General features: G+C 50.5%; 9 protein-coding genes across 24 annotated transcripts in view; 3 read left to right on the top strand and 6 right to left on the bottom strand.

The window, feature by feature from the left end:
- The window catches only part of LOC102951503 (eukaryotic translation initiation factor 3 subunit C), a 20,644-nt gene extending 17,973 nt beyond the window's left edge, over positions 1-2,671 (bottom strand). The window contains exons 1-5 of the mRNA XM_007084072.2: positions 2,580-2,671; positions 2,306-2,444; positions 699-764; positions 407-596; positions 1-10 (exon numbers count right to left, since the gene is read on the bottom strand). The exon at positions 1-10 is cut by the window's left edge and continues 116 nt beyond it. Of these exons, the coding sequence (XP_007084134.1) occupies positions 1-10; positions 407-596; positions 699-764; positions 2,306-2,406 (367 nt within the window). The 5' untranslated portion in view covers positions 2,407-2,444; positions 2,580-2,671. The remainder of the gene's footprint in view (positions 11-406; positions 597-698; positions 765-2,305; positions 2,445-2,579) is intronic.
- A 17,271-nt stretch (positions 2,672-19,942) lies between these two features.
- Positions 19,943-30,432, bottom strand: CLN3 (CLN3 lysosomal/endosomal transmembrane protein, battenin). 2 transcript variants are annotated; one of them, XM_042971311.1, is made up of 17 exons: positions 30,334-30,432; positions 29,444-29,643; positions 29,135-29,257; positions 28,901-28,979; positions 27,583-27,679; positions 26,703-26,774; positions 26,232-26,311; positions 26,007-26,092; positions 25,435-25,507; positions 25,209-25,352; positions 24,197-24,309; positions 23,144-23,190; positions 23,000-23,068; positions 22,835-22,890; positions 22,650-22,743; positions 20,426-20,566; positions 19,943-20,323 (listed from the first exon to the last, which is right to left on the bottom strand). In XM_042971311.1, the coding sequence occupies exons 3-17, from the start codon at positions 29,178-29,180 to the stop codon at positions 20,204-20,206; spliced, it is 1,317 nt and encodes a 438-aa protein (XP_042827245.1). In that variant the 5' UTR covers positions 29,181-29,257; positions 29,444-29,643; positions 30,334-30,432; the 3' UTR covers positions 19,943-20,203. The 2 variants fall into 2 exon arrangements, with proteins under 2 accessions (XP_042827245.1, XP_042827246.1); XM_042971312.1 differs by lacking the exons at positions 29,135-29,257; positions 29,444-29,643; positions 30,334-30,432 and having other exon boundaries at positions 27,583-28,184; positions 28,901-28,980.
- Positions 30,433-30,894: 462 nt separating this feature from the next.
- APOBR (apolipoprotein B receptor) lies at positions 30,895-38,320 on the top strand. Of its 2 annotated transcripts, none has more exons than XM_042971319.1 (6): positions 30,895-31,275; positions 31,625-32,534; positions 34,770-34,837; positions 34,937-37,015; positions 37,101-37,366; positions 37,456-38,320. In XM_042971319.1, exons 1-6 carry the CDS (start codon positions 30,970-30,972, stop codon positions 37,523-37,525), a joined length of 3,699 nt encoding a protein of 1,232 aa, XP_042827253.1. In that variant the 5' UTR covers positions 30,895-30,969; the 3' UTR covers positions 37,526-38,320. The 2 variants fall into 2 exon arrangements, with proteins under 2 accessions (XP_042827253.1, XP_042827252.1); XM_042971318.1 differs by having other exon boundaries at positions 30,946-31,275; positions 34,997-37,015.
- An 85-nt stretch (positions 38,321-38,405) lies between these two features.
- IL27 (interleukin 27) lies at positions 38,406-42,845 on the bottom strand. 5 transcript variants are annotated; one of them, XM_042971317.1, is made up of 5 exons: positions 42,718-42,845; positions 40,633-40,805; positions 40,447-40,545; positions 39,454-39,612; positions 38,406-38,744 (listed from the first exon to the last, which is right to left on the bottom strand). In XM_042971317.1, exons 1-5 carry the CDS (start codon positions 42,746-42,748, stop codon positions 38,496-38,498), a joined length of 711 nt encoding a protein of 236 aa, XP_042827251.1. In that variant the 5' UTR covers positions 42,749-42,845; the 3' UTR covers positions 38,406-38,495. The 5 variants fall into 5 exon arrangements, with proteins under 5 accessions (XP_042827251.1, XP_042827249.1, XP_042827248.1 ...); XM_042971315.1 differs by having other exon boundaries at positions 40,447-40,805; XM_042971314.1 differs by lacking the exon at positions 42,718-42,845 and having other exon boundaries at positions 40,657-42,634.
- Positions 42,846-59,827: 16,982 nt separating this feature from the next.
- Positions 59,828-61,540, bottom strand: NUPR1 (nuclear protein 1, transcriptional regulator). Its single transcript, XM_007084071.3, has 3 exons — positions 61,230-61,540; positions 60,679-60,828; positions 59,828-60,121 (listed from the first exon to the last, which is right to left on the bottom strand). Exons 1-2 carry the CDS (start codon positions 61,339-61,341, stop codon positions 60,692-60,694), a joined length of 249 nt encoding a protein of 82 aa, XP_007084133.1. The 5' UTR covers positions 61,342-61,540; the 3' UTR covers positions 59,828-60,121; positions 60,679-60,691.
- An 11,285-nt stretch (positions 61,541-72,825) lies between these two features.
- On the top strand, positions 72,826-105,271 carry SGF29 (SAGA complex associated factor 29). Of its 5 annotated transcripts, XM_042971739.1 has the most exons (13): positions 72,826-72,915; positions 73,999-74,230; positions 78,940-79,037; positions 84,432-84,498; positions 94,259-94,347; positions 96,736-96,811; positions 97,507-97,579; positions 102,523-102,587; positions 103,502-103,631; positions 103,705-103,851; positions 104,066-104,101; positions 104,192-104,354; positions 105,066-105,271. In XM_042971739.1, exons 4-13 carry the CDS (start codon positions 84,432-84,434, stop codon positions 105,180-105,182), a joined length of 963 nt encoding a protein of 320 aa, XP_042827673.1. In that variant the 5' UTR covers positions 72,826-72,915; positions 73,999-74,230; positions 78,940-79,037; the 3' UTR covers positions 105,183-105,271. The 5 variants fall into 5 exon arrangements, with proteins under 5 accessions (XP_042827673.1, XP_042827672.1, XP_007084130.1 ...); XM_042971738.1 differs by lacking the exons at positions 72,826-72,915; positions 73,999-74,230 and adding an exon at positions 74,237-74,337; XM_007084068.3 differs by lacking the exons at positions 72,826-72,915; positions 73,999-74,230; positions 84,432-84,498 and adding an exon at positions 74,237-74,337.
- Positions 105,272-105,433: 162 nt separating this feature from the next.
- Positions 105,434-108,634, bottom strand: LOC102972472 (sulfotransferase 1A1). 3 transcript variants are annotated; one of them, XM_007084062.3, is made up of 8 exons: positions 108,490-108,634; positions 107,583-107,758; positions 107,351-107,476; positions 107,162-107,259; positions 106,617-106,743; positions 106,425-106,519; positions 105,763-105,943; positions 105,434-105,632 (listed from the first exon to the last, which is right to left on the bottom strand). In XM_007084062.3, exons 2-8 carry the CDS (start codon positions 107,728-107,730, stop codon positions 105,520-105,522), a joined length of 888 nt encoding a protein of 295 aa, XP_007084124.1. In that variant the 5' UTR covers positions 107,731-107,758; positions 108,490-108,634; the 3' UTR covers positions 105,434-105,519. The 3 variants fall into 3 exon arrangements, with proteins under 3 accessions (XP_007084124.1, XP_007084121.1, XP_015393818.1); XM_007084059.3 differs by having other exon boundaries at positions 107,583-107,766; positions 108,490-108,633; XM_015538332.2 differs by lacking the exon at positions 108,490-108,634 and adding an exon at positions 107,848-107,898.
- A 1,019-nt stretch (positions 108,635-109,653) lies between these two features.
- On the bottom strand, positions 109,654-124,270 carry SLX1A (SLX1 homolog A, structure-specific endonuclease subunit). Of its 4 annotated transcripts, none has more exons than XM_042971886.1 (6): positions 124,068-124,270; positions 111,736-111,787; positions 111,291-111,629; positions 110,106-110,233; positions 109,852-109,939; positions 109,654-109,768 (listed from the first exon to the last, which is right to left on the bottom strand). In XM_042971886.1, the coding sequence occupies exons 1-6, from the start codon at positions 124,175-124,177 to the stop codon at positions 109,739-109,741; spliced, it is 747 nt and encodes a 248-aa protein (XP_042827820.1). In that variant the 5' UTR covers positions 124,178-124,270; the 3' UTR covers positions 109,654-109,738. The 4 variants fall into 4 exon arrangements, with proteins under 4 accessions (XP_042827820.1, XP_042827819.1, XP_042827822.1 ...); XM_042971885.1 differs by lacking the exon at positions 124,068-124,270 and adding an exon at positions 112,319-112,508; XM_042971888.1 differs by lacking the exon at positions 124,068-124,270 and adding an exon at positions 111,880-112,309.
- LOC102950000 (bolA-like protein 2) lies at positions 112,771-114,216 on the top strand. Its single transcript, XM_007084066.3, is given in 4 exon segments — positions 112,771-112,815; positions 112,817-113,029; positions 113,117-113,214; positions 113,535-114,216. Coding segments are annotated over 4 exon segments (456 nt in total). The 3' UTR covers positions 113,635-114,216.
- Positions 124,271-137,039: the final 12,769 nt, after the last annotated feature.

The following is a 137,039-nucleotide window of genomic DNA, read 5'->3' as shown; positions in this document are numbered from 1 at the left end:
CTTCCCACAGCTAAAGGAAAGAAGAGGGCAGAAAGGGGGAAGAGGGGGCTGTGACTAAGTGGTATCTTCTTAAACTCCAGGCTTCAGCACACCACTATGAGTTTTGCTATCTGTACACCGTCTGTACTACTTACCAACCATATTGTTATTTTTTAAAAACAGATCCTTTGTGTATTACCATCAAAACAAGAGAAGCCACAGATAAACAACATAAAAACAAATACGGTTAAGATGCTTGGCCGAAAAAGGTCCCTCTCCTCGCTTCATCCCCCCGTTTCTTATGTTCTAGGAAGTACCGTACACACAGCAAACAACCAAGAGGCGACAGGATCCCTGGAAGTGGGTTAGGCACAGGTCCTAGGACCACGATCCCCTCTGGATCCACCCTTACCCACAGGAATCACACCTCATTAAGATAGTCCTCCAGGTCAGCCAGGATGCGGATGTAGAACCGGGGGACACCTTCCTTGTCCACGATGCTCTTAGCCTTCCCATATGCTTTCCCCAGGAGCTCAAACTCTTCCAGGCACTTGGTAACATCCCGGATCTTCATGGCATTACGGATGGTTCGGATGAGGTTGGTCAGCTCCTCAAACCTAGATAGGGAGCCCAAAATCACACTGGACATGCCCACCGACACCAGAAAAGCCACCACTGCTACAGAGACTCCCCAGCACCCGGCCTCCCCCTGGCCTCACCTTTTGTCCTTGGCGCTTCGGACAACTCTCTTGGTATCTTCTTCATCCTCACTGAGCAACAACGGCCTGTTTGAAACAACAGAGATCACTAACTTCCCTTCCTGGCTCCAGTCTTTTCAAGTGATCTCTAGTGCCCTTCTCAGACGGGACAGAAAAAATGGAAATATTCAAGCCATCATACCACACTCATCCTTGAGTCTTCCTCTTCAAAACTTCATCATCTATAACCCCGTTATTGAAGCCTACTTCAAGAATGCCCTTTTGTCACTGTTGCACCTACAAAAATGACCATCCCCATCCTCTCAAAAATAAAGGTGCTTATTCACAGCGTCAGAAAACTTATTACATGAAGACACAACTAACTAAGCACACACACACACACACACACACACACACACACACACACACAAAAGGTACCACAACTAGAATGAAAGGAAATGGCTTTAAGAAGCTGGTATTTGAATTAGATCACAGAAAGCAATGGTTCCCAGAATGTGAGAGGCCAACGGCAAGGTTAAAGTCCTAATGGCTTTAACATCTCCATTACTAGCGCTTTTCTTTAATAGGACCACAGACAGCATTCAGCTGGCAACACACTTCCATTCTTTTCCTTCCATTTTATTAATCTTTCCAATCATTTTCTATGTTAGAAGTCATATTGGTTTTCCGATTGCGGCAATAATATAAAATCGCATGCAGGTAGGTACACATGGGTACATATGTGTGTTTTCAAACCGCACAGGGATATAAAAATCGTGAAGGTGGGGCGCCGGGTGGCTCAGTCGGTTGGGCGGCCGACTTCGGCTCAGGTCATGATCTCGCGGTCCGTGAGTTCGAGCCCCGCGTCGGGCTCTGGGCTGACAGCTCAGAGCCTGGAGCCTGTTTCAGATTCTGTGTCTCCCTCTCACTGACCCTCCCCTGTTCATGCTCTGTCTCTCTCTGTCTCAAAAATAAATAAAACGTTAAAAAAAATAAATAAATAAAAATAAAAAAAATAAAAATCGTGAAGGTGACACGTGTGGGAAGGAAGTTGGAGAAACAACGTTCCACTGATGCAAAGAATTTTAATTCGCAGAGATAGGGAAAGGGTATTTAAGAGAACACCCCCCCCCCCGAAAAAAAAGGAAAATAATAGATGTTTAAATAGATGTTTGTGAACCAGCCCACAACGCCAGGTGGCTGGGCTTCAGAGCCACATCAAGCAGCTCTGAAATACCAAACGAGCATTCTGGATTTCTTTTTGCGAGCAGCGTTTTTTAGCGGTCAGAATAACCACGACTTTTGTTGGAGTCCCATGCCGAGCAGAGGAGAGGTGGCACAGAAGCTGTGGACATATAAGCCAGTTAGGAAGCTGATGCAACAGACCCAGCCAGTGGGAAACCTCTGGCTCTATCCTTTGTACCCGGCGGGTGGTACACAATTCACAGCACCCCGAAGCATGAAGGCTGTCCCGCCAACACTACTGCTCTGGTTCCTCGAACTCTCGAGAACTCGCTCTCGCTCTCACCCCCACCTCCCCTCCCCACCTCTCCCACATACGCGGCCGCGCGGAGCCTGCCGAACGCCGCACGCCCCGACTGGTCACCCCGCGCAGTCCCCCCACTCACTGTTTGCCGTAGTTGCCCCCGACGGGTTTGGTGACGAGCTCCTCCCCTGACAGGGAGGACTCGGACTCGCTGTCCGAACCGGTGGTGAAAAACCGCGACATGGCGACGGGCTGAGAGGCTGCGGCGGGCGCAGCGGGACCTGTGGGGAAAGCCGGAGTCACAGGCCACAAGAAAGGACTGGGGTCGTCACCTCTCGACCCCCACCTCTCACTGTCCCCGCAAGTACCCCGACCTGCGACCCCTCCTCAAAGAACAAGGCCCAAGAAAAACACACCGTCGCAACTCGGGAGTCACACTGCGTAGCCGGCACAGCGGAAACGGAAAGAGAGGGAAGGCGGGACGCTACGTCACTTCCGGGAGATGCTGCTGAACTACACCGGCGACTACAATTCCCAGTGGTCTTCGCGCCACTCAGGGGCGGAGACCGGCCTGACGTCACCTTGGCAGGCAAGGCGGTTCCTCAAGAGTCTCACAGCGTACTGCGCGATGTTGTCACGTTTTGTTACTCAGGTACATCCTCAGCCACCTCCTGCGGAATCAAAATTTCAGGGCCGGGAGTTTACTTTTTTAAAGTGCTCACGTAATACTGATGAGCTGCTAGGTTTTGGAGCTAGGCTTAGAGCAAACTTCGAATCAGACTTTGGATTCAAATCCTAGCTCCACCGTTTTGTGTGAATTTAGGCAAATTTCCTGATCTCTCTGTGTTTCATTCTCCCCAAACTGTAAAATGACAATGATAGCACCTACTTCATGGGGTTGCATGAGAGTTAAATGGCTTCGTATATGTGAAGCATTTAGGACAGTGCCTTGTACAAAATAAGCATGTAATAATTAGCTAGTATTCACTCATTATAACACAAATACGTATTTATCAAGCATTTATCATGAGCCAGCAGTGTTCTAGGCACTGGATACAGCAGTGAACAAGACAGAAATGGTCCCTAACTTCCCAAGGAACGCAGTCTAGTGGAGTGGCTTAAATTAACAAGTAAACATGGGGCGCCTGGGTGGCGCAGTCGGTTAAGCGTCCGACTTCAGCCAGGTCACGATCTCACGGTCCGTGAGTTTGAGCCCCGCGTCAGGCTCTGGGCTGATGGCTCAGAGCCTGGAGCCTGCTTCCGATTCTGTGTCTCCCTCTCTCTCTGTCCCTCCCCCGTTCATGCTCTGTCTCTCTCTGTCCCAAAAAATAAACGTTGAAAAAAAAATTAACAAGTAAACATAATTTCAGATAGTAATAAGCACCATAAAGATATTAAAGTAGCTGGTTAGGTGGGAAAGTTGTTTTGGATAGGAAGGTCAGGGCCTCTTTGAAGAGGTGACATTTGAGTTGAGATCCAAATGACAAAAAGAAGGAAGCCATGCAGAAGGTCTTTCAGGGAAAGAGCATTTCTAACTCTTCTTCTAGGAAAGAGAAACAACAAGTGCAAACGTCCTGAGGCCAGGTTCTGGGAGTAAAGGGAATGCCAGTGTGCTATCAGCAAAGTGATCAGGCATTAATAGTTTAGATGTAGACAATACCAGATCATTCAGGTCCTTCTAGTCCTGTGGATTTAAATCCGGGTGGGTTGAAGAAACCATCAGCAGGGGTTTTACCACCACAGGGACTGTCTTACATTTTTAAAGGTAGTTTCATTCATTCAGTATTTGCTGCACGTCTGGGCCCGTGTTTAGCATTGAAAGCACAATGCTCCTCTGAAAAAAGTGGGAATTAGCAGCAGACTGAAGGGAAAGAAGGAGGCCACTTTGGGTAGGGAAAAGAGTATGAAAATCCCAGAAACAGGAAAGCTCTGGGACATTTAGCGACTGGTATACTGGGATTAGAATGTGGCAGGGCCTCTCTGCACATCTTGGCCAGTCATCTCTGTTCTTCCCATCTCCCTCTCTCTGTCTGTCTCTCTCTCTCTTCCTCTCCTTCCCTCTCTCCCCACAGGTCCATTTGATTCCGACATCAACTTCATCACCTCCCAGAACAGAAAAAGAATGCATTGAAATTGCCAAGGGAGCCCAAGGTAAAGGGTGAAGGAGGTTGGGTGAGATAAAGATCAATGTCAGTGAGGATGAAGAAATGCAAATTAACACTAAAGGAAAGCTACTGATTTTAGCGTGGCTTCCTGTTACTCCACAGACCCTGATAATTTGCAAAAAAATCATCTCATACTGAATTTTTTTAAACCAATCTTTTACTAAGTGATTATGAAAAATTTCAATTTAACAGGAAAGGGTTTTTTTAGTAAACTTTTTTTTGAAGTGTTAACGTAGGTTCAGATGAGTGACAGATACAGCTTGATGAATTTTCGTAGTGAGCAGACTTATAGAGCCAGCACTCACATCAAGACCAGAACATGACCAGAGCCCCCCCACCCCACCTCTAAATTCTGTTCTTCCATTCGCCTCCAGTTACTACCTAGCAGGGTAGTAGATTTTATTAAATTTTATTAATAAAATTTATTTTTTTATTTTTTATTTTTAAATTAAAAACAATTTTTTTAATGTTTTTATTTAATTTTGAGACAGAGAAAGACAGAGCATGAGCAGGGGAGGGGCAGAGAGAGAGGGAGACACAGAATCTGAAGCAGGCTCCAGGCTCTGAGCTGTCAGCGCAGAGCCCAACGCAGGGCTCGAACCCACGGACTGCAAGATCATGACCTGAACCGAAGTCGGACACTTAACCCACTGAGCCACCCAGGCGCCCCAATAAAATTTATTTTATTAATTTATTTTATTGAATTTATTTATTCACCATTTATTTTATTATTTATTATTAATAAATTACTAATATGATCCATTATTTATTAATCATTTATTTTATGAAATTTTATTTTTTATTATAAAATATTTCAAACATAGAAACAAGAATAAAGAGTACTCTAGTGAACATCTATGGACCCACAACCCATCCAGGGTTGTCACAACTTAATATGCCACATTGGATGAAGCTTTTGTTATTTTTTTTTTAAATAAAAACACACTCAGGAACTCCTAGGTAAATAGAGGTCTTAATGAACAAGATTCACATCCACAAATATCTTTAAGGCGCTTAGTGTGTGTCAAACCCTTTCACATGGACGGTCTTTCTCTTAATAATATGTGTGCATGATTACAGAATGTAATCACGTTAATTAATTCACACAACGTAAATGATACAGGGGCGCCTGGGTGGCTCGGTCGGTTAAGCATCTGACTTTGATCTCAGCCCAGGTCTTGATCTCACGGTTGGTTGTGAGTTCAAGCCCCATGTTGGACTCGGTGCAGATATATGTGTGTATGGGTATGTATATGGGTTATATCAATAAGGATGTGTAGATAGCGAGGTTTCTGGTAGATCTTATCAATATAATCCTTATAATATGCATACACACATATATCTGTATCTTTTTATGTACCAATATTTATACAGAGAGGTATATCAGTAGAGAGATGGAAGAGATATATCCCCTCCTTTTTTCTTACACAAATCATTAGCACATTTTTGTGCTTTTCTGTATCTTATTTCATTATTCATATATTTTGCAGCTCTTTGTAAAATTTCTTCCATGTTACTGGAGAGTGCGATGCTAAGTGAAATGAGCCATGCAGAGAAAGACAGATACCATATGTGTTCACTCTTATGTGGATCCTGAGAAACTTAACAGGAACCCGTGGGGGAGGGGAAGGGAAAAAAAAAAGAGGTTAGGGTGGGAGAGAGCCAAAGCATAAGAGACTCTTTTTTTTTTTTTTAAATTTTTTTTTTTTCAACGTTTTTTATTTATTTTTTTTTGGGACAGAGAGAGACAGAGCATGAACGGGGGAGGGGCAGAGAGAGAGGGAGACACAGAATCGGAAACAGGCTCCAGGCTCCGAGCCATCAGCCCAGAGCCTGACGCGGGGCTCGAACTCACGGACCGCGAGATCGTGACCTGGCTGAAGTCGGACGCTTAACCGACTGCGCCACCCAGGCGCCCCATAAGAGACTCTTAAAAACTGAGAACAAACTGAGGGTTGATGGGGGGTGGGAGGGGGGGGAGGGTAGGTGATGGGCATTGAAGAGGGCATCGTTTGGGATGAGCACTGGGTGTTGTATGGAAACCAATTTGGCAATAAATTTCATATATTAAAAAAAATTTAAAAATAAATAAAAATAAATAAATAAATAATTTTTTTCCATGTTTATTTATTTTTGAGAGAGAGAGAGAGAGAGAGAGAGAGACAGAGAGCGAGTAGGGGAGGGGCAGAGAGAGAGAGACACACAGAATCTGAAGTAGGCTCCAGTCTCTGAGCTGTCAGCACGGAGCCCGACGCGGGGCTCGAACTCACAGACTGTGAGATCATGACCTGAGCAGAAGTCAGACGCTCAACCGACTGAACCACCCAGGTGCCCCCACAACAACCCTTTAGAGAAGAGGATGGTGTCGCCTAGGCAGGAGGTCAAGTGACTTGCCCAAGAGCACACGGCTAGCCCGTATTCCAACCCAAATATTCCTTCACGGCCTTCAGAACTGTTGAGAGCTTTTCTGTTTTAGAGCAAGATCCTAACAATTTGTGAGTTAAAAAAAAAAACAAACAAAACTTGGTCTTCTCAATAGGATGGGTGGGAATGAGGTCAGCAGAGTAAAGAAAAGCTGAGAATTTCTTCCTTTAAGGGCAGAACGAGGCCTCGTAACTGGAGCCAAGCGTAACATGGGCGTTTTTAATAGGTGAATTTTGTCAATGCCTAGATTTTGATGGGCTCCTTGATGGTGGCAGAACAGGAAGCACACCCTGGCAGAGCTTTGATCAGTCTGGTGCATACAGTTCATGTGGGCGTCACACACCCCTCGGCAGATTGCTTCTCTCTGAAGGCCTGTAATAATGCAACCCGCAAGCCGAAAGGTGTTAGTCATCACTGGCATTTGAACAGCAATTTCAAACGCACAAAGGCATTTGAAACTCGTGACAAACTTGTAGGTAGGCAGGAAAAGCAGTCACTACTAACCTCATTCTACACATGAGAAAACCAAGACTCTGAAAATGCAGGTGATGGCTCAGCTAGTGACAGATCCTCTAATTCGGAGGCCACAGAAGACTCTTCTGGATACATTGTTTTACTTTGTAATGTTGAGCAAAGCGGGATACATTATTTTCTTTTTAATTTTATTTTTTCAAATTTACATCCAAGTTAGTTAGCATCTAGTGCAGCAATGATTTCAGGAGTAGATTCCTTAATGCCCCTTACCCATTTAGGCCATCCCCCCTGTCCCACAACCCCTCCGGGAACCCTCAGTTTGTTCCCCATATTTGTGAGTCTCTTCTGTTTTGTCCTCCTCCCTGTTTTTATATGATTTTTGCTTCCCTTCCCTTATGTTCATCTGTTCTGTGTCTTAAAGTCCTCATATGAGTGAAGTCATATGGTATTTGTCTTTCTCTGACTAGCTAATTTCACTTAGCATAATACCCTTTAGTTCCATTCCACATAGTTGCAAATGGCAAGATTTCATTCTTTTGGATTGCCAAGCAATATTCCGTTGTATATATATACCACATCTTCTTCATCCATTCATCCATCAACAGACATTTGGGCTCTTTCCATACTTGGGCTATTATTGATAGTGCTGCTATAAACATGGGGGTGCATGTGTCCCTTCGAAACAGCATCCCTGTATCCCTTGGATAAATGCCTAGTAGTGCCATTGGTGGGTCATAGGGTAGTTCTGTTTTCAATTTTTTGAGGAACCTCCATACTGTTTTCCAGAGTGGCTGCACCAGTTTGCGTTCCCACCAGCAATGCAAAAGAGATCCTCTGTCTCCGCATCCTCGCCAACATCTGTTGTTGCCTGAGTTGTTCATGTTAGCCATTCTGACAGATGTGAGGTGGTATCTCATTGTGGTTTTGATTTGTGTTTCCCTGATGATGAGTGATGGTGAGCATTTTTTCACGTGTCGGTTGGTCATCTGGATGTCTTCTCTGGAGAAGTGTCTATTCATGTCTTTTGCCCGTTTCTTCACCAGATTATTTGTTTTTGGGTGTTGAGTTTGATAAGTTCTTTATAGATTTTGGATACTAACCCTTTTTCTGATACGTCATTTGCAAATATCGTCTCCCATTCTGTCGGTTGCCTTTTAGTTTTGCTGATTGTTCCCTTCGCTGTGCAGAAGCTTTTTATTTTGATGAGGTCCCAGTAGTTCATTTTTGCTTTTGTTTCCTTTGCCTCCGGAGACGTGTTGAGTGAGAAGTTGCTGTGGCCAACGCCAAAGAGGTTTTTGCCTGCTTTCTCCTCGAGGATTTGGATGGCTTCCTGTCTTACATTTAGGTCTTTCATCTGTTTTGAGTTTATTTTTGTGTCTGGTGTAAGAAAGGGGTCCAGGTTCATTCTTCCGCATGTCGCCGTCCAGTTTTCCCAGCACCGCTTGCTGAAGAGACTGTCTTTATTCCATTGGATGTTCTTTCCTGCTTTGTCAAAGATTAGTTGGCCATACATTTGTGGGTCCATTTCTGGGTTCTCTATACTGTTCCATTGAACTGAGTGTCCGTTCTTGTGCCTGTACCATACTGTCTTGATGATTACAGCTTTGTAATACAGCTTGAAGGCCGGGATTGTGATGCCTCCTGCTTTGGTTTTCTTTTTCAAGATTGCTTTGGCTATTCAGGGTCTTTTCTAGTTCCTTACAAATTTTAGGATTGTTTTTTCTGGATCTGTGAAGAATGCTGGTGATATTTTGATAGCAATTGCATTGAATCTGTAGATTGCTTTGGGTAGTATTGACATTTTAACAATTTTTATTCTTCCTATCCAGGAGCTTGGAACCTTTTTCCATTTTTTTGTGTCTTCTTCAATTTCTTTCTATATCTTTTAGTGTATAGATTTTTCACCTCTTTTGTTAGATTTATTCCTAGGTATTTTATGGTGTTTGGTGCAATTGTAAATGGGATCGATTCCTTGATTTCTCTTTCTGTTGCTTCATTGTTGGTAAAGTGAGATACATTATAATTGTAAGAGGGGAGCAGACTGAGAGGAGACAGGACTGAGCATGGCGGTGGGGGGGGGAGGGTTGCTTTAAGACTGCTCTCTGGGACTGAATCCTAGGTACCACGCTCTCTCTCACTCCCTCCAGCCATGGAGGCCTCAGTTCTGGTGGATCCGGTGCCCCATTTTTAAAACAAATATCTTAAAAAAATTTTTTTTGGTAATGTTTTATTTATTTTTGAGAGAGAGAGATAGACACGGAGCACACATGGGGGAGGGTCAGAAAGAGAGGGAGGGAGACACAGAATCCGAAGCAGGCTCCAGGCTCTGAGCTGTCAGCACAGAACCCTACGTGGGCTTGAATCCACAGACAGTTAAGACCGTGACCTGGGCTGAAGTCAGACACTTAGCCGACTGACCCATCCAGGCGCCCCTTAAAACAATTATCTTGAGACACTTTATGAAATTCGTAGACACTATAACCTTCTGACACATACAATTTTTTTTTTTTTACTTTGTGTGTGTTTTATTTTCCCAAATAGCTCCTGAACTCCTTGAAGACAGGAATAATATCTTTTTCAAAAAATTTTTTTTAACATTTATTTATTACTGAGAGACAGACAGAGAGAGACACAGAGCATGAGCATGGCAGAGGCAGAGACACAGAATCCGAAGCAGGCTCCAGGCTCTGAGCTGTCAGCACAGAACCTGACACGGGGCTTGAACTCACAAACCGCGAGATCATGACCTGAGTCGAAGTTGGACGCTTAACTGACTGAGGCACCCGGGCGTCCCTTTTTTTTTTTTTTTTTTTTTTTTTTTAATTGAGACAGAGGGCTCAAGTGAGCAAGGGCAGAGAGAGACTCCCACAAGGGGCAGGGGACAGAGAGAAAGACAGAGAGAGAGGGAAGAGTGGCGCACCCAAAGCGGGGCTCACGTTCACCAGAAGCAGGGCTCGTGCTTACCCAATGCGAGACTTGATGTGAGACTCCCTGCGAGACTCAAACTCACAAACGGCGAGATCATGACCTGAGCCAAAGTCAGATACTTAACTGACTGAGCCACCCAGGCACCCAGGGCTATAGTATCTTTAATACATTTTAGTATCTCTTTCAATGCATTTCTTTTTTCTTGTTTCTCATTTTTATTTTTTTCAACTTTTTTTTTTTTTAATTTATTTTTGGGACAGAGAGAGACAGAGCATGAACGGGGGAGGGGCAGAGAGAGAGGGAAACACAGAATCGGAAAGAGGCTCCAAGCTCCGAGCCATCAGCCCAGAGCCTCACGCAGGGCTCGAACTCACAGACCGCGAGATCGTGACCTGGCTGAAGTCGGACGCTTAACCGACTGCGCCACCCAGGCGCCCCCTTGTTTCTCATTTTTAAAAATATTTATTTACTTTTGAGAGAGAGAGAGCGCGTGCACAAGTCAGGGAGGGGCAGAGAGAGAGGGAGACACGGAACCCAAAGCAGGCTCTAGGCTCCAAGCTGTCAGCACAGAGCCCGATGCGGGCTCGAACCCATGAACCATGAGATCACGATCTGAGCCAAAGTCGGATGCTTAGCCCACTGAGTCACCCAGGTGCTCCTCCCTCAATGCATTTCATGTAGTATGTGTTCAATAATGTGTCCTTCTTACGATTACTATTGAAAGGCAAGGCAACATACATACAAGTTGTTAGTTTCACTTCTACCATCATGTTAGTTTTTCCTGTCCTTGAGCCTCATACACATAGAATTATAATGTATGTCCTGTTTGTGTCTGGCCTCTTTCAGAAGTGAGTGAATCTGTGAGATTCATCCATGTTGTTACATACTGGTCGTTGCTCTCCACTTGTGTAACTAGGCCATAACGTATTAATTCTCCTGTTGGTTTGGGTTGTTCCCACTCTGGGGCTATTATGAGCAAAGCTTTTATCAACATTTTTACACAACTCTTTTTGTGGACATTAATACGTACCTTCTTTGGTGAGAGAGCCCATAGCTGAACCATAGAGTAAATGTATATTCAGCTTGAGTAAATACTGCTATACTTGAACTGTATTTATAAAGGAGAAAAAGACAAATAAACTCTATTTGAAATATGTGCTTAAGGGGTACCTGGGTGGCTCAGTTGGCCCAGGTCATGATCTCTCGGTTCGTGGGTTTGAGGCCCGCGTCAGGCTCTGTGCTGACAGCTCAGAGCCTGGAGCCTGCTTCGGATTCTGTGTCTCCCTCTCTCTCATTCACGCTCTGTCTCTCTCTTTCTCAAAATAAATAAGCATTTAAAAAAGTTTAAATATGTACTTAAGGGGTGCCCGGGTGGTTCGGTCAGTAAAGCGTCCAATCTCTGATTTTGGCTCAGGTCATGATCTCGTGGTTCATGGGTTCAAGCCCCAAAAGAGCTCTGTACTGACAGCTTGAGGCCTGCTTGGGATTCTCTGTCTCCCTCTTTCTCTGCCCCTCCCCCGCTCACACACCCCTTCTCTTTCTCTCTCTCATTCAAAAATAAACATTAAAAGAAAAGGAAAGAAGTACTTAAATATGCAAATGTTAAGGTGTGATTTCCCTAGAAGATATAAGGAAAGAGTCAGAGATTTACAGCTACTTGCAATGACATAGTTTGGATTTATGAGAAGACAATTATAATATGAACAAATGTTGAACTTGTTTCTTTATATTTGATAATTTGAAAGAGGTATGTGTATATATACTCAGCCTTTTGACATATAGTTAGAATCACAGTGAACGAGGCAGCTACGGTACAGCCTTATAGGTTTTACTACAAGGGATGCCTTCAGTGAGGGGTATTTTCCAAACATAGTGAGCAGCTCTTGGGAGAGATCCAAAGAAAACAAAACACAGTCTTCCTGCAATGTAAATAATAGTGGAATTCCTGGAAATTTTGGTGCAGATTAACAGCAAGCAAGATAGATCTTAAAAATTTTTTTTAATGTTTATTTATCTTTGACAGAGAGAGACAGAGAGAGAGAGAGAGCATGAGCGGGGGAGGGACGGTGAGAGAGGGAGACACAGAATCGGAAGCAGGCTCCAGGCTCCAAGCTGTCAGCACAGAGCCCAACGCAGGGCTTGAACTCATGGACAGTGAGATCGTGACCTGAGCCGAAGTCAGATGCTCAACTGACTGAGCCACCCAGGCGCCCCATCAAGCAAGATATATCTTGAGTTTACATGTAAAATGAAGTTAGATATTTGGCACGTATTGTTAGATGTCTAGCAGGGACACCGACAGGCCACTTGGGTATAGGAAAATTATTCTTCATGCAGGACAATATTACACGTAGCAGGATGGCTTGGCCCTCACCCTGTAAGGGCCCTGCCTTCACTCACAGTGAGATTCAAAACCCCCACATACTTCCAAAATGACGACAGGGGGCAGTATCACCCCATTGAGAACCACTGTCCAAGCAAGACCTCTTTTGTCCAATATGGTCAACAATAGCCATCTGTGGTTTGTTATATATTAAATGAAATTAGAAGTCCAGTTTTTCAGTCATACTAGCTACATTTCAAGTGCTTAAAAACACACGTAGCAAAAACTTCCCACAGAGAAAAGCCCAGATCCATATGGTTTCACTGGTTAATTCTGCAACTACTTAAAGAATTGATAGTAGTTCTTCACAAACTCTTCCAAAAGATAGAAAAAAGAATACTTCCCAACTCATTAAATGAGGTCAGCGTCATCCTGATACCAAAAACTAGAAAAAAATGACATAAGAAAATTACAGACTAATATGTCTTATAAATAGAGACACAAAATCCTCAACAAAACACTAGAAAATCTAATATACAAACTGTGACCGAGCGAGATTTATTAGGAATACGAAGTTTTAAGGGGGTGCCTGGGTGGCTCAGTCAGTTAAACATCTGACTCTTGATTTTGGCTCAGGTCACGATCTCACAATTCTTAGGTTCAAGCCCCTCATCGGGCTCTGCGCTGAAAGTATGGAGCATGCTTGTGACTCTGTCTCTCTCTGCTCCTCCCCTACTCACTCTCTCTCTCTCTCAAAATAAATAAATACACATTAAAGAAAAAATGAATCAATGTAATACACCATATCAATAAAAGACAAAAACCACACGATCATCTCAATAGATGTGAAAAAAAGAGCATTTGACAAGATGCAAAACATCTTCATGATAGAAACACTTTGCAAAGTAGGAACAGAAGGGAACTTCCTCAATATGATATATAGGACATCTACAAAAAATCCACAGCTAACATCATACTTAATGATGAAAGATTGAAAGCTTTCCCCCTAAAATCAGGAATAAGACAAGGAAGTCTACTCTTACCACTTCTCTTCCACGTTGTACTAGAGGTTCTAGCCAAGGCAATTAGGCAAAAAATTACATAAAGGACAGATTAGATAGGTTTGCAGACCTCGTATGTAGAAAATCCTAAGGAATTCATCAAAAACTGTTGGAAGTAATATTGAGTTCAGCAAGGTTGGAGGGTAAAAGAGCAAAAGACAAAAAGCAATTGTATTTTTATACGTTTGTAGAGGCCAATCCCCAAAGGAAACAAGGAAAACAATTTCACTCACAAATCACCGAGAAAGAAGAAAATACTTAGAAATAAATTTAACAAAAGAAGTGCAAAACGTATACTTTGAAATTAGAAAGCATTGTTGAAAGAAAATAAAGTTCTAAGTAAGAGGAAATGCATCCCATGTTCATGGATCCAAAGAGTTAATATTGTTAAGTTGGCAATACTTCCCAAACTGATCAACAGGTTCAGTGCAATCCCTATCAAAATCGCAAGTTGGTTTCTATGCGGAGATTCATAAAACGTTTTTGAAAAAGAAGAACAACGTTAGGGGATTCACACCTCCCTATTTCAAAAACTCTCTACAAAACCACAGTAATCAAGACAGTGTTGTAATAGCATAAGAATAAGCATGTAGATCGATAGGATTGAATTGAGAGTCCAGAAATAAATCCCCAAATTTACAGTCAACTGATTTATAACAACTGATTTTCCAAAACAAATCAATAGGGAATGTTTTTTTTTCTTTAACAACATTTTTTTAAATGTTTACTTATTTTTGAGACAGGGAGAGATAGGGCGTGAGTGGGGGAGGAGCAAAGAGAGAAGGGAGACACAGAATCCGAAGCAGGCTCCAGGCTCTGAGCTGTCAGCACAGAGCCCGACGTGGAGCTCGAACCCACAAACTGTGAGATCATGACCTGAACCTAAGTCAGACGCTTAACTGACTGAGCCACCCATGTGCCCTGGGAATCTTTTCAATAAATGGCGTTGGGACACCTGGATATCCACATGCAAAAGGATGAAGTTGGGCCCCGTGTTAGGGGTCCCCAAGACCATCCTCAAGTTCAATGATTCACTAGGAAGACTCATAGGACTCAGCATATAGTCATACTCACGGCTGAAAGGAAACAAGCCAAAAATCAGCAAAGGGAAAAGAAAGACACATGGAATGAAGTCCAGGGCAACCAGATACAAGATTCCGAGTCTTGTCCTGGTGAAAACACATATTTAAATCTCCCAGCAATGAATTGTGACAACACCTATGAAATGTTGCCATCTAGGGAAATTCCAAACTTCTAGAAGGAAATCAAGTGTTCAGCAGAACCCATAGTGTTTGTACAAGCCTTTTAAGAAGTGTGTGCCCCTGGTAGCAATTAATGATGGGAATCCTCCTGAAACCTAAGTTCTCAAACTCCAACCACAGGCCAACCTTGCAAGCAGCCTTTTTACAAGGTTAGTCGTTTGGGCCTGCTACGTTAACTCTTTTCTGGGCATACCCTTACCTCACATGACATGCAAATAAGAACTCAAAATGGATGAAAGAATTAAATGTAAGAGCCAAAACGATACAACTTTTAAAAAGAAATAGGGAGGGGCGCCTGGATGGCTCAGTCAGTTAAGCATCTGACTCTTGATTTGGCTCAGGTCATGATCTCACGGTTTGTGAGTTCAAGCCCCAAGTTGAGCTCCACGCTGACAGTGCAGAGCCTGTATGGGATTCTCTCTCTCTCTCTCTCTCTCTCTCTCTCTCTCTCTCCCTCTCCCTCTGACCCTCCCCCCCATCTTAAAAATAAATAAATAAACTTAAAAAAAAAAGAAACACAGGGATAATTCTTCTTGACTGTAGCTTTGGCAATGCTTTCTTAACTATTTCACCAAGAGCTCAAGCAGCCAAAGGAAAAATAGATAAATTTGGCTTCATCAAAATTCAAAAGTGTTGTGCACCGAAGACATCATCAAAAAGGTAAAAAAAAAGTAACACACGGAGGAGGAGAAAACATTTGAAAATCCTGCCTCTGATAAAGAATTTGTATCTAAGATACATAAAGAACTTTTTAAAAAAATTTTTTAACGTTTATTTATTTTTTGAGACAGAGAGAGACAGAGCATGAATGGGGGAGGGGCAGAGAGAGGGAGACACAGAATCCGAAACAGGCTCCAGGCTCTGAGCCGTCAGCACAGGGCCCGACGCGGGGCTCGATCTCACGGACCGCGAGATCATGACCCGAGCTGAAGTCGGCCGCTTAACCGACTGAGCCACCCAGGCGCCCCAATACATAAAGAACTTTTACAACTCAAACATTTTTTTAAATGGGCAAAGGACTTTTTTCTCCAAAGAACATATACAAATGACTAATAAGTACATTAAAAGACGCTCAAAATCCTTAGCCATCAGGGAAATGCACATCAAAACCTCAATGAGATACCATTTCACACCCACTAGGAGGCTATAATAAAACAAAGAACAAAAAACCAAACAAAACAGGAAAAGAGTAAATATTGGTGAGGATGTGGAGAATCAGAACCCTCACGTGTTACTGGTGGAACGTAAAATGGTATTGTCACTTTGGGTAACAGGCTGGCAGTTCCGTCACGAATTAAACAGAGTTACCAAATGACCTACAGTGTTATAGGCCCTGTTACTCAAGAGAAATGAAAACATATGTGTGCTCAAAAACTTGACCCAGTGGGGCGCCTGGGTGGCTCAGTCGGTTGGGCGTCTGACATCGGCTCAGGTCATGATCTCGCGGTCTGTGAGTTCGAGCCCCATGTCGGGCTCTGTGCTGACAGCTCAGAGCCTGGAGCCTGCTTCGGATTCTGTGTCTCCCACTCTCTCTCTCTCTCTTTCAAAAATAAACACACACACACAAACTTGACACAAATACTTAGAGCAGCATTGTTCATAGTAGCAAAAAATTAAAATTAAAAAAAGGAAACGCGCTGGATTTCCATCAATGGACACGTGGATAAACAAAGCATTGTATGTCCACACAATGAAATAATATTATTCGGCCATAAAAAGGAATAAGATACTGATCCATGTTACAACATGGGTGACCCTTACGAATATTATGCTAAGCGAAAGAAGCCAGTCACCGGGGCCACATGTTATATGATTCCATTCACACAAAATGCCCAGAATAGGGAAATCTATAAAGACAGGAAGTAGACTGGAAGTTTCTTAGGGCTGGTGGGGGTAGGGTGGGGATGGAAGGGTAGGGAGTGACAGCTACAGAGTACAGGATTCCTTTATGGGGTGATAAAGGTGTTCTAGAGTTGACTGTAATACGGGGCATACTTATCTTTGATTATACAGAAAACCGATTACTGTATACGGTTACGTGAAGCAATGTATATCTCAGTAAAGCTGTTAGAAACGTTTAGATAATCCAGATTGGATACGTTTCCACTCACTTAGCAAATGATCAAAAATGTTTATACCCAGTGCTGAGGAGGGTGCTGTGAAGCACACACACTTGACAGGTGCCCTAAACTGGTGAAACAAAACACCTTTCAGAAAATTATGTGGTGACGTATCAGCCCTCAAAGAACGCGCATCCTTCAAGTTTCACTTTTGAGAATCTACCCCAGAGAAATACTGTTATATACAGAAAAATCTAATGTAAAAGGGTTATGTTTAATAATAATAATAACAATAAATGGATACAAGACAAATGGCCAGCATTAATAGAACGATTAAATAAGCTGTAAAGGGCCACAGTGATGGAATACTGTGTACCCGTCAAAATGAAACATATTTTTCTATCTAAAAAGTTCCTGGCCTTTCGAAGGACAAACTCATAAATTTGTTGAACCGAAAAGGAGGCTGAGGGAAGTCCTATTTAAAAAAAATGTTTTGGGGCGCCTGGGTGGCTCAGTCGGTTAAGCGTCCAACTTCGGCTCAGGTCACGATCTCGCGGTACGTGAGTTCGAGCCCCGCGTCGGGCTCTGTGCTGACCGCTCAGAGCCTGGAGCCTGTTTCAGATTCTGTGTCTCCCTCTCTCTCTGACCCTCCCCCGTTCATGCTCTGTCTCTCTCTGTCTCAAAAATAAATAAATGTTTAAAAAATAAATAAATAAAAATAAAATGTTTTAAAGGGGCACCTGGATGGCTCAGTGGGTTAAGCGTCTGACTTCAACTCAGGTCATGATCTCATGGTGAGTCCGAGCCCTGCATCAGGCTGTCTGCTGTTGGCACAAAGCCTCCCTTCAGATGCCCTTTTCCCCTCCCTCTGGGCCCCTCCCCTCCCCTGCTCTCTCTCTCTCTCTCAAATAAACTTAAAAAAAAAAAAGTGTGGTCCCAAGAACAACAGCATCAGCATTACCTACACGTACGATAGAAATGCATATTCTTGGTCCCCACCCCACACTTCCTCAATCAGAGCCCTGGGGGTGGGCCCAACAATCCATATTTCACTAGCCCTTTGGAGCACACTAAAGTGTGAGAACCACTGGCATAACGCAGTGTAACAAGAGAGGCAGGATTCCAACTGTAGCAGGATCAAAGCTAACATGTACTGAGTGCTGACTCTGACTTCCCACGAGGTCATGTCGTTTCCACAACCATATTACGAGGGGTTGGAACTTCGGTTATTCCCACTGGACAAATCAGTAGACGGAAGTGCAGAGATGAAGGTAATTGCCCGAGATCGTGAGTTAGCGAATGGTAGAGCTGGGGCCCGCAGACCGGGCTTCTCTGCCTGCAAAGCCCACGCTATTAACCATCATGCCCACGTTTCGCTGAGCGTGGGCCCCAAACATCACAAGTAGTGATGGGATGGATGGTCTCAGAGCGTACTTGGATGTTTACTTTGAACTCCGAGAGTTATGTACCGGTAGGTCTTCCTCGACTGAGGACGGGGTTCTGTTGTGATGAACCCATTAAACTGAAACTATTTTAATTTGAAAATGCATGTGATACACCCAACCTACTGAACATCATGGCTTAGCCGAGCCTACCTGAAATGTGTTCAGAACACTTAGCCCAGCCTGCAGTGGGGCAAAATCATCGAACGCAACATCTATTTTACAATAGAGTGTGGAATACCTCATGTGATTGATTGAATACCGTACTGAAAGTGACAAAATGGTTGTACGGGAACACAAGGGCTGTAGGTGAGTCTGTCGTTGACCCCGGCGATCGCGTGGCTGACTGGGAGCTGCGGATCGCCGCCACTGCCCCGCGTCACGAGAGGATAGCACCACGTATCGCCAGCCCGGGAAAAGATCAAAATTCCGAATTCCAAGTAGAGCTTCTACTGACTGGCTCTCACGTTCACACCATTGTAAAGTCGGAAAATTGTAAGTGAAACCCTCATGAGTCAGGGACTGTCTGCGTTTATTTTAATGAGGTGAAGAAGAAAACATGTAACTAGCATTTCACACTCATGATTCCAAGAGTAGCATTAAGCTTCCTTTTAAAAATTTGTATGGTCACTTAAAAGAAATACTAAGTGAATAAAAGCACTCGATGGGGACGCCTGGATGGCTCAGTCGGTTAAGCATCCGACTTCAGCTCAGGTCATGATCTCACGTGTGTGTGGGAGTTGGAGCCCACGCTGACAGTGCACAGCCTGCTTGGGATTCTCTCTCCCTCTCTTTGCCCCTCCCTTGCTTGCTATCTCTCTCTCTCAAAATAAATAAGCATTAAAAAATTTTTAATGAGGTGGGGGGAGGGGCAGAGAGAGAGAGAGAGAGAGCGAATCTGAAGCAGGCTACCTGCTGTCAACGCAGAGCCTGATGTGGGGCTTGAACCCACAAACTGTGAGATCATGACCTGAGCCGAAGACAGGTGTTCAACCTACTGAGCCACCCAGAAGCCCCTAAAATTTTTAAAAAAATATATGATTTATGCAGGGGCACCTGGGTGGCTCAGTCGATGAAGTGTCCAACTTCGGCTCAGGTCATGATCTCAAGTCTTGTTGAGTTCAAGCCTCCGTCCGGCTCTGTGCTGACAGCTCAGCTCTGATTTGGATTCTGTGTCTCCCTCTCTCTCTGCCCTTCCCCCACTCTTCCTCTCTCTTTCTTAAAATAAATAAACTTTAAAAAATAAAATAAAATCTTAGAAACATAGGAGGAATATATGAAAGTCAGCCTCCTACTTTGAAATATGTCACAAAAATAAGATAGGCTGATTTGCATGGAGTGTTACATATGGGATAAAGTAATTCTAGCAAAAGGTTTACTGTGGAACCATGCTTACATGAATACGAATTCTCTCAACCTCCCTGTAGGCTTGAAAACTTACATGTTGGGGGGAAATGTATATATATATGGCCCCGTACAGTGAATGAATGAATGAATGAATGAGTAAGGCCTCAAAGATGAAGTAGAAATCTGCTGAAATGCTTTCTTTATGCTCTCCTGCCTACATTCCAAAGTGGGTTTGTATTACTTCTGTAATAAAAGAAACATTTTTTTTCAACCAGAAAAAAATGGCACAGGAATCAATTGACAAAATAGGCATTTATTCCAAGGACATAATGCCGTGAAGAAACCCCCCAAGGCCAGCCTGGGAGTGGGAGAAAACGGCTCCCCCCAGCTCAAGGGGGAACGGAACCTCGGTGCTTCTCTGCACCCCAGCCGTGCAGGGAAGCCTGGGGCGGAGCTCTGGGAATGAGCTCTGGGCTGTGGGCCCGCGGCCTGACTTGCCCGCCTGTCAGCGCAGGCCCAGATTAGTGTGACCAGTGCTCCAAGAAGCCAGAGTGTCAAGACAGATGACAAAGGAAGTCGTGCAGAGGCAGGGCCAGGAGCCCTGACAGGGAGATGCCCAAGGTGTCGGAGATACAGGCGGCCGCCATGGCAAATTCCCGGTGCTCATCACTCGTCTGGAGAGGGCAGAAAGCAGGGGTGAGGCTTCAGTCCTAGACACCCCTGCCCTGGCCTTCCCCAGCGAGGCTACCCACAACCCTCAGCCAGCTGGTGCTGACCTCCAGCGCAATGTTGTGGAAGGTGTTCACATAGGCAGCACCGCCCAGGAGTCCCTCATACAGAATGATCAGGAAGACGAGGTAGATGCTGGGCAGGAAGCTCAACCACACGTCCACCAGCAGGAAGGCCAGGTTGAAGCACTATGGATGCAGGAGGAGGGGAGGGCTGAGCCTGGGACCGGCGGCGGCCAGGGAGGCCGCGATCCCATCCAGTGGCCCCCGGTTCCGAGAAATGCTGAGAGGGCTGACGGGCCTGGATCACATCCCAGCACCCAGCTGGCCTACCAGACCCTGAGATCCGGGGTAAGCCTGCTCCCTGTCCCGTCCCAGCACCCGAGACCTCGTAGGTCTCGCCCCACCTCACCATTGGTCCTATCACACCTGCTGCCTGGAGCGCTATTCTGCCTTCCCCTCACTTGGGATCTCCTAGCCACCACTGTTCGTGGCTCACCTTGGATCAGGACCCCTCCCACCCCAGTGCCCTCCTCCCAAGGGCACGCTCCCCCCCCCCCCCCCATTTTACCCGACTGAGGCTACACATGCACCAGCAGTTCTCAACCGGGTGTGATTTTGCCACCCAGGGGACACTGGGCAACATGTAAAGATGTTCTTGGCTGTCACGAGTGGGGACGGAGTAGGCAGAGGCCCAGCCCCCTGCCGGGCACGAACGGCCCCACGACAAAGGATGGTCCAGCCCCAAAAGTCAACAGTGCCGAGGTTGAGAAACTCTGGCTAAAGTGTTCTCAGTTCTCTTACGAAGCTTCTCCGACCCCACCCAAGGGGGTAGGTCCCTCCTGTGTGCTCCAGTCCTTCAGAGGATCCCCAGTGCCCCAGGTCTGAGCACACAAGGTTGCCTCCCCAGTGGGTAGGCTACCGTGGCAGCTCACGAGGTTGATGTACATACACCTAGGGGTGTGGTGACCCACATAGACCTTGCCCTCAGAGGTTCTCATTCATGAAGTCTGAGGTAAGCTCAGAGACCTGCATGGAAAAGAACACGCCCAGTAGGGGGCGCCTGGGTGGCTCCGTCGGTTGAGCGTCTGACTTCAGCTCAGGTCATGATCTCACAGTTCATGGGTTCGAGCCCTACATCGGGCTCTGTGCTGACCGCTCAGAGCCCGGAGCCTGCTTCCGATTCTGTGTCTCCCTCTCTCTCTGCCCCTCCCCTGCTCACTGGCGCGTGCACACTCGCTCTCTCTCAAAATAAGTAAATAAATAAACTTTAAAAAAAAAAAAAAAAAGGACAGCTAAAATCGCAAGCCACACATTTCAGTGGCATCTACTGAGTTCAGAATTGTTGACGCAGTGCTTTGGCACTTTGGGGGTACATAGCCCTGGGTTCGCAGTACTGCTCAGACCAACAGAGAAGCTGGAGGGCATTCACATGGCGTCGTCATAACCCGGAAGTGCAAAATCTTCACTTGCCCTATATCTCATTATCCGAGGCGTGAGCTCAGCTTATTAGAAAGGACTTTCCTGTACTAACCAAAGATGTATTTTGAGAGTTACCTTCAGGGGCTGTAGACACATGACCTTGAAAATGAGTTACCTCCAGGAGCTGTAGACACATGACCTTGAAACAGCGAAGGCTGGTTATGTGAAGCTACTTGGGTTAGACCGTTGGGAGTGGATGGTGTTTGTGCACTTAACGCTGTAATACTTTTGCTGTGGGAAGTCACAATTTGCTCGCCAGCCTTGAGGTCAATAGCCTGTTGACTACGACATCACCGATTCTATCACAATGAACCATCCAGAATAAAAGAATGGTACATTTTTTTTTTATCCTTAGAAACGTTATTTGAAACCCTGTGTCTCTGCGCGAGGCTTGTGGAAATAACCATTAAGTGAGTGCTTCTAATGGGTTAAAACAGAATACAAAATCTCATTTTCTTCTTCCTCTCACCTCTATTTCCTACGACTGCCCTGACAAGTAGGTGTTGGCCACACCCGATTTATAGAGGAGGCGCTCCAGGCTCAGGCTGGTGTAGAGACCGGCCCTAAGTCACCCAGCTACAGAGTACACAAGCTGGGATTTGCACCCAGGTTTGCCAGGCTGCTGAGGCCACGCGTTTTACGCAGAGCCGGCCGGAGCCCTGCTGGCCTTCTGTCCCCCGGGCCCAGAACCTGATGGTGAGCAATAAATAATTCCTGCTGAGGGAGGGAAGCCTGGGGTCTGGGAAGCCGGGAGCTACGGTGGGAACAGAGGGAGGGCTGGGCTCGGTACCTGCAGCAGGGCCAAGACCCACGTGAAGCGGATTCGACAGCAGCGGAGAGAAGAGCGGGACACAAAGACGCCGGCCTGGTAGAGCATCTGGTACCTTCGGTGGAGGCAGGGAGTAGGAGGAAGCCCTTCCGGGTGCCGCCCCCAGCCCCCTGCCCGTCCTGCCGCCACACCCTCGCCCTTCTTACCAGCGGTACTGCTGAGCGTGAGTCAGGGACGTGTTCCGGAAGAACAGGAGCTCAAACTGCAGCAGAGAGCAGGCAGGGCAGACGGTCAGAGACACGTGGGGCCCCGCCTCCGTTGCTACTCCGCCCCCCCCCTCCCCCCCCCCCCCCCCAGCAGCCCTCACTCACAAGCCCCTGATTGATGAAATACTCCGCAAAGTAGACCAGGACCAAGGGGACGATGTACCACAGCAGGCCCTGGAAGGGTCAGAAGCTGTAAGTGGCAGGCTGGCAGGCGGACACTGGCCACGGGGGACCCGCCACCATCCATACCTTGAACACGGTCCACCTTTCCTGAAGGGAGAGGTTCGAGCTGGAGTCTGCAGGGGAACAGGGAGAGAAGGGCAGGTGAGGCTGGCACGTTGACTCGGCAGAGGGTGCTGGTGTGCAAGAAACCAAGCACGCTCACGCTCACTGAGGGCGCTTAAATGCCACCGGACTGGGACTGTACAATTCAAAATGGTCAGATTGAGGGGCGCCTGGGGGGGGCTCAGTTGGTGAAGCATCTGACTTCCGGCTCAGGTCATGATCTAACGGCTTGCGAGTTCGAGCCCCGCGTCGGGCTCTGCGCGGACAGCTCGGAGCCTGGAGCCTGCTTCCGATTCTGTGTCTTTTCCTCTCTCTGCCCCTCCCCTGCTCGTGCTCTGTCTCCCTCTCCCCCTCTCAAAAATAAACATAAAAAAAAGGTGAAATCGGTAAACTTCACGTTAGCTCTGTTTTACCACTGCTTAGAAAGAAAAAAAGAAAGAAAGAAAGAAAGAGAAGGAAAGAAGCCGGTGAGACGTCTTCACGGCTCATGTATACAGCTCAAAGGCTACACACTCCATCCCAGCCAAGCTGGCCCCTCCTTTCCGTTTCTTGAACATCCAAGCTCATTCCCACCACAGGGTTTTAGAATTTGCTGCTCCCTCTGCCTGCAACCTGTTCACCCCGACATCCATAAGGCTGACACCTGGTCATTGAAATTTCAGCCCAAGGACACTGCCTCAAAAAGGCCTTCCGAACCACCTTCTCTACGCAGGACCCTTCTCTGTTTCCCCCCGGTTCCCAGCAGCAAAACCGCTTTATGTCCGGCCAGCACTTACCAATGCTTGAAAACAACACGTTTCCGATTCAGCTGCTTCTTCACGAATCTCCCCCCTTTCCTATGTCAGTCACCTGGTACCCCCAGCAAGTGCTCAATGAGAGCACTTCTTGAATAGATGAACGCAAATGATTCTTACCGTAACCAGCACATCCACTCCCCCCCCTTCCCGACCGGGTCCACCGCAGACAGCAAAGGCTAAAACCCAGCGAGAGAGACAGTGACGGCTCTGCGTCTCTTACCTGACTTCGCCTCGGGGGCCTCGCTGTTTATCAGGGGCTGCCGGGCTGATGTCTCTGCCTCTTCCTCCCCTCCAGGGTCCTGGGGCTCGGGAGATGTGAGCAAAAAGAAATAGCTAGGGAGCGGGTGGGATGAAGGTAAGACCAGAGAGGCCGCTCCCTCCCAGGGCACCACCCCCTCCACCCATCATTGCCACAGCCCCCCATCCCGTGCCAGAGATGATCGCTCTAGCTACCGTGTGTTACGCATTCATTCAACTTTTCAAATTTCCGTCACTTCTAATTTGCCGTATCTACGCTCCTCCTATATATAATTTTTTTTTTTTGCTTGTTATTTTCCTTTAAATTGATTCCCTTTTTCTACGTGGCCTTGTTCTAAGCATTAATATGTGGATAATAGATTGGATTGGCTAGTTTAAATTTTTTTCCTAACACACTCAAAATTAATCAAGTAAGGGTCCCCCCCACCCCGCCCCCCGCAAATCATCTTGGGATCCACACTGTATCAGAGGCTTCACACACATCACCTCATGAGGACACAAGGAGAACTACCGCCATTTAAGATATGGGGAAACTGGGGCGCCTGGATGACTCCGTTGGTTAAGCATCTGACTTGGGCTCACATCACGATCTCACGGCTCGTGAGTTCGAGCCCCGCCTCGGGCTCTGTGCTGACAGCTCGGAGCCTGGAGCCTGCTTCCGATTCTGTGTCTCCCTCTTTCTCTGCCCCTCCCCTCCTTGCGCTCTGTCTCTCTCTCTCTCTGTCTCTCTCTCAAAAAACAAGTAAACATTTAAAAAATTAAAAAAAAAAGATACAGGGAAACTGAGGGCCGGAGAGGTGAAACACCTTGCCCCACACTACATCGCTAGCAAGTGGTGGCTCCAGAACTCAAACCAGGCCCATCAGAGTCCAGAATCCACATCCCCTCTTTACAAGGCGGCCAGGATCGGAAGACTGGGAGCAGGGTCTAGTTCTCTCCCCTGACCCATCACCCTCCCAGCCCAGGCAGCCTACCTGGCCAGCAGCAGGGCGGGGATACCCAGCATGGACAGCAGGGTGTGCTGGGGGGAGAGGCCAGCCTGGGTGAGGCCCAGGTAGGACAACGCTCCCAGCAGCCCTGCTCCCCCGGTTCCTGAGGACCACCAGGAGATCACGGCCCTGAGAGGAACACAAGGGTTGAGGAAGGACCAAAGCCAGCACCGGGAGGTCCTCTCCCCGACTCCCTGCTCTGCCTGCTTACCTGGGGTAGAAGGCGGTGAGCGAGAGGAAGGTGACCTCCCCCAGACCTGACGAGATGCTAGCCAAGACCACACCTGGGGGGGAGGAGGGGGGGACAAGCATGGCAGTGACCACACCCAGCCTCCCTGATATCTCCGGCCCCCTGAGGTGTCTGGCCAGGGCCTCCTCTGCATCAGCTCAGCGGAGCTAAAAACAGATCCCTTGGGCAGGCGGGCTTCAGACCTGGAGTAGAACCAACCCGCTCCCCCCCCACATCCGCTCACAGGGAATGGTACCTCCATCCGCCCAGTTATCAACTCCGGAGCAAGAACTCATCTCTGATGCCTCGGCCGTCATGGAGTCTTGGTGACTGCTCGTCTTGAGCTCCCGGTGTTCCATCCATTCCCTCCTATCTCCCCACCCCCCAACCCCTCCAAAATGACCCCATCCCCCCTCTCCGGCCTGTGACAGTCCTGGAAGGCTTCTGAGGGTTACACAAACAATCCCTTTCCTCGGGAAGCTGGGGAGACTACCCCACAATGCTCAGTTTCGGTTCCTCTGGGTTCCCCACCTGACACAAAACCTCACACTCACCACACAGGCTGGTCCCCACTGAATGAGAAAAGGCAACCAGGATGAAGCTTCCCGCAGAACAAATCCCGCTGACGAGCACCCGGGGGCTGAGGGGGAGAGGTATAGCGAGAGAAGAAGAGGGTCAGCTTCCGCCCGCAACTCCCCAGCCCTCCGGCCGTCTCAGCCCTCCTGGCCTCCCCACTCTCAGATCCCACCTGCCCTTCCTCCCACCACCCCCACCCGGACCTGTAGGGCAACAGATGAAGACCAAGAGGGGCCAGCAATTTGATGACGAGGGTGGGGAGGATGTCGGCCAGGAGCACCGCCTGGAACGGGAGAACACGTTGAGACCCCAGATGGTCCCAGGCACAAACCTCCCAACCAAGTGGCCAAGGAAAGACACACACCAGCCGGGTCGACCCGCTACAAACACAGGCCCTAAAGTCAGACAGCTCTGGGTTCGAGTCCCAGCTCTGCTGCTCCTTAGCTAGGAGTCAACAAGACATTCACACGCTCCGAGTTTCAGTTTCCTCGTCTGGAAAATGGGGGATGGTTATAGCGCCTAGCTCGTAGCACTGCTGTGTGCATTAAATGAGCCAATGTAGGCCACACACAGAAAAGGCTCAGTAAATGGTCTTGATTATTATAATCACGACAGTCGCAGCTGGGTGCTGGGGGTGGGGGTGCGGGGCAGGGGGAGACCAGATGGGTACTCACAGCGGTGGAGACAGAGTTGCAGTCAAATCGAGATGAACTATTGCGGGTGGTGGGCGCTGGGTCTGGGTCTACCTGATAAAAGAGAAGAGTCTTTTACCCAGGGAGGCAAGAGGAGAGACCAAAAGGGCCCGACTCCAGTCCCAGCTCAGCCCTAACTTGAAGGACGGCTTTGGCTCCGCGCTGTACTCTTGGGACTTGGCTTTTTCTATGTGCACAACAGGCAGGGTGAGGTGGCCGTGGAAACCTTAAACTAAGGACCCGAAGGCCAAAGATGGCCCTGTAAATGGGCTCTACTTGGGTAGCACATTCAGGAGCTTTCATTTTTAAAGATTTCGGTTTCCAGAAAAGCTGATCTTGGACCAAATTCCCTGTGGGGCCTGTAAGGAGGTGGCTGCTGGCCTTTGGCGTGCATCCCCTCGCTCATCATAGACAAGAGGGTCTCAACGGGAGGTGATTATAGCCCCCAGGGAACATTTGGCGATGTCTGGGGACATTCTTGTCTCAACTGGAGAACTGGGGGGGGGGGGGGGTATGCTACTGGTATCTAATGGGTAGAGGCCAGGGATGTTGCTAAACACCCTACAATGCACAGAAAGCCCAACAACAAAGAATTCTCCAGCCTAAAATGTTCAGTGCTGGGGTTAAAAAAACCCTACCAGGGCCCCACCCAGCCAAAATTTGAGTTTGGACACCTGGCACCAGTTGATTCTTAAAAACCCTTCTCACTCTGAGGTCTGGGAGATTGGGAACTTTAGTCCTCTTGCCCCAACCCTTGGCTACCCCATTCCCTGAGTTTTTCAAAGGGGCCCCTGCCCTAGGTTGAGTTCTTCATCTTCCCATAATGACTAAATATGGTGGCGTGATAGAGAGGGTCACTTACACGGCTTTGGTTCCCGGATGCCCTCTGGTGGCTAAGGATGTCATGGGCGGCGCTGAGCATCACCACATAGGAAAAGTTGTTGCAAAGGCCCAGGAGCCTGGAGTGAGCATTATAGACCTTTTGTTTCTTCAGTTTTATTGAGATATAACTGATACAGAAGAACACATCCCAGCCTCCTTCCAGGCTTACAATCTACCCACAGTCCTAGCACCAAATCTCCCCTTCTTGTGGCCTTCAGTCAGCTCCCTTGTTTTTCTCTGTCACTAGCCCCCCCCCCCCCCCATCTCCATTCAATGTTAGGGCTAGAAATAACACGCTTTGGGAGGCAGACTTGGGTCCACATCTTATCTCTCCCAGGAAGAGAAGGAAGTCGTCCTTGATGCCTGTCTCCTCCAAGCTTCCACCATGATTCAGTTCCCGGGACTATTCTCATCCACTGATCCACAGTCTCTGACGTGCTGGGACAGTAGAAAGATCCCGGAGCTTGAAGCTCGGAAGGATCACGTTCAGATCCCAAGCCTGCTGCTTCCTACTTGAGTGGCCTTGGTCTCCTCATGGGTAAATGAGGATACAAGTTTCTCTTCTCACTGCCTCACAGGGGGCTGCAGGGATGAAAATAAGATAATACCAAAGTCCTTTATGACCCATGAAGAATCTTTTTTGCTTAGTCTCACTTCCCAGAGCCACACTCAGTGATGGGAAAGGAACTGGGCCAAGAGCCAGAGAGTTCATGTGCTCCTTCCACAAGCCTACAAAGTGGTACTACCGTTCTCATCTTGCTGCTGTGAAACCGAGGTTCAGAGAGGTTACGAGACTCTTCCAGAGTCACGTGGGAAGTCACTTCCAACCCAGTGTGCCACCCAAGCCCTCCATGGTCAGGTTAGTGCTAGAAGCATTTCCCAGAGCTCAATATTTGAATGATTCCAGGAGGTAGGTGGATGATCTTTTAAAAAGCAGGCATGTGCTTTTTAAAACATGCATTGGGAGCAATACTGGCTTTCCGTCTAGAATAGTGATTTAAAGTTTTCTTTAAAGAAACACACGCATTTACAAATCTAAAGCCTGACTTGCTTGAAGTAAAACACGAAGTAGTCCTACAGGTGAAATGAGGCTCTGGCCAAAATAAGAAGGTGGTAAGTAAATGAATAAAGTCTGGGAACTTTACCCGCAGCCTTGGGCAAACCAACTGGCTCAGTAAATATTTGTGAATTCAGCTCCTTTTTCAGAGCTCAATTTTTTCCTCCTCAGCTCTTTCTTCCTGTTGCTTCCCCTCTTCCCACCGCATTTTTACTTCTGCTGAACTCTTCGGGCCACTCACCAGAAACCCATCGCGTTCTTCCAAAGGGCTCCCTGACGGTCTAACAGACGGGGCCGAGGTTCGGGGGCGGTCTCCTCCCCTGGGAAGGCGAGAAGAAGCGAGCATGACCTCCACCCCACTCGCAGGTGCACGAAGGCCCCACGGGGCTCCTCCCGGGGCCGAGCCAGCGCCCGAGGCCCGAGTCTGGTGGGGACAGAGGCTGTCACTCTCAGGAGGGCGCGTAGAAATACGCACCCTCGGAATCCAAAAGGCGCCGCCGCGAGCCCGCACAGCCTCCCATGGCATCAAGTTCCGATCCCGCGAAGGGTTCAAAGTCAGCGAGAGTCCAGGCTTGGCTCTGACCCGGCGGATGAGGGTCTGCGACAGATGAGAAGGATCAACGCCCCACTGCCGGTCCCGGCTCCGGCTTCTCCGCCGCACTCGCGCCCGGCGACCCACCACGTTACCCCGGGCTCCATCTCGCGCCCTCGCACACCCCACCACGTCCCACCCGTGGGACTCCGCCCCCGCCCCCTTTAAAGCAGGGGGCTCTGCGGTCTGTACCTTTAAGAGCAGCTGCAAGTTCGGCCCCGAGGTACCGCAGGTGGGCGGCTCACGTGACAACACCAGCGGGTCCCTCATCACGTGCTTTTGGAGGTCACCACAACTTCCGGGTCCTCTCTCTGTCTTCGCTTTAGGCCTTCCCAGCCTCGGGGCGGGGGACAGAGAGAGGCCGGGAGAACCCTGGAACCGCTGGTTTAAAACTAGAGCGGGTAGGATCAGCAAAGAAGAGCCACGACATTAGACTAGCGGGGCGCAAGGTCTTGACCGTATCCTGCCAGCACTAGGCATGGCAGCAAGCGGCTTCAGCTCCTCTAGCGACCTTCAATTGCCAGAAATAAATATGGCCACCGGGTTACTCCCTTCTCTGTTTCTGGCTGGGAACAAAGACAGCCAGTTTCGGGGCATCCTTATTCTTATCTGTTGCCCTTAGATTGCTTCGGAACTGAAAATAAAGATAACACTCATCAAAGAGGATTTCTACCTATTGGCAATATCCAAAGCATTAAAGAGATCCCTTTCCCCAAATTATCCTAGAACTGAAGATTATCACAGAAATAGTCCCGCCTCCCCCCTCGCTTTACAGATGAGAAAACAAAAAAGGAAAATTGCTGGTGAAGACGCAAAGTGAGACCTAAACGTGACCTTAGAGACCTTTTTAGCAATAGGAAATAGAGCACCAGAGGCAGGTGTGTTTGGCTGAGCAGGCTGCTGGCAGAATTCCTGCCTGCATCGAGGATACTTAGACCTGACGAGTAATAAGGTCCAAAATTCTGATTCTGTGATCTCATCTAGTCCCTTTAATTGGAAATTTAGAAGGTGGGGATTAGGGGAAGAGGTGTAGATCAAAGTCACTTCACATAGTCCCAAATAAGGAGTGATTATTCTCTTACCTTTCTCTAGGTAGTTAAGCAGCATCCTGAATTTTCTTCATGGAGTCCTTCCCCTGCTAATCCCTTCTATGGGCTTCCACCAGCTGGTGCCCACCTCTACCAGCTCTTTCTCACCACCAAGTCCTCAGACTGCTGTTTGAAATGTGGCCCCCTTGGGCTGCTTCCCAGGTCACTCAACCAATGAAATATGGTGTCCTACTATGCTTGCGGTGCCCTAGAAACTCAGCAACATGTCATACATGGCCTCTGCCTTCAAGGAACTCACAAGAGGTTGAGAGGTAGACACAAATAACCACAACACAAAGCTTAGCCAAGTTTTGTTTTGCAAGAATGACTACAGATGAGGGAATGGACATTGGAGCCACCAGCCCGGCCCCTTCTTCCCCTTAGGGAAGCATTAATGACCCTGAAATGAGAAGCCAGAGCTCTTACCAACCCCTCTTCACTCCTACTCCTTGTCCCTAGGCAAAACAGGAACCACAAACCCCAGCTTCCTCTCACAGAGTGGCTGTGGCTTGTGGGGGAGACGGAAATGGCTGAGGTGTGAATACAAGACCTGAGTCATTTAAGCTGCAGTTGCCACGGCCCCCTCCCCCCTCCCCAATTCTGAGGTCTCCTGCTCCTACGTTTTTCTTTATGGCCTCCCTTCCCTTGCCCTTCAATTCCAACTATGCACCTGAGTCCCCCCAGGTGATGCACACCCATTTCCCAGCCAGGACTGGAAGCTGCTGTGGGCACCGCAGAGGGTGGGCAGGGCCTGGGGAGGGGATGCGTCAGGCAGACTTAGGGGAAGAGGAAGTGTCCTGGGCCCCGGGGAAGACTGGCTTGTCTCAGTGGGTGGGGACGGTCATTTGTCGGCTTTCTGGACACACAGAGACAGACAGGATGGATTTCCTCCGGCTCCATCTCCCTGGGCTGCATCAGGCCTTGAGGGGGGCATTGGTGAGAGGGGCAAGGAGATGCCAGAGACTTTCGCCCTGCTCCCTGGGCCCCCCCCCCTTCCCTCCACCCTTTGAGACTCTCCTCAAGACTTGAGATTCCTTTCCCAGGATCAGGTAGCCTCCTAGCCTGATTGTTTCTGGATTTCAATACCCCACCTCCACAGATACATCCCTACCCCTAATCTAGCCCTTTCCTTTTCCTTCTGCAGATACAGTTCTCTTTCTCCTTCCAGATCCCAGAACCCCTCTTCTGTATCTGAGTTCCTCTGGGGCAGGGTCCCATCCTAAACAGTCCTAAGAAGGCTGGATCTCCCCTTAATGCCTTTGTCCCCCTGCCCCTTCTCTTCCAGGATTCCCTCAGCACCTTTGTCTCCTACCTTATGGGCGACGAGGTCCCCACTGTAGAGAGGAGGGAGGCAAGGGCAGCTGAGGAACTGGGGGAGGTGGCTGCAGGAAGGCCAGAGGAGACTGAAGAGAAGGGAGCCCAGGAGGTCCTTGAGGGCCTTGGAGGCAGCCAAAGCAAGGAGGGTGGAGGGCTGAGAGAGCCTAGAGAGGCTGGAAGGTACCAGGAGGGAGGTTCAGCTACAAAACAGACCTGGGATTGGGAAGAAGGCAGCTCCCATGGGTCTCAAGCAAACAGGCAGCTCACTGGGGCCTGGGAAGCAGCTAAGGCTGCCAGGTGCCAGGAGCCAAGTGCCCACTTAGAGGCCAAAAAGACGTCTGAGGCAAGGTCTAAGGCTGGTCGAGACAACGGCAGCCAAACCCAGGAGAGTCGAGGGCCCAATGAGCAGGAAGTGAACAGAGAGGAGACACGGAGAACCTGGGAACAGGAGGAGGAGGCGGAAGAGATCAGGGAAGGGAAGCCAGGGGTGGCCGGAAAGGCGGAGTCAGAATGGACCTGGCAGAGGGAGCCCGAGGGGAAGGTAGCAGGGGACAGCAGGGAGTCATTAGAGCAGGTGTTCAAGGAGGCAGTTGCAGAGGAGATCCAGGCGCCTAGGGCCAAAGAGGCTGGGAAGGAAGGAGAGGTGATGGTGGTCCTAAGGGGTAGCCAAAGCACAAGGGTAGAGAAAACACGGGAGTCAGGGACAGAATCTGAAGCTGGGACAACCTCAGGCAGGGAGGAAGAGGCCAGGACAGCCTCAGGCAGGGAGGAGGCAGAGACAACCTCAGGTGGAGAGGAGGAGGCCAGGACAACCTCAGGCAGGGAGGAGGAGGCCGAGACAACCTCAGGCAGGGAGGAGGAGGCCGAGACAACCTCAGGCAGGGAGGAGGAGGCCGGGACAACCTCAGGCAGGGAGGAGGAGGCCGGGACAACCTCAGGCAGGGAGGAGGAGGCCGGGACAACCTCAGGCAGGGAGGAGGAGGCCGGGACAACCTCAGGCAGGGAGGAGGAGGCCGGGACAACCTCAGGCAGGGAGGAGGAGGCCGGGACAACCTCAGGCAGGGAGGAGGAGGCCGGGATAACCTCAGGCAGGGAGGAGGAGGCCGGGACAACATCAGACAGGGAGGAGGAGGAGGCAGAGACAACCTCAGGCAGGGAGGAGGAGGCTGGGACAACCTCAGGTAGGGAGGAGGAGGCCGGGACAACCTCAGGGGGAGAGGAGGAGGCTGGGACAGCCTTAGACAGGGAGGAAGAGGCTGGGACAATCTCAAGGGGAGAGGAGGAGGCCGGGATAACCTCAGACAGGGAGGAAGAGGAGGCAGAGACAACCTCAGGCAGGGAGGAGGAGGCCGGGACAACCTCAGGCAGGGAGGAAGAGGAGGCAGAGACAACCTCAGGCAGGGAGGAGGAGGCCGGGACAACCTCAGGGGGAGAGGAGGAGGCAGGGACAGCCTCAGGCAGGGAGGAAGAGGCTGGGACAACCTCAGGGGGAGAGGAGGAGGCCGGGACAACCTCAGACAGGGAGGAGGAGGAGGCAGAGACAACCTCAGGCAGGGAGAAGGAGGCTGGGACAACCTCAGGAAGGGAGGAGGAGGCCGGGACAACCTCAGACAGGGAGGAAGAGGAGGCAGAGACAACCTCAGGCAGGGAGGAGGAGGCTGGGACAACCTCAGGCAGGGAGAAGGAGGCTGGGACAACCTCAGGCAGGGAGGAGGAGGCTGGGACAACCTCAGGCAGGGAGAAGGAGGCTGGGACAACCTCAGGCAGGGAGGAGGAGGCCGGGACAACCTCAGACAGGGAGGAAGAGGAGGCAGAGACAACCTCAGGCAGGGAGGAGGAGGCTGGGACAACCTCAGGCAGGGAGGAGGAGGCCGGGATAACCTCAGGCAGGGAGGAGGAGGCCGGGACAACATCAGACAGGGAGGAGGAGGAGGCAGAGACAACCTCAGGCAGGGAGGAGGAGGCTGGGACAACCTCAGGTAGGGAGGAGGAGGCCGGGACAACCTCAGGGGGAGAGGAGGAGGCTGGGACAGCCTTAGACAGGGAGGAAGAGGCTGGGACAATCTCAAGGGGAGAGGAGGAGGCCGGGATAACCTCAGACAGGGAGGAAGAGGAGGCAGAGACAACCTCAGGCAGGGAGGAGGAGGCCGGGACAACCTCAGGGGGAGAGGAGGAGGCAGGGACAGCCTCAGGCAGGGAGGAGGAGGCCGGGACAACCTCAGGGGGAGAGGAGGAGGCAGGGACAGCCTCAGGCAGGGAGGAAGAGGCTGGGACAACCTCAGGGGGAGAGGAGGAGGCCGGGACAACCTCAGACAGGGAGGAGGAGGAGGCAGAGACAACCTCAGGCAGGGAGAAGGAGGCTGGGACAACCTCAGGGGGAGAGGAGGAGGCCGGGACAACCTCAGACAGGGAGGAGGAGGAGGCAGAGACAACCTCAGGCAGGGAGAAGGAGGCTGGGACAACCTCAGGAAGGGAGGAGGAGGCCGGGACAACCTCAGACAGGGAGGAAGAGGAGGCAGAGACAACCTCAGGCAGGGAGGAGGAGGCTGGGACAACCTCAGGCAGGGAGAAGGAGGCTGGGACAACCTCAGGCAGGGAGGAGGAGGCCGGGACAACCTCAGACAGGGAGGAAGAGGAGGCAGAGACAACCTCAGGCAGGGAGGAGGAGGCTGGGACAACCTCAGGCAGGGAGAAGGAGGCTGGGACAACCTCAGGCAGGGAGGAGGAGGCTGGGACAACCTCAGGCAGGGAGAAGGAGGCTGGGACAACCTCAGGCAGGGAGGAGGAGGCCGGGACAACCTCAGACAGGGAGGAAGAGGAGGCAGAGACAACCTCAGGCAGGGAGGAGGAGGCTGGGACAACCTCAGGCAGGGAGGAGGAGGCTGGGACAACCTCAGGCAGGGAGGAGGAGGCCGGGACAACCTCAGACAGGGAGGAAGAGGAGGCAGAGACAACCTCAGGCAGGGAGGAGGAGGCTGGGACAACCTCAGGCAGGGAGGAGGAGGCTGGGACAACCTCAGGCAGGGAGGAGGAGGCCGGGACAACCTCAGACAGGGAGGAAGAGGAGGCAGAGACAACCTCAGGCAGGGAGGAGGAGGCTGGGACAACCTCAGGGGGAGAGGAGGAGGCCGGGACAGCCTCAGGCAGGGAGGAAGAGGCTGGGACAACCTCAGGGGGAGAGGTGGAGGCCGGGACAACCTCAGACAGGGAGGAGGAGGAGGCAGAGACAACCTCAGGCAGGGAGGAGGAGGCTGGGACAACCTCAGGCAGGGAGGAGGAGGCCGGGACAACCTCAGGGGGAAAGGAGGAGGCTGGGACAGCCTCAGGCAGGGAAGAAGAGGCTGGGACAACCTCAGGGGGAGAGGAGGAAGCCGGGACAACCTCAGGCAGGGAGGAGGAGGCCGGGACAACCTCAGGTAAAGAGGAGGAGGCCGGGATAACTTTAGGCAGGGCAGAGGCCGGGACAACCTCAGTTGGGAAGGAAGGTAACCTCTCGGGAGCCAGGGAGCCAGAATATGGGGAAGTTGTCTCCAGAGAAAGGATCTCAGAGGGCACTGGGAGGACCTGGGCAATAGAGGAGGCTGCCAGGGAAGACCAGGAGGAGGAGGTGGATGAGAAGAGAAAGGCTGAGATGAGCATTTCCCCCAAACAGAGCCAGGCTCTAGGAACTGAGGGCGTGGAGGAAGCAGTGAAGGACCAGCTGGCAGGGAGGGAGTCTGCAGGAGGCCAGGGGTCAGAGGGGGAGGGAGAGGGGTTTGAGGTCCAGGCAGATCGGGACGGGGAAGAGGCCGAGGGGAGGCAAGCCTTGGTGAACAGGACTGTTGCCTTTGGTCTGGAGGAGGTGGTGCAGGCAGAGAAGGCCAAAGAGGAGGGAGAGAGTTGCTGGATCGCTGAGGCTGAGTTGCCCAAGAACAAAGTGGCAAACGAGGCTGAAGGCGATGCTGGCTTGGAGGCAACCCCGGAAGCCAGGCTTGAGAAGGAGTGCAGGGGGGAGAAGAGCGAGGGGGAGGCTCAGACAGGTGGAGAAGGGCTGGCGTTGGAGGGCAGTGGCCTTGAGCACGAGGTCACCGAAGGCCAGGACCCTGAGCTGATGGCCGCCCCCCAGACCCCAACAGAGCAGCCTGAGGAAGGACTGGGGGAAGAGGAAGAGCCCCGGGGCATTCCAGCCCTGAACAAAGAGGAGACAGAAAGGAGCCCGGAGGAATACCCCAGAAACCTGGGGTATGGAAAGCCTGGTGCCTCTGGGACTGAAGCCCAGAGGAGGGACTTGGAGGGAGGGGATTCCCACAAAGAAAAAGCAGATGCTGAAGAGGGGGAGGAGGAGGCTGTAGGAAGCCAGGCATCAGAGGAGGCCGAGGAGGCCGAGGAGGCCGAGGGAGGCCAAGAGTCTGCGCTCCCAGATGTCCTGGAGGCAGGTGGGGAGTGGAACAAAGCTGAGGAAGCAGGGTGTGGAGCAGAGGAGGGAGAGGCCCGCGGAGCACAGAGCCAGGAGCCGGGTGGAAGGTTCAGCGCAGGGGCAGGGGCAGGTCGGGCACTGGGGGAGTCAGATGCCCGAGACACCGAGGATGAGGAGGCAGAGGCCACGGTGCCCTGCAGGGCAGACACGACATCCAGCGGAGTCTGGGGGCTGGAGGAGGCAGCTCTGAGCCTCCAGGACAGCGAGGACACAGGGGTCAGTTCTTCGGCCGCTGAGATAGCGGGGGACAAGGCCGATGGGAGGGCTGCTGCACCTGGGAGAGGGCCCAAAAGAGAGGCTGGGGAAGCTTGGGAATCAGAAGGGAGGCAGGAGGCTGGGGGAGGAAAGGAGCTGGTGGAGGCTGCGTGGGAAAAAACCCGAGGGGGGCCAGAGTTTGGCCTGGAGGGCTCAGCAGACATGGAGGTAAATAGCAGAGGGGGCCCAGAAGAGGCTTTTGAGGCCGGAGACGGTGAGCCCAGGGGAGAGTGCGCAGAGGTCAGGGAATCTGCAGCGGCAGAGGGAGGCTGTGGGATGGACGGCTTTACCTGGGGTTCCCAGGTGGCGAGGGCAGAGGGCGCCACGGCCACGGTAGAGGCCGAGGGGCTCCCAGGAGGGCAGACGCCGCCGCGGGAACAGGAGGCTTCGGGATGGCAGTTAAAGGAGCAGGGGCAAGGCGGTGAGGGGCAGCGTGGGGACCTCCACCCTGAGAAAGAGGCACAGAGGCCCCTTGACGTGGAGGGTGTTGAGGTGACTGAAGACCAGAGGGCAGAGGCCGAGGAGATTGTTCCAGAAGGCCCGGAGGACATCCAGGGCCAGGAGGACCAGTCAACACACCAGGAGCCTGGGCCACGTGGGGAGACGGCAGCAAGTACCGGAGGGGATGCTCACGGCAGCTGGAGTGAGGTGAGGGCTCCAGCCAGGGTCTGGGGCTGGACAGAGCAGAATATCGAAGCCAGCCCCTTGGTACTCGGTGCCCCTGTCCCTGCAGGCCCTGCTTCCTGGGTCTCGCCTGGACGTCTCTGTCTCGAGGAGCCGAGTACTCCTGTCTCGAAGCTCCTCCCAGCGTCGCTCCCGGCCCTCTTTCCGACGGACCCCGGCCCCTGAGCGGCAGGAGGAGCCTCCCAGCCCCCCACCTGAGGAAGAGCCGTCAGCCCCCGAGCAGAGACTTCTCCGGCCAGAGGAACCCCCGGAGGCAAGCCCCCCAAGGCCTGAAGGGACCCCACCGCCAGCCAGGAGAAGGCCCCTGGGACACGGGTAAGCAGAGGGCGACGTGGCTGGGCCGGGGTGGGGAGGAGGCCGTGGACACGTGGAGACCAGCTCCCACAGCCCGTCTCCACCTGCAGGTTTGGCCTTGCCCACCCCGGCATGATGCAGGAACTGCAGGCCCGACTGGGCCGGCCCAAACCCCAGTGAGCGCCCCGAGCCCCTGGGAGCCGGGCCCTGAATGAGCGTCAGAAGGATCCACCAAATCCTGCTCGGCCTATCTCCCTCCGCCACTTTGGACACACCCTTTTCCACCCTCTGGGCCTTGGTTTCTTGGTGTGTCAAGCTCGGAGCAGACAGAGGCAGACATCCTCGAGAAGCGTGGACTGGAGGAGTCTGACTGCAGTGTGGCTGATGGACACCCCCCCCCCAACCCCTGACCCGCTGGGAGCGCGCCCCTCATGGCCCGTCCTGATCACGCCTCCGGCGCATCTCTGCTGTCTGCAGGACCGAGGGGATGGGACAGTTCTCACGGCCTTCCCTCCCCGACCTCTCCGGTCCCCACCCAGGCCTCCAGAGGGCAGTGCAGTGGGAACCCAAAGCTCGGCGGGGTGGGCGCTAGCCCGGAGGAGAGGGGTCAGGAGGCCCTCTGGACCTCTATCTGCAATCAGAGGTTGATGGGACGGATCAGTGGCCTTGAGCTTTGAAAAACTCACGGCTCTGCAGGTTACTGTGGCAACCACCAGCCCAGCAAGCCAGTCTGGGGGAAGGTGGGCCAGGAGCCCCCGAAATTTAGGAGCAGAGAGGGGTCCAGGGCGGCCAGAGACTACAGACCCCCCCCCAGACCCTTTTGTCCTTTGGCATCAGGCACCCCTTCTGGGAAAAGAAGCCGAGGCTGAGAGAGGATGACAGTGCTTTATTTGGCACCCCGCACGGTGGCCTAGCTCGGGGACAACTAGCCGGCTCTGAAACAATAAATAAACCATCATTTTCCTAAACAATAAATAAATATCCAAGAAATAAATATCCGGCAGGGCCTGGAGGGGCCTTAAGTTATTGGGTGGGGGTTGGGGTGGGAGGCCGGTGGAGTCCTGCCCTGTTTGAGGCAGACGAGCTGGAGGCTGTCCCGTTGGCCCGAACTGAATGAAGGGTGAAGGGAAGGGGCTGAGCGGTCACCCCATCAGGGCTGGGAGCCGAACGAGGACCCCGAGGCCGGGGCTGGGTTTCCAGCTTGGGAGAGTAAGAGCAAGTCCCTTACGGCCCGAGCTAAGACGAGCTCTAAGGAGTGCAGCAGCTGGTAGGTATAGAGGAGCTGGGGCCAGGACGGCTGCCCTGACACCCGTGAGAGGCCACTCGGAGCCCCTGGGAGCGGCTCCTTCCTCTCCTCGTCATCTTCCTCCTCGGGGAGGTTGAGTCCCGCAGCCAGCACCTGTGAGGAGAGGCCCACGGGTCAGACAGTGGCCAAGCGGAGACCCCGAGCAAACCCTTGTTCCTTTAGGTGCCCAGTGGTAGCAGAATGACATCAGATACCACGAGGTCATGATTTCCCTGGACAGCCCCTACTCTAGACCTTCCATTATGTCATCGTCTCACGTGTCCTGCCTGATTTTTTGATTCGAGAAAATGGAAGTCACCGAGCCAGATGCCGCGCCCGGGGCGGGCACACGATCCCAGGATCGCCCTGGGCGTGTGGGATGCCCGAAGTTCTCCTCTCGAGGGTCATTTGGGGGTCCGGAGTGGGCAGCAAGGTGGGACAGCCAGTTTTCATGCTGCTTACATTTTATTAAGGGTAAAACGCCTGTTTCCCTTGGAGATATTCGGGAGGATCTGGTGACGTTAGGGGCTAAGGGAGAAGGGACCGAGCTTTGCTGTAGGGCCTGCTAATGCCAGCAGCTGTTCCGGGTGCTTCAGAGCTGTTTGGATCAAGACATCAAGAGGAGGCAGAGATTCGGGGGGGCAGAGCCAGGGCCTACACACACACACACACACACACACACACACACACACTCAGAGGACCTACAGCATCTCCTTCCAAACTTACCCAACCTGCGGGCAGGGAGTGTTTGAAAAAGGGGGCCCGTGAGGCTCAATGTTACGTGTTGGTCTCTGGGAGTTCGGGAGGGGGGTGAACACTCTACCTGGAAGTGGAGATGCCGCTGCAAATCCCGGAGGTCCAACCTCATGGTCCATAGCTCTATCTTCTCTGAGCTCGTCCCGCCCCCCTGGCTTCCCAGGCTTCCCAACAGGGCATGGAAGGGGCGAAGTGTCATGAAGAGGAAGCAGAGTCGTTCTGGGTCCTGCAGGAGGGAAGGGAGGGGGTCAGGAAAGGCTTGCAGGCTGAGGATCAAACCTAAGCCCATCTCCACTGTCCTATCACTCTCTCTCCACAACCCCACTCTATCCTCTTCCCTACCATCCCCTTTCATGTTCCTTTTTTTTTTTTTTTAATTTTAACGTTTATTTATTTTTGAGACAGAGAGAGACAGAGCATGAACAGGGGAGGGGCAGAGAGAGAGGGAGACACAGAATCGGAAGCAGGCTCCAGGCTCTGAGCGGTCAGCACAGAGCCTGACGCGGGGCTCGAACTCACGGACCGTGAGATCATGACCTGAGCCGAAGTCGGATGCTTAACCAACCGAGCCACCCAGGCACCCCTCCTTTTTTTTTTTTAAGTTTATTTGGGGGGGGGGTAGGGAGGGACAGAGAGAGAGAGAGGGAGAGAGAACCCTAAGCAGACTCTGTGCTAACAGCAGACTGGGGGCTCGATCTCAGGAACCGTGAGGTCGTGACCTGAGCCGAGATCAGGAGTTGGACGCTTAACCGGCTGAGCCTCCCAGGCACCCCCCTCCGTTTCACGTCCATGGCTTCACTTGTGTTTTTATCCTGTCTCCAGCCTCTTTCCCACACTAATCCCACGCCATCCCTCCTCCCTATGTGCAGCCTCGTTCTGACATGACTTCTTTATTCCAGCTGGATCTTTATATCCGGTGACGTGCCAAGCCTCATCCGGATCCAATTCCTCCATTCATCCCCAAATCCATTTTCCATTCAATCCCCTGACTTCATCACCATCCACCCGGCCCAGCCTTGCTGCCAGCTCTCCTGCCCCACCCCACCGGCCCCCAACTCACAGAGAGGCTGTGCCAGGCCTGGAAGGTCAGGGAGACATTGGGGAGCTGATCTCCCAGGGGCAGGAGGTCCAGGCTCACTCCTGGCAGGTGAGATTCAGCCTGTGGGGCAAGATCTGTTAGTGGGGGGGCCGGAGGGATTGGGGATTCGCCCGTCCCCAAAGCCAGCTGCATCAGAGAGAGACTCACAAAGCGGTGGGCCTGGGTCCGAACCTCGGAGAATAGCTTCCTGGCGAGGTGCAGGCTGACCTTGAACTCCCTCCGCAGCTCCTGCAGGCTCAGGGGGGGCCTCCCTGGCGGCCTCGGGAATCCCCAAACACCAGCACGAGCCAGGAGCAAGGAGAGCAACAAGAGGCTGAGCCCTGGAGAGAGGGGGGAGATGGTGGGCCAGGTTGGGGGAAAGCTCGAGAAGAACTCAACATGCCCCTTCTGAGCCTGTGCTGTAGGCAAAGCCTGTGTGCCATTTTGCTGACCCCGCAAGGCCACTAATAACATGGAAGCTATCGAGGACACCATATGGCATCTCTGTCTGAACGAAAGGAAGGTACCCCTTCTCCGAGGCGGACACGGCCTTGCACAGAAGGCCCACATTCGCAAGCAGATCTCAGGCTCCATCTCGGCCCCTCACTAACTCCCTTGGCTAAGTGTCTTTTTCGGTGAACCAACCGCTCAACGGTATGTGGCAGCCTGGGGGCTATTATCCGTGCATTTTGCAGATGAGGAAAATGTGAGCTGACTAGCCCAGGGTGGCGTGGCGAGAGGGGGAGGGGACCAGGACTGGATTCCAGATCTGCCCAAATGCAGATCCTGCGTGCTTCCCCCGCAGGGAACTCGGACGAGGCAGCCACCTCCCCTGGAGTGGGCACTCTGTTCTGCCGAAGATTCCTGGGGCTTAGCCAGGCGGCTCTGATGGCCTGAACTGGAGCCCCAGGGGTGGGCGGGCAGTGCTGGAGACTCTACCTCGGAGAGTCAGAAGGACAGATTGGTCCAGCCACCACCGAGGCCGATGGGTCACTCTGCAGTGTCAGAAGAAGAGGGGGTGCCAGGGGGAGGAAGGGGGCCTGGGATGGGAGGCATAACCTCTGTTTCTCGTCCAGGTCCTTCCCTGGATGAGATGAGTCGCCTCTTATCTCTGTGCCTCAGGTTCCCATCCGTAAAATGGGGTAGTCAGGCCAGCTGGTTTCTGAAAGTATTTCCGGCCTATGTTTCCTGGACAGAAGAGAGAGGGGCCCTAGGGTGGGGGGTCTGGGAAGAGGCCAGGGTTCGGTGGTTTCTCCATCAGGGAGAGGAAATCTAGCAATCACTGGAGTTACACAATTCTCCTCGAAACACAAACCAAAACTAAGCTGTAAGTCTGTCTGTTCCCGCTCACCCTCCTCTCCATGCTTCTCCCTTGTCCATTCTTGATGGGCTCTGCTTCCCGAAATGTCCTGTACGTAAAGGTGAAGGAGAGCTTCTGGGTCCTTCACCGGCCAATGTACTTCTAGAGGTGGTGGGTGGTCCCTGGGACCCCTAGCATCCAGGCTCCCCGGTTTAGGGACCACATCCCAGGGACTTCAGGCAGAGTGGGGTTCTTCTCAGCTCTGTGTTGAGGGAAAGTGAGTACCCCAGGCTCTGGTGGATATTGCCACCCCAAATCGAGCTGGGCCACTTCCTAGGGCTTCCTGTCTGAGCTCTGGGACCCCAGACCCTTCCCCTGGCTTCTCCCTACGCTCTGCACTCAATCCCAGCTCCTTGGCTCTGGCTCTCTACCCGCTGTCCAGCCCTTGGTCCCTACTATGGCCCTACCATCTGCTCTTCCTTCTGTGTCTCTGTGTCCTTGAGTCGCCCACTGTGGATTGGACCTCCTTCCAAGCTACAGACCCTTGACCCAGTTAGGCCGCCGCCGCCTTGCCCCCACCCCACACTCCAGCCCACTCCTCCTGCCCTTCTTCCTCTCCCAGCCCCGGTTCTCAGCCAAACTGTCCCATCCCCGCTCAGTCGCTCTAGCCAAACTCCTGATCCTGGCCCTGGTCAAACTGGCTGCCCGCCTCTCCCCATCTGGGCCGGTCAAGGCTTCCCATCCGCTGCCCAGCCCTGATCAAACCATCACTCTCATTCACTCCAGCCTCATTCCTATCCTCCGGTCGACTGTATCCTGTATCCTTAGTCTTGACCCAGTAGCTGTCCCTCGGCCCCCGGCCCCCATCCACACCAGTCAAGCCCTCCCACCCCCTGCCCAGTCTCAGCCAAGCTTGCCACCCCCTCCGCCCCCGGCCCTGGCCTCAAACTCACGCCAGCCAAGGTCGCCTGCCATCTGGCCCATGACGGGGCCCAGCCTGTGTGGCCAGCCATCTCCCGGGCAGGGGTCTTATACTGGGGGCTGCGCCGGTTTCACTTTCCGTCCTGCTTGTACTTTCGGCTTTGCGCTCAGTCTTCCCTCCTCACCACCCCTTGCTGAAATGGGGAAATGTCATTTCCCTTCCCAGAGGGGGCGGGAGGTGCAGCAGGGGGGGTGGAGGGGGTGGCGGGAAGCTAGGGTTTCGGTCAATCCAAGCTCCGGACCCCCCGCTGAGCTCCTAGGACATCTCCTCCCCTCGCATCCCCACTCCCGGGTAAATCACTGCTCTAGGGGCTGGTGATGGGTCCTGGACCCTCAACCCCTCCTGTTCCTCTGCTCTGTCATCATCATCCTATGCCATCACCAGCTCACTGTCTGGCAAAAGATGGACGGCCAGGTAAGGGGATTGCCCATCGGAGAGGACTTGGGGTTTTGAGTCATCCTACTCTTTTCTGGTTTACCAGATGGCTGAGTGAGGGAGTGCGAAGGAAGCGGGGAAGTCGCTGGGGGGGCTGGGAGGGGGGTTTTGTGTGGAGCACTGGGGCCCCAGCCCGGGCAGGGGCAGGGCAGGTGAGAATGGGCCGAGGGCTCTGTCTTTGGCCAGAGTAAGACCTGGGATTAGATCTCAGTCTGTAACCATGATCAGGACTTGGTCTACTAGGGCCGGACTTGGTCTAGAACTTTGTCTAGGGCCAACATCCTAGCTCTGTCTGTGTTTGGGGTCAGAGCCGTCAATGACCCAGAGGCTCTGCTTGGGACCCATCGGGGTTGAGCTTAGACCTCAGTCCGGATTGGGCCCAGAGCTCAGGCTGTGGCCGAGCTTCTGACAGAGCCTGTGACTCAGGTCAGGGCTCAGGCCTGGGCTGGGATAAGAGCTCCCTCGATGACCAGGGTCAGGGCTCACCAGGTTGGGGTTGTGTGAGGTCAGGATGGGGCTCAGCCAGGTCCCAGAATAACCCTGCCCTGTGTGTTTCTGCTCTGTGGACGGCTGTCAGGGCTGGGCTGCCTCAACGACAGGTCTCCCTTCCAGCACGGTTCCACCCTTCACCCCACCCTGGATTTTCCATCTTCAGGGACACGATGGGGGTTTCTTGGTCTTCCCCGAGGCCCACTTTCCTTTTGGGATCCGTGGGGTTTCCCTGTTGGGTCCCTGCAGTGAGACAGAAACCATGGGGGCTTTCCCTTCCTGTAGTCTGCCTCCTCGGCTCTACACAGGCCCTGCCCCTCGGGGCCGCCTGGAACCAACTGCCAGGGAAGTACCAGTACATTTCGGGGAGCAATCCCAGAGGGCTGCTTGGAGGAGAAGGAAAAGGAAGAGCGGCTGGCACCTGCCTAGCCCAGACGGGTTTCGCTTGCCGCGTCCCCCAGTGGTGACAGCTCATTCTCCCACATCCCACGCAGCTGAGGCTCCCCACTGTGGGGGGTCCCAAACATCCTGAGACTGATCGTGAGTACAGGCGCAGGCCCTGGTCGGTCTTCCTCCCATCCCCAAGTCCTGCGGCCACTCTGGAGACATGCCACCCCACTCACCCTCTGATGCAACCACTCCCCACCCTTTGCCGGTACCCAGAACTGCCATACCTCCTGAACCTCGAACCCCATCACCCGCTCTCTCACCACAACCTCCTGATCCTCCCGACCTTCTCTGATGGTTCGTCAAGACCTCCTGTCTCTTGTCGCGTCTCTGCCCTTCTCGATCTGGCTGCAGCTGACTCCCACAGCCTCATTCCTGGCCCCTGCCCTATTTCTGCTCCGGCAACTGGAGCTTCACGCTTGGACATGATGAACCACCTCAGACTTGCTTGCCTTTGCACACGCTCCTCTCTTTGCCTAGAATGTCCCACTGCCTTCTCTGGAGTTCCCTCTCCTCAACCTTTTCTGAACCTACCCCTTGTCACGGGCTTCCTCCCCTGAATAGCTCATTCCTTCCTGCCATAAATCCTGTCTCCAACAGACGTTTCATTTTTATTTCTCTTGCTTATTCTATCCTCGCTCATACCACTCCAGCCATCCCGGCTCCCTCATTGCCAGGCATGCATGCTCCTGCCTCAGGGCCTTTGCGCTTGCTGTCCCTTCTGCCTGGAAGGCTCTTCTTCCAGATATCTGCAAAGCCCACTCTCTTCTTTCGATCCCCGCTCAAACGTCACCTTCTCAGATGGAGTCCTCACTGACTACCCTATTAAAATATGCAGCCCGGTCCCTGGCACTTTCTCTTTTCTTTGTTCTAGAAAGAAATGGTGCAATTTCCAACTGTAACTGTGGATCTCTCCATTTTCCCTTTTAGATGCATCGATTTCTCTCAACTGCTTTGAAACGCTGTTATTTAGGCAGATACACCCCTAGGACTGTGATGCCTTTTTGAAGAGCAGACCCTTTTACCAGAATGCAATGTCTCTCTTTCTCCCTGATAATATTCCCTCTTTTTCCCTGAAGCTTACTTTTTTTTTTTTTTTAAATTAATTCAACCGGTCCTGCTCTTTTTGATTGGTGTTTACATAGCTTATCTTTTTTTTTTTTTGAACATACTCATCTTTAATCTATTTTTATTTGCAGTGGGTTTCGTTAAAACAAAATTTTAGATTAATATTTTCGTCAGTTTGTGTGGTATTTATCAGTGTCCGCCCGAAGCAAATAAACGTTCTATTGCTGACCGAAGGGATCTGTCCTATTCTGAATGTGAGGTCCGTTCTTAGCCCTGTGACCTCAGCGCCTTCATGAGTTCAAGATCATTAGTTTATAGTTTGTCCTACTTTGTTCCTGGTTATAAAGGGCAAGTGGTGCCTTTTCCAGATTTTATACCTTTAAAAAATATACATTATTTGTGTGGCCTTGTTTTTTCTAGCTGGGTATTTTAGTACCATGTTAATTAGATGTGACAGTGAACATCTTTATTTTTGTCTTCATTTCAGAGAGTAAACTTTATTTATTTATACTCTTTAAAAACTGTTTAATGTTTTTATTTATTTTTGAGAGAGAGAGAGAGAGAGAGAGAGAGAGCGACAGAGTATGAGCGGGGGAGGGGTAGAGAGAAAAGGAGACACAAGAATCCGAAGCAGGCTCCAGGCTCTGAGCTGTCAGCACAGAGCACGATGTGGGGCTCAAATTCACAAGCTGCGAGATCATGACCCGAGCTGAAGTCGGGAGGGAGGGAGACACAGAATCTGAAGCAGGCTCCAGGCTCCAAGTTGTCAGCAAGGAGTCCAACGTGGGGCTCGAACCCACGAACCGGGAGATCGTGACCCAAGCCGATGTTGGACGCTCAACTGACTGAGCCACCCAGGCGCCCCTCAGAGAGTAAACTTTAAATTGTTCATTATTATTTTTTTCTTCTTTTTTTATAGATTCCCTTCATTAGATTCCAGAAATCCCATATAATCATAGTTTGAAGACGTTATCTTCAATAACTGTTCACTTTAATTATTTGCCTGTGTCTCTTACATACACTTTCTATCCCTTTCCCTGCATTATATTTCTCCATAACATTTAAAAATATCTAACATTTTTGACCTCCTGGGTGACTCATTCGGTTAAGTGTCCGACACTTGCTTTCGGCTCAGGTCACAATCTCACGGCTTCATGGGTTCGAGCCCCACAGCAGGCTCTGCGCTGGCAGTATGGGGCCTGCTTGGGATATTCTCTCTCTCTCTCTCTGCCCCTCCCCACTTGTGCTGTCTCTGTCTCTGTCTCTCTCTCAAAAAAGAGAAAACACCGTTAAAAAATATTTAACATTTTCTCTCTCTCTTTTTTGTCTCTCTCTATGCACTAGAGCGCGAGCTCCCCAAGGGTGGGAATGTTGGCCAGTTATGTGCACTGATATATCCCCCGTAGCTAACAATAGCAGCTTCTTAGCAAATCAGCAAACAAATCTGTCTTTTATCACAGTGCCTAATGCAGGTTCTACTCACGGCTGGCGCTCTGTAAGTTGCCCTCCTGGCGCTCTGTAAGTTGCCCTCCTAGAGCGGGAGGTCTGGGACCCACTGCCGAGCCCTGAGCTCTTGCTGTCAGCCTTCCCCGACTCTGCCAAGGCTCCAGACAGGTACTGAAGGATGGAAATGGGGTTTTCTGGGCTGCTGGCCACGGCCCTGGGCTGATGATCTTGGCAGAGCCTTGCCAAGAAACCAGAGGGCCGATGAGGAGAGGTGCGGGGTGGTGGCGGGGCATGGTGGGGGGGGGTGGGCAGCCTCTGTCTATATCCTTGGAGGATGGGCCTGAGCCTGTCTCTGTCTACCTGGGCCTCAGTTGCCACGAATGGATCTTGGCTGGTGAGCTGAGGCTTGGGCTGGGAGCAGCAGGAAATCGAAGGGATGTGGTGAAGGCTGAGAACTGCTGGAAAGGAAACCAAGATCCCGGAGATCTATGGACTCCAGTGTGTAGCTGACACTTCTGGTGACCTCAGGTGAGTCACTGGCCAGCTCCGGAAATCAGGTTCCTCATTGAGAAGCAGTAGCAGTTTTCAAATGCTGCCCCTATTATTACGTAGGGAAATTAAAACCTAGATGATTTAAAAGAGAGAGAAAAGAGCCATCTGCCACATTTCTGATCATTTCCCAAGTACCCCGTTAGAGCTCTGACCCCACGGGACACTCCATGGGGTTGCATGGGAATCCTGCGCCCAGGAAGTAGAAGTTAGAAGCTTCAGATGTGACATCAGGATGGAATCAGGGAGGGGAAGTCTCGATTCAGAGTCGACACAGCAGATCAGTGACAGGGCGAAGCCTGGAACTCAAGTCCCTTGTTTTCAGCTCGGGCTGGTGAGGGGAATCCCTGGGCCCTCTGATGTCAACTCCGAGACTTGGAACTAACCCCTCGGTTAAATCAAGCTGGGCTTCGCTGAAGGCAGGAAGGCTGGGGGGAGGTGGGGCCAGTCTGGAGCTGGGGCCACACCTCGGAGTCTCCCCGAACACAGGTGGTGAGACCCTGAGCCCAGGCACAGCGCCCACCCCTTCCCCCCTGAGCGTGGAGGTGGAACATCCTAGAGCCCCAGCCCCCATCACCTGACTTCTCTCCTGTTGTACACATGCACCCCACACCACACCCAGGGTCAGTCATTCTTTCTGCAGCATGCCCTCGCCACGCCCCTTCCCACCGACCCTGGGGGCTGCCTCTAGATGGGGTGTCTCCTATGCGACTCCCGACCTGGGGCAGGGGAGTCTGGCAAGGGGAGAGGGCTTCTCTCCCTCGATCCCATCTCTTTTTTCCCTGTAAGAGAGAAAAAAGTCATCAAGGCCATGGCAGACACCTAGGGAGGGCTGAGACAAAGGGGTGGGGGTGGGGGACGCACTAGTGATGAGATATTTATCGCGGGGTGTTCTGTGTAGGTGAAGCAGGAATGCAGGGGCGGGAAGACTGAGCCACGCAGGGTGTGGGGAGAAGGTGGGACACCAGCTCTGTGGAGTGCCAGGAAGGAAGAGTTTGAAACCCAGGAGGCAGGGCTGTCGAGGAAAAATCACCGGCCTGGGGGTAAAAAGTCCCGGTTCAAGTCCCGGCCCTGCTTGCCCTTCCCCCCTCAAGTGTACCCTCTTGAAAGAGAGAGGCCCAAACACTCTTGGCTTCAGTTTCTCCATTTGTAAGATGAGGCTTGCGATCCCAGGCCTGCCCACCTCCCAGCTCAGACATGGAGGTGAACTTGGGAGACATAGGGGGTCACGGGTCAGGGCCCCACTTGGGAGTCAGTCCTACGCTGCTTTCACAGCCCCTATACTTCCTTTGGTCAAGTACGACCTTTGGCGAGGCCTGAAATCCCCCTGTTCTTGGCTCATCTACTAGGTGGGGAGGCTACTTATTCGCCGGATGGGACTGCGGTGACGATTACGCACATAAATGGCTGCCACTGAGTAGCTGTGTGATCTTAGGCAAGTTACTTAACCTCTCTGTGCCTGCTTTGCCAGCTATAACATGAGGCAAATAATACAAACTCCTAAGACTGTTTAGATGATTCAATGAGCTATTATTTACCAAGAGGTTGGAACAGGGCCTGGCACGTGGTAAGACAGCAGGTATAAGGAAAGAAATGTTAGTTGTCATTAATAAATACAAGGCATGGTTGCCCTCCACGGACGAAAAAAGGTGGAAGGAGAGTGGGAAGAAGAGGGTAAGGAACAGAAAAGGCTGCAGTCACATCTTACGAATTAGGGACGGTTGGGGCTGTGAGTGGTGAGGGCACAGGCAGAGGGGACCTAGGGACCCAGAAACATGCGTCAGGGCAGAATTCGGGCCAGAAACAGAAATCGCCGGGAGCCAGCCAATTGGGCCCTGGGCCAGGGTGTGGACAGCCTCAAATATGAGAGCCAGTGGGCGGGACTCACCTCTGGCGGTGAGTCCCAGTGGTGGGACTGACCTGGGACGGAGACAGACCCTGGGCTGAGCCCCCGGATGGGTCACGCCAGGTGTCTGAGGGAGGGGCGCAGGCCCGAGCACACACCAGGCCTCCGGCGGCCCTAAGCTCAGAGGCTGACACCGGGCCCTACGCCACAGCCAGCGCTCTCACCCCGCAGCCTCTGCGGGGTCTCAGCCACCCGTGGCTGCCGTGTCCCTCACTCGTCTGGCCCACTGCATGTGAAACCCCCAGGTGGCTCCCCCGGAATGGTACACACCCACTGCTTATAGTTTCATGTCTTATCTGATTCATACAAAAGAATATATACAACATATATGCTTCTGCCCACCCGCTTTTCTTGCTCCTGCCTCAGTTTCGCTCCTGGCCTTACGGGTCCCCGTGGCTTCTCATTCCACTCAGTGAAAGCAAAACCCTCTGAATGGCTTACAAAGCCCTGGTGATCCTTCCCACTGACCTCCTTTATTCCCTCCCACACCTTCCGGCTGCCCCACAAACACTCCAGGCGCACTCCTACCTCAGGGCCTTTGTACCTGCTATTCCCTCTGTGTAGAACACCTTCCTCAGCTCTTCAAATAACCGGCTCCTTGTACCTCCGTCTCGTGTTTCATCTTTTCATGAATGCCTTTTTCCCCTCTATGGCTTGAGGACTGTCGCCTCCGGTTCCCACCTACACTAAGACCCCTAAGATCTAGATGTTAGTCTCTTAGCTTTTCAATTTTTCTGCACATTCTGGGCCCTTCCCAAGGCCCTGAGGGTCTTCCCCAGACCTCCTCCAGACCCGCCTCCTCAGACATGAGTCCCGCTGCCGATATTGATGTGAACAACGTCCACTCTTTCCGTGATTCTGCCCTTGGGTAGGAGAGGGGAAGACAGAATTAGGGATTGAGTACTGAGGTGTGGCAACCATGGTCCCTGCCCCCAGAGGCGGCCACCTAGCTGAGAAGACTGGATACACGTGGGAGACCAGAGGCAAAGCAGGGCAGTTTGTAACACACCGGTCTGCAGCTGTGACTAAACAGGCAGGATGTGAATGTGAACCTGCTGTTGGCTGCCGTGAGGGAAGACCCTGCCTCAGTCTGGAACTGACTTTGGAAAGTAGAGCTGAGAGCCAGAGAGGGAGACAAGGATCTCACAAGTTACTTCGAGCTCCTGGATCCAGCTCTTCCTGAAGCGATTACTTTGAAAAGTTTAGTTTCGTGAGTGAATCTCTAAAAAAAAAAAATTTTTTTTCTTAGTGTTTATTTATTTTTGAGAGAGAGTGTGAGTGGGGGAGGAGGAGGGGCAGAAAGAGAGGAGACACGGAATCCGAAGCAGGCTCCAGGCTCTGAGCTGTCACACAGAGCCTGGTGTGGGGCTTGAACCCACGAACCGCGAGATCATGAGCTGAGCCGAAGTTGCACATTTAACCGACTGAGGCACCCAGGCGCCCCTCTTCTTTTCTGCTTAAGCTATTTGGAGCTGTGTTTCCCCTCCCCTGCTTTGAGCCACCTTCACAATGGATTTCCAATGTCAAAAATCACAGACCAGATTTTTGTTAAATGATAAAGGCAAATACATCGTGTAGTAGAAAGAGCCCTCTGTTAGAAGCCAGTGGAGAGAGCGTTTCAGATAGAAAGGACAACGTGAAAACAGAGTAGATGCTTGGTCAATATTTACCGAGCGCCAACTCGGTATGTCCAGGCATTATTCTAGATATTTGGGTTCAGCAGTGAATGGGGCCAATGGAACGTTCTGCCTTCACGGAACTTATACTGAATGGAATAAAGTTAAAATTATATTATAATTATAAAATTATACAAATTAAAGTGATATAAAATGTAATCAAATGCTTCTATGTGCCCAGGTACTTTTCAACTACTGGCTCATGGAATCCCTATGCTGGAGGTATTATTATTTATATTCATTATATGAAGAGGAAACTGAGGCCCAGAGGGGTTAAGGCTTTGTGCCCAAGGTTACCCAGCTAGTAAGCGGCAGCTCTGGGACTTGAACCCTGGACCTCTGGTCTTCTTAGCCATTTATACTATACTGCCTAGCAGAGCGGTTAGCATTTTGAACCTTCTCTATACATCAGACATCGCTCTAATGGCTTTACACGCCCAAACTCGTATATTTCTCAAAACAATCCAGTTTACGGATGAGGAAACCAAGGTTGATAACACAACAGTAGCAGGACTGAAATGTGAATCAAAACAGAACAGTTTGAGAGGCCACATCCTCCCCCCCCCCCTTTATGGAAGTCTAATTGACAAATAAAATTATAAGCTAAAGTGTACGAGGTGCTGATCTGATATGTGTAAACACCGTGAATGTGTTTCTCCCTTGGCGTTAATGAACAATCCGTCACCTCGTATCCCAACCCCCCCTTTTTTTGGTGAGAACATTTAAGTTATAGTCTCTTAGCACATTTCAATTCCACTACAGCCGTGGCAGTTCATGCTCCTGATCACTGGCACCAACGGCCTCTAATTGCGGAGGGCACAGAAAGGAAGAGGGGCCAGAAAACAGAAACCCTGCTCAGGAGCAAAAGATAGCAAGAGGCCTACCCCTGAGGCCTCCTCTCCAAATGGTGCCGTGGTTCAAACTTTTTTTTTTTTTTTTAAGTTTATTTATTTATTTTTGAGAGAGAGAGAGCGCGAGCACAGGTGCAAGTGGGGAAGGGGCAGAGAGAGAGAGAGCGTGGGGGGGGGGCGGGGAGAGAGAGAGAGAGAGAGAGAGAATTCCAAGCAGGCTTTGCACGGCCAGTGTGGAACCCGACGCGGGGCTCGAACTCACAAACCATGAGATCGTGGCCTGAGCCAAAGCCGGACGCTTAACCCACTGAGCCACCTAGGCGCCCCAGGGTTCAATCTTGACAAAGAGATGATCCCTCCTGCATTCACTGAAAGTGCCAGGAGCCCTACTGGCCCGGCCCTCCCACCCTAGGGTCCTCTCCGTGTTACCTTGCACCGAGGATCTTGCCAGGGTGACTGTGATGAGCAGCCAGAAGAATGCAGGAAACAGTGACACTGAAAGAGGGCAGAGGAGAGGGGCAAATAAGAGAGGGTGGGACCCAGGGAGTCTCCCAGCCACCCCCACCTCCCTCCCCCCCGGGCTCCACACATCCTACCAGGAATCTCATGGCCATTCCCCCAAAGTCCAGAACCTCTCACCTGTCCGGGAGTAGGAATATGCACTCCAAACTTTCTGTAAATACCAGGAAACCCTCAGGAGCAGAGGGGTGGGGGGTGTCTCCCAAGGGAGACAGGGCCCTTGCTGCCAGAGGGGAAGCTGGAGTAGAGGTCAGAGGTCACAGCTATGTCAGGCCCCGCCCCTTCCACCTCCCGGACCCCCATCCTGGCTCACACTCTCCTCTGCAGGTGATAGACCAGCCCTGCTCCCAGGACCCTCTCGCAGAGATTGCTGGTCAGGACCTCGTGCCCTCACCGCTGTCCTTGCTGGTCTGAGCCCCAGAATCCAACTGACCGCCCGGTCCCAGAGGAGGAGAGCAGGGCAGGCCCAGACAACTCCTATAGAAGCAGCAGATATACTGACTCCAACACCGTTCTCATTCAAGGGGGAGCAGACGTCAACACAGCCCTAAAATAGGCCAGACTGCAGCAGGAGGTACAGAGGAGCATGGGGTTCGGGGTGAGGAGAGGGTGGTTCTCGTGAGAAACAGAGGAAGCTTCCTGCAGGTGAGAATCTCTGACCCAGACCTAGTGAATCGCGTTCCTTTTCAGCCTCGGTTTCTGCATCTGCAAAATGGGGGTGAGGACTATATTTGCCCGGTGAGGTTGTGGGGTGGGTCAACTCTGTCGGGCGATCAGACGGGGGAAAACTCTGGAAGGCAACACTGATTGTTGGGAATTAGTAGGATTCTGACAGGACGGGGCGGGAGGAGAAACGTCCCCAGTAACAAGAGCGCTGTGAAGCGAGACTAGTCCTGACATACTCGTCCGCGAATGTTTATTGCGCGCCTTCTTGACCAGCCCTGAAGAAGAACTTAGCCCGAGGGGCGGGTGGTTGGGGTCTGAACACCACACGCAAGAATATGGACTGTGTCAAATGGGCAGTGGGGGAAGCATGTTAAGGAGGATGGTGACGGAGAGGGCGTCCCCAGAACACCTTTAGGAGACTCCCCAGGGCAGTGCACCTGCTCCATGGAGGGCCCAAAGCACCAGGCTTAGGGGAGGAGGGGTCAGCGAAAGCAGAAGAGAGGACACTTAGGTCACCCAGCCCAGGCCCTGCCTTCTGCCTCTGGTCACTGAGCCCCTGCCCTTAGTGCCTCGGGCTTCTTGGCTACCAGCGGTCACCTCCCCTAACCCCAGACAATAAATTAATAAGCAAAATGCATAGTATGTTAGATGGGTACTATGTGCTCTTTTAATAAAGAGGAATTTCAGCACAAATGACTCCCTAACTTCCTTCTGGTCTTCACTTAAAGGCCCTCACGTCTCAGTGAGGCTTTCCGTAACCAAGGCGTGTTTTATTTTTTTTAATGTTTATTTATTTTTGACGGAGAGCGAGAGAGAGACAGAGAGACAGAGCATGAGTGGGGAGGGGCAGAAAGAGAGGAAGACACAGAATCCGAAAGCAGGCTCCGGGCTCTGAGCTGTCAACACAGAGCCTGACCCAGGGCTCAAACTCACGGACCACGAGATCATGGCCTGAGCCGAAGTGGGACGCGCAACTTACTGAGCCACCCAGGTGCCCCCCCGCAACTGAGGCGTTTTAAATTGCACACACCCTGCTGAAATTCTTTTGTTTGTTCACTTTTATTATTTGTCCCCACTGGAATGTGAGTTCCATGAGAAGAGAACTGGTTTACTGTTGTACTCATAGCTTCTAGAATATTCCCTGGCTCCATAAATATGTGTCAAAGGAATAAATGATTATTTCCTCAAACAGTAAAACACACACACACACACACACACACACACACACACTCCAACAAAACTTCTCCAAACCAGTTCTCCAGAAAAGAGAGAACAGGATAAGCCTGCACAGAGCTGGTGTAAGCATTCCGTGAAATGATTACAAATGAACTTCAATTTTATAACTCAAATGTAAGGCAAAAGTTAGAGGGAGGATGTGTTCAGTCAGGAGGACTGAACCCAAGGGGATGGTGCTCATCTTCTGATTCCACAGCATTCACTGCTTTTGTAATCAGAAAAGCAAAGTATAGGGACACCCGGGTGGCTCAGTTGGTCGAGTGTTGGATTTCGGCTCAGGTCATGGTCTCGCGGTTCGTGGGTTCGAGCCCCGCGTCGGGCTCTGTGCTGACAGCTCAGAGCCTGGAGCCTGCTTCAGATCCTGTGTCTCCCTCTCTCTCTCTGCCCCTCCCTCACTCATGCTCTGTCTCACTCTGTCAAAAATAAATAAACATTAAAAAAATTATAAAAAAGAGAAAAAAAAAGTGTACCTTCTTTTACACAGAAAAGGAAGTGCTTCTAGTTGTCAGAGACCTGGGCGTTGTGTCTGGCCCCTGGGGAAGGTACCCCTGTGTGGGGCAGACTGCTTGCACAGGGACTCTGGGGATGGGTTGTTCTTCCTTCTTTGCTTTCTCCAGCCTGGCACTCCCTGAAGGCCACAGAGCTCTCTGGAAAGCTTGGACGTGGGAATCAGCACACCGAGTCTACTCCCAGCTCAGCCTGTGACCGCCAGTGAACCCATAACCCAGGCCTTTGCCCTCCCACAGGACTTTGGCATTTGCCAAAGTGTGATAATGATAATTACCATGCGGGGCACCTGGGTGGCTCCGTTGGTTGGGCGTCCAACTCTTGGTTTCGGCTCAGGTCATGATCTCATGTTTGTGAGTTTGAGCCCCGCATCCGGCTCTGTGCAGACAGTGTGGAGCCTGCTTGGGATTCTGTCTCCTTCTCTCTCTGCCCCTCCCCCCCTCACGCTCCCTCTCTCAAAAATAAATAAATAAACCTTGAAAATATATATATTTAAAAAAATAATAATTGCTGTGGTTGAATAATATTTTTATGCTTTATTATTGAAGTCAAGTTGGTGTAGAACATGTAAGTTTCAGGTGTAACGTGATAATTCGACGTTGGTATGCACTACAGAGTGATCGCCCACCAGTGATCACTGGTTACCATCCATCGCCGTGCAATTTTTGTACACAAACCAAGGTGGAGTTTCCCCACATCTCCTTTGATGCTCATCCCGTTCCTGGTAAGTCAGTGAGGGCCATGTGGCTTTCATTGCTACGGCGAAGGGATGTCAGTACGGTTTCATTTTTAGTTCAACAGCCGTGGGGGACTGAAGGCACAGAGGATCGCAGCGACCCGAATAGCAAGGTGGATGGGGTGGGGGTGGGGCCAACTTTAAGGTACTCCCCAAGTCAGGGAAGAAGGGAAGCAATTGGAAAAGGAAAGGAGGAGAAGTTGGAACTGGCGTGTCCCCACGGAGTCCAGGCCACGCTCGTTTTGAACAGTATGGAGAGATCTGAGGACGGAAGGGACGGTGCCCCCTTTTCCAGTGGAGGACAGGCCCCAGATGTATCCCTGCCCCCGGGTATTGGAAGGTGGCCCGGAGCACACAAAGAGCAGGGCTGTGAGGGTTGATCGTAAACAACAAACGGAAAGGACAAGGGGGCGCCTGGTGGCTCAGTCAGTTAAGCATCTGACTCTTGATTTAGCTAAGGTCATGATCTCATGGTTCATGAATTTGAGCCCCTCATGGGGCTCTGTGCTGACAGCGTGGAGCCTGCTTGGGATTATCTCTCTCTGCCTCTCCCCTGCTTGTGCTCGCTCTCTCACAAAATAAATAAATAAACATTAAGATAAAAAAAGAAAAGAAAGGACAGGAAGGGCAGTGGCAGGGACACTGTGGCAGATGGCAATGTATCAAGGGGATGTTGAGGCCTCGAGCATTCCACGCCCCTTCCCAGCTCTGCTCCTGATCAACCCTGGAGAAAGGAGAGAAAGGAGGGCAAACTGACCCCATCAGACACCTGCTGCCAGCAGAAAAGGAGCAGTGTGTATCAACTTAAACAATAGATTGCATTTCTTGCACGCCGGAACTCTGTTTCCGGGTCACTGTTTTAATCAAGCACTTACATGCTGCTTACTATGCACTTTGCAACACTTCCTTGCTTAATCGCAGCAAGGACCCCGTGTTTAATGTTACTGGAATTCCTATTTTACACGTGGGGAAACTGAGACTAGAAAGGTCAGGTAAGCGGCCCAAGGTCACACAGAGGATGAGGGAGCAGGGACTTGAACCCACAGAGTCTGGATCCAGAGCCCATTGTGTCTGCTTCTCTGCCGTTTCCTTAAGGTCTTGTTCTGGGTCAGGTGCCCTGCTAAGTGCTTGAGAGACTCCATTTCCTCCTCAAAACCATTCCGGGGGGTGGGTGTACTTTTCATCTCCTGTCTACAGATGTGGAAATTAAGGTGCAGGATAAACTGGGGCGCTGGGGAGGACTTCGGCTCAGGTCATGATCTCACGATTTGTGAGTTCGAGCCCCGCTTGCAGACGGGATCTGGACTTGGGCCCGGGGACCCTGAGGCTGTTCCAGTCACTATTGCCGTGTAACAAACCATCCCCAAACGTCAGGCTGTGAAATGACCATTTGGTCACGCGCTGCGTCCGTGGGTGGGGAATTAGAGATGGCTTGTCTCTGGCGCCCCAATATGTTGTTGGGCCTCATCCGGGAAGACTCAGATGCCAGAGGTGACACGGCGGCTGGGGCTGGAAATCATCAGTGGGTTCCCTTCGCTCACACGTCTGGAGCTGGAGGATGGACTTCCGTGGGGCTGAAGACCAGAATGACATCAGCACGTGGCCTTTCCATGTCGTGTCTCCACATGTGTCGCTTCGGACTTTCTTGCAGCAGGGTGACTGCGCTCCAAGAACCCCAGAGAGCAAAGTTCCCCCCACGTTCAAAAGGAGCACAGTCCCCTGTCTCCCCTTCGATAGGAGGGTGGCAAGGCCCCACGGTAAGGAGGGCATGTGGCTTGGGAGCGCTTGCAGTGACGACCCTATTTGTTAAGTGCAGTGTGAGACAAAAGCCCCGTGCACCTGACGCCTTCACGCTTCACTGCACGTTAGACTCACTCTCCCAACTCCCAATGCCCGGCCTCCACCTCGGACCAACGAAATCAGACTCTCTGGGAGGGGAAGCCAGGCAGCCGTGTCTTTAATGCACCTGCAACCGGGTGATTACAAGGCGGCCTTCTCCCATGTATGCAGAGCACCTGGAGGAGTGTCTGGCTCCAAAACAACCCGTGTTTCTCCGAGTGTGAACGCCCGTGACCCTTAGCACACAAGGTCATCCGAGGTGTGCGCAGGTGGACTGAAAGAAGTGATATTGGGTGTCTTTCTACGATCTTCGAGTTATGACAAGTGATTGTGGTTTTCCAGTTTGGGTGGTGATGTAGTCTCCTTTTAAAGTGCGTTTGAGTGGAAAAGGTAAGGAGGTAATTTGAAAAATTCTAGGCAAACAATGGTACAGCCTAAATGCACGTAGGGCAGAAATCAAGAAAGTGCTGTGTGAAAGATGAGGCGGGGAAAAGCCTCAGGCAGACCATCAATGATGGTGGCCATGACTCTTCCTAGTACTGGCATTACCTTTAAGGATTGCCAGTTAAAATCAACTTTGGGTGCTTTTGAAATTGGAAAAAAATACACAGCCCTGAGAGCTGAGTGGGCAGAAGAGGACTAGGTGTTGGTGAAGCAAACCCCGCAGTGAGTTTCCAGATTCTCGGCAAGGAGCTGGGAATCCTTAGAATTGTGGCAACTTGGTGGGGAAACTTCCGCAAGCTCCCAAGGGGAAATAGAAGTCAGTCATCCCTCTGTCCTCAGGAGGACCCCTAGAAACTAAGGAGACAGACATTACATGCAACTAGGGGACCAAAAAAAGGGGGGGGTAAAAAGTAGGTGGAACAGTAGAGGGGTGTTCTGGACGGGTAGAGTCAAGAACAGGTTCTTGTCCTGACTGCGTCCCCAGTCTTCGTATGAGTTTTAGCCCCTGCCCCATCAGGCCTTGATTTTCCCTTCCGCGAAGGGCAGAGTGGGGCTCTAACATCCAGGATCCTTTCGGATCCAAACATTCAGTAATTCCAAGAATTATCTGGTTCCCGGAACAGCCACGTAAAGGCCTCCCAGGCAGAGTTTGTGCCAAGGTAGGGCGAGGCCAGGGAGGGCCAATCACAGGCCAGGAGTGAGGGTAACATATGGGGCCTCCTGGCAAAGTGTCAAAGGACCCAGAAGACAGGGAGTGGCCACGTTCGGCCACAGACACAGCGCTTTGCAGCCTTTGTTTTCTCCTTTGAAGTAGACCTTTTGACAGGAAAAGAAACAGGCTCAAAAGGAGTAGTAATTAACCAGAAATGAACTAACATCTAGGATTCCACATTGTCGTACATTTTATCCTCAGGCATATAGTAAAAAGGGAAAGACCCGGGCTTCAAAAATTAGACGGACCTAAGTTCAAAATCCCAGCTCCTCCAAGTTGTGGCTGTGTGACTTTGGGCAAATTACTTAACTTCTCTTAACCTCGGTTTTCTGGTCTGTAAAATAGGATCAAATAACATTATGCCTATTGGATTAGTGTAAGGGTTAAATGGAACAGCGCCTGTAAAACACCTGTCACAGAGAAGTAGCCCAATTACATGGGGGCTGTTGCCATGATTTTCTAAAGCTGACACACCAGATCTGTGCTGGGCTGAGGCCTTCCTCTGTTCATATTCTTAGGTCCCTAACTAAGAACAATTGCCTCCAAGTTGTGCAGCCTAGGGCTTATATGGAAGGGCAGGAGAAAAAGAAAAATGCTTTGCCCAGGACCAGACCTAGGGCTTTTCTCCCCCGCCCCTTGTGCTGAGTCTGCCGGTGGAAAATGTTTCTTGCCAGTTTTTTCCCCAGTATTCACACCCCCGCCTTCCCCAAGTTTTGGCGAACACGTGGCTAAGCACCTGAATACTCTGTCTCCCAACCTCTCCGGTAGTTGGACGTGGCCATGCGATTAAATTCTGGCCAGATGTAACGTATTCTACTTTTAGGCCATGGTCTTCAAAATGAATTGGTGTGGCTTCCCCCACTCCCTTTCCACGGGTTGAGATGCAGATCTGATTGGTGGCAGACACCGAAGCAGCGAGTGTGGACCCCAAGGTGGAAGCCATGTTTGGAGCGTGGCGGAACAATGAGTTCCAAGTAGCTGGAATCCCTGACGTGGTCAAGTTGTCATTTTAGCCCAAGAGTACTGACTGTTGGAGCTGCTACGTGACAGAGAGAGAACTTTCTATCCCGTTTGGAGACTTCAGTACAGCAGCCCCCGAGTAACCTGGGGCAAGTCCCTTCATGTTCTAAATCTCGGTGTTCTCCTTTTTGCAGACGGCACCATAAAGAACAGTCACTTCAAAAGGTGGTTTTATGTGAAAATGACATGATCAGTAAGATTGTTTATTCTGAAAAGGGAGAGGAGCTGGGGAGGGTCTGGGGAGGGGGCTTCTTTCACAGGCAGCATGACAAGGAAACAGGACATTTCTGTGCATTTCCTAAGAGACCACAGAGGCACATTTGCCAAAACCTCTGCGCACCAAAATAAAACAAAAGCAGCCAGGCTGGCCTCTACCCGTCCCTACCAAACCAGGGACGCCCTCTCCCAGACACATATAACCAAAGACAAAAAACGTTCTTGTTGGTTCATGCAGAGGTAGACATATGCAGGCAGGGACAAGAAACAAACGAAACCACACAGAGGGAGGGGGGACAAAATTCCACACACAAGCTGCAACTGTTGAATTTTGTTTATTGTCCTTGCCACCCTTAAGGGGTTCCAGTTTCTTTGGTGTCTTTCCTTCGGGGTGGGGGGTACCTTTCGTGACGCTGCCTCTCCATTCCCTTCGTCTTGCTCCCCACCCCTAGCTTGTCCTTTTTCTGGGGCTTGGTGGCCCCTCAGAGCCTAGTCAGGTAGGGTAAGTCCTAGGGTGGAGTGGGAGGGCAGGCAGGCCTGGATCCCTCCCCCAGGTGCCAATTCTCCGCAGTCCTGTCTCCATCGCTGTGTGGTATCCGTGCTGTAGCCTTATCTGGGGCAAGGAAAGAGAGTGACAGTTCTAATTCTGGGTTCTAACTCTTCCTCTCCCGGTCACTTGCTATGGGTCTCCAGAGAAGGACTCTACCCTCTCTGGGCCTCTGTTACCCTCTCCGTAAACCAAATTTCCCTCCAATTGCAAAGGTTCTGTGTTTCCCCTTTTGCTCTGGCCACCAGGAAACTCAGAGTCCGACGTGTGTCTCATTTTATTCTATGTTGAGACAATCGTTCTTTTTTTTTTCTTTTTTAATTTTTTAATGTTTATTTTTGAGAGAGGGAGAGAGACAGAGTGTGAGCAGGGGAGGGGCAGAGAGAGAAGGAGACACAGAACCCGGAGCAGGCTCCAGGTTCTGAGCTGTCAGCATGGAGCCCGACGAGGGGCTTGAACTCGTGAACTGCGAGACCGTGACCTGAGCTGAAGTCAGGCACCCAACTGACTGAGTCACCCAGGCACCCCGAGACGACAGTTCTTGGAACCTTGCTCCCCACCTGACCACACACATTCGAGCATGTCCTTTGGAGGCAGAGGGACTTCTACCCCTGACTCTTTACCTCCAGCTCTGCCTCAAGACCGTGCCCCTCGCTTTTTCCGCTCCGTGTTCCGAAGCTTGGTCACCAGCTTCCTCTCGTGGCCACCGGGGCTGGGGCGGTTGGTGTTGGCGGCAGCTTCTCTCTTGCTGCGACCTTTCCGACCTCCTGCTCCTGGGAACCAGGCAAGAGGCCGAGGTGAGGTGGACAGAGGCCTGATACATCCAAGGAGAGGCAGGGGGTTGGGAGTGCGGGGTGGAAAGAGGCTGGGTTGGAGGAAGCGGACTGGAGAGTGGTCACCACATAGCTTTGGGGCACTTGTAACCCCTGTCTCCCCATCTGTGGAATGAGGGGCCCCCATGATCTGTTGTTGCTCCCAAATTCTAGGGGCGTGTGAGGTCCCAGGGCTGAGCAGGACAGCACTAAGGGGAAGAAGGGTTGGAAGGGGTGACTGGAGGGGTCAAGGGAACAGGTTAGAGAAGGGTGGGGGGTGGGGAGGAGTCCAAGGAGGAATCCTAGTCGGGGGTTGGGGGTAGAAGGTAAGGGACCAGGAAGGTGACCGGGCCAGACCTTACCCAGGTAAGAAGGAGCCAGGTTATAGAGGTCATACTCATCCAGGCTGAGGTCTTCGTCCTCCGGACCTGGGGGCTGCTGGGCCGGGCTGGCTGCTTGCGGGAAGGTGGCCATCGCACCTGACTTTCCCTTGCTGTCTCCCTGCCGTCTCCCAACGCTTTGTTTGTGTCTGGTTTCCTGACACCTCCCTGTTCACGGGCCCCAACTTATAAGGCCACGTGTCCTCCCCAGGCCCTGTCTGATGCAATCTGGCCCTTTCCCAGAACCCGACCCAGTAAACAGCAATCACGAGAGGGGAAAGGAGTCGGTCCTGTGAGTCCCAGCCCCTTCCCCTCGCCTCCTCCCTCTCACTGGGGCTCGCCCAGCTGGGTATTTTTCCACAGAGGAGATCCCCGCCCCTCAGGGAGGAGGAGGAAAGAGGCAGAGTCTGAGCATAAACAATCCTTGGGATCGTGGCCAGTGGGGATCGGAGGGCCTCACCTGGCCGACTCCTTCCTGTCCGTCTCCTGCCCCCTGCCACACAGCTGACCCCATCCCAATTCTGCCTTAGACGCAGGACCCTGGTGGCAGGTTATGAAGAACACTCCATGAAATAGGTCAGCTGTTCTCACCCCGAACACACCCAACACCCCTTTTTGATAAGAAACATCTGGAAAGCCCCCTTCATATGCCGAGCTGGGAAGGGGGGGGGTGTGTGTGGTGATGGAGTGGGTCCCTAGGTAGTTTCCCTCACCCAACAGGGAGGGTTAAAAGTGCAGATTTTGGAGCCAGCTGCCCTGGGTTCAAACCTCTGGTCCACTACTTCCTGGGTGACTCCAGACAAGTCACTTAACCTCTCTGTGCCTCGGTTTTCTCCTCTGTACAAATGAAGATGATAATAATTGCATTGACTTCACGGGGTTGGTGAGAGAATCGAATGAGACACCTCAGGGAAGGACACTTGCGACAGTGCCTGGCACGCTCCTACGGTCTTAGCTTCCCTATGAGTTATTCGCACAATTTCCAAACAACTCCATGATGCCGTCACGTAATGGGAAGGCGACGTGAAAGGAAACCCACTTATGCTGCAATAATGTCTTTCAAACCATGGAAATGCTGAGGGAGAAGACATTATGGAGTAAACAGGCATTTGGGCCTATTTAATATGAATGAAAGGAAGGGATTCAGATAAGAAATGCGTGAAGATGGAAAGTTCCACACTTGCCTGAAGGGATCTGCCCGTGTGGGTTGAGCTGACCCAGAGAGGGCCACACCCGGGGTGGCCCACTCACACTTTCCCTGGGGTTTATGTGCCAAATCCCAGGGCCGGGGCTGAGGACCTTCTCGGGCTTAGCCAGGTGTTTAAATTCTCTGCTCACTTGCCCACCTTGCTGTGAGCCCATTCAAACACCGTTCCCTCTCAGTGCTGCCTAAATTTTACCTCCCCCAAAACCCTGTAATAACCCGGTCTCGTTCTGCGTTTAACACGAAGAGGCACTTCTGCTCCCGTTTCTCCCTAGCCTGAGCCAGAATTAACTTTAGTTTTTGTTTTTCAGGTTTGGTTGATATGTGAATTCCTGAACATCCAGGAAATGAAAGTGAGGTCACCTGAATCAAACAGAGCTTGGGACAATCACAGACGGACCGAGGGCAGGCCGCCCCACAATGTGCCGCTTCAGCATATTGGCTATTTTATTTTATTTTATTTTTTCAATGTTTATTGTTGAGAGAGAGAGGGGCGGAGAGGCAGAGAGAAAGGGAGAGAGAGAATCCCAAGCAGGCCCACACGGTCAGTGCAGAGCCCGATGCGGGGCTCGAACCCACGAACGGTGAGCTCGTGACCTGAGCTGAAACCAAGAGTCAAATGCGTAACCAACGGAGCCACCCAGGCACCCCTAGCATATTGGTTATTTTATTTTATTTTATTTTTTTATTTTTTTAAATACTTATTTATTTTTGAGACAGAGAGAGACAGAGCATGAACAGGGGAGGGCCAGAGAGAGAGGGAGACACAGAATCTGAAACGGGCTCCAGGCTCTGAGCTGTCAGCAGAGAGCCCGACGCGGGGCTCAAACTCACAGACCGTGAGATCATGACCTGAGCCGAAGTCGGATGCTTAACCGACTGAGCCACCCAAGCGCCCCATATTGGTTATTTTAAATAAAAGTTACTTCAGAGACAACCTGTGGTGAGAAGGGCAGACCCTCCTCAGTCGCCGAGAGCAGGAAATAAATCTTCCAGGTGAAAGTTAAGGAAGTAAAGAGACACCCTGATCACCAGACATAGGAAATTTAGAGTGAAGACGTCCGTGATTTATTTTTTTATTTTTTTTCGTCCGTGATTTTTTTACTCATTTCCTATCCCAGCCCAAAATCTGTTTAGAATTGCTTACAAATTAAAGCTCCCCAAATTAAGTTCTCTTTCTCCTTTCAATTCCTCATGGATTTATTGTCTCTTCGTCGAAAAGGATAAAAACTGCCTGCTTTGGTCATTTTTGTTAGGTCTCAATTTCATGACGGGGGGCCCCCACGAGCGCATAATAAAACTTCGCTTTTTCCTGTTGTTTATCTGTCTCGTGTCCATTCAATTCTTAGTCCAGCTGGAAGCTTCTGAAGGACAGGGGAAGAATTTTTCCTTCCCACGAATACTAACAGACCAGATGATCAGGAGCGGAGGAAAATAACCTTAAACCAAGATGCCACACCCAGGCAAATTAAGGTGGAGACAATGAGGAAATACGCGGTTCCTACAAGGCAGTGGACTTCATCACTGCATGTGATAGAGTACGTTCTAGCCTCACGTCCTCATAAAGGAGCGTTTTAGCTTCATGACTGTCTAGCAGGACAAACGTCTGCACCCTGTCGTGGTCACTACCAAGAACACCCCCCCACCCTCCAAATTCCCGAGCTGCCCAGGCCCCTGTACGAGCTGCGAGATCCTGGGCTCCCTTCTGACTTTCCATCGGCTCAGTTGCACGGGGAAGATGGTGACAGAACCACTAGGTGCGACAGGCCTTTGTCCTGAGCCGGCACAGTGTAGACCGCTATTTCCTCCGATCTTTGGAGAAGGGAAATTGAAGCTCCGAGAGCAACTTGCTCAAGGTCACACGGCTGGTGAGTGGTGAAGTATTCCTCCCGAGGTCTACCTGACCCCAGTTCCAGCCTGGTTCTAGATCAGCACGGCTGGCCAAACACTGGCAAGCTTTTGGCGGCCGTGCCTAGGGAAGCACCTGTCAGGGATTCCTTCCTTCCGCCCTCCCTGTCCCTCCTCCCTTCCCCTTGAATGATTAGGACTTGCTTTGGACCAGGCTGGGTGCTAAGGATTCCCCATTTTTACCCCATGACCCTCATTTTATTATACTTTTCCCATAGAGATCACTGATGGAAATATCCTTTTTTCTTTGTTTCCTTCTACGTGATATGTCCCCACTCGAATGCAATCCTGGTTTGGTTCAGTTAGTGGCTAAAGGAGTAGGCTCTGCTTGGGTCCAAAGCTTGGTTCTTGCACCTGTTAGTTTTGTGCCCTGAGATAAGTTATTTAGCCTCTCTGTGTCTCAGTTTCCTCATCTGTAAGATGAGATTAACGATGATACCTACCTGGTGGGATTGTTAGAAGGATTAAAAGGCCAATTCATGTCAAGGTGCAGAACAATGCCCAGAACAGAGTACGTTGTCAATACAAGTGAGCTGTTATTATTATCATCATTCACGAAGGCAGGAATCTCATCTATCTTGTTGTATCCCTGGTCCCTGGAACACAGTCAGTGCTCAATAAATGATCAGTTGAATCCGCAAAGCTCTTTTAAGACCGGTGGGTTTTTCAGCTTCTTGGTGCTGTGCTCTGGGGGAAGTGAGAGCCCCAACCCTAGTCCCACAGAAGACTGTGAAGACAGTGTGACCGTTCTCCGTGGAGCCAGGGAGGAACTTTTCCTGGCCTTGATCCTGCAGGTGCTATTAGAAGAAAGCCCAGATCCCAGGGGAGCGGGGCAGACAGAGGGAGGGTGGCCAAGAGAGAAGGGACTTTTGGGAACCCATGGCATGGACCTGTAGGGCCCAGAAGGTGACTCAGTGGGAAAAGTTGAAGTGTGTTTTCCCATTTTCTAGTCTCCAGGTAAATACGTGTAATCGGCCAAGAGGAAGTTTATTTTCTTTCTATGTATGACTGTACCTTCGTGACATTCCAGGAGATGGCCAGGCATACCTATTACAACCCAGTGTGATCGGCACGTAACCCGGAGTAAACCCCGGGGGCGCTGGGGAGCTCTCAGGAAGGTACCCAACCCAACGGGGGTGAGGAGGGTGGGGGACAGTTGGGAGAGGATCACAGCAGGTTTCCTAGAGGCAGTGAACCCTGAACAAAAATGACCGAGAAAGAGGGGTGCCTGGGTGGTTCGGTCAGTTAAGCATCCAACTCTTGATTTCGGCTCAGGTCATGCTCTCACGGTTCATAGGATCGAGCCCAGCATCGGGCTCTGCCCTGACACTGTGGAGCATGCTTGGGATGTCCTCTCTCCCTCTCTCTCTCTGCCCCTCCTCCATTCATACTCTCTCTCTCTCTCTCAAAATTAAAAAAAAAAAATGAGAAATACACCAAAACACATCCAACTCCACGAGTTAAACTGGCCAAGTCAGGAAAGCGTGGACAGCCCAAAGGATGTGCAGGTGTTTTTGGCTCAAAGGATCTGGAGATTCCCAGGCTGAAGGCAGGTTACGTAATCAAGCTGGGCTGGTGGCATCCCTGGGTACCTAAGAGATGAAGAAACCTAAATGTGGTGAAATAAAATGGGTCTGCCTGACTTTATAGCAGCAGGTCCAGAGACACCCCCCCCCCAACCCGGCAGCTGACTTGCAATTATTCTTGGCTGCGCACTACCATCACCTTGAAGACCAGTGGGTGCGTTCTCTCCATGGGCAGTTTGGCAACGCTGTTCGGAATGTTAAATATGCCGTGATAGTGTAGTTCTGCTTACAGAGTCTCCTGAGGAAATGCTCCTGCGGAAATGGCCTTGTTTATAATAGTGAAAAGCTGGAAACAAGCTAAGCATCCAACAGAAGGTGACCGAGCAGCATTCTTTGGTGAAATACTCCATAGCCTTTAAAAACAATAAGCTACGGGGGCGCCTGGGTGGCTCAGGCGGTTGGGCATCCGACTTCAGGTCAGGTCACGACCTCACGGTTTGTGAGTTTGAGCCCCGCGTCAGGCTCTGTGCTGACGGCTGGGAGCCTGGAGCCTGCTTCCGATTCTATGTCTCCCCCCTCTCTCTGCCCCTCCCCTGCTCATGCTCTGTCTCTCTCTCTCTCTCTCTCAATAATGAATAAACGTTAAAAAAACAACAACAATAAGTTATGTCTCTGGCTCTGATGAGAAAGTCGTCATGAATGAGAAAAACAAGTTGCAGAACATTATGTGTACTATAATCCTAACTTTTACATTACGTTGTTTAATTTTTTTATGGATTTACTTATTTATTTTTCCAAATATTTCTCTTTTTTTATTTAATTTATTTTTTTAAAATTTACGTCCAAGTTAGCATATAGTGTAACAATGATTTCAGGAGTAGATTCCTTAGTGCCCCTTCCCCATTTAGCCCATCCTCCCTCCCACAACCCCTCCAGTAACGCTCTGTTCTCCGTATTTAAGAGTCTTTTATGTTTTGTCCCTCTCCTTGTTTTTATATGATTTTTGCTTCCCTTCCCTTGTGTTCATCTGTTCTGTGTCTTAAAGTCTTCATATGAGGGAAGTCATACGATATTTGTCTTTCTCTGACTGACTAATTTCACTTAGCATAATACCCTCCAGTTCCATCCACGTAGTTGCAAATGGCAAGATTTCATTCTTTTTGACTGCCGAGTAATACTCCATTGTATATATAGACACCACGTCTTCTTTATCCATTCATCCATCGATGGACATTTGGGCTCTTTCCATACTTTGGCTATTGTTGAGAGTGCTGCTATAAACATCGGGGCGCAGGTGTTTTTATTTATTTTTAAGAGAGAAAGACAGAGAGCCTGAGCGGGGAAGGGGCAGAGAGAGGGAGACAGAATCTGAAGCAGGCTCCAGGCTCTGAGCTGTCAGCACAGAACCTGACATGGGGCTCAAACTCTTGAACCGCAAGATCATGGCCTGAGCTGAAGTCAGACACCTAACCGACTGAGCCACCCAGATGCCCCTTACATTACAGTTTTTGAAATAATATAAGTAACTGTGTGTAATACATTGTTTTCAGCATAAAATAGGTATCACACTTTCTCTGGTAAATAAAGAAGATGGATGGTCAGTTAAAACAATCATGAATGAGTCTAGAGTGATAAATTCTATTCCTGGCACACTCCCTAGAAATCAGTGAACCCAACCCCTTTACCAGAGGAGGAAGGAAGGACAAGACAGGCTAGCATTCACAATTCTACAAACGTCTAGGGCACCAATCATACACCAGGCACTTGCTTGGTGCTGGGATATAGAAGTGAACAGAACACGGTACCCGTATCCAAGGGGCTCATAGGCTGGTGGGTGATACTGTCCAATAAGCAGGATGTTACCACCCAGCGTAATAAGTAATGTGACAAAAGCACCTTCAGGCCGCACCATGCACCTAACCCAGGCTTGTGAGCAACTCCCAGAAAAACTCACGTGTGAACTAACCTAGGAAGTCAGAGAGACCGGGTCAGTTTCCCAGGAAGGCCAAAGTGAAGGGAAGCACAGTGCATTTAGTTAGCCAAAGGAGCTAGAGCACAAGGGAATTCTAGTCCTGGATTTATTAGACGAGAGTCTCCTGTCTCACAGTTCAGTGCTCTTTTTTATTCTTGTCTTTTTAAAATTTTTCAAAAATTTTTATTTATTTTTGAGACACAGAGGGACAGAGCATGAGCAGGGGAGGGGCAGAGAGAGGGGGAGACACAGAATCTGAAGCAGGCTCCAGGCTCTGAGCTGTCAGCACAGAGCCCGACGCGGGGTTGGAACTCACGGAGTGTGAGATATATGATCTGAGCTGAAGTTGGATGCTCAACCAACTGAGCCACCCAGGTGCCCCTTAAAATGTCTCTTTAGAGGAATAGTACAGACTTCTAGTTACGCCAAAATTTCTATGTGAATTGGGTCATGCCATAGAACTCTTAAATCTGGAAGGGATTTTTTTTTAATGCAACCAAATATTTATTAGTTATTTTTTTTATTTTTTAAATGTTTATTTATTTTTGAGAGAGAGAGAGAAAGAGAGAGAGAGAGAGAGCAAGTGGGGGAGGGGCAGAGAGAGAGAGAGAGAGAGAGGGAGACACAGAATCTGAAGCAGGCTCCAGGCTCTGAACTGTCAGCACAGAGCCTGATGCGGGCCTTGAACCCATGAACCATGGGATCATGACCTGAGCTGAAGTCGGACACTCAACCGAGTGGCTCAGTTGAGCCACCCAGGTGCCCCAAATCCGGAAGGGACTTTAAAAGGGATCGCTTTGGTAGGAGGGGCCAATGTCAGCATTCTGACACTAAAGGGGTCGTTGTCTGTAAACTGACCCAAATCACCTACTTTTTATTATCACCGTCAATCCTCAACAATGTCAATAGTACAATACGCCTCCCTGCCACAGCCAACACCTTAGCCCACCTTAGCCCTTCGTATGCCGGGGCACCTAGTATGCACCTACACACACGTAAAAAACAGGACCAAGTGGATTTCAGAACTAGCCGAAGTATCCATATTAGCTATCTATTCATCTCATGTTACCATATGTTCTCCATTCTGTTTCATTTTGTAAACATAGCTTGAGTAGTCAAAATTACAGACATACGAAGAACTCACAACTATGTTTATCTTCGTAAGATGACGATATTTACCTCCAGCGAAGAGCCCTGTCTCTTCAAGTCTCAAATCCATTTCCCACCGAGGCCGTGGCGTCTGATGTCCAGTGCTGTCACTTCTGCGTTCGCGGGCTTACCTGCTCTGCTGGGTACTCTGGCACCTTCTTGGTGGGGTAGACACACAGAGGTCTTTAATGTCCAGCTGGATGTCAAAACACTGGGCGGACAGTATCACCTTGTAATTCCTGGTGAAGGTTTCCTGGATAGGATAGCCATCCTTGACTGTATAAATTCCAATCCAGGTGTCATGTGATCTAGCTGACTTTCTGTCTGACCACTCCTGGATGGTAATGTGCTCTGGGGATCCCCTGTAGAAGCCCTGGTCTTTAAAGGTGGCATCCAGCCTGAGGAATGTCAAGAGAATCCTGGGGGTCCATCAGGGAGATCTTTGAGCATTTGCTTGTTGGCTCATTCAATCTGATACATCATTCCATACTTACAGAGGAAAATCTATTCAAATACGATTTTCAAATAGTGAAGATCATAGCCTTGCAGTTTGAGTGGGTGGTGGTAGGGGGTGGGGAATGTCTGTAGAGCCCAGTACCCTTCAGGGGCAGAATCTGGCCCCCCTCCCACCAGCCCTCCTCCCCAGCCCTGCTCTCAGCTGTCCCAGGTTACAGAAGTTCCCGTGCTTTGAGGAGTGGCTTCCCCCCACCCCAGAGAAAGAGAGCCCCAAGCCAATCTTATTTTTGTGAGCAAAATTATTGTAGTTACTGAACAAAGAAAGGGGGAGAGGCTAGGGGATGGGAAGTCATCACACTCTTCGGGAGTGGTCATGCCCTAGACAGGGATCATGGAGAATTTGTACTTTTTCCATTCCAGATTCTAGATCTCTGCAATGTTTGACTTTCTGCCGCGTATACCCATTTTTAATTTAATTTAATTTAATTTAATTTTACTTTATGTTTTATTTTATTTTTTATTTTATTTTATTTCTTTTTTAAAATTTATATCCAAGTTAGTTAGCATATAGTGCAATAATGATTTCAGGAGTAGAATCCCTGATTCATCCCCTACGTATAACCCCCAGTGCTCATCCCATCAAGTGTCCTCCTTAATGCTCCTCACCCATTTAGCCCACCTCCCAGCCATAAGAGTCTCTTATGTTTTGCCCCCGCTCCCTGTGTTTATATTATTTTTGCTTCCCTTCCCTTATGTTCATCTGTTTTGTATCTTAAATTCCACATATGAGCGAAGTCGTATGATATTTGTCTTTTTCTGACTAATTTTGCTTAGCATAATACACTCTAGTTCCATCCATGTTGTTGCAAGATTTCACTGGCAAGATTTCATTCTTTTTGATTGCTGAGTAATACTCCATACAATGTATACCTATTTTAGGAGCGGCAGTGGGGTAGGGGAGGAGATAAAGGCAATTTTTAAGAGTTAATGTATTGTATCCCCTTCCCCCCCTTGGGTTCCGCACACACTATGCCACCTTCTGGTCATGCTATGGCTTCTTTTGTATGTGTTGGGGAGGAAAAGCAGTAAGTGTAAAGAGTTAGAATTTGCCCCACCTGCCTGCCATGGGAGGTCAGATCCAAAGGAAGAGCCTGTAACCAAACCCAGTGAGAATTCATTCACCTGATGCACAGCAAGCCAGTAAAAACTGACACCGAGCTTTTGCAGTGAAGGAAGATAGGGTATTTATTGGTGTGGTGCCGTCCAGAAGAACGAGGAGCTAATGCTCAAAAGTCCCAAATGCCCCGATGGCTTACAAGTGAGGGTTTTTCAGGGCAAAATTTGGGTCAGGGATCTTCTGAGAAGGTAGATGCTGTTGATTAGAAGTCTATGAGGTCATGTTAACAGTTGTTCCTTAGTTGGTTCTGGTGTTGCTTTGTCCGGTCCCAGGGAGGTCAAAAGTTTATTCCACCTTTTGAGGGACTTGGAATCTGAAAAATATCTTTGTTCTGTATGTCATAGATTTCGTGAGCTGCATCTGGTGCTTATGTGTTCAGGATAGTGCTGGTTAGCTGCCTGTATGTGCTCGGACTACTTGTAGGTGCATACAAGTAGTTGGGCTGTATTCCTTCACGTTCCTTTGAATAGTAAGCAAGCATTTCTATCTCTTGGGCCTGGATTTGTATGTTGTTCCCTGGTCAGTCCAGCCATGCCTGGGGATCATATGACCTCTAGTCAGTTCTATCATCTGCACTAAGAAGATGGGTGTGGGATTCAAGCCTTTTCTGTTTTGTTCAAGTGGGTTATGGGTAGGCATGAATAGGGACAAGGTGAGAGATGGGTAGCTGGCTTTCCATAGAAGGTTCCGGAAGCCCCCCATGCACAGAGTCAGTTCTGAGCAGGAAGAAAGCAAAGAGGAGGGAGAGTGTGAGCACCGTCCTCAGCAGTGGAACTCTGTGAAGAAAGGGATTTGTAAAGGGATTGTTAGGAAGTCATGGTAACGTAACTCCCTCCGCATGACCTAAAGAGACCTTCCGTCAAGATCCCTGTGACTTTTCAAGGCTTTTTGGCAAAGATTTCAGATGTGATGCTCTGACGCAAAGGGACTCAAAGACCAGAAGGGCCCAGTTTTCCTTGCCACACTGTGCCTTTCTCACAGGAACGAAGGGTGCTGTCCAGGCAAAGTGAGTGCTCTGGTCAGCACCACATTTCTAAATCAGTGGGTTCTGGTTTGTACGTCAGTCCCTTTTGAGCTGCATCGGTGTGAGTCTACCCTGAGAGGTTGCTCACAAAATGGAATTTCTGGTCCTGCAGAGCTGAGGACCAAATTCTCTAGCAGTCACCCCACCAAGACGCCGGCCCCTCGATGGCCCTCCCCAAAGCAGAGATAACACCTCCATTTTCTCTTTCATCTAACGAATGTTTTTGTTATCTGCCAGGCACAAGGCTGTGTGCTAAAGATACGGTGATGAACATAAACAGGTATGAGCCCAGCCTTCATGGGGCTTATAATCTAAGGAGTGAGAGGTAGGACAGACATAAATCAAATTATGCCACAAACAACTGTACGATTGTGTTATTGTGTTATGGTCACAATTACAGGAGGTCTACTACATGGGGCTCTCGAGGGATCGTGACAGAGGGATTTGGCCCAGTCAGGGAGATCTGAAGTTGAGTAGGAGATTTGGAGGCAAATAGGGCAGGGAAATATGCTCCAGAGGAGGGAGGAGGGACGTGGCAGGTATGAAAGACCTAAAGAAGTGGAGACGCTGAAGGAGAGAGCGAGGTGGAGAGGGTTGGGAGAGAAGGTGATGGGGCGGGAGACCCAGGTGCCAGTTCACGCACACCTTTGTGTTTTGAGAAGAGTGCTCTGGCCAGAATGTGCGAGGGCAGACAATTTAAGGGGCTATTACCAGTCTCATTGGGCAGTTATACTTCCCAGAAAAATCCTCACATTGGCCGCTAGAGGACAGGCATGAGGCTGGTTGTCTGCCGTAGCCAGTAGTTGGAGGCGATTTAAACGTCCATCACCACGGGTCCAGATAACTACAATGTGGATGTCCATTGAGAAAGATTGCACAGTTTTTCTAAGTAACAGGCACATACAACAACAAGGACAAATCTTAAAAGTACAGGGTGGAGTGGAAAAAATAAGAAACTGAGGTTTATAGCACAATACCACTTAAGCAAATTAAAAATACATGCACCCTAAGCAACACGCGTGTTTTGTAAAGACACACACGCTGGGGAAGGGAGGAGGAGTGGAGAAGAGATAAAGGTCATAAACAGAGAAAACAAGAGAGAGGGTGTACTGAGCCCAATGATTGTAGTCTGTCATAAAGCGAGTAATGAGTAACCCAACCTCCACATCTGGGAATAAACAAATGAAAAGCTCTTGCAGTTGTTGAACGAGGAGTAGAGACCCCTCAGACGAGGGTGCAAGCAGTGAAGACGGTAAGTGTATGGAGTATGTTTTATGAATGAAACATACAAAACATATTAACAGCACCTGGTACATAGTAAGTCCCCAACAATGTGAACTGTTACTATTTATTATTTAACCAATCTACATGGAATTTCTTGGTCAGCACTAGGAAATTTACTGATAGATCCCTTCTATTCCCCTCAGGAGGGGTGACCTTGCCCAAAACAATGTATTCTTTGCTAATAATATCCTTTTTTTCTGCTCCCTCTCCACTTCAAAAACCTTTCCTTTTCTTCAGCTCGGTGGGTGGGATGCTGCCCAATTCACGAACCGTTTCAATAAAGCCAATTTGACCTTCTAAGTTACTCAGTTGAATTTCTGTCGTTTGACAGTAGTAGTATAGGAGATTAAAGATAAATTCAAACAAACAAACAAACAAACAAACAATTGTGAGCTCCAAATCTCTTCTGAGGAGCCACTAAGGTCAGTATTTGACATTCAGGAGAAACAGCTCTTGAGACCTCCACAAACGCAAAATTTGTGATATCCTTGCCAGCATTAGCTTCATAAAATGCAGGATATAGGGCTGAGTCTGGATAGATGGTCATGCCAGCATCATTGAGACAGAGATCACAAAATCAAAAAGAAGCTTGATGGGGGCGGGGGGGGGGAATGATGCATTAATTTGGGGCTGGAAGAGTTTGTGTTGAAGTCTGCGATCCTTCTAAATGTACACGAAAATATTGAGGGCCTACCATGCGCCCTCATAGGTACTAGGAATGTGCTAGGTACTGGGAACACATAGGTGAACAAAACAGATGATCCTAACCTTATTGGGCTGGCAAGTGTATCAAATAATCAAACGACATAAAATGTACTTCTAAACTTTGGCAGGGGTTATGTAAGAAGTTATAAGATACTGGTATGGAAACTAATATAGTTAAACATTTACTCACGTCCTTAATAGGTTCCTGAGAAGACTCCCTGAAAGGGCAATTTCTGGGTCTAAGGATCTGTTTGTTTTAATTTATTCAAACTTTTTAAAATAGAATTTATCTTTTGGAGCAACCTGTGGTTTCACACACATAAAATTTTTTTTTATTATCTTATAGAGGCTTTGGGGAATGAGAGGCTACTGAAAACAGACAAAGGCCTTAGTTTGTTAAAATAAGGTCCAGCGGCTGACTCCGGACTAGGGTGACAAAGTAAAAACTACATTTCCCAAGGAGCAGCGCGGCGCGTCACACAGGAAGGACGGCGCATGCGTGAAGGGGTTCGCGCTGCGACTAGCTCATAAAAGGAAAACAGCGTGTGTGGCTCTCGACGTGCCGCGAATCTTCGAACGTAAGCGCGTTATGGTCCTAAGGCTTTGAAAAGCATTCGAGGGACGCGCCCGCTCCTGCCGTCGTAATTTCCAGCGCGACGTGCTTACTCCGTTCGTGGCTTGGCAGGTGGGGCTGGGTCGCGGTCTGGGGCCCCCGGGAAATGGCGGGAGCGGAGGGTTAGGGTCCCCGGTGCGTCCCTACTCCCGGGCCTTGCCGAGGCGGCTCTCGAGGGGCGGTGCGCACGCGCCCTGGGCGGGGAGAGGCGGGGCTGGAGGAGGGAGGGCCGGCCGTGTTTGAGTTTGCGCGTGCGCTCGCCGGAAGCTGGCGCGCGCGGTGCGGGGCGCTAAGGCGGCAGAGGCGGGGTACTCAGCCCAGGTGTGGGAAGACAGCAGCCGAGGATGCGCCCCCCTTAAGGAGAGGACTTCCTTCGCCCTCCAGAGACTTCCAGTTGCCTCCTCATCTGTCTGCGCCCGTTTACAGCCTAGGGCTTCAGTCTGTAGCTGACCTCTCATCTCCAGGTCTCTCGAGAACCCACTCCAGTCTAGGCCCCCACCATTCCACTGAAATAGCACTTTGTCAAAGCCACCAATGATCGCAACGTCGCCAAATTCAGTTTTAACTTCGTTCGCACTCCCGTAGCAATTTTTGATGCGGTTCATCGTTGCCCCTTCTTGAAGCACGTTCTTCATTTGATTTGTGCAATAGCCACGTCTTTAGCCTCAGCTCTCTGGCTTCTCCTCTGCTGATTTCTTGTTCCTCTTCCTTATCTTTAATGATTACACCGCCCCCAGGCCTCATGCTGAATCTCTTCTCCGTGGTCACTTCCTAGGAGCTATCAATTTCAAGGCTTTAAATATAAATACTGTGTGTTGTGCTCTCAAATTTCTATCTGCAGCCCAGTGCTCTACCTTGAACTCCAGATTCTTACATTCACCTCTCAAATGGTATCTCTTAAAATGTCAAATCAGCATCTCAAACATGTACAAAACTGACATTTTAAGTTTTACCCTTCTCGTACCTTAACCTGTCTTCCCATTCTTCCAGTTGCTCCTGCCAAACACTTGAGTTATTCTTGGTGTATTTTGTCCCCCTCCCCTTTCCTTCTCCAGTATATTATCATGTATTTGCCCTTGAGGCTTTGAAGTTTCACTATTGGGTGTCTAATTGTAGATATTCTCTTTGGCACTTTGTCCTTTTTGCCTGAGAATTTGTGTTTTCAGTTCTTCGACATCCCTGTCATTGTTTATTCAAATTTATCTGTGTATCTACTCTGTCCTCTATGTCCCTTTTATTTAAAAAAAATTTTTTTTTAATGTTTATGTATTTATTTTGAGAGAGTGCACATGTGCATGCAAGCCAGGGAGGGACAGAGAGAAAGAATCCCAAGCATGGAGCCCGACAGGATTCAATCCCACCAACCATGAGATCATGACCCGAGCCAATATCAAGAGTTGTTCCTTAACCAACTGAGCCTCCCAGGCGCCCCATCTCTATGTCCCTTTTAACTTTCACCTACAAATAAGTATATGGGACTATTTTTTTAATGTCTGTGTTCCTTTCTGGACTGTAAGTTTTGTACAGCAAGGCAGGGAGTCTTTGCCTCATTCACTGCTGTATGTTCCTCATGCCTGGCACAGCAGTATTTAACAAATTATTGAATGAATTAATTTATAGAGAAAAAGTACCTCTTCTCCGTAAGTGGGAGTAGATTGTCTTTCTTAGAGTATGTTTATAGGAACTATTTTTTTTTTTTTTCTGGGATTGGAGAGAAGGTATTGACTAACCCAGCTTCAGAATTGGTGCATGCTTCTAAGCTGAAAGACTGTTTTAAGAGATTTCCAGGATTCAGCTCCCATAATCTATTTTGAAGACATAGTAGGTGCCAGGCCCTGTGCTAGTTGCTGGGAATATAGAGACGAATACGCCTGCTTCTCCGTCTTCTGAGAGTTCGTGGTCTGCAGGAGAGACAAGTTAATGCAAGTGTCTCGTGCGTGTGTGACAGGTGCAAGAACAGAAATTTGTGTACCGTGCCTTGGAAATTTTGATTGCCCTTGGCATCAGGGCACCTGAGCAGGGCCTGGGACAGCCAGATCCCCCTGCCATTCTCTTCTGGCTGCAAGCAGCTTTGTTCTTTTACACGAGGACACAAATAACATCATAAATACTACGTTCTGTGTATGCTGTGGTGTGAGAAATGTTGGCAAGTACTGCCGTGAAAGTACTAACTTGGCTGCCATTTGATTTGCACCTGAAAGACGAGCAAATTTGAGACCCACGGAGAGGTAGGGAAAGGATTAAAGGACCTGAAGCATGAAAGCCTGTGCTTGCTTGGGATGGGGACACTGGAATTGCTTACTGCAGTTGCTGTATGGTATTGCTGTTTGAGAGGGGCTGGCTGTCCAGGATCTGAAGTGGTGCCTTGAAAGTGTTTTGTCGGGGCACCTGGCTGGCTCAGTTGGTGGAGTGTGTGACCCTTGATCTCGGGGTCGTGAGTTCGAGCCCCACGTTGGGTGTAGAGATTGCTTAAATAAACAAACTTTTTAAAAAATCTTAAAAAAGGAAGTGTTTTGTAAACCACAGTGTGTGTTTTGTAAATACCTGGCCCAGCCACGAGGCACCCTGTTCTCAGTGGGTAGGTCCATTAGAATTCATAGTTTTAGTGACCCAGCTTTCCGGAGCTGGAAACAGGGGCATGTAGTAAGTCAGCCTTTTAAACCTCATTTCTAAATTTGTGTACAAAGAGTCTTACAAATGTTTTAAAAATGAATCTTCTATAGGATCCTATATCATTTGCATTGGAAAAAATACCCAGTATACATCACTTCAGGATTTGTGGTCACTCTGTCTGTGGAGGGGAAGCTAGTTTGTTGAACATCACACCAGTAGGTTTGGGATGTTGATCATGAGCCTTAAGGCTTAGGTCATAGAGTCAGACAGATCTGGATTTGAATCCCACCTCTTCCACTTATTACTTGTGTGACTTCAGTAAAGTCACTGATTTCTCCAAGACTCCTGTTTCCACAGTGTTAAATGAAGAGCACTTCCTCTGCAGGACCGTTAGAAGAGTTAGATGGAGTCATCTACATAAAAGTGCTTAGCTCATAGTAGGTATTCAGTAAGGAATAGCTGTCAGTGTTTGTCGTAGATTCTAAATCTAAAGTTCTCTCTTGGCCAGCAAGAGAGCAGACGCAGGATTAAAAGCAAGAGATGGCTAATGTCCGCGAAAAGACAAGACCCCGAATAAGGGTCCTTGCTCCGTATTTATTAAGATCAGAAGGCTTACAAACGTGATGGGCATGCACAAAGAGACAATGAATCTGTGAACATTAACTCACGGGCATGAGGGAAAGAGGGTTTTGAAGATACACGGTGTTTGAGGTTTGGGTCAATCCTTGCGCCAGGCAGATGGGCAGATGGTTGTTAATGGCAGACAGGAGGCGCAGTGTCTGTTTATCTTAGCTAGCCTAGGGGATAAGGCAGATAGGGGAAATGACCTCAGGGTTAACAAGGCACCTTTTCTTTTGCTAATCAGCTCTGCTCTGGGCTGCTTCACCCACAGCAACAGAGGTCTATAGCCCTATTTACCTGTTTACTTAACTTGGTCCTTCCCTCCTGTGAAAATAGTACTGAATTGGGGGGCACTTTTGCCCTGAATACCTAATCTTGCTTACTTCATATACCTTTGTGTTGGGGGCCTTTGCCCCCCTGTCTATTCTAGGGGCCTTTGCCCCCTACCACGTCTATTCTGGGGGCCTTTGCCCCTCTCCTACTCTATTCTGGGGGCCTAATCTTGTCTACTCAAGCTTGGGTAAGAGCATCCTATGGTTTTGTAATTCTTTATGCCTTGTTAACCCACTGGTGCAAGCCCAGGGAATTTCTAAACTTATTTCTCACAATTGTTACCTTTATTTTTATCAGATGCCACTACGAATCACCATCCTATTGGTGACTCTTTCAGTGCAATCTTAATAACAGTTGATTGACAGCTTCTAGTAGACGAAATGGTCTTACTTCATGATCTCTTTTGCTAATGAATAAGCCGAAGTCATTACAAAGTTTGAAATTGGGAGGGAGGGCATAGATTTTAGAGTTTGCAGTTTTGTAACTACCTGTTATTTCCTGAATTACCGAGCATAATTTAACCACTCTGAACTTCAGGTTCCCCAGCTATAGAGAGGGTGTGCTTAGGCGATTGTTAGGTTTCAATGAGAATGATGTATGTAAGCTTTGGTCTAGAAGCATGGTAGGTACTAGGGGAAAGAAATCCGCATCTCCTTAATTTTTTCAAACCAATTGATGAATGTAGATTGTTGTTGAGCGTGGCTACATTGAGAGTATGGGATCTGAGTGTAGGGTCTTAGATGCCTGCCTTCCCTTTGATTCAGAACAAAGCTCTGTCTTAAGCCCTGTGGGATTGATGTTAGAGTGGTTTAAGTATAGAATGTTTGGATTTGTTGGTATGGAGCCTTGGCTTCTAGACAAGGTGCTAGAGAACAGGTTTAGACTGAGTGGTTAGCGGTTAACGCGTTCTTTGTCCCTATAATTACCTATTAGGCTTCTCAGTTGCAGATAACAAAAAGCTAACCCAAACTAGTCCAAGGAGAAAAGTAGTATCCATTAGACTCTAACTGAAAAGTCCTGGGTATACCAGCCTCAGGCACAGTTATATCCCGAAACCTAAGTTATGTCACCAGGAATTTTTTTTTTTTTTCTTTTAATGTCTTTCAGCTCCACTTTTCTCCATGTTGACTTCTGTCTCAGACGGGCAAAAGCCTCCATCAGTTCCAGGCTTCCCTGCTACTCTGTTAACAACCAACTGAAAGAAGGTATCTCTTTTCAGATAGCTTCCAGCAAAAGATCTTTTTTTCCCCTAATTTCTGTCTAATTTTAATTAAAACAATTTTTAAAAATTTTTTCAAACATTTATTTATTTTTTTGAGAGACAGAGCACTAGGGGAGCAGGGGCAGAGAGAGAGAGAGAGAGAGTCACAGATTCCGAAGCAAGCTCCAGGCTCCAGGCTCCAAGCTGTCAGGACAGAGCCCAACATGGGGCTCGAACCCATGAACCGTGAGATCATGACCTGAGCCGAAGTTGGATGCTTAACCGACTGAGTCACTCAGGCGCGCCCCAGCAAAACCTCTTAAATTGATTTGGGCCAGACTTAGGTCACATTCCTCTTCCTGAGCTAGTCATGGCGGTCAGAAAGAGTGGAATACTCTTGTGGGCCCAGGTCATATACCCATCTTGGAGCCAAGGTGAAGGACATTTTCTCGAAGGAGAAATTGGGAGTACTGTTACCAAAATGGAGAGAAAAGGTGATGGGCATACACTGAGAGGTTGCTTCCAGTAATGATGGAGGAGCTCAGATCAGGCCAACCCTCTCACAGACAATGACCATAACTTGTACAAATTAAAACAAAACAAAAACCCACTAACTGGAGTCAGTGGAGCAGGAGTCGACCCCCAGAAGGGAGTGGCACTGATGAGGTGTTCTCAATGTCTTGTTACGTGATACTCATCTTGAAAAGATAGCCACGCAGAGGGAGTTCCAGTTTTTTTTAATGTTTGTTTATTTTTGAGAGAGAGAGACAGACAGACAGAGTGCAAGCAGGGGAGGGGCAGAGGGAGAGGGAGACACAGAATACGAAGCAGGCTCCAGGCTCTGAGCTGTCAGCACAGAGCCTGATGCGGGGCTCGAATTCGTGAACTGCGAGATCATGACCTGAGCCGAAGTCGGATGCTCAACCGACTGAGCCCCCCAGGTGTCCCCCAGATTCTTGATATAAAAGTCATTTTACCTAAATGTCCCACCCACCAATGAATGGAAAAACAAAATCCATACCAGTGGAGTATTATTCAGCCATAAAAGGAATGAAATACACATGTGTAGCAGGAATGAACCTTGAAAATATTGCGCTAAGTGAAAGAAGCCAGTCCCCAAAGGCCACATAGTGTGTGATTTTGTTTCTATGAAGCATCTAGAACAGGCAGATCTGTAAGGTCAGAAAGAATAAACAGTTGCCAGTGGCTACGGGGAGTGACTGCTGATGGGTACGGGTTTTTGGGGTGTACAGGCTTTGGGGGTCCTGAAAATGATTCTGAAATTAGGTCGCGGTGATGGTGGCACAACCTTTTGAATATACTAAAAGGCCACTGAATTGAACGTGTAAAGGAAGCCATATAAGCACATGGGAAGGTGCTCAGCATCAGTGGTCACCAGAGAAGTCTAAATTAAACCCACAATGGAAAACCACTTCACACTAGCTAGAATGGCTAAATTTTCTTAAATAAAATGAAAACAACAACACTGTATGTCACCGGGCATGTGGAGCAACTAAAGCTTCCATATGTTGTTGGTGGGAAGCCGGTACACCTTCTCAGGAACAGGGTCTGGTCCGGTGGTTTCCTGTAAAATTAAGTATCCACCTCAGACCTAAGGACTTAAGAGAAATGAACATATGTCCGAAAAAAGACTCACGTGTGACTGCTCGTGGCAGTTTTATTCACAGTGGCCCCGAACTGGGAATCACCCAGGTGCCACCAAAGCGAGGGCTGGTTAAAGAAACAGGTTTTTTCGTACAGGAGAATGCTGCTGGGCAGTGGAAAGAAACGGACTCCTGATACACATCCCACCACCGATGAATCTCAAAAACGTGTTGAGAGAATCCGGACCCTAAAGATGGTGGATGGCATGATTACATTTCAGTGAAATTCTGGAACAGGTGTAACTAATCGATAGTCAAAAATGTCAGAATGGTGGTTCCCTCTGGGTAGAAATAGAAGGTGTGGCTTTTTTTTTTTTTTTTTTTAAGAACATGAGCAGGATAGAGGAACAGAGGGAGAGAGAGAGAGAATCTTAAGCAGGCTCTGCGCTCAGCATGGGTCTGACCTGGGGCTTGATCGTATGACCCTGGGATCATGACCCGAGCCCACATCAAGAGCGAGATATTCAACAACCGAGCCACCCAGGCGCCGCGGAAGTTGTGGCTTCTAAACCGGTTGGAAGAAGAGAGTGCTAGGAGCCAAAAAGTGTATAGTGTTGGGCCTTGCCTCAGAATTCAGAAGAATGCCTGAAACCTTGCAGGGATTGCCTGGCCTCCCAGGGTTAAGAACAGTGATAGATCAGCTGGGGCCTTTGGACTCTGATAACAGGCAGCTTGGGCTCAAAGCCATGTCCTCCCAGCTGGGAGCTCTGGCCTTTCAGCCAAGTTCCAGTGCCCGGTGCTTGGTTCCCACAGGCTCTGGTGTTGCAGATGTTTTCTGGGGAAGTCCAAGTTCACAACCGACTAGATCCAGTTAGTGGGAGTTTGTTGTAAAATCATAAAATGAGGTGGTTCTCCCAAGCAAGGCGCCACCCAGCAGGCAGAGCTCACACAGGAGAGCACTCCTCCGTGGTGTGGTCTTTGTGCGGGCCATCCGCTCAGAGCCGCTCCCCTCGGGCTCGGGATGCATCAGTGTTTTCTTTTGCTTGTGCCTTTGACTGCTTTGCTTGACTTAGCATAGTCCCTGTTTTTTCCTGGCAGTTCCCTGAGCCACATCTGCGGACAGAGAGGGGGAAACTCATGTCCACTAAGAGTGTGTGTTGTCCCAGGCACTGCCTGGACCTTACTTGTGTTGTTAATCCTCCAGTGGGTGCTCTGGTCTTTATGGAGACTCAGGAAGGTTAAGGAGCGCCCACAGGGTGAGTAAAAGGCCTCATGAGAACTTATGTTCCCTGTTCTGTCCCCTTTCCCCTCCTTGGAATGCTCCTAAAATATGCATGGCCGTCCATTTCTCTGATGACTTGTTGGTGGCGTATTTCATTTCTTTCTGTGACTTCATGCGTTTGGGCATGTGCGAATGCTGTTTGCCCCTTCCTGTGTTTACCAGAATAGTTTCTGATAAACAGCTGCCAAGCTCTCCTATGTTCTAGGCTTTGTTTCGGGTGCCAAGGCACAGAGATGACTAACACTCAGTTCTTGTACTTAAGGGGCTAGAAATCCTAGAAGTGGGCTCCTACGCAAATAGAAAACAGTTTTACAAGAGCAAGTGCACTCTGATTGCAGTTATATTGCACGTACAGGGAGCGGCACACAAAATGAAAATCATTTAGGTTGCCGAGGTTTACTTTAATAATTCTTTAATAATTCTTATACTATTTTTTTGTCTGCTAAATTAGGAAAAAATGGAAAGAGAGGTGTGGCCAGAGTGCTCTGGGGCCCAGGGGCGTTCCTCACTGCTGAGTGGTTAAGGAGTGCCCCAAAGAAGAGAGGGCATTTGAGCAGGAAGAACATGCTGGCATTTGTCTGTTAGGTTTGGGGGGAAGGGGCATCCGGGTAGTGGAAAAGCTTGGTGGTCCACTTGCAGAGGTGACTGGTTCCAGAGAAAGCAGTCGTTTGTTGTATAATCGAGAGATGAACTTTTCCCGGGCGGGGCACTACCCAGCGGACAAGGCGACCCTCCGGAATGCTGTTCTCCATCTCAGCACTTCACAGTGTTTCACACTGGATGGAAATGAGGGGAGGTGAAAGCATTTTAAAAACTACCAGTCACCATTCATACGTGAGGGGATCCCGATGATTGGTATAGGGGCTGAGTGTCGGAGGCCAAAGGTCTCCAAAACCGGGGCCCACCCTCCACTGCTGCTTGCTGGTTGCAAGATTAGGCCCTGACTGCTTTGCTCTTTGACCTCCTTCTTCCCCTCCAGACCACGTGGGTCAGCTTTCAAATTTCAGTGTGCTGAAAGTTTCAAGCTCCATCGTGTGTGTGTGTGTGTGTGTGTGTGTGTGTGTGTGTGTGTGTGTCTGTCTGTCTCTGCATCTTCCATTTGCAAAAGGTTTTCTGAGATACATGCTTTTTTTTCCTGTGTATGCATAGGATACCTCTGGAGAAATACCCAAGAAACAGTAGGGGTTACTTCTAGGGGTGGGAGATTTCATTGTACTTCTGGAATCATTTGAATTTTTTTTTATTATGTGCATATGTTAAAGGTTTGTTTTTTTTGTTTTTTTTCCTTAAGAGGAACAGGCTTTGTGTCCAGCCACAGTGAGGCACAGCAATGGGTGATATTGTGATAATGTGATGAGAGCCCCAACTAAGACAGTGACAGGTGGGGTGGAAGGGAGGGGCCGGGTTTGGGAGAAATTTCTGAGGCAAAATCCCTAGGAATGGAATGGGGTGGATCAGGGAGCTGTGGGGTTGCAGATGGCCAAGAAGGAGGAGTGGATGTCTCTGAGATGTGAGGCCTGGGAGGCTGGCTGGGCAGCGATGGGTGCCATCAAACCACATCTGGAAGGCAGAGCAGAGCAGGAAGTGTGAGTTGTCTGAGGGGCGTCTCGGGCCCTCAGCTGGCAGCTCAAAATCTGAGCTGGGAACCTTGGCGAGGGGTCAGGGTTGATGGAGGAATCTGGAAGTTTCAGAATATGGGGCCTTACAGCAGATGAGCTACCCAGGGAGCTTAGAGACTGAGAGGGGGGTCCTGGAGTAGCCGTCCTGTGGGTCGGAGGAGGGGGCAGCAGAAGGACCGCACAGGGTGGTTGGAGAAATAGGAGGGACCGCAGGCCTGGAAACTCAGCCAAGCTTCGAGAAGCAGCATGTGGTCAGGTGTTCAGGGCAGCAGAAAGGTCCAGGAGCTAACAGGAGATCACTGGGGAGTGGGGGGGGGAGCCATGCTGTGTCGGGCTGAGGTGTGAATGGGAATAGAAAATGAGGACAGTGGTACGTGTGGAGCCCTGTGCTAGGTATCGACGATCTAGTGATCCCCACCCTCAAGAGAGGAGACAAAAACACACAAAGAGAATTTGAATATGATTTGATAGGCACTATGGTAGAGAGATGCACAGGATAATTCGAGGCCACAGAGAAAGCTAACAAGTCAGCCTAGTAGACAGGTTTCCGACCGTGGCTGATGAAGGGAGATGGTATATGAGCCAGATCCTAGAGAGTAAGTAGTTAAATTGGGCCGAGGATTAGGGATGTCCTGCTTGCAGGAAGCACATCCCAGATGGAGGGAACAGCATGGGGATAAGAAATGTGACATGGCGTGTGGCCAAAAGCAGGAGTGAGAAGTGTCTGGGGTATGAAGTGTGAGGCAGGCAGGGTGACGAGAGGAGACAGGAATGGGGGGCCAGGGACGGAGGCCTCTTCCGTCGAGTCTGTGTTGTGGGTAAGGACTTGATGCACCCTGGAGGCACGGGTTGAAAGCGTTTGGCAGGGGAACATGGCCACGCTTGTCTTTCAGATGGGTGGTGCCGCGGCCGCGTCGAGGGTGGATTTGATGGAGAGGAAACTGCAGAAGGGTGTGCTGGGTAAGTTACCGGGAGGCCATCGGTGTGGTGGGAAACAGTGACTGAAGGCTAAGAAGGGGGCAGTGAGTCAACAGGAGCGGTGACCGATTGGACAGGGGATTGAGGGAGAAGGTGGTTTGAAAACAGCTGTTTTCAGCACAGGCAGCTGAGTGGCTTCTGGACACGCCGGCAGGGAAGGAGCGAGCTAGCACACAGGAGTTTTAGGGGTGGAGTGGGTAGGGAGGGATGAGTTGGGTTTTGGACATACAGGTTTTTTGGGTTTTTTTTTTAAGTTTTATTGAGCTATAATTCACATACCATACAATTCACCTAAAGTGCACGATTCATTGTTGGTTTGTTGTTGTTGTTTCACTGATTTGTACAGCCATCACCAGTATTTTAGAATGGTTCCTGGACAAATTGATGTAAAATCTTTTTGAAACCGTAGAAAATTTCTAGTGTATAGGGGAGACTCATACAAGGAATGTCTGTGTCGGGCATAGGGATTTGGGGTCTTCTCTGGTAGGGCTGTCCAGCTGGCATGAAAATAAGGTTCTGAATCTTGGGGACGCTGTGGGGGCTGGAGGTAGATTTGGGAGTTGGTGCCATGTGGCCCATAGTTGATAATACGAGGGAAGAAGCCTTTGCTTAACAACAAAGTTTGGGAGAGTTGATGCGGGAAGTTCACAGTGGACCTTACTGCGGGGGCGGGGGGTGGGGAGAGGGTCAGGGCAGGAGAGAGGTGGTATGTCAGGTAGAATTATTATCAAGTTCTTGCCAAGTCCTTGACACAACTTACCAGTGGTGGTTATTGATGTGAGGGGATTGCTGATGAAAGCAGAGGTGTTTGTTCTTGCCTGAGGAGCTCCCAGTCTGGTTGGGGAAGAAAAGCCAGTTTATAAAGGGAGGTTGGAAAGTCTAGATAGGAAGAGTCCCAACAGGAGACACGTTTGGCTTATTTAGGGACAGTCAGGCAAGACCAGTCTTGAGCTGATCCTTGCAAGTGTAAGCTTTGGAGGAAGGGCGTGCCCTTCAGCCTCTGTGGAGGGGAGGGGTGGTGGAAGGGACCTCCATGTCGAGTGTTTGTAGATGGGACGGGCTGGAAGGAATGTTCGAAAATGATGATGGGACGGGCTGGAAGGAATGTTCGCAAATAATGAGGGCTGCCGCTGGGTGTATCTCAGGGCCGGATCCCGTCCCTCAACTGCCCGTGTCTTCTTCAGATGCAGCCCTGTTCTTTGGCCCTTGGTCTTGTTCTCAGCATGCTTCTAGAAGCCCCTCAGCCAGCGTACTCCCATTTCCCCACCCGAAGCCCCCCTCCCCCATCCACACTGCCTTCCCCTCAGGCCTCCACCCTCTCTGGTGCCACAGCTCTGGCAGGAGGTAGTCGTGTACATGTGCTTCTCCTGCATGGTGGCTCCTGTCTCTCCCATTGCCCGTTTCCTGAGGTCCTCAGTAAAGTCCTGACTGAGACCACTCCCGAGTCCTTTCCTGTAACATCTGGGGGCAGGTGGATGGGGGTGGCGGCCGGGGCGGGGTGGGGTGGGGGGAGACCTGGAAGTGTATACGGCGGCGGCCAGGCTCGAGCCCTGAGGAGCGCCAGCATTTGCAGGACAGGCCGGTGAGAGGCCGGTGCAGGAGAGGAGTGGAGGCTGACCACGCAGGAGGGAGGCCCTGACGCCAGGGGAGGAGGCGGCGGGCACCTGTGTCCAGCGGATGCAGGCAGGGGAAGGATCTAATTCTTTGGCCTGTGCGGTTCCTGGTTCTCCCGAGAGCATCATTGCTGGGCTGGGGACGACAGAAGCTAGACTCAAGTGGGTTGCGAAGTCAAATGGGGGCGAGGACTAGAAGCACAGGCTTGGACCACTTCTGAAGTTTTGCCGTGAAGAGATGAGGTGGGGAGCTGGAGGGGAGTGTGGGCTTTGGAAGCTCTTACATATTTTAATTTTTAAGATGGGCTCTCCTAAAGTATGCTCGTGTGCCATACGGCATAGGAAAGGGGCGTCAGCCGTCCCGAGAGGAGATGGGATTCAGAACACAGATGACGGGTTGCTCTTCACTAAGCGCAGAGGTGACCGGTGCTGCTGCACTTAGCTTGTCCTGTTCATGGTGGGAACAGGGTCTCTGGCTTCTCTTCTGACCAGAGTGGGAACTTGGGACTTCAGCTAGGGGGGCTCAGACCCGGGCCTGAGGGCAGCAGCAAAAACATTGAAAGAGAGAGAGAGGTTGAAATGTCAGACAGACTTGCCGGGAACGACACCGATTTACGGGACAGCATTGTGGGCACGCCTGCCGCCGGTGTTTGTGGTGGCACAGCGTAAAGTCAGATGCACCCGTCCAGTTGTGGGGCTCGCCCCAATTTTACCATGCACCGGTGTGGGCAGGTCCACGGCAGGTGGCTCCACCCAGGGTCCCTGCTTTACTTAGCGGGAGAGACAACTCTTTTCCACGCGAATCCATCCTCCTTGGGATCTTTCCACTGAGCTCTCCTTCCGTCCACACCTTCACCTTTGTTGTAGCTCACTGGGGTGGGGGGGGGGGGTCTTTCTCCTTCCTCTTTTCTCACTCAGCAGATCAGTTCCTTCATGCTGATCATTCTCAAGTTTGTACGCTTCTAATGTCTAAACTCTCTAAACTTGAGATCCATTATTTCATGCGATTCTAGCTAATGCAGCTGGACTGTTTTTTTTAAGGGACATGTTCTTCCCTGTATTAAAATGTATTATGTAAAGCTGTGGTGGCAAAAAATAGTGTTGCATGTGGGAAAACGTGTCTTATGTCCCAAGCAATCGGGAAAAATAGATAAATTGGACTGTATAGACATTTAAAAATGTATTTCAAAGACAAAAATAAAGACAACCCAATAAAAATGGGTAAAGGGCAGTTCTCCAGAGCAGACACACCAATGGCTAATAAACAGGTGAAAACACGTTCAGCATCATTAGCCATGGGGGAAATGCAAATCAAAACCGCTAGTTAACTTTTCAAGCCCACTAGGAGGGCTGTGATCAGAAAGACAGTTACACGCACTGCTGCAGATGTAGGGATATCGGAACCCTGGTGCTTTGCTGCTGGGAATGTAAAATGGTGCGCCCACTTTGGAAACCGTCTGGCAGCTCCTCAAAAGGTTAAACCTAGAGTTACCATACAACCCAGCAGCTCCACTCCTGGGTATAGACCGAGAAAATGGAAACACGTCCACAGAAAAGCTTGTCCATGAGTGTTCATAGCAGTGTTATTCTCATTAGCCAAAAGTGAACACAACCCAAATGTCTATCAGTTGCTGGATTAATATACAAAGTGTGGTGTATGCAAGCAGAGGAATATTATTCCACAATGAGAATAAATGAAGTGCACAATAGGGAAATCTATAGAGGGGCGCCTGGGTGGCTCAGTCGGTTGAGTGTCCGACTTCAGCTCAGGTTGTGATTTCGCTGTCCGTGAGTTTAAGCCCTGCGTCAGACTCTGTGCTGACAGCTCAGAGCCTGGAGCCTGTTTCGGATTCTGTGTCTCCGTCTCTCTCTGCCCCTCCCCCACTCATGCTCTGTCTCTCTGTCTCTCTGTCTCTCTCTCTCTCTGTCAAAAATAAATATTTAAAAAAAATTTTAAAAAAATCTATAGAAACAGAAATAGATTAGTGTTTACCTGAGGCTGGTGGCTGGGCGTGGGGAGGTATATCTATCTAAAATTAACAACTCAGTGAATTTCAGTATATTCAGAGTTGTGCAGCTGTCACCACAATCAATTTTAGAACGTGGTCATCCCCTGGCTAAAAAGCCCCGTACTCATTAACAGTCCCTTTCCCCCTAACCACACTCCCCCCCCCCACCGCCATTTTCTGTGGATTTACCTAGATGATATTTCATCTAAATGGAATCGTACAGTAGGTAATGCAGTCTGTCGTGTGTGGCTTCTTTTACTTAGCATAAGGTTTTCAAGGTTCACCTGTGTTGTAGTATGTGTCATACTTCATTCCTTTTATTGTTGAATCATATCTGCCTTTGTGTGAACAATACCACTTTCCTCCATTCGTAGGATTTCTCCACATCCTCACCAACACTTGTTATGTCTCTTTTTAATGTGAAATGATACCTCCTTGTGGTTTTGACTTGTATTTTCTTGATGGCTAGTGATATTGAGTATCTTTTCATGTACTTTTTGGCCATTTATATATCTTCTTTGGAGAACTGTCTATTCAAATCTTTTTTAAGTTTATTTATTGGGAGAGAGAGAACAAGCGGGGAGGGGCAGAGAGAGAGGGGGACATAGGATCCAAAGCAGGCTCCGTGCCAATAGCGGAGAGCCTGATGTGGGGCTCGAACTCATGAACTATGAGATCATGACCTGAGCTGAAGTCAGATGCTTAACTGACTGAGCCACCCAAGTGCCCCAGATCATTTTGGTCTGAGGAAGGGGTCGAAATTCATTCTTTTACATATGGATACCTAGTTGTCCCAGTACGGTTTGTCAAAAAGACTATTCTAGTTGTCTTGGCACCCTGGTTGGAAATTAATTGACCGTAGGTATGAGGGTTTATTTCTGGTCTCTGGATTCTGTGTCATTGATCGATAGGTCTATCCTTATGCCCGTACTGCACCGCCTTGATTGCTATAGCTTTGTGTAGTGCATTTTGTAATTGGGAAAACATCTTTATATTTGAGATTGTTTTGTCTATTCTCGATCCCTTGAGTTACCAACTGGATTTTAGGATGAGCTCGTTAATTTCTGCAAAGAAGCCAGCTGGGATTGCATTGAAAATGATGAGGGACAGAAGCAGGAAGATGTTTACCCTTATTCAGGAAGCTGACCTAAAGCCTGCATAGTTTTGATAAAGATCAAATACATGCTGGTTACTACATTCTGTAAGGGTCTCACGACTGCCTCTATATCTCCAATAGTTAATATCGAACTGAATGACAAAGGAATCTTGCAAAAGTAGTTTTACGAGTAGACATTCAAAGAAATTCAAAGAAATTTTGGTAATCTGATATTCCCAGCATGCCTCCTTCCCTTTGATTACTGAGTATATATAACCACCAGCCTCACACAGCAAAAGTACAGCACCTTCTGCCCATGGGTCGGGTTCCCATGCTACTTAAATACACTTAGTAAGTTGCACTGTCAGCGGCTCAAGAATTCTTTCTTTACTGTTGGCCTCTACCCCCACATAATTTTTGGTAGCCTGTACGGGGACAGTGATGAAAGAAATCCAGGAGCTTCAGTGCGGCTTAGTAAGTCTTCTTTACCCCCAGTATTTGTTTCTTACTTGTTCTTTTTCGGAGATGTCCTGAATAGTATGACTCTCCAGAATGTGCCTTGTCCAAGTGCTCAGGAGAGAACCTGTGCCTGTGGCTACACTACAGGGAGGGACAAACTTCTGCCCCCCAGCTGGACACTGGTACCTTGGCTGTAACAGCGTTGGTCAGAAATCAAGCTCTCCCTGTTTTACTGGTTTATTTTATTTTTTTTTAGTGTTTGTTTATTTTTGGGACCGAGAGAGACAGAGTGTGAGCAGGGGAGGGGCAGAGAGAGAGAGAGAGAGAGAGAGAGAGGGAGACACAGAATCCGAAGTAGCCTCAGGCTCTGAACTGTCTGCACACAGCCTGACGCAGGGCTCAAACTCCGGAGCCATGAGATCATAACCTGAGCCGAAGTCAGACACTTAACTGACAGAGCCACCCGGGAGCTCCTATTTTGCTGTTTTTTATAATGTTTGTATTCTTCTTGGGCATGGGATGGCCATACCTGTCATTAGGGTGGCTGCCAACCTTAAGACCCCCTAAATAGCCCAGTGTGATCCCTCGAGCATAAAATTCAACATACATCTTCCTGTGTGCTTCCCGAAAGGGACAGGTGGGAGCTGTTCCCATTTGGGGCACTCACCCAACAGGGGACCCCTCCCTTGGGACTGGTTGACGGCTGAAACTCATGAGAAAGTTGCCCGGGTTAGGTAGGAGTTCCACACTGCCATCTTTTCATGTCTCTCATTTGACCTTCCCCATCGACTGTTTGGTGTTCTTGGTCCTGCTCTCAGGGTAAAGGTACTTCTACCTTAGATATCTCATGCGTAATTTGATATGAAATGGCTGCCCCTTCTAAACAAAGGCCAGGACCTCCACCCCATCCATTACTACTAGATCCAGAGGCTTACGAAGGGTATCATTATTGGTCACCAAGCCTACCGACTCCCCCAAAATGGAAAGAGGCAGCCTCAACGGTTGCGGCATTTCAGTCCATCTCCCCGCACCTACCGCAGGTTAGGGTGCAATAGGGGAAGTGGAGGGAAGCCCACATCCCTCCTCAAGTAGTACAGGGGTGTCAGAGCAGTCAGGGGAGGGTGCCTCCTGCCGCCCTGAACCCCAGGAAGCTTCAGCAGTGTTCCTGACAGGATGCCATTCAGAAGCCGAGAGAGATTTTGGTCAAGGACTCTTAGTTAATGTAACGATGGATGGGATCAGCTTCTTCAGTCCCAGAGGATTCCCCGTCTCCTAACACAATGGAGTTAATTTGGATTTAAAGAAAAAGTGCCGAACCCTACTCCCCACCCCAAAGAATAAATACTGCCCCCTAGTTAACACTGCCAACAAAAGATAGAAACCCAAGTGCCAGGGCGTGCAGCTCACTCTCTCGAGCTTGCCTGCTCTCACATCTCGAGAGTGTCTTTTTCACTTTAATAACCTTTCCCTCCCCACTTCTTTTACTCATCTGCTGTGCTGCATGTCTGTCCTGAGCTCCTTCCTGAGACAAGACCAAGAACCTTCAGCATCCACTTTGGGTCTGGCTGGGTCAAGGCTCCAGGGATCGGGGTCTCCCCAGTTCACATGGCAACACCTTCGGCAGCCACGAAGGGACAGGGTAACAGCAGGTCGAGTGACCGTCTTCATCGGTGAGCTTCTCACCTTCCTTGTGCTGGACAGTTGCTTAGTCACTCTTTGTTCTGCTCTCTCTTTCTGATCTCCCTGGGGAAAGGCCTCAAAAGGAAACAAAAAATTCCAGTATGCCAGATTATATCTCAGTACAGGGGAGACTTCTCCTGTCTCTCCCAAGGACACCCATGTTGATTGAAAGGAAGGATGGGCAGGGGTTCCCTCTTGGGGGGCACGCTAGGCCAAAGAGGGCAGCAGGTTGGGGATGCCCACCTGCATCAGGGATGATAGTGTGATGGTTCCAGGGAGATGTCCCAGGGCCCAGACTCTCCAAGGTGGTGCTCTTGGGGTTCAGCAGGGACGCCTCTAGCCCAGGAGACTGTCAACTTTCTTTCCTCTAAATCCTTGATCCCATCCCACCCCGCCTTGAGATACATCTTGAGAAGCTACAACCAGTTTGACCCTGGCACCTTGTATGCTTCCTTCCCACGTCGGCTTCTTTGTAACATTGTTGGCCTCAGTATAAAGAATGGGGAAGTCTGACCAGAAAAATAGACCGAAATCCCATATGGTCAGGCTTTTACGGATCTGTACCCAAACCCTGATCTGTCCGTGCTCTTTTAGGGGGCCTCAGAACACCCACCTCCTCCACTCCTCAATGCACCATCAGCTCACCTGCCTTAGGCCTTGTTCTTCTGTTAATCCGCCACAAGCCTGTGTTCTGTCCTGTGTGCCCACCCACCTTGTCTCTTTTGTAAACAGGTTGCTGCCAGGATCCTGTACAGCCCCCCCTCTTTTTCCTGAGTTACTCGTCTCCTCTTTGCTGCTGCTTTGGTGTGTCAGATCTGAAATCTGTCTTGAGAGACCTGGATGAATGTCGCCTGATCCTTGTACGTGGAGGCGTCTCCCTCCTTCGTCTCCAGGTTAATGGCTGTGATAAACGGAGCCAATTGTCTGTTACAGGTCTTCCTCAGGATGGGGACTTTAAGGAATATTCCCAAGCAGCTTTTGAAACTCCTTTTGTCTCAAGGGGGTTCCCTGTATTGTCTGGCCAGACTGGACTGCCTTTTTTCACATTTTGTTGGGGGAAAGAAAATGTTCATCTGTTCTCCTGTCTGGTGACCGGGAGTCTCTTTCTTCTGTTTGGGCTTTTATCGCCTCCAGCCTTGCAGGCAGCACCTCGCCTCTTCTGCCTCCTCCTCCCTCTCCTCCTGTTTCGGCACCACCCTCCACCCTAGGCAAGGCTTACCTAACAGGCTCCTGCACCTTCCTCAGTGCCTGTGGCACCAGTGGTTTCTGGTCCTACTCCCAGTGTCACGGAGCGGAGAGCACTCCAAGCTGTTGGGCCGCCTCCTTATGAGGTTCAAACTGAAACACGTCCCAGGTCGGCAAGAAGGGGCCTGACGGTTCCCTTGGACTTAAACCACCCCTCAGATTTCCCCACAGGTACCCCAAGCAACATGGACAGTGCGGAGCAGATTGATTGACTTTTAGTGGGCACAGGTGCAACATATTTTGATTGAAAGTCCATTTAAGTTTGTTTATTGTTTTTAAGTTTATTTATTTTGAGAGAGAGAGGATCCCAAGCAGGCTCTGTGCTGTCAGCACAGAGCCTGAGGTGGGGCTCGACCTCATGAACTGTCTCATAAAGCTTTCGTGGGTGATGGTTACGAACAAGTAGGTAGGTTGAATAAATGAAAAGGTTTCTAGGTAAAACTTTTAATGGCTTTCAAGATCTTTTGTAACATGAATTTTTTTTTATGTTTATTTTTGAGAGAGAGAGTACACATGCAAGCAGGGGAGGGGCAGAGAGAGAGGGAGTCAGAGAATGCAAAGCAGGTTCCAGGCTCTAAGCTGTCAGCCCCAGTGTGGGGCTCAAACTCATAAACCATGAGATCCTGACCTGAGCCAAAGTTGGATGCTTAACCGGTTGAGCCACCCAGGTGCCCCAGTAACCCGAAAGTTTTAAAGTTTTGCTAAGTTAAATGATAAATTGGATTGAATTCATTGGATATCCATAACCTTTCTAAATAAGGTAAAATACCTAAAGCATTGTTTTCTGAACGTAGGTTTGTGGTTTTGGCTTCTTATTGTGGAGAAACTGACAGGGTTGCTTTCCTCATCATTTCCATCAGCCTTAATTATGTTTAATAGAATTTTAACTTAGAAACCTTAGTTTCCAGTGAACATGAAGTAGTAACCAATTGTGAACTGTCTGCTACACCAGAATTCTTTAGATTGGCAAATTTATGAATATAGTTCATAATTTCTAAAAACATGTTTTCCCATAGCACAATCTTTCAACAAAGCATGCTTAACAAGAGACTCAACTCTGTATGTAGGAAAGTGGGAAATGTGTTAGGAAGATACAAGAAATGAGAATACATTTTGTTGAGAGGAAAAACAAAGTAATTTTGTCCTAAAATGAGACTGTTTATTTAGAGAGAGAAGCCTTAGGACAAAGCCTGAGTGAAAAAGAAAGTTGTAGAAGGTTTGTCAAGGCAAATCTTTGAAAAGAACTTTGTATGTAATCATGACTAAGATTGAAATGATCTCTTATTGTCAGCTTGGTTAGTTAAATATGGAGTTTTATAGTGATCTACGATCCTGTTTAGGCATGTACCATGAAACTTCCCAAGATTCAAACTCTAGATAAAGTCTTTTTGACTGATTAGGCTGGTTTATTTGGTATGGTAAGCTACTTGGGAAGTTGTATCACAGAGATGATGATAAAGGTTATGTTGTTTGGGTAAATGCTGTAACTGTTCTAGAAATTATATGAAATTCCTGTAGTTTTAGTATGTTCTGGTACAAGGTCATCATTTGACATTCTGAGCTTCGACATACCTTTTGGAGGACACGATGAACCCGTAACAGCCACTAACAGGGTTCTCTCCTATTCCTCTCCACCCCAGGCACCCCGTATGCAATGGCCCTGGTGTCTGCTGATTCCCGCATTGCAGAACTTCTCACGGAGCTCCATCAGCTGATCAAACAAACCCAGGTAAAAAGCTGTAGCCCTTGGCTCCTGGAGGGCAGCATGTGAGTGGCAGGGGTGGAGGGTGGGGGGTGGGGAGGGTTGTGTTCAGAGAGATTGGACGTGCAGGAGCCCAGGTGATGTGAAGAATGCGTTTTAAGAACGAGAATGTGGGGGTATAACTACCCTTCCTGCTGGATTTTCTATCAGGGGCAGGATTTTGTGATTCTTTCTGTTTAATAACGGCTGTATTGAGATCTAGTTCACTCGTTCCAAGTGTCCGATTCCAGTGGTTTTGGTGTATTCACAGAGTTGTGCCACCGTCACCACGATCAATTTCAGAACGTTGACATCGTCTGACAAAAATGCCCTGTATCCATTATGGCCATTCCTCTTTTCCCTCCACCCTCTTATCTCAGCTGAACACAGATACTCTTACTGGGCAGGATACTCCAGGGGTGCAGGCAGAGGTTCTCTCCCGGGAGCTGGTCAAGGGCCAAAACTTTTTTGGAATATGCAAGATCTGAAAACACAGGCCTGTTGAGTTCAACTTTTCCGGCACAGCCCCCCGTCCCCAGCCCTTGGCCTAGGCTCCCTTAGAGTGAAATGATATCGGAGCATCTACATTTAATACAGCATTTCTACATCAGCTATAGCAGCAGTGTCAACACGAGTATGCCTAACATTTGGAGGAGCCGGTGTGGGGTCGGGATAGACTTCAAGAAACAGCCTGTCCTATTGAGCCATTACATACATTTTCATATTTTTATACTAATTTGGTTACCCATTTCGCCCCTTCATCCACTCCTGTTTGTGCCTTATAATACGTTTGTGTCGAACTGTTCCTTTGGGCACTGGTACCAGAATTATCATATGACTTCTTTACGTAAGGCAGTTGAGTTTTACTGGCGATACCAGGGTGGTACATTGTTGAACTATGGTCGTGGTAGAATTCAGTTTCATTATAGAACAAGTTAGTAAGAATTATAGACTTATTTCTTATGCCTTCCCACCGGAATTGGCCTTGCCCACTTACTAGATATCGTACTTAACTAGATAATGCCCTGGACAATAAAAGTATACTTTACAATATTTGCTTTGTTACGGTTGGCCACGATTCAGTTATTTCTGGGTTCTGGTGACAAAGCCAGTCACCCTGTTGCAGCTCACAGGCTTGAAAAGAGACTGGTTTTCATTGTGTGCCCTTGTACACCGGGGCTCACCTCCTCCCTATGGGAAGGACCTAAGCGATACTCAAAGTAACAGCCCTACCTCTGCCAGCTGTACCTCAGGATGTCTTATTTTGATCTGTTCTTGGATCAAGGCAGTCATGGTGCATCAATATAAATTATAAAAGCCCTGTACAGGTGCCCTAGAAGGGCCGCCACAGGTTTAGAAACGCGTGCTTCCCCTAGGTGTGTCCTTGGAGCTCAGTGGCTAGAATGGAGGGCCATTGCCCCATGGCTGCCGCAGCCCCCCGTCTAGATTAAAATAGCCAAGAGGCCCTGAGGGGCAGGGTGGCAAACCTTTCCCAACAACACATGGGTCCGTGAATTATCCAGCACTATCTGTTGGATTGACCTGGCCCAAGACACTAACTCCTCCTCATCTTTCCAGGTGGACACACACTCCTTGTCTTCCTCCTACCAGAGAACTCACCTTAGTCTGTTCGTTTTACTAATCAGTCTTCCTCTGAATGCCACTTCTCCTTAAAAGTGTATTCAATTGTCCCATGAGGCGCACACTAGCACCCGTCTCCCCTAAAACCCTTTCTGTCTGTGGGCCAGTGTACTTTGTCCAGCACGCATTTTGTTGCCATTGTTGTCTACTGGCCTGGGTGCAGTGAGGAGACCTATTTCATACTCCAAAATGCTGGGTCCCCTATACTGGATGTATGGCGGCCACACGTAGATGTATTTTAGCCTGAATGTATCAAATGGCCTCTCCAAACCTTCCTCACCTCAGGGTGAGAAGGTTCCCCAGGGGAATTTGGACCCACCATGTGATGCCTGCTGCTCTAATCCTATCAGAAAGCCATTTTTTTTCCACTTAAAAAGATATCTTTTCATTCACAAAAATAAGGGTGGTGTGTGTTTGTGCACGGCATATTGGATGTGCCGCTGCTATACTTTGGTCCATTATAATCAGGGTCCTCTCCAAGCATTCGGTCATCCAGGTTTATAGTTACACAGGGACCCATCTCCTGGGAGCCATGCACCACACAGTCATGTGGCCCAGAAGGGAGCGGTTCCCGGAAATTCCTTCCCAAATGAAGTCTTTTGTAGTGGGATGTAACCTGAAAAGTAAGGGTCAGGAGATGCCGGTATAAATATTTCTGGGGCCTCTGGCCTGGGATGCGGGGTGGCACAGCAGGATAAAGGGCCGCCCTCATGCCTGTTGACCTCACCCTTGCAGGAAGAGCGTTCACGGAGCGAACACAACTTAGTGAACATCCAGAAGACCCATGAGCGGATGCAGACAGAGAACAAGAGTAAGTAGCTGGGCTCACAAGAGAAAGGGGTATGGGCCGAGACAGGGAACCTGACTGTTACTAGTGTCGGACAGGATTTGGACAGGATTTTTGCATGTACCTACACAACCCGAAATGAACCGCTCCTTGGCCAGAGGGACAGTTTTCCCTTAGGCTGTGTGATATATGGTGACCCAGGAAACAGATAGCAGATGACCTAGCACTAAGGAGCCTTAAAATCCCCCACTTCTAGGGACTGGGACGTCAGTGAAATGAGGCTGCATCCAGGGGAACCCCTTTGGGCACACAAGCATCCCCAGTAGGCTGGTGTTTTCTAGAGAGAGCTTCCCTCCCGTGCACTGCACATGCCCCAGCGGCCCTCATGCTCAGCCTCCTGGGTCGGTGCTTTCCAACCCTGAGCAGCTTTGAGAGTTGTTGTCTGTCTTCCTCTGTGCTGATACGTATTTTCTGTCATGAGATGGCAGAGATTAGAAAGTCCTCTCCTGACATGTAATGATGTGATCTGTACCATATGAAAATGTGAACTCGTCGAACATGGGCATCTGCCTCAGAGAGCACTTCTGACCCAATAAAGCTCACACCCTGGCCCGTGGCCTCTGTAAGCCTCCGGAAGTCTGATTTGGGTGTACTGGAAGCAGGGCCACATGACCACCAGCTGCCCCTTGCCCACGCCTCTTTCTCTGTTCACTTGGCAGTCTCTCCCTATTACCGGACAAAGCTGCGTGGGCTCTATACAACCGCCAAGGCCGATGCGGAGGCGGAGTGCAAGTGAGTACTGTCCCACCGCCCTGCCCTCATCTCCCCTTCCCCGCCCGTGCGCTGGGCTCCAGAAGCCTACAAAACACAGCCCCAGCCGCCTTTCCTGCCACGGATAAGCAGATTCCCACTCCCCAGGCTGCCCCTGGGGGCCTGCCTTCCCTAGCAGGGGAAGAACCCACTTTTGGACCTCTCTTTCCCGATAGCCCTGCTGTTTTGTAGATGGCAGTGAGGTGGGGACCAGACCCCAGCACTGCCATTTACCAGCCGCAGTGACCTTTTGAGCAGGCCCTTCCATCGAGACTCAGTGCTCCATCATTACAATGGGGATAATAACCATCTACAGAACTGTCAGCATATGAGATGGTTGTATATATAGTGCCTAAAACCAGTGTTTTTCAAACTTCTGATCATTACCTGTGGTAGGAAATACATTCTCTGTTGTGGCTTAATAATAATAATATTAAAGACATAATCATCATGTTAATAATATTAATAAAGACTCCTTTTGGCCTTACTGTGCCAGGCATTATTCCAAGTACTTTATGTATTTATCTCAATGCTCAGAGCCACCATTTTACAGATGAGGAAACTAAGACACAAGGGGTTCCATAATCTGCTAAAAGACACACAGCTAGTAAGTGGGGGAGCCCAACGTTAGACCCAAAGTCCATATTCTTGGATACCATGCTAGAATGGTTTAATGATTGTCTTTTCACATTTATTTTATATGCACATATATCATAGAATTGGAACAAGAAATAGTTTGTACTGTTACTATGTCTTTGTGTGTGTGTGTGTGTGTGTGTGTGTGTGTGTGTGTGCGTGCGCGTGTGTGTTTTGTTTTGTTTTGTTTAAGTAATCTCTACACCCACTGTGTGGGGCTCAAACTCATGACCCAGAGATCGAGAGTTGCATGCTCTTACGGCTGAGCCAGCCAGGTATCCTCTGTTCTGTTTTTTTTAAATGCTGGTTGTTACCCAGGAAATTAATCTCACAACTCACTAATGAGTTATGGGCTCCGTTTAAATACTGGCCTGCACATGTGGTGATGGCCAGCACCCTAAACATTTCTAGTGGTTCCAGATCTTCCTCTCCTCCCGTCAGGCTCTTCATGAGCACACCCTGCCTTGCGCTCATGGTCCCAGATTTTCGTCGCCTGCTGTCATCTTTGTTTTACAAACCTTTGCCGGCACCTGTGTCTGGTGCTGGCCATCCCCATGTAGAGACACGAGGATAGCGAAGACCCTGCCTTCAAGGGCAAACGGTCCGGAAAGGAGAGGCACCCTAAGAAAAGAGTTACAGGACAGTGTGGTTGATGGGCCAGCAGAGGTGGGCTCACTGTGCCTGCAGGCCCGGGATGGCCGCGGGGAGGAGGAGAGACTTGAAGTAGGGGTCAGCAGGTGGACACGGCAGAGGGGACAGTGTGTGGAGGCTGTGGAAGAGTGCCCGCTGGGCATGCGCACTGGGGGACTGAGAACCAGTCCTGTGTGGCTGGGAAGGGCAAGGCAGCATGTGGAGGGCTTCCAGGAACTGGGTTTTATCCTGGAGGCCACAGGGAGCCAGTGAGGATGTAAAAGGAGAGAAACCTCTGGCTGCTGTGTGGACGGTAGACTGGGTGAGATTCAGAGCCAGTGAGGAGATCAGGCAAGAGGTGGTGATGGGATTGAGCCAAGACAGTGGCTGTGGGGATGGAGAAGCAAGGGGGGGTTCAAGGGCAGATTCTGAAATAAAATTGGGGGAATCGGGCGCCTGGGTGGCCCAGTCGGTTGGGCGTCCGACTTCAACTCAGGTCATGATCTCACGGTTTCTGGGTTCAAGTCCTGCGTCGGGCTCTGTGCTGACAGCTCACAGCCTGGAGCCTGCTTCAGATTCTGTGTCTTCCTCTCTCTCTGCCCCTCCCCTGCTCATGCTCTGTCTCTCTGTGTCTCAAAAATAAATAAAAACATTTTTAAAAAATTAAAAAAAATAAAATTGGAATCATTTGGGACAGGGGAAGGTGAAGATCCCAGGGTTTTTTAGCTTAGAGGCACCAGCTGGGCTCCCTGTGCTGGTCTGGGGAGGAGAACAAAAGGTGGGGCTGACTTAGGCAGGGGGAGGCACAGGCCGGGGGGAGGCACGGAGCGTTCTGACCGCCAGCCGGCCTTCCAGCCCACCCTTCCCCACCGCCTCTTCTCCCTGATGTGCAAGTTTGTCATCTGGCCATAGTCGGGCCCTTTCCCGCTCACCTGCACTGGAGTTGGGCTGGCATGAGTTAGAGGGACACGCACATTAGAGAGTAAAAGGCAAATGGCCCTTCCAAGCTTAACTGCTGGGAAAGTGACTGCTTCAGAAACCAGTCTGGTGTGGGCTCCTCTCTCCCATTGACCCACCGGGAGTTAAACACTTAGAAGCTTATTTCCTAATTTCAGGGCCCAGCCTCTTGCAGTTCTGCCACTTTACTTTTCGGACTGTCAAAAGTTCGTACATTTATTCACTAGACTCTGAGTCCTTGTCAGCACCGGGTGCCGTGCTGGGCCCGGGAGCACATGAGGGGGCGAAGTGCCACCCTGCCTGCGGGAGGCTCCGAGTCTGGGAGTCTGGGTGGGGAACACATGTCACGGTGTGTTCCCGCGACACTCTCCTCCACCCATACATCTCCAAGCAGGTTAATTAAAGCCCTCAGGAAACTGAAGAGGCGCCAAGAGCCAGCGTCAGGAGTTAGTCCCATGACACGCCGCTAGCTGACTCCTTGACACGCTGTTGCACTTTCCTCCACATGCTCTTTCTTGCCCCCCGGCTGGGTTTCATCCTCCTGCTTGCAGAAAATGGAAAAGTGCCTGTGTCTTCAGTTAACAATTTCTTTTTTTTTTTTTTTTTTTTTTAAAGGGCTTGAGGTTGCACACTGGCTGTGGGGGTCAGAGGGCAACAAGATCAAAGATTTCACTTTCCAGAAATAGGCAGCCATTCCAGGCAGGAGCAAATCATTTTCTAGCCTTAGTGCAAAAGGCCTTCCGCAAGAGTGGGAGGGACGGGGTCCTCAGTGATACTTTGGCCACAGACCGTGGCTTCCAACCACCCCGAGTTCCGGCTGGGGAAGATGGTTTTTGCCCTGGCTCGGCTGGCGCAGGCAGAGGTGTAGGTTAGCTTCCCAAGGGCCTGAACGACTCCCAGGCTAACACGGCAGGTCCCCAGAGGAGAGAATGATTTGTGGTCTGAGGACGGTCCTTCCGCACCAGGTGCGGGGCCCTGGACAGCTGACCGTTGGCTGCGGGCGCTTGCGGCGTAGATGTTGTTCCAGGCTGCAGGCCAGAGGTGGCGCTCTAGTCTTGACCTGTTCCATAGGAAGGAGGTCTCGTCCACTTTTTTCCAGGGTTATGGCCGTTTTCCATTGTGTAGTTAGTAAGTCTCTTATGGGAGGTCATCGAGATTATGTAAATATTCCAGGTCAAGCTGTCTCTCAGCTTTGGCATCTGTTTATGGTCCTTGTTCACAACAATTGGGATTCTTTTTCTTAAAGCGCCCCAGGGGATTCTGATGTGGTTGAGACCCACTCCATTAATGTCTCACAGAGTACAGCTTAGGACATACTGCATAGAGCTGTGTTCTTCAGACAGGCCCAGCAGCAGTGGTCAGACTCCCAGGTTCCCTTTGGCCTCCTGGCTTTTACTCCCCTCCTGTCCTGGTGCCTGACTGCCCTGTGTCCCAGTGCTCCCGGCCTGCAGTGGCCCTGGCTGAGCCCTCCCTGTGTCCTGTGCCTGCCGCGCTGAACTGTGATGCTGCAGGCATATCAGGTGACATGTCCACCCCTCCCTGCTTTGGACTGCCCCACTCCATCTGCCTGACAAGCTCCACGAGAGCCTGGGACCCAGCAGGACACAGCTGCGAGGCTGTATCGTGCTGTGTTCTTATTTGTCTCCCTCCTGCTAAATGAAGGCCTTCAGAACTACAGGGGCATTTACTAAAGGTTTACTAGAGGAATAGCTATGGGAGAGGAGAATAAATGACCCAAAATGGAGTCTGTGCTGCTTAGTCCTATTGAAATACTTGTGGGGGAAGAGTCCTCAAGATCTAGGATAAAGAAATCTTCCTCCAGCGAGAATTGTGTTCAGTCTGCTGGATTGCCTGGGCCCCAACCACTCTGGAACCCCGTAAGTTAACTCCAGAGGCTTACTGGGGCTGTGGCCTTTCGGAGACAGATTCCTTCTACCCATACCCCTGCTCTGAGCTGAGAGGACTCCCCACAATCCTCTGGAGTGTCTCCTTTTACACGTCCCAGCGTGGGCAGACCCCGAGCCTTAACTTCCACCCTGCGAACCTCCAGACTGTTCAGAGCAGCCAGACCTGTAGCATGCTTTCTTCAGGCTTTGTCAGATGCAGTTCTCTCTGCTTTGCTTGCCTCTCTGCGATTCTCTTGGATTCTTTGGCCTGCTTCCTCTCACTACCTTATCGGTTCTTTTATGCTTTTAAAATTAAAAAAACACGGGTGCCTGGCTGGCTCAGTCAGTGGAACACGTGACTCTTGATCTTGGGATTGGAGGTTTGACCCCCGACCCATGTTGGGTGTAGAGATTACTTAAAATTAAAATAAATAAACAAACCAAACCAAAGAAATAGGGGTGCCTGGGTGGCTTAGTCGGTTAAGCGTCCGACTTTGGCTCAGGTCCATGATCTCACAGTTCATGAGTTTGAGCCCCGCGTCGCGCTCTGTGCTGACAGCTCGGAGCCTGGAGCCTGCTTGTGATTCTGTGTCTCCCTGTCTCTCTGCCCCTCCCCCACTCACATTCTGTCTCCTCTCCTCTCCTCCCTCTCTGTCTGTCAAAAATAAACATTAAGAAATAAATAAATAAGCACTTAGGGTTTATAGTTTTTGGCAGTAGGGCTGATCTGAGTTACCCAGCTTGCTGTAAGCAGAGACGGAAGTCTGTGCTTTGTGCTTCATCCTGACGCCTTCTCTCCCTTCTCCCCACCCTCAGTATCCTCCGGAAAGCTCTAGATAAGATAGCAGAAATCAAGTCTCTGTTGGAGGAAAGGCGGATCGGTGAGTCGGAGATGCGTCTTGACCAGGCTGAGTGAGGCTTCTGAGAGCAGCAGCCACGGCTCCCTGAAGCCTCAGCCCTGTGTGCTCGTTCCGTGGACTTCCGGTGGGGGGAGCGCATCTGCGCAGCCCGGGTCTGGGAGGGAATGGAGACGCTCCCCTGCTCAGAGGCAGGGGCTCCCCAGCGTCCCTGTGCAGACCTGGAAGGTTTCATCCCCCCACCCGTGCTCGTCTCCCTTCCTCCTGTGCCTGGGCAGGTGCCTCCTTCCCGCTACCTCCACTCGCACTTCTTTCTGTCGTAAACCCTGGCTGCTCTGTGAGGGCCGTCCTAGGATGGAGTTTACACAGGTGCTGGCTTCCAGATCCCTCCAGGCCGCCCCGGCTCTCCCACCTCTCTTACCGTAACGTTCGGTGAGCCCACAGCGGGCAGTCGCCTCCCCCGTCAAACGTGTCACGCCGCCAGCGGGGGGGTCCGTGTGAGGTTGACTGGGTGTGTGGTGCCATGCCTGAGGAGGTCAAGGGTCCGACCGAGGAACCTAAAGTTCTTTTACCTTTATGTGGAGTAACAGCACATTCTAACAGTAGAAAAGCACACCTAATTGTACACACAGCTCTGTGAAATTTTCACTGACCGAACATCTGATGTGACCAGCATCTCAGAAGCCCCCCTTTTTGCCCTCTTTCGTCCTTCACACCAAGGGACCCCCCTGACCCGACATCTCACCGGTCCGTGAGAGTAGTCCGCAAGTGTTTCTCCGCGGGCATCTGGCGGAAGGGGCCGGGATCCCATCTGGGCCCTTGCTGCTAACTCGGGAGCTGGGGTTCCAGGCCGAACGCCACTGGCAGCCCAGTGCACGGGTGGGCCTGGGGGAGGCGCCCTGTCCCTGGTGCCTCAGGGGCTCGCTTCCTTCCCACAGCGGCCAAGATTGCGGGCCTGTACAATGACTCGGAGCCCCCTCGGAAGACCATGCGCAGGGGGGTGCTGATGACCCTGCTGCAGCAGTCGGCCATGACCCTGCCCCTGTGGATCGGGAAGCCTGGTGACAAGTGAGGGCAGGCCCCGGGTGGAGGGAGCTGAGAAGTGGGAGGGGCTGGACCTAACACCTCATCCCACCCTTAGGCCCCCGCCCCTCTGTGGGGCCATTCCAGCCTCTGGCGACTACGTGGCCAAACCTGGAGACAAGGTGGCCGCCCGGGTAAAGGCTGTGGATGGGGACGAGCAGTGGATCCTGGCCGAGGTGGTCAGCTACAGCCATGCCACCAACAAGTGAGTCGACACCCACGCCTCCGTCTGCGCTCCCGTTACACCTGCGCGGCTGCCCCTCCCCCACGTGCAGGATGGGAGAAGGGCTTCCCTCCGGGTGCCTGTGGGGATGGGGACGGTGTGTGGAGCAGGCTCCTTGGGCCCCTTCCCTGCCCCGCTCGTGGCTCCCCGACTTGGCGCACCTCCCCGCATCCACCGTTTTCCTTTCGTTCGCCAGGTATGAGGTAGATGACATCGACGAAGAAGGCAAAGAGTGAGTGTGCTGGTCAGGGCGGGACCGTGGAAGCTGCTGGGAAGGAGCCCCCGCCTGGCCGCGGGTTGACCTAAGCCCCCCTTCCCCCAGGAGACATACCCTGAGCCGGCGGCGCATCATCCCACTGCCCCAGTGGAAGGCCAACCCCGAGACGGACCCTGAAGCCTTATTTCAGAAGGAGCAGCTCGTACTGGCCCTGTATCCGCAGACCACCTGCTTCTACCGTGCCCTGATCCACACGCCCCCACAACGGGTAAGCAGCCCCCACGGGAGAGGCCGCACAGGACACGACGACTGGGCTGACCCCATGGGTCATGGGGTCACCGTCCACCTCCCTCCCCTCCTGACCACCTCCTCCAGCCTCTCTGAGCTAGGAGGGTCCCGTGCGTTGCCCTGTCTCCTGCTCACACTGCCCCGCAGCTGCCCTCCGGCCCTGCCCCCTACGCCAGTGCCAGCCAACCCCTCTCCCACCTTCAGAGTCCCAGCAGGCCCTGAGTGGAATGTGACCCACGAGTCCCCTAGTCTCACCTCACCTGCGCATTTCGACAGGCAGCCCTGAGATGGGAAGGCCCGTGCCGGGGCCCTTTCTCCGTCCCCGGCTGCGCTCCCTCATGCTGGTCACCCTTCACCTCATGGTGGGGGAAAGGCCCTTCTCCCCTCTTCCTCCAGGATTCCTGCCTGCTGCCCTCTGGGTTTTCCTTGATCCCCTTAACAGAGGGTCCTCAAAAGGCACCAGATCCTCTATGTAGGATCTCCCCATATAGACAGTAAGTCTCCCTCCTGCTTGCTCTTTGTTGCTGAGAAAAGAACTCCGTCCTAGCAGGGGTTAGGTTCAAACATCTAGACTTTTTGAGCGAGCTTGGGGACAGGAGAGGCTGGGAGCCCCAGAGGTTCTGCTCATTCTCGGCACAGGGCCTCGTCTGGGGGTCTCTGACCAGCCCCTCCTGTCTGCCCCCTACTGCAGCCCCAGGATGACTATTCAGTCCTGTTTGAAGACACCTCCTATGCGGATGGTTACTCCCCTCCCCTCAATGTGGCCCAGAGGTACGTGGTGGCTTGTAAGGAGCCCAAGAAAAAGTGAAGTGGGCTGGCAGACTCCAAATCTCCTGCCGTCCTCACAGGGGACTGCAACAGAAGATTTTGTGATCAAATAAATATTGTTCCCCTTTGCCCATGTCTCCTTGGCTTTGCTTTTCCAGGCCCTTCTCCCCCTCCTCCTGACAGGACAAGTTGGGGAATTGGAGGCCGCGGAGGAGATGGCCGCATCTGGTCCCAGCAGGCATTTAGTTTCAGTTGAGGTTTGCTCTTTGCTCGCATTAGAGACTCAGGGTGTTAACACAAACGGAATTTTATTCTCGACCCCAGGGTCAGGCCGGGTCACAGCAGTGGGGCCGCGGGCGTGCCTCGGGGAGCACCACTCACAGGTGCGTGCGGAAGCGGAGGCTGCAGCCCGCCATCTTCTCCGCATAGTGGGCGTCAAAGCGCTCGTTCTGGGCCACGGTGAAGGTGGTCTTCCAGTCCCCCGCGACGCCTGTGGGCGCGAGGAAGAAGGGCAGCGTGGCTGTGCGTCCTGGCGGCAGAGGCAGCCCTGGGTGGCTCGGGCAGCTCTCGCTCTGCTTCCACGCTTGCCTCCCCGCCCGGCCAGCCGCCTGGGCGCTCACCTTTCCTCATGAAGGCCGAAACGCTGTGATCCATGATGTCAGGGGGTATGGTGGTGTAGTTAGCCATGGGGTTCTTCTTCATCTCCTTGAAAGACGTTTGCTGGGTGATGAGATCCACGGTCTCCTCTGGCAGGGTGCGCCCCACAAACTCCAGGATCTTCTGAATTTCCCTTTTAGGGTTCTGGAGCAGCAGAGGGGCTCTTCAGTAGAGGTTGGGATCGCTCATTGAGCAAACAAAAGGGGGCCTCCCAACCCCTTGGGGGACCTGGCCGCTTCCGCTTCCGGCCCTCCCAGCCCCAGCTCCTTGGGCCTGCCTTCCCTGGAGGCACATTAACTGCCGCCGCCCTGTGACCCTGTAACAAGCTCTGCCTGGGTCCCAACAGGTGAGGGCAGGGACAGTCGTCTCTCAGAACTCTGGCCCCAGGGAGAACAGCAGCAGTAAATGGCCAGTGGATGGCGAGGCGTCGCTCCGGTCTGAGACGAGCCATACAGTGTTGCCCCCCGGGTGGCACCGCAGCTCCATGTCCCGGGCGGGAAGGCGGGCCGGGGGGGTCCCGGGGACTGACGTGGGGGCTGCCATGGGGAAGGTGGCTGAGAGGGCCTCGGCAGGTCCCCGTGGGCTTCTTGGCTCTCTGGAGAGAAGTGGCAGCGGGTGACCTCACCTCTTTCATGTCCTCATAGAAGAGGTAGAGAACAGGGTGGGTATGACTCAGCTCCCACCACTCCCGCACGTGCTGATACCAGGACCCGTAGGACACTGGGGAAAGGGCAGGGGCAGGGACACAGAGCTGGCATTAGTTTTGACTGACCGCTGCTCAGCTCCACCCCACTCCTTCCTCCAGATTGAGCCCCACCTTCTCCGGCCATGAACTTCTCCAGGAAGCTGTCCCAGGTGTCAGGGTCAGGGTGCACCTTGGCCATGCGGTAGAAGTGGTAATAGGAGACAGCCACATCCTTTGCGTTGCGGGCAACATAGACCACCTGGAGGGGCAGACGACCCCCCCCACACACACACACATGCATCATCACCACACAGTGAGCCAGGCACTGGATGTTCCACCTTTCACAGCATCCCTGCGAGGGAAGTTATCCCTGGTCTGACCAGAGGGGAAACTGGCTTAGAGGCTGACTTGTTTGTGTCCCTGGAACCCTATTTGATGCTAATCTAATCCCCTCAGTGCCGCCATACCCAGATTTGGAACCAGGCGTGCCCCACTGTCACCAGCCCCCTCCTCTGCGGGCCTGGGGAGGCCTGCAGAGAAGACTGCCTTTCACAGCTCTGCACAGAGGAGGCTCACTTTCACCGACTTCTACCACAGGATGGGGCAGACAGCCTCCCGCCTTAAGATGAGACCTTCCTCTCAGGACCAAAACTGGGATGGCTTCCTCTGCCACTCACCTTGACCTTCTGATCCAGCAGGGTCTGAGGGAGCAGGGCCAGGGGCAAGTGCGTCTTGATGATTCGTGGGGCCGGTGTGTCTTTCAGAACCTCCATACCTGTGCCGTGGGCAGGGAAAGGTCTGCCGAGCTAGAGCCCAGTCCTGCCTCCTCCCTCCGTTCCACGTGGCCCTAGAGCCCTACTGCACACCTGTGGGAATCCCTGGAGCCTTGAACTCAAGGAAGGGTATCCGGATAAAGACGGGGGCCCTGCGACACTTCTCCAGATCGCCACCTTGGTAGATCATGTCCAGGATTTCGCTCACCCAGGTGGTGCCTGGAGAGCAGGGAAAGAGGAGGCGGACAGGGCTGCGGGTGGCCCCCTGCTGGCCCAACGCGGGACTTGTGGCCCAGGAGAGGGGTGGGTGGCCCTCATCACTTACCGGATTTGGGGTAGGTGCTGATAAGCAGGTCATCGGGCTGGGCCTGGAAGTTCTGCAGTGGCCCCAGTGCCTCGGCAAAGTACTTGATGAGAGGGATCCCCTTCACGTACTGCAGTGGCGGGCGTGAGGTGTCCGGGACCAGCTCCATGCCGCTGCGTCAGGGGCCAGAGTGCAGCCTACTTCCCTTAACATCACAACATGCCATCTACTGAAACCTTTGCTTTAAGATAAGGGACTGAAGGCTGGGTGACTTGCCCCCACTCACAAGGCTAGCGAGCGACGGGGGCGGGGGTCCAAAGCCACACGTAACCTGCAGAGGGTCACAACGCCGGCTGCACCTTCACCTGAAGGGCCTGAAAAATCCCAGAGCTTGGGGCCACACCCCAATCCAGTTAAATCACTCTGGGGGCCCAATCCCAGTTTTCGGGAAGCTCTCCAGATTCCAGTGTGCACTTGAGAAAACTACTCTAGAGGCTGCCTGTCCTAAGTCCCCGCCTGTTTTCTTTTTCATACTACTTCCTGCTTCAGCCCCTGGCCTACTGCACTGGCCTCCTCGCCCTGTCGTCCCCTGGAGCTCCTTGGGCCCCTCACATGTGGAAACATCCCAAAGGCCAGCCTGTGACCCCACTTGTCCAACCACACTCCATCTTGGCTCGGAGATAAACACACCCAGCTGAGCAACTGAGCTTCCTTTAGGGGCTAAAGTCTGAGATGTAGATGAGCAAAAGAGAGGAGTCACGGAAGGGGGTTTCGGACCGGGTTGCAGTTGGCAGACTGCTTTCCCGAGGGAAAGCACAAGGATGCCATGCTATCAGAGGCAGCAGCAGAGAGAGAGGATCTGGAGAGAGAGGAGCTAGCGACGCCAAGTGAGGGAAGTCTGGCCAGCCCAGCCCACCCCAGCACTCACCACACCTCTCTGGATCTTGGCCTTGTGGCTCCTTTGTGCTGTGGCTTACTGGCTGCAGTTGTGGGGAGTACAGACTTGCTTTCTGAGCTGAAGCGTTTCTAAGGCCAAAGTGGGAGGTCTCTGGAGCCAGCACTGGGATCTGGCCGTCCTCCAGGAAGGAAAGGGTGGAGTTTAGAGTGGGAGGGCCCCCCTGTGCTCCCCTCCTCAGCACCTTAGCCAGAGCCAAGCTTAGACTGACCTGAAAATCCAAGATATGGGTTTAGCATGCAGAAAATAAGAGTGAATCTAGACAACAGAGCCCAATAAGCTTTCATTTTTGTCTTTTGGGGGTTTTTTGAGCTGTAATCCTGGCTCCTGACCTGCCTTCCAAACTCCACCCCTGCAGGGCGGGCCAACCAACAGCTTTTTCTAATGGATCCAGCCAGTTGAGAGGGGGCAGGGTGGAGAGGAAAAATGGGACACTCCCGTGAGCAGGGTCACTCACCTTCCTGGCTGGCTCCAGGCCAGTCTTGGAGATGCCAAAGGTTCAGGCTGGGGGTGGCACACAGGCCCCCAGCAGCCCAGGGATTCTAAAAACTGTTACTCTTGACCTCTGACAGCAAGGCCAGTACAGAGCAATGTGGGTGGGCAGCATGACAGAGTCTGGGGTGGAGCAGAAAAGAGAGGAAGAATGCCGAGTCTAATAACCCTGGGAGTGAGTCCAGCTTCATGATTCCCAAGGGATTTCATGGAGATTCATTCATGGTTGGTAAAAGAACCATGGCCCCCAGAAGGTGCTTTTCTCTCACTGGGTCTGAAGGGGCTCTGCAGACAGAGACAAGAAGGAGTTGGGGCTTAGAGAGCCACGGGGCCCCATGGGGGTAGAGTATCCCCCCGCCCCCCCGCCTCCACCGCACTCTTGGCCTCTGTCCTTCCTATTTGTATTAAAGTCCAGAGTCAAGCTGGGCACTGGATTTGGATGGGCTCTGAGTCAAGAGTGTGTCCCCCAAGCAAAGCACTGTGTGATGTCAGAAGCGTGCTAGGGACAGCTGAGGCACCCGGGCCTCCAGAAAGAGGAGAGGCTCATCCACACAGGCCAGCAGCCTCTCCCTGCCTCTGCTCTTCTCTTCAGGCCCCAGTGACTGGTAGGGCCTCTGCCTCCAGCCCCCAGCAAACACCAGGAAGTTCCGTTAACTCAAGACTCTTTATTGTGCTCAAGTAAAAACCGCCCAGACCCGCAGGAGTGGCACAAACAAGCAGTGGGCGAGGATCAGGTCTCCAGCATGTCTGTCCAGTGTTCCTGTGGAAACAAGAGGACCAGTCAAACGCAGCCTGGGGGGGTGGGGCGGGGAGGGGGAGGCCGGGGCCAAAGCCACCTCTCACCTCTTCTAATTCCAAGTTCTCTTCTTCCTCCTCGGTGCCCATCTGGCACAGCCAGATCAGGTCTCCCCACAGCAGTGAGTTCTTACAGCTACCAAGGGGTGCAGTTGGTAGGAGACACAGTCAGGATCACAAGCCTCTTCCAGGCTCGGCCCTGAGTGCCAAGATAAGGACTCGGCTGCCCTGGGCCTGGACTTGGACGACCGACACCATCTTCCCAAAGGTAGGCCAGGCTGGGGCAGGGGTGCTGGACTCACCCAGGGCATTGACCCTCTAGGGGCAGAAGCTGCCCTGGCTCCTTCTCCAGGAACTCCTCTGCAAGGCAGATCACGTGGGCCCTGAGGCGGCAGCCAGGGTGGGGGCAGCACAGGGGGCCCTCTTCATCCTGTCAGAGGTGGTAGGCAGGTAAGAGAGAAAAGCGGGAGGAATGAAGTAGCTAAACACTCAGAATTTCTATGGACCAGATACTGTTCCAGGGGCTTTGCATTAAACAATGCTGTGAGGCACATACTACTGCTATTTGCGTTTTATAGATGAAACTGAAGCACGGAGAGGTTACAGCACTTGCCCACAGAGACCAAGCTAATCAGTTTCCTCTCAGCATGAGCAGTGATTATATATTTTTTAAATTTTTTTAACGTTTATTTATTATTGAGAGACAGACACGGAGCGTGAGCAGGGGAGGGGCCGACAGATGGAGAGACACAGAATCCGAAGCGGGCTCCAGGCTCCGAGCCGTCAGCACAGAGCCCAACGCCGGGCTGGAACTCACAAACCGCGAGATCATGACCTGAGCTGAAGTCGGACGCCTGACCGACTGAGCCACCCGGCCGCCCCATGGGCAATGATTATATACACAGCACGGCCACTGCAGCCAGGCCTATAGTTCTTCCAGCTAACCGACCTCAGGCAGGTCACTTAATCTCTGAATGGCAGGTACTCAATTTACATTTCCCGAGAGCTCTGAAGAAGTCAGGCCCATCCTTTCAGTTAATCTGTTAAATATGTATTGTCTGTTTTCCCAACCCTTTTCTACAGCAGTCAGCAAGACCTGGCCTTGTATGGGCGGTGGGAGAAACTGACAAGATGAATAAAACACCTAGCATGTTAAACAATAAGTGTTTAGGTTTAAAAAAAAAAAAAAGGCAAGGAAGTGTACAAGAAAGAATTGCAGTTTTAGATGGAGAGCCGAGGAAGACTTCATGGAGAAGGGGAAGGTGGCACTTTATAATAAAGACGGAAAGTCTAGGGAAGAGCCTTACAGTCAAAGGGGAAAGGCACAGGCCCTGAGCAGAAGGGTACTGATTCTGAGGAATGGCAGCAAGTAGGCTCATCCCCATTTGAGAAACGAGGGCAAAAGGTGTCAGTGGGCTGCGCGGTCCCTCAATAAACAGCTGGATCCCAAGTCGTCCGAACCCTGAAGGCCAGGTGGAGCCGCTCACCTGGAAGGAGCGCGCGCACAGGGCGCAGCAGGCCTCGGCATCTTGGTCAGGCTCGGACTCCAGGTCAGCTAAGGGTCCGGCGCGGCGCTTCGGGGCCGCGGCGCGGGGCGGCGGAGGCCCAAAGGTCAGCGGCATGTGCGGCGGTGGCGGTGGGCAGAGGTCACACCGGAAGTCGGCGCGCAGCCAGCGCACGGTGAGCGGGAGGCGCACCCAAGGCGGCACGCGCAGCATGTGCGCCAGCACGCGTAGGTGGAAAGCGAAGGCGGCCTCGCTGCGCAGGCGCGGGCCCACGTGAGCCAGGCGGCGTGAGGCTTGCGGGTGCTGCCAGGCCCACTCGAACTGCGGGCGGAGAGTAGGGGCTTCAGGGACGCCCCAGGAAGGGGGCCGCCAGGGGAAGGCCCGAAGCCCCAGCCCATTCTCCCACCGTCCCCGTCTCCTTTCTTACCCGAAGGGCGGCCACGGCGGAAGGGAAGCCGTGCACGATAAGCACCATCGCCCTGGGGAAAAGAACGAGGGCGCGGCCTGTGAGCCCCCCGCCTCACCCCGCGTCAAGCTGAACCCCCTGGCCATGATTCACCCCCAGTCCTACCTGAGAGTGAAGGCCTCATGCCAGGCTTCAAGCCTAGTCCGCGAGGCCCCGCCCCCTTCGCGAAGGTGCATCCTCTCACACCTGCCAACCTCAGGCCCCGCCTCCAGCACAGGCCCCGCCTCCTGCCCTCCCCCTGTCCTCTCCCTTGCAGACTCTGTCTGGTACAACCCCAGCCTTGTTCATCAGCCGCTGTCACCGGACCAACCCTAGATCCTCAGTCCCCTTCTCACTCAATCCCTGCCTCTTAGTCCCACAGCCGAGTTTCACAGGGCTCCGCCTCCCCACCGTGCTCCTCGCATCCCGGCCCTGCTCTCAGCCACCGCACCGGCTCCGCCCACTGTCACTGGCTTGGCCCCGCCCCTCTCGGCAGGCCTCTCCCCCTCAGAGCCTCGCCTCTCCCTGGAAGCCCCGCTCCAGACAGCAATCCACTCCCTCTTACCAGGGCCCGCGCCCGCTGGTCCGCCAGGCCCCTCCTTTCTTGCGGCCCCCGTTGTGCTGCTGGACCCTACGAGTAGGGTTGACGGTGAACCCCACGTAGACGCGACCCCGGTGCCGAGGGTTCAGGCAGTAGAGCAGATAGACGCCGAAGAAGCGCCCGGGCCTCGCCGCGTCCCCCTCAGGGCCCATCGGCACTTGTGGGTTGATTGCTGTGGCCTATGACCTTAGGGAGGACTGAGTTGCCAGGGCCGCAAGATGCTTGTCTCGGAAAAAGCGTTTGGAGGCGATCCCGAGATACCCTAGAGGCCACGGCAATGCAGATTCGCGCACCCTCTCCTGACTGACTGGAGCTAGGGTGTCCAAACCGGCCCACGGTACCCGGGCTGCTGTGCAGGCGGCGGGCACTTATTACCGCCCGATTCGGTCCTTGGGCTGACTCTGATTGGCTGCTTGATGGTAAGCGCGGAAACCTAGGACTGTTGGAAAGCTGGACTTGCCTGAGGGCGGAAGTGCCGGGTTTACAAACGCCTTAGTGAGGGCGGAAGTCGAGACTGACGGAAGTGGCGTCAGTACGGGCGGAAGAGGTGTGGCTGCGGTGGGAGCTGGGATTCCATCCCCGCTGAGCTGCCGCCCCTTCTGGGCTGCCGCAATGGAACTCAGCGCCGAGTACCTCCGGGAGAAGCTGCAGCGGGACCTTGAGGCAGAGCACGTGGTGAGTTGAGCGGTCTAGATTCGCCCAACGAGGGGGAAAGGGCCTGAGGGGCGGGTTTCATACTCCCCACACCGTTGTTCCCCATAGGAAGTAGAGGACACGACTCCCAACCGTTGCGCGTCCAGCTTCCGAGTCCTGGTGGTGTCGGCCAAGTTCGAGGGGAAGCCGCTGCTTCAAAGACACCGGTGAGGCCCCGGGAGCCCCTCACTCAGCGCGACCCCAGCGCCGGGACCACAACCCTGGCCACTCCCCTCAACCTAACTCCCTACCCCCACCAGTGCGGCCCCGCACGGTGACCACGACCCCAAGGATGCCGCCTTCGTGGCCCCTGGCCCCTGGATTGAGACCCTGGATTGAGATTGCAGAAGCTCTTCCTCTTCCTCTTTGGTCCGCACGTCCTGGGGACACAACCTGGGTGACACCTCCAGTCTCCCTGATCACCCTACATTCTGGAATCGCAACTCAGGCCTCCACCTACCGTTTCCTAACCCCATCTTTCCCCCAGGCTGGTGAACACGTGCCTAGCAGAAGAGCTTCTGCACATCCATGCCTTTGAGCAGAAAACTCTGACCCCAGAGCAGTGGACCCGTGAGCAGCAGAAATAAAGAGACCTAGGCCTGCACAGCCATTAAATTATGAATCAGGGCCAGCTTCTGTGTCAGCGTGTTGTGGGGGGGAGGGTGGGAAGGGTGCTGAGCTTTAATCTAGAGCCTGGTTTCTCCCTGCTCCACCCCACCCCCACTCTACATTGTCTTACTTTGGACAAGTCTTTCACACATCCACAAGGCCTTAAGTGTTGAATCAGATAAAAACAAAAAACAAAAACAAAACTGAGCCTCAATGAACTCACACGCTATCGTTTCTTCCCAACAGAGGCTACTGGTATTGCCTTTTGGCTTCAGCTAACACCCAATTACTTTACAAGGATTAATATGATCTAAAATCTACTGCCTCCACTGTAAGTACTCATTGACTAGTGGGCAAGGCATTTATGAAAAAGGAACCAACATTCACAAGAGGGTGAGTTAAGTAGGAGAAGTCAATCAGAAAGTTCCCATCGTACAATGTCTCCTATCTGACTTAAGCAAACAAAAAACCCAGTTAATACAGAATATAGTAACAGGATGTCTTGGGCCTGAATAATGCGAAAGTTCTTTTGGAAAAAATAAAACACTTAAGCACATGTAGTCTGAATATTTCTCCCAGTCTGTCTTGCCCGTTCATTTTCTCAGTGCATCCATTTTTCCTTTGTAATTAGTGCTTTTTTTTGTTCTGTATCCAAAACATTTGCCTACCTCAAGGTTGTCAACATATGCTCTCATGTTTTCATCTAAAAGATCTATGGGGGGCGCCTGGGTGGCGCAGTCGGTTAAGCGTCCGACTTCAGCCAGGTCACGATCTCGCGGTCCGTGAGTTCGAGCCCCGCGTCAGGCTCTGGGCTGATGGCTCGGAGCCTGGAGCCTGTTTCCGATTCTGTGTCTCCCTCTCTCTCTGCCCCTCCCCCGTTCATGCTCTGTCTCTCTCTGTCCCAAAAATAAAAATAAAAAACGTTGAAAAAAAAATTTAAAAAAAAATAAAAGATTTATGGTTCTAGCCTTTATATTTCGGTTTATGATCCATCCCAAATTCATGTGTACAGAACGAGGTAGGGGCTAAGGTCCATTTTGTTTCCACTTGAATATCCACTTTACCCAGAATTATTCATTAAAAAGACGTCTCTTTCGCCCACTGAATTGGCTTGACAATCTGGGTGAAGATCAACCAACAGTCCTTGTGTTTGGTCTATTTCTTGGACTCTTTATTCTGTGTCACTGATCTATCTCTATGCCAAAGACTTTGATTGCTGTGGCTTTACTGCAAGTCTTCAAATTAAGCAGTATTAAGCAGTTTAAGTGCTTCAACTCTGCTCTTCGTTTGAAGACTTTTTTGGCTATTCAAGACCCTTCACGTTTCCATATACATTTTCGAAACAATCTGTTAATTTCTTCTAAAAAAAAAAGATGGCTAGGATTTTGTCGGTGATTGCACGGATTCCACGGATCAAGTCAGGGAGAACAGGCATCTCAAAACATCAAATCTTCCAATGCATGAACAAAGCATATATCCCATTTATTTCAGTCTCCTTGAATTCCTCTCAACAATGTTTTACAGTTTTCTGTGTAAAGGTGTTTTGCGTCTTTCATTATATTTATTCCTACCCAGTTTAGGTTTTTGGATGCTATTGTCAATGTTTTCAATTTGAATTTTCCTACCCATGTATGTATACGTACAATATATCTCTCTGACAAAGAATTCCTATCCAGAATATAGAATAAACTCCAATGAGTCAAAACCAAAGACCATTAAGAACAAAAATGGGCAAAAGACTTGAACAGACAGTTCACGAAAGATGTAGGAATGTCCAGTAAGCACACAAAAAGATGCCTAAGATCATTAGTCACCAGGGAAGTGCAATTTAAAACCATACTGAGATGCTCTTTCACCCTCACTGACAATACAGAATGTTAACAAGGATGTTGAGCAACTGGAGTTTCAATATATTGCTGGTGGGAAGTGTAAAGCGATAAACCACTTTGGCAATTAGTCTAGCAGTTAAATATATACCCAACCTGTGACTAAGCAATTCTATTCCTAGACATTTATTTGAGAGAAATTGAAGACCTGTATGAGAATGTCCCTTGTAGCCTATTCACAATGACCAAAAACTTCGATACAACTCAAATGTCCTATCATTGGAGAACACGCGAACAAATCATGGTGTATTCATACATGTATAGGAACAAACTACACTGACAAAGACTCTTTCCTTGACCAAACTCTAGCCAGGTTCCTCGAGCCCTCTTCTCCACTAGGCTTCAACCTTGACTTACTGTATAGAGACTCGAACAAACACTAACGTAGACTTTAACAGCTCAAGGCTCCACCCCTAGGATGATTCCCGTACCCCTTAGTGCCTGCCCGAGAAAACTCAAGGCTGCCAAAAGCATCCGTTGTTTCTTCTAGCCAACACTGAAAGATCAGGTCGCTGTCTCCCAGTGAGCAAATCCAGGTGGTTTCACATGAACCAATACCTTTCCTGGCTTTTGTAATTTTTTACTTCTGATTTCATTCACCCCCAACTTTCCTCCCTCATTCTCTCTTTAAAATCTCCTCTGTACAAACTGAAGTTGAGTTTCATTCACTCTGGACTCTTTTCCTTATTGGGATAGTTAATTACTGATTAAACTCTGTCCTCACCACGTGAACTAGTATCTAGCTTTATCTTTAAAAAAATTTTTTTAATGTTTATTTATTTTGAGAGACTGTGTGTGTGCGTGGATGCACACGCAGAGGAGGAGCAGGGGGTGGGGGAGACAGAGAGAGAGAGAGAGAGAGAGAGAGAGAGAGAGAGAGAGAGAGAGAATCCTAAGCAGGCTCTACACTGTCAATGCAGAGCCAGACGCCAGACATGGGGCTCAATCCCACAAACCGTGAGATCATGCCCTGAGCCGGAATCAAGAGACAGATGGTCAAGTGACCAAGCCACCCAGGCACCCCTGGCTTTATCTTTGATAATGCAAACAACATGGGTGAATCTCAAGGAACACAGTTGAGTGAAAGAAGACAAAAGAACACATACTGTATGACTCCATTTCTATGACATTCGAAAACAGGCAGATCTAATCTACCACAGATTTCGAAACCAGAAAATGACTGGTGAGGGTAAGAAGACTAATTAGAAACATATAACAAGGGAAGTTTCTAGAGTTTCAGATATATTTTGTATCTTCTTTGGGTGGTGGTACACAGATATACCGTTGACTCTTGAACAACACAGGGGTTGGGGTGTCAACCTCCTGGGCAATCAAAACTTTGAATATAACTTTCGATTCCCCCAAAAACTTAACTACAAATTGACTACTGTTGACCAGAAGTCTTAACAGTTGATTAACATGTATTTCGTACGTTAGATTTATTATATATTGTATTCTTTCAATAAAGTAGGCTAAAGAAAATATGAAGAGGGGCACCTGAGTGGCTCAGTTGGTTAAGGGTCTGACTTTAGCTCAGGGCACGATCTCATGGTTCATGGATTCGAGCCCTCCATCGGGCATTCTGCTGTCAGTGCGGAACCCACTTTGGACCTCTTTCTCCCTCTCTCTGCCTCTCCCTTGCTCGTGCATGCTCTCTCTCTCTCTCTCTCAAAAATAAATAAGCATTAAAAAAAAGAGAAAATATTAAGAAAATCATAAAGAAAATACGTTTAGAGTACTGTACTGCATTTATTGACAAGCCACATATAAGTGCAGTTCAAACCCATGTTGTTCAAGAGTCAACCATATACACTTGTTAAGACTCATCAAACTGAACACTAATGACCTGAGCATTTTATTTTATAAATCATCACCCTCCCACCCCTGCTCTCCCACCTCCATTTTCTTCCTTCCCCTCTCCCTCTGTCTCTTAAGAATACCTGGGGAAATTCTGAAGAACAAGAAAGATGAGCGATATAGCTGACCCTCCCAGTTCCCCATTCAATATCCACTTACCCCTTCCTCCTTACCCCCATTTTGTTTGAGGTATCAATCTGCCCCCTGAGAAATTCTCCCCTCCCACACTTTCTTGCAGCTAGGGGTGAGGTCACCTGCCCAATTCTGGCCAATGAGAAGTATGTAGAAGTATGTAGAAGTCTGCAGGGTGGGATTTCCTGAAAAGCTATTGCTTTCACAGACTCAAACACACGCTTTGGTTAGTATCGCTTTCTTTTCTTTCCTCCTGGAGTGCAGCTGCTCAAATGAACTAAGGAGATTGTGCTAGTCCCTGATACAACCCTGTTTTACCCCAAGCTAGAGGAGCTCTTGGCAAGTCACGACTAACACTTCGCAAGTCAAAATGTTTAGGCATCGAAATGAAAAAAGCAATTCCGACTGGAAGTCAAGAATGATCTACGCATTGCTGTGCTAAAGTATACGTAAGAATTTAGTATGGAAGTGATATTTCAAATCAATGGAGGATACAGACCATCAACGGACAGCGTAGGAACAAAAACCGCTAACTTATAACATACAAAATTATAAAGATAGATGAATGCTCTAAGCAATAGAAGTCAAAACCGTAAAAGTGCTGAAAGAAAAGGCAGTGATTGAAAATGGTCTCATAAAACGTTACCCAAAAGCCCCAAGCCATAAAGTTAGACTGTCAGATTTGGCACCATAAAGATTCAGAATTTCTGCATCATGAAATGTATGGTACAAGCTAAACTTAAAGACAAGCAACAGTTTGAGAGAAAATAATGGAACACATACGTAGGCAAAGGACTACTACCATACATGTAACAAGTTCTTACAGACCAATAAAAACATAAATGAAATAAAAAACCAAAAACCCAGTTAGGAAAATGATAAGGAGAAAGGCGTCATGTAAAAAAATATCAGAGATAGTGAAGAACTAAAAATGCTCAGTCTTAGGACGCCAGGGTGGCTCGGGCAGTTGAACGTCTGGCTTCGGCTCAGGTCATGATCTCACAGTTTGTGAGTTCGAGCCCCGCGTCAGGCTCTGTGCTAATAGCACAGGGCCTGCTTCGGATCCTCTCTCTCCCTCTCTCTGCCCCTTCCCCGCTTGCTCTCTCTCTCTCAAAAATAACCATAATTTTTTTTTAAAATAAAAATAGTCTTACTAGTGAGTATAATAAAAAAGTTTTCTAAATAAAATAAAAAATTTTAAGAGGTATTATCCACCTGCCAGCTGACAAACAATTTAAGAGACTGAGAATATTCTGTGTTCAGCATCTCTCTTACCATGAGAACAGAAACGGACACAACCTCTTTCGAGGACCACTTTGCAAAGGCTTCTCCCCTGAAATCCATCTCACTGGAAAACTGAAACGCACATGCAAAGATGTTTATCGCAACCCCATTTTAATAGCAAAATCATAGCTACCCAAATAATGAACAGAAGAACAGTCACATAAACTAAAACCACATTGTGGAATACTGTTCAGCCATTATGACAGCAACAAAAAAAGGAGACAAAAAATTATATGTACGGTATATTCAAATTAGACTAATGAGTTGGGGAAGAGTATTCACTTTGGCCCTTTAACAAATTAACCATTAAGGGGCACCTGGCTGGCTCAAAGAGTATGTGATTCTTGATCTCAGGGTTGTGAGCTTGAGCTCCACGTTAGGTGTAGAGACTACTTAAAAACAAAATCTTGCGGGTGGGGGTGGGGGAATCTGGGTGGCTCAGTCAGTTAGGCATCTGACTCTTGATATCAGCTCAGGTCATGATCTCACATTTTGTGAGATCAAGCCCCGCATCAGGCTCTGCACTGACAGAGTGGAGCCTGCTTGGGATTCTTTCTTTCGCTCTCTCTCTCTCTGCCACCCTCCTCAACCCGGCGTGCACACACTTGCTCGTTCGCTCGTGCACGCTCTCTCTCAAATAAGCATTAAAAAAATAACAAAAAATAAATAAATAAAATCTTAGGGGCACATGAGTGGCTCCGTTGGTTAAGCGCCTGGCTCTTGATTTTGGCTCAGGTCACGATCTCATGGTTTGTGGGACCGAGCCCCACACTGGGCTCCACGTAGATGGCATGGAGCCTCTCTCACCCTCTCTCTCTCTGCTCCTCCACCTTCCCCCTCAAAAATAAATAAACAAAACATCAATAATAAGAATGTTTAAAAAATTAAAAAATCTTAAAAACATAATCATTAAAAAAATTAGTATTCTAGATTTGAAACCATTGTTTTTCATAGATATTTTCCAAAATTTAGTTTGTTGCTTTTTTGAAAACATGAGGAGGGTTGCAGAAAATCCACGATTTACGGGACCTTCGTGATGGGCAAGTTGGGCAGCTAATTTATCCTCACCAGAATATTCTAATTCTAAAGTGACACATCTTCTCTGAGGATGGAAAGCAGCAGCGCCCACCTTCAAATATTCAGATCAATCTCTCAAGCCCTGCTCTCTGGGCACGGCTGCAAAGATGCAATCCGTGTGCTGGAAAGGCCTGGGCCCTTGGGAAAATGCCGCCTCTCCAGGGAGGTGATCCTGTGACCCACCTGCACCTCAAGGGGGACATTTTTGGATTCGGTGGAAATCAGATTGACTTCTGTAATTTTTACAACAGGATTTCAGTCTTACAGCCCCGGGCCTGGCTTCTAAAACAGACAGACCACTCAAATCCAGTGAAACAGAACAGCAGAATGTGGAGACCTCATCGGGAAGTGCAACCCTGAGCATCGGCATTCAGTTCCTCGTCACTTGGCCGCCTGAGAAATGGGTCTAGCAGGCACGTGGCTAAGGCAGACACGGTCATTCCCCACACCTTTCTTCTCGCGGGGGGGAGACAAACGTTCAACACTACGCCTGCCTACGCCGCAGCTGACTGACCGCCGCCAAGGACACGCACAGAGAACACGGGAGGGGCTGGGCCTGGTCTGCAGGTGTCAGGGGCCTCCTGGTGGGAGCCGCATCTGAGATGAGCCAGAGGGCTTGGCTTCTTCTTTCACTCACTGGCCTCACCCACATCCAATCTGTCAACACATCCCATCACCTCCTCCTTCAAAACGTACCCAGAATCTGGTCGATTCTCAGCCCTTCCGGTGCTACCATCCTGACCCAAGACATCAGCGCCTCTGTCTTGGAATATTCCATCAGCCTATTAACTGATCTCCCTGCTTCCGTCCTTGCTCCCTACAGGCTGCTCTCAACAGAGAAGCCAGAGTGATCCCATTAAAACCCAAGTCAGGTCACCTCGTTCTTCGGGTCAAAATTCTCCATTGGACACCACCACAAGTCCCTAAGGCCCCTTCAGCCCACCTCCTTCTCCCTCATGCTGGCCTGGTCCTTCCTGGAACAAGTCAGGCCTGCTCCCTCCATGGGCCTTCCTACCCTCCCTGCTCTCTGCCTGGGACACCGTTTCCAGAGACATCCACAGGGCTCCCTCCCTCACCTCCTACAAGCCTGTCCCCACCATTGTCCTTCTCGGGGGGCCATCTCAGGGGAAACTCTAAGCTCTACTCAGAGATACCAGCCTAGAGGGCATCTAAAGGACAGAAAAAAAAAAAAAACAAAACAAAACAAAAAAAACCAAACCCCTCAGGTCCTAAGGAAAAATACCCTGAGGACATAGCAGAAATAATTGACCAAGCAAGTTGGAAAGCAGAGATCGGGGTCGAGAGGGGCCGCGCTGCTCACGCATCAGGCGGCGCGGCACCAGGGCGGAAATGCAGGGTGCCACCGCGGTGATGGTGACAGACATGGATGAGAAGAGGTGATCCCTACAGACGAGGCGTTCCAGAAAATGAGTGCCCTGTGCGTAGCCTGGGTCCTCCACACACACAGTGAAGCCGACTGGGCTGATGGCAAGAAGGTCGAGACAGACAGGAGGACTGTGGGCCAGGCACCCAAGACGTCCACGAATCAAGTGAATAACCAGGAGAAAACAGTAATGAGGAGGAAGAGAGGATGCTCCGCCTGGGGACCATGGATCTCAAGGAAACGGGGGGTTGGGGGGGGGGGTCAAAGAACAAGGACACTAATCTTGCACCCCCGATCCTGAAATCTCATACCCCAGGGTATGAGAAAACAGAGGCACCATCTGAGAGGACTTCAAAAAAGGATATCCCCGGGGAAGGACCAGGGTCAAAGCAAAGAGAGGGAAGAGATGGCTAAGGAGAGGCTGAGGAAGGAGACGAGGCTGGCGATTAAGGAGTGGGAATTTCCCGGGACACAGGGAGGGTCTGGGGAGAGGGGGTCAGGGGTAAACAACAGAGGGAACTGCCTTGGGCGGGCAGCACAGGACGGAGAAGACAAGGAGAGGGGAGATGGGTAGTGGCGAGAGTTAGCGATCACAGTAAGTGCTGGGAAAATACCTGCGGAATCCCACGGAATTTTTAAGCATAAGCCCAGAATGTCCGCTCAGAAGAGTTCTCACTGTAGGACCGCAGGACTGAGAGTACAGGCCCATGCTGATGGTCACGGCACTGACGATGACGACTGGGACAGTGCTGATAATAACCACCAGTCTTCGACACCTGCCGTGTGCCAGGCACTGTGGGGAGCGCGCCACATTTAATCCTGCCGACAGCCGTCTGACACCGTTCACGTCACTACTATCCCCGGGAGGGCTCTGAAAGGAAGGAGGGAACAACCTGCAAGAGAAGTAACAGAACCGCACGAGTCCTGGGAAGCTAACTGGCTCCTGTGTTAAATTAGGGCTTTTATGGCCGTAACCTAAGGCGGGGGGAACCAGCCTGATCCACAGGTATGACATATTCAGTAACTTCAACCAAACAGTGTTCGGAATGGAGGGAAATCAAAACCAGTAGTAACAATTTATTGAAGGCTTCACGCTGTGCCAGATCCTGTGCTAACTGCCACGTGTCTGTGATCTCATTGAATCCTTACATCCCGAAGGTGGGTTACCATTGTTATCCCCCCACTTCAAAACTCAGACGACAGACAGCCCACGGTTCATGCAAGGAATCCCTATTTAATAACGTGATCTTTTGACAAGATTGAAGGGTTTAACACATTACGGTGAAGATATCACAGAACTTGAAGGAGAGAGACCTACAACATGTCTTAAAACACTAACTTACGGATTCTCACAATCTTTTTGCATGTTTTTTTCAGATGAGGGAAAGGCCAGTGCAAAAGAAGCTTCAATGAAATGCGCCCAGATGGCAAACATGCCCAGTCTTTATAGCCCAGGACCTATCCCAGCAGATTCTGATTCCGTGAGCCTAGAGTAGGACGTGAGCATCTGTGGTTTCTCTCTTTCTTTCTTAATTTTTTTTTAACATTTATTTATTTTTTGAGAGAAAGAGACAGAGCATGAGCAGGAGAGGGGCAGAAAGAGAGAGAGACACAGCATCAGCAGCAGAGCCCGATCAAAAAACTTGATGCAGAATGGTTTAGTGGCAGAGCTAGGATCAGCTTGACAGAGCCCGGCCCCAAGGTCCATGTTTTAAATCACTACGCTTAGTCTCCAAGAACCTACAAAAAGTGCGAGCCTTAACCCAAAACCTTGGCATTCCCCACCTCCATTCCCTAGTGGCCCCAGCTTCAAGGGCATTCTGTCCATTCCTTTAACAGTTCGCACTCCCCTGCTCTGCCCCAACACCCTCCTATATCCCCGTTTTGCATTCAGCCTTGTGATCTCAGCTTCAACATTATTGCCTCAATGACAAACTCGAATGGCATGCTGTATTTCTCAGCACTCAACACAAAACCGTAATTATGGATTTCACAGGGAATTATTTGCTTCCTGTCTTTTCCGAGGAGATGGTGCTGCCCTTAGACGCCACGTCAGTCCTATTCATCATGTGTTCCCAATAACTGAATACCCACCAACCATTCAAAAAAGAAGGCTTTGGCACAACGGATACGCTCAATAATTTCTGTGGAACGAGTGAATAAAGTACACTCGAGCCCCGTGCTTCCAGGTGTGTGATACATGTCTGTGCTCACGATACTGCCCTCACTACACCCCCAAGTATGTAGACCCCTGTGGCATAGAGACAAGAGCTCTGGAAAATGCTGGCTCTGCACAGCAACATTATGGGACCCCAGCAGTCCATTCCCCACCCCCCCCCGCCCCCCCATCTCAACTGGCCTGAGTTTCAGGGGCACGATGGGGGTCGTAACAACCCCCAATGAAACGTAACCTATTAAAGAGGAAGAACTTGCACTTCTCCTAACTCCTCAAGACTAGAATTATTTGCTTCACTGTCTGTGAAGTCAAGTCTGTCTCCCAGCAAGACTTGAGCCTCACGAAGGCCACAAGACCCCGTTTGGCTGGGTAGGGCCGGATTCCCAGTCCCGCTCTCCCCAGGCCTGACACACGGCAGAAGTGAGACTATTACCGGTTAAATAAATGAACCGCTGCTCTGTGCACTTCACAGGTGTGAAACCAGGGTCGCCCGAAATTGACGGGTACCTTCCGGCGCACCAGGATGTTCCTGATACGCTGGGATCACAGGCCCGCCTCCCACCTAGGCCCCAGGCCCCAGGGACGCCGGCCCCTAAGCCCGCGCCCGGCAGGCACCTCTTGCATCTAGAAGCATCTTCGCAAGTGCCGCGCACCCCCTCGTCGTCTGGGTCTGCCGAGGAGGAAGAAAAGGCGGTGAAAGAGAGCCTCCTCAGGCTAGCGGCCATGGGCGTGGAGGTTCCGGGGTGCCGTGTCCACCGGGGACATGGACGAGGACTCCACAAATGCCCTGGAAAGGAGCGAGCCACCCAGAAGGCTGGATAGAGGGGCTGGGCTCCAGCGGCCTCAGCGGGGGGGGGGGGGGGGGGGGGGGGGGGGGGGGGGGGGGGGGGGGCTCAGTGACACCGCTCACGTCAGCTGCCCCAGCAACCTTCCCGCTCATTGGCGCCTCTGCCCAGACGCTCATTGGCCAATTTCTCCGCCCCCTTGGCCCGCGGAAGGGCTCATTGGATAGCTCTATTGGCCCCGCCCACACCACCCGGAAGTGCGCTGAGGAGGGGAAGGTAATAAGTGGAAGCAAAACGAGAGCACCGCAATGCTTTCTGGGAATTGTGGTCGTGGATGCGCTGGAAGTGTATTGGGTATTCATTTGTTTACTTATTTATTCATTTATTCATTTGTGTGTGTGTGTGTGTGTGTGTGTGTGTGTGTGTGTGTGTGTTTATTTATGAGCGAGAGAGAGAAAGAGAGAGAAGACAAGTGGGAAGGTCACGGAAAGGAGAGAGAGAATCTGCAACAAGCTGTATGCGCAGCCCAGAGCCTGACGCTAGGCTCCATCTCGCCACCGTGAGATCACGACCCCAACTGAAATCAGGAGGCGGTCGCTTAACCCACTAAGCCACCCAGGTACCCCAGGCTTTGGGTTTCTTCTTGTTGGTCAGAAAATTTTATAACTGTGGTTCACGCAGGGCGGGAGAGCTAGCAGGATGCTCAGCTTTGGGTCGAAGGGCAGAGAGTCCAGCTGCAGGAAACAAGTGTTCGTGTTGCAGTTGGTCGGGGCTCAGTCTCATTCGACAATTGAACAAATGTTCACCGAGTGCTGACTCTGGGCCAGGAGCTGTGCTAAGTAAGGGCTTTGCGCACATAATCGCCTTTCAAATGTGGAGGAAGGAACGTGTGGGAAACTGGTACAATGGAAAACTATGTTGCAGTGTAAATGCACCAGAGCTGCCAGTTACAAGCATCACTGGCTGAATTTAAGGACATAATATTCAGTGAAAGAAGGGATGTAACACTTTTATAAAGTCCCAACCAAGCAAAACGGATGTTAAGAGATACACACATATATATGATAAAACACTCTACAGAAAAATAAAGGAATGGCGGGGGGGAGGGAGGGAGACAGGAATCACCACACTTGTGACCTTTAGAGAGTGGAGAGGATACAACACTGGAAGGGAAGGGTTACTTAGGCCCTTCAATAATTTCTCAAGTTGGGGTGGTTCACCTGTGTTTCATTATTACACATAGCGAAGACATTCGTTACACATATTTTGTACTGGCCTTCTAAAACATTTTCTAGGTAAGTAGTGTGTTTGTATGTTCCATTTCTGTATCTGTCAGGAGCACTGAACGGACATACTCAAACTGTAAGAACCATGGACCACGCAAACACACACACACACGCGCGTGCGCGCAAAATAACAACAAAACCTCAGTGCACATATCTTGGGGCAAAATCATATATGAAAATCTTGCTTAGTAGTCACTGGAGGGATAAGAGCTCATTGGTACCCAAGGTAGAAATGACAGTGGGGAAGGCCGAGGTTAGGAAGGCTTGCCAGGGGGAGTTGTGATGAGATGGATTACACCACTTTCTCTGAGTCGTGCTCTGCCAAGAGGGTAAATGCAAAACACTGAATAAGCATAGTCTCCCAGCTTGGCCGTGTACACATTCCACGGGTGTCATAAGTAGAAAGTGTCATTGGCGAGTAGTACAAGGTGCCAATCCCGTAGGTGCGGACGGTAAGGCTCAGGGTAAGGGGAGGAAGGTGGAGACAGATATCCTGGTACACCTGTGTCGTTTGACAAGCAAAGAGTGTTCTTTGCTGAGCCTTTGATTCGGAAAAAGCTCGCGATCCAGAGGACTTTGTCATTTTTCACCGAGGACCTCCGCTGGGGTTCCTGCAGGCAGGGCCAATTCATTTCATTGAAGTTCCCGGTTGAAGAGCTAGACCTTTATGACTGAGGAGTGGAGGCTAGAAGCGGCAAGCTTAGCCATCTCAGGCTGTGTGGTGCCTCCAAATAGGAGGCTACACCGCGGTTGTCATGAACAACGTCATGGGACAATATCAGAGAAAGTTCACCACCTAATCTGCATCTTCTGACAAAGACGAACTTACATTTAAAACCCCTGTGAACATTAATATTGGGAGCAAAAAGCAGGCATTAATCATGAAACTTCTCCGAGAGAGGCTGAAGTAGACATTTGTGGTTGTGTCTATCCAGTAGTTTTTTCTTCTATAACAGCCTGAGTTTATTATGGGGAGTTTTCAGTCCACGGGGATCAGGTGAGGGGTGCCTGGGTGGCTCAGTCGGTTGAGCGTCTGACTCTTGATTTGGGCTCAGGTCATGATTCCAGGGTCCTGGGATTGAGCCCTGTGCTGAGGGTGGAGCCTGCTTAAGATTCAGTCTCCCTCCCTCTGGCCCCTTCCCCCGCTTGCACTCTCTCTTAGAAAAAAAAATCAATATAAACCCTGGTACCCTTAAAACACCTGGGATCCCAACACATTTAAAGACGGTAAATATTTTGCTCTTTCTTATAGATTTGGCTGATAGGTTCTGTTCAGCTCCCATTTCAATGTCCTCTCAGCCACCTTTCCCTTGAGCTTGAAGGAGACATGTTTTACCTTGTTATGCACCGGGCACCCAAACCCTTCTGCTATCACATGTCATCTTTGCAGGCAGGATCTTAACTTACCCATCTTTCTCCGGGAGCACAGGTATGACATCCTACCGTGAGGACATTTGTTGGACACGTTTGTTGAGGACATACAAGTCTCAAATCTTTGCGTATTTTGGGGGTTCTGGAGGCAACATATTCCTTGTTGATAAATTTTACTTCAGCCCATTTATGCTGTTACTTGTAAATCAGACCACATGGAGTGGGCCTCCACCCAAACAAAGCGGTTGGAGAATACTCTCCTCCCATAGAGACAAATATATGTGTATGTCTTCCTTTGGCCAGAGCCTCCAAACCCACCAATGTCTACCCTTGTAGGAAGTAACCACTTTTTTGGGGTGCCTTGGTGGCTTGGTCATTGTAAGCATCTGACTTTGGCTCAGGTTGTGGTCTCGTGCCTTGTGATCTTGTGGCTCGTGACCTCTCAGCTCTTGAGTTCAAGCCCCGCCTCTGTCAGCGCAGAACCTGCTTCAGGTCCTCTTTCTCCCTCTCTCTCTCTCTCTCTGCCCCTTCCCCATTTTCATTCTCAAAAAAGAAAAATAAACATAAAAAAATATTGAAAAAAAAGAAGTAGCCACTGTTTTTTTAAATTAAAAAAAATTTTTTTAACGTGTATTCATTTTTGAGAGACAGAGCCAGAGCCTGGGCGGGGAAGGGGCCCCTAATTTTTTTTTTATGTTTATTCATTTTTGAAAGACAGAGAGAGAGCACAAGCAGGGGTGGGGTGGAGAGAGGGGGGGGACACAGAATCCGAAGCAGGCTCCAGGCTCCGAGCCGTCAGCACAGAGCCTGACGGGGGGCTCAAACTCACAAACTGCGAGATCATGACCCGAGCCGAAGCCAGACGCTCAACCGACTGAGCCACCCAGGTGCCCCATAAGTAGCCACTGTTTTCAGTTTGGTGAATACCTCTGCAGTCATTAAAAGACAGTCTTTTCGGGGCGCCTGGGTGGTGCAGTCGGTTAAGCGTCCGACTTCAGCCAGGTCACGATCTCGCGGTCTGTGAGTTCGAGCCCCGCATCAGGCTCTGGGCTGATGGCTCGGAGCCTGGAGCCTGTTTCCGATTCTGTGTCTCCCTCTCTCTCTGCCCCTCCCCAGTTCATGCTCTGTCTCTCTCTGTCCCAAAAATAAAATTAAAAAAAACGTTGAAAAAAAAAATTAAAAGAAAAAAAAAAAAGACAGTCTTTTCAAATATTGAGAATATTTTTATTTAACTTAAACCAAAACTATCAATATATTGCATTTCGCAAAAGGCCATTTTGTGATAAGGTACACACACATAGTGACTTGGTTTCTTTCAAGTAGTGTCTCCTCTCTGGCTTAAGAATCCTGTATTGCTTTGAAAGGTCTTTTGCCAGGTGAGTCCTCTTCCCAGGTGACAGTTTTAATGGTGTCGTACGTGGGTAAAGTGTCAGTCACAGCATTTAGAAGATGATGCCCACACCCATCCGTTTCCGGTCCAGGTGGGTTAATAAGAGACACAGCAGTGGCCGTGGCTTGGGAAAACCCATGTGTTTTTCTGGGTGTGGATCCAAGGGTAGTTTTAAGACATGGTAGTACTTTTTGTAAAGCCAGTGCTTTCCTTCCTGCTGAATCTGGAGGCTTCATGTCATGAGCAGGGAGCTTGGGTGGTGGAAAAGCTAATTGAGATTCTGGTTTTAGAAATTTTACAAAAAGTCCTGGAAAAGAGTTATCGGGCATGGATTGGTGATTCGGTTTCACAGGTGTGTTGGGGGCACCTTTGGGTCCAAACCACCCAGTCATCCATCCGGTGACACTACCTTGTTCCTCATTTCTTCCTCTTTGATACCCAGGGTGCATCCCATCAGCCATAAAGCTTCCGTGTTCCTGTGCTTGAACATATCCAGTTAAGAGTTTCCTTATCAGGATTCTATCCACCTCTCGGCGTCAGTGAGTTCATTAATTTCTTCTGCGCATCATCCGGTATTTCCTGTTGGACCTCATTTTGCGTTTTGAATTCTTCAATTTGGTCTTCCTTCAGATCCAAGACAGCATCCACTTCGTTTAATCGTCCCTGCAATGACATCAGTTTTCCTAGTAGGGTGTCCGCTTTTTCCATCCATTGGGCTGCTTCCAGCTTTAGCTTAGCTAGTGCTCCAACGTGCCGCTTTTCTTGTTCCTGGGAGGCAGAAAGCCAGAATACGCTTTCATCTTTTTGCCTGGTGACCCCGTGTAATTGCTCCTGCGGTGACGCTGTCTGCAGACTGGCTCGATGGCTCGCATCGTCCATTGCGTTGGAAGACAAAACTAGCTTCTCCTCCGATACCGTGGTCTTCTTTCTTAGTTTAGCCGCTCTGTATTCTGCGGCCAAAGCACCGCGCTTACGAGAATCTTCGGATCCCAAAGCGTGGCGCTGTGATCTCTCCAGCTCCTGCTTTAGGTGTCATTCTTTTTCACGTGGATGTTGGATCTCATTCTGGAGGGCACAGGTTTCCATTTCTTTGTTTCGGGGCCCACGTGACTTCATCTCTCTTCCCGCTGGAACGTCGCTGTCTTGTCCTGAATTGATGTAACTGCATTTACAAGCTGATGTAATTGCCCCGTCTTGCCCTGTTCTTTGTCTTTCAATAGCCCTTTCAAAGCAAGCACCTTCTCTTTCGTTGGAGCACGCTAGGATTCTTCCTCTCTCTGCACCATTAAAAGCTGCGTATTTGTCTCTGGTAGTGCTTGATTTTGTGTCTCCCGTTCTCTAGATGTTTCCACTCTTGTTTCATTGTCCTGTTTTAGTTTACACACGTCCATTTCAAAATTTGATATTCTCTCCTTCAGATTGGTTACTGCCTGCCTCAAAAATTCCTTTCACCCACTTCGCCGGTGAAATTCTCGTTCATGGGAAGCAATTCATCACTTTTTCTGCTTTGGGAAAACAGGAGCTGTTTTTCCTGAAGTAAGTTTGGTAAAACATCTCGCTTCTCCTTGAGCTGCTTGATCTCCGAATCGGGGTGTTCGTGTTGTTTTCTTTCCAGTTCTGAAGGGGCAGCAGTCGAAGCAGACAGTCTCTGGTTATCGTCCTGGAGGGTTCTCATTGTGGCATCTTTTTTCCTGCATTGACTTTCTGAGCTCCTCTACCTCTTAATGGAGCAATCGAGAAGACTCACTCGATACATCAGACTTAATTGTCTTAAGAGAGCCTGCTGACTCGGATGATTCGGTGGAGGGCTGGAACGAAATGATGGCGAATTTCCCTAAAAGCAGATCCTTGCCATTGCAAAGCTCCGCGGTGCTAAGCTGAATTTGTGTCAGTCCTGTCTCTAAATTTTTTTAGTTTGATTTCGTTTCCTTCGTGACTCTGGACCAGGCCAATACAGGTCATCTGTAGTTTAGGATTATTGTCACTGTGAGTTAGATAGAACCCTCGGCTGAAGTTGTTGAAGATGTTTCTGAAGCTGGGGTGACTCCCGCTTCGTATTACGTACTGAGTGTAAGGGTTAAATTGTACTGTAGGGCTAACCTTAGCTTGAAAGATAACAACTTTGTTCTGACACTGAAGGTCAAAAGATAACAACCTTGCTTTTACTCTTGTAAATCATACTTCATACTCTTGTGAATCAGGCTTTACCAATGAAGGAAACAAAAGCTCAAAAAAGAGCATCAGAGACAAGGTCAAGGAGATCCATTGGTTGCAACTTAGCGGCAGAAAGTCTAAAATAATCACCTCATTCGATAACTGTTTCTGACTCATCTGGCAACTGTTTCTAATTCATCTAGGAACTGTTTCTCTGTTCTGTTCCCAGATAATGATAAAACGATGTGATTGGCTTTAAAAACTCTGTACCCCGGCCGTTCAGGGCCACACTCTTATCAAGAGTGTTGGTCCCGATCGGTCGGCCTTGCCTCTCGTTGTAATAAACTTTGTTGCAACTGTCACTGGTGCCCGTAGCATTCTGTTTCAGGAGTCGTGTGGATGCAACATTTGGTGCGTTGGCCGGGAAAGTTAAAAGTCTGAAACAGGGCCCTTTCCTCAGATTGTTCCGCCGGAAAAGTTAAAAGTCTGAAACAGGGCCCTTTCCTCGGATTGTTCCACCGGGAAAGTTAAAGGTCTGAAACAGGGCCCTTTCCTCGGATTGCTCCACCGACCCCTGAGAGGAAGCTCGGGATTGGGAGAGGTAAGGAATTCTTGGGGCATGCCATTTGAATGACTCAGGAGGGTCTGCTGGACGTGGCTATAGACCCAGAGTCAGGGATCCTACTGGGACGCCGGTGGACCCCATTTGGTTTGGTTTTTGTCAAGAAGGATCCTATTTTCGGGTGGCTGCCACGGCCTACTGGCCTTGAGATCTCAAACTTGTGTTTTCTCTGTGTCTTAATTGTCTTCTTCCTGTTGACTGTCTGTGCGTCCTTGTCAGTTTTGCCTATCTTTGTCATGGGTCAAAATCAGAGTAACCCCACCCCTCTGAGTCTCATACTAACCCATTTCCAGGACTATAGGAGAGCTGCCTCAGTTTTCGGCCTCCACGTTAAGAAGCCAGTCCTTTGAACTCTCTGCGAGGGCAAAAGTATGCCAGTGCTGCAATGATGACAGACCATGAAGTTTTATGGCAACAGACCCTTCCTCCAGAAACTTGAGCCCAGCACACAGAGCTCATCGCACTAACAAAAGCCCTAAAACTTGGAAGAAACAAGTCAAAAGTGCCTTGGAGCTACGATCTTGACAGAGCCCTTGCTTCCACTGGAGCCCAGTTACACTCCTAAAGATTTGGAGTGAATTTCAAAAAAAGGGGAAGTAAGATGCCGGGACAAAAGTGGTTTCAGGACCCTGAAGGTAAGATACTCTTACCCGTGGCACTCGGGTGGCGGGAGTGCTGGAGAAAAGAGAGATGCTCTCCTGTTCCAGGAGCCTGTAAATCCGGGACCATTTCAGACCTGAACCCACAAAATCCTTAGAGGAAGACAATGGCTTTCCTTGTTAAATTGGATGAATGCTGTAAATGGAACATCCCTGCCCATCTGCTGAGCTTTTCATGACTCTAGGACACAGGTGGCTCAAATGGACAATCCCGCAGAGTTAAGCCCATGTTCGGTTTGGGGTTATGGTTTGCCTTCAGTTCCCAGGGCAGCAGAGGCACTGTCTGTCTGTCTGTGCCCCATCTCCTTCCTCCACCCCTTTGTCACCATGAAGCAAGGAAAGAAAATCTCTGTGAAGGTTGTAATGCTTCTAAGACTGTTGATGAGATGTGTGACTGTTTAAAGTAGATAAAGATTGTGATTCCCACCCTCCTGTGACATCAACATGCAGCCGCTGGTGATGAGGGAAGGAAGGAATCCAAGTTCACATACAGGCTGGGTTGCATAGGTCGCTGGAGGGAATGCCCACGTTGTGCCCAGGCCAGCCCAGTGTGGATGCGTGATCGGAGCTGCACGCCTGTGGCCGTCTGACGGTGGGCGTCCTGACTCCGCTGCTAGGCACCATCACCTACTCCCCATGGCTGTCTGTGCCTCTATGCCAAGCCACTGAGGGACCTTTGTCTTGAGAGAAAAGGAGACGCTAAGCCTGGCAGAGGAAGTGAGTAATTTACAGGAGGAACCAGGAAGTAGGAGACAGGTGTGTTGAAAGTAGAAAAAGAAAGATGGTGGACAAGAAAAGTGGCAGGATGGGGGGCCGGGTCTAGTGTACCGGTGCTGGGAAATCTTAAGCGGGCTGGGCTTCCAGCTCTAGGTAATTGCTCATGCTGGTGTGTGAGATCATCTACCTTCCGTTTCTGGTCTTGTAAAGCACGAAGCCGTTGCAGCTTGCCCTGGCGTTGATCCTCAATGATCTTTTGTTGTTGTTTGATTTCGTCTTCCAGACGAACTCTTTCTGCATTCAGCTCATACACCTCGCATTCCAGTTCCATGATACGGTCTTGCGTTTGCGGGTCGACCACAGGTACAGTTTGGCTGTCTTCTCGCAGACACTCCAGTTCGTCTTGCAGAAATTCATTCTCTTCTCTCGTGGATGCAAGACGAACGTCTTGCTCCTCCACGGTTTGCTGTAAAATTTCGTTTTCTCTTAAGACTTGGCCGTACTTCTCTAATAGCTCCTGGAGCTCTGGCCTTCTTTCAAGTTTTTCGATACAGATTTCTTTGTCTTTAATAAGTCGTGTCAATCGCTTATGCTCCTCCAGAGCAGAGGAGAGCATTTCCTTAGTTTCTCTATGGTCGGCATCCATCTGCTCAACACTCTTTTTGAGTTGTAGTATTTCATCGTCTTTCTCTTGAGTGCGTTGAATTAAACACTCCTGCTCTAACTGGGAGGACGACTTAGACAAGTTATACGTGTTGGTCAGTTCTTTAATAGCTTGCTCGTACCTGGCTGTTTTCTCCAACAGCTTCTTTTCAGCCCGGCACAATTTTACTATTAACTGTCCTTTTTCTATTTTTAAGGCCCGCGTAATAGATTTTGTTTCCAGAGAATTCTTACGGTTACAGACGGTAGTTTCTTCCAGCCGACGTCTTACGTCTTCAAGCTCCAAAACCAACTTTCCATTTTCCACCTTGAGATTGAAAGCAGCTTTCTTTAAATTGCCATTCAGCTCTTCCATTTCTGAAAGGCTTTGCTGCAACTTTCTAACCGTCGTTTCCCTCCCCTTAAGTGAGTCATCTTCAACAGTATTGTCAGAGTCTTCTGGCTCCTTCTCAGCTCTAGCAGATTCCTCCTCCTCTTGTTTAATGTGTTCCTTAAGTTCAGCGTTCTCCTTCGGGATGTTTAAATTATGTATTCGCGACGGATCTGACCGATGCAAATCATTAACAGCCGATTGACTTTGAGGTGATTCTTCGTTTTGCGCATCTAACTCTTCAGCTGTGTCCATCTGCTCATCTTCAAATGGACAAGCTCCCTTTTCATCATTGAGATCGTGTTCCACTTTGCCGTTGATGCCGTTGCCTTCATTTTGTTGTTCTGATAGCTGACCTTTCATCAAAACCCTGGGCCGTGTAGTTTGTTTCTGTCCATCGAACTCCCCCAGCTCTGCTGTTGGGAGTTCCTTCTCGGTCCTACCCTGAGTGGATTTTTGTCCGTCGGCCTCCAAGTCACATCTGAAATGCTCTACTTCTGAATCCACATTCACACCTCCTGGAGCCGTACCTTCAATCACTTCCTGCTCATGGCTCACTTTCCAAAGTGCCAGTTGAAGTGCTTCCCGTCCTTGACCTGATGAGTTTTCTTGTTCTAAAACGTAGACTCGCCCTTCAAGTTTCAGATCGTCTCCAATGAGATTGTCACCCTGGGTTAAGCTACACCGTGGCGTCATCTCCTTTTCCGCATCGGACAGCACTTGCCGCGGTCCAGACACTTCTTCCACTGCTGTACTCTCGGAAAGAACTCTTTCCTTTTCCGTCACTGTGTCACTTTGCCTCAAAACGGAAGGCTGCGATTCACATTCTTCAGTCCTTTCTTTCTTTTCCTCATTGATCCGGTCCCATTCTCTCCTTAAAGCGTCTCTCTCACTTTCTACCGAAGATAATTTGTTATTGATGTATTTTACAGTGTCCTCAAGTTCTTCAATTTTCCTGGTAGACTCCACTTTTTCAGTCTGTAGCACTTGAATGGTGTTTTGCATATCCTCAATGACAGACTCATCAGCTGCTCTGAGTCCAGAGTCGTCCTTCTCTAACAGATTTTCCAGTTCTTTGATTCTTTTTTCATAGCCTTTTGACTTTTGATGGTACCTGCGACGTATTTCTGCCAGTGTCTGTTGATAGACGTTCTGCAGTACTGCCTTTTCAAGTTGATGGTCATCGATGGCCTCATTTCGATTCTGTTCAAGTTCCCTGATGGTAACCTGCAGTTTGTAGATTTCATTTTGCTCGTCGCTATTCGCTCCCGGTGCTGAAGTCTGGGAAAAATGCTTCCAATAGCTAACTTCAGCCTCCAGTCTTAAGACTTCATTTGACAGTCTGCTTATTTCTTGTTGTGACCAAATGAGGTCAGCAAAGTCCAGGTCATCCCCCGGGGAAGCTGAAGCAAAGTAGTTGATACGGTAACCCAAGGAAGGTGACGCTGTGGTTGATCGAAGGGCTGATTGGAGCTTCAGCAACTGGTTCTTGAGCCCTATCTGTCTCGCTTTAAGAAGTTTCATTTCTGCCTCTTTCTGTTGTAGCTGATGTCGGTAGCTAAGAGTCTGCCGCTTTATTTGAAGCTCCGAGGCTTCATACTTCTCTTCCAGATGACTACAAAGACGTTTAAGTCTCTGATTCTCCCATCTTAAGGTTTCCCGACTCCCTTCACTCTCTTTTCGGTCAGAGTCAGGCCCTTCTCCCACCTTTTCGGTTCCCTCCATCCTCACATCTTTGATGACCTCAGAGATGTGGTCAGTGAAAGAAGCCACACTGCCACCCACTTGCTCTAGGGAATGGCCCAGGCCACCAAACGAAAAGGACATCGTTGCGGGTCACAGAACTGACCTGGTCTGCTCGGCAAAAAGCATCCAGCGCAGTCGGACAATCCCAGTAAGTGTCTCCAAAAGGAGGCCTGCGGGAGGCTACTAATCAAATCACAATCAGGCGTTTCTAGGCAATGCCACAGTGCACGCGGGGCTGCTAGGGTCTGCGCGACCCCTGCCCAGGACCTCCCACCCCTTACCCTCCCCCCATTGCCCCGGGGCCATCCCAGGCCGTCCCCAGGTGCATGTGAGCACCTGCAGCGGAAAATGCGCCTGGCTGTGGACTTTCCTGTGAAGTCCAATCACAGTACACAGCGCTCTGCAGCTTGTGGTTTCCACGTAACAATTTCTTGTAATTAACATGAAATGTACACAGTGACAGCACCCATCCACCTAGGAGGTAGAAACATGTCTACCCCCACCCGTGGGCACAATCCTAAAGGGGGCATCCGGAGGCTCCCAGGTACCCTAGCCCCTCCCGTCTTCCTCTCCCAGCATCGCCCCCCCCCCCCCCCAATGCGTGTGGCTGTTCCCAGCCGCCAGGACCTCGGGGTCACGCCGCTGGTGCCTGCTGCCCCCTCCCACTGGTGCACCGCCTAGCCGGGGCCGGGAGTCAGGACCCGCGGCGGTGCCAGGACGCGGGGCTCCGCACGCTCGGCAGGGCAGCCTGGGTGGGTGGGGGGGGGCGGAGGGGTCTCAGGCGGCGGGGGCCAGGCCGCACGCCTTGCCGGGCCTGGCGCTCCTCTCCCAGCCCGGTCCCATGAGCCCCCAGCAGGCGGCGCTGCTGGAAGTAACGAGGGGAGGGCGGGGCTTCGGCTGGGGAGCCGCAGAAGCAGCCGCCACAGCCGCCGTCACCCCGCCGCCACAGCAGCAGCTGCCGCCGCAGCCGTCTCGGTCCGGAAGCGATGTAGCCGCGGCAGGCTGTCCCCCAAGCTGCCCGGCCCGAGCCCCGCGGGCCGCCGCTTACACTGCCATTCAACCGCATGAAGCAGCTGGTCAACCAGACCACGGGCAGGTGAGTGACCCACGCCCAGCCGGCCGGGAGCGCATGGGCCGGGCACCGGGGGTCAGGGTCAGGGCCCAGGCCGGGGCGGGCCGGCTGCCCCGCGGGGCCCCGCGCTCCGGCCCAGCTGCCCGCCCGCCAGCTCGGCGCCGGGTCCGCTGCAGGCCAGGGACGACAGCTGCGCCACGCCGCGGCCTGGCGCCCAGCTCGGGGCCGCCACCCGAGCCCCCGGGAACAGCGGGCTGGCCGGCCTCCCGGGACGCCCCCCGCGCGGGTCCCCGCCGCCTATTGTCCCAACCCCGCTGAGCATTGTCCTCTGGGGTCTGGACCCAAGCTTTTCCCGGGCCTCCCACCCGCCCCCCGCCGCAACCAGGAGTGATATTTTGTGTGTGAGTGGCTCACCCATTGTGTCTGTTCCCGATTCATAGAGTTCTGAGTGGTGTCTTGCAAGGAAATATTCTCTTCCCAAGAATGAGGACCTCGTGAGGCACCCCACAGTGAGGTTCTGTGGAATGGACATGTGGGAGAACTAGTAATGGCTAGAAGAAGTGAGTTCTCATGATGCAGTTTGTTGACAGTGGGTGAAATAAAGGAAGGAACTTCTCTGTGAGCGAGAGTGCGTTCGAGGGGTAATGTGACAATCTCACCTATTTAATAGGGGCAGGGGTGGGTGGTGTCTCTTCAGCAAAAAAAAAAAAAAGAAAAGAAAAAACCAAACAACCTAAAAAACAATAAATAAA

This window comes from Panthera tigris, chromosome E3 (genome assembly GCF_018350195.1).
Source record: "Panthera tigris isolate Pti1 chromosome E3, P.tigris_Pti1_mat1.1, whole genome shotgun sequence".
In the NCBI taxonomy this organism is placed as follows: Eukaryota; Metazoa; Chordata; class Mammalia; order Carnivora; family Felidae; genus Panthera; species Panthera tigris.
The sequence above is the reverse complement of the archived record's forward strand: the minus strand, read 5'-3'. Positions and strand labels throughout refer to the sequence as shown.

Excerpts from the sequence above, each read along its gene's own strand:
- CLN3 (XM_042971311.1), bottom strand. The coding sequence starts at position 29,180 with ATGGGAGGCTGTGCGGGCTCGCGGCGGCGCCTTTTGGATTCCGAGG. Across the intron at positions 26,093-26,231 it reads CTTCATCTGTTGCCCTACAG|CCCCCGGGTGCTCGTCAGCG; the intron begins GTCCGGGTGGGG and ends TCTCCCCCTCAG. Across the intron at positions 23,191-24,196 it reads GGCCCCCGAGGCGAAGTCAG|ACTCCAGCTCGAACCTCTCC; the intron begins GTAAGAGACGCA and ends GTTCCCCTGCAG.
- APOBR (XM_042971319.1), top strand. The coding sequence starts at position 30,970 with ATGGCCTCCCTTCCCTTGCCCTTCAATTCCAACTATGCACCTGAGTCC. Across the intron at positions 31,276-31,624 it reads AGGCCTTGAGGGGGGCATTG|GATTCCCTCAGCACCTTTGT; the intron begins GTGAGAGGGGCA and ends CTTCTCTTCCAG. Across the intron at positions 37,367-37,455 it reads AGAAGGCCCCTGGGACACGG|GTTTGGCCTTGCCCACCCCG; the intron begins GTAAGCAGAGGG and ends CTCCACCTGCAG.
- IL27 (XM_042971313.1), bottom strand. The coding sequence starts at position 41,058 with ATGGAGCCTGAGATCTGCTTGCGAATGTGGGCCTTCTGTGCAAGGCCG. Across the intron at positions 39,613-40,446 it reads AGGCCTGGCACAGCCTCTCT|GACCCAGAACGACTCTGCTT; the intron begins GTGAGTTGGGGG and ends TCCCTCCTGCAG. Across the intron at positions 38,745-39,453 it reads AGCGGCATCTCCACTTCCAG|GTGCTGGCTGCGGGACTCAA; the intron begins GTAGAGTGTTCA and ends CTCTCCTCACAG.
- NUPR1 (XM_007084071.3), bottom strand. The coding sequence starts at position 61,341 with ATGGCCACCTTCCCGCAAGCAGCCAGCCCGGCCCAGCAGCCCCCAGGT. Across the intron at positions 60,829-61,229 it reads CCTGGCTCCTTCTTACCTGG|GAGCAGGAGGTCGGAAAGGT; the intron begins GTAAGGTCTGGC and ends CCTGGTTCCCAG.
- SGF29 (XM_042971739.1), top strand. The coding sequence starts at position 84,432 with ATGGGTGGTGCCGCGGCCGCGTCGAGGGTGGATTTGATGGAGAGGAAA. Across the intron at positions 96,812-97,506 it reads GATGCAGACAGAGAACAAGA|TCTCTCCCTATTACCGGACA; the intron begins GTAAGTAGCTGG and ends TTCACTTGGCAG. Across the intron at positions 104,355-105,065 it reads TCCACACGCCCCCACAACGG|CCCCAGGATGACTATTCAGT; the intron begins GTAAGCAGCCCC and ends CCCCTACTGCAG.
- LOC102972472 (XM_007084062.3), bottom strand. The coding sequence starts at position 107,730 with ATGGAGCTGGTCCCGGACACCTCACGCCCGCCACTGCAGTACGTGAAG. Across the intron at positions 106,744-107,161 it reads TGCTGGATCAGAAGGTCAAG|GTGGTCTATGTTGCCCGCAA; the intron begins GTGAGTGGCAGA and ends CTGCCCCTCCAG. Across the intron at positions 105,633-105,762 it reads TTCGGCCTTCATGAGGAAAG|GCGTCGCGGGGGACTGGAAG; the intron begins GTGAGCGCCCAG and ends TCGCGCCCACAG.
- SLX1A (XM_042971885.1), bottom strand. The coding sequence starts at position 112,506 with ATGGGCCCTGAGGGGGACGCGGCGAGGCCCGGGCGCTTCTTCGGCGTC. Across the intron at positions 109,940-110,105 it reads CTAGAGGGTCAATGCCCTGG|CTGTAAGAACTCACTGCTGT; the intron begins GTGAGTCCAGCA and ends ACCCCTTGGTAG. Across the intron at positions 109,769-109,851 it reads AGAACTTGGAATTAGAAGAG|GAACACTGGACAGACATGCT; the intron begins GTGAGAGGTGGC and ends TTGTTTCCACAG.